This window comes from Schistocerca piceifrons, chromosome 3, assembly GCF_021461385.2.
Source record: "Schistocerca piceifrons isolate TAMUIC-IGC-003096 chromosome 3, iqSchPice1.1, whole genome shotgun sequence".
NCBI classification, from domain to species: Eukaryota; Metazoa; Arthropoda; class Insecta; order Orthoptera; family Acrididae; genus Schistocerca; species Schistocerca piceifrons.
The window spans coordinates 957,620,387-957,764,565 of record NC_060140.1 but is presented as its reverse complement, the minus strand read 5'-3'; the positions used below and the strand labels follow the sequence as shown (position 1 = coordinate 957,764,565).

Sequence of the window (144,179 nt, the reverse complement as noted above, 5' to 3'; positions counted from 1 at the left end):
ACAGTACTTGGTACATTGTGAGCAATTATGTGGACATCAAACTGTTACATCCACTCAAGCCACTCCTCGTCTTTGTCATGAAACTTGCGAATAGGTGGCATGGCACTCAGGGCTACAGTTGTTGTATTTTGCGCTGCGGTGGCTGCTTGAGTGGTGGTGAGCTCTGCTGTACCATGTTTAGCAGTGTAGATATTTGCTACGTCTGAAACTAAAACATCTGAGTTAGCTGCGTTGCATCTGTCGCTTGCAGCTGAGGCGACTGAGTGGGGGGGGGGGGGGGGGGGGTTGCTCATAGTGGGAGAGACAAATACAATAAACAAGCAAGAAAAATAAGGAAGCAAGCAAAGAGAATTTCTGCGACGTCTACCTGAAAACACTGATTAGCAAAAACACTGTAAGAGATACTGTAAAAGCAAGTAAAGACAATATAGAATCAAGGCGCCAACAAAACACAAAAGAAAATCCATAACCACCTGGCACTGGGTTCTCCATAATACTCGTCGCCAATGTTGAATTCTACCTGGTCATCGAATATGAGGTGTCTAGGAAACTTGCTTTCTCGGATCACTAGACAACAATTCAAGCAAATTGTATTACTGAGTTTTATTATGAAAGGAAAAAATACAATACTTAACTTTGTGTCAGACACATGTATCGCAAGCAAAGGGCGACAGACAAAATAATCAATGTTCTTCAGTATAACAAGTCCAAGATTGAACTGCACAGAGTGTACGAGCTTCGATGCTTCTATCTAGCTGCTAGTCTTCAAGCTGCTCTAGAACTGGGCCATGACCAGCCAGCACGGCGCTTATGTCCTCCTCGCATAGGGGCTGCTGCTGTCACATTTCCATCCTGGGGAGGGGTCAGTCAGCATGCAATTGGCTAACATCTTCTTCACGTCCTATCTGCGCTCTTGTTCCCAAATGGCCTGCTGGTGCTTGACATTACACCATAACAGAGTTCCCGCAAAAAAAAAAAAAAAAAAAAAAAAAAAAAAAAAAAAAACAGTACCATACCTAATAATGGATTCAAAGTAGCTTGTATGTGCTACTTTTCATGTGTCCATGTCTGTTGCAGTTGATAATATTTGCATTGCAAATGCAAAGCTGCTCACTTTGCTAGGTATTCAATGTGTGTACCTGCAGGCTCCATTCTTATCTACATTTAGCCCTAATAATTTGAGTGAGTCAACTTATTCTATATCTTGCTTGTTGTGAACAATCTTAATCTGCTCACATTTTGACTGTTTGCTTTTGAATTGCATTATGTGAGTCTTAGATATGTTTAGATTCAACCCATTTAGCTGAAACCAAGTTTCTAAGGTACTGAGGATACTGATCACAGATTTGGAAATTTTTTCTCAATCCTGATTTTCAGCTAAGACAGAAGTATTATCTGCAAATAGAACTGATGGGGAGCTGATATTTAATGGTAAGTCATTAACATAGAAGAGAAATAGGACTGGGCCCAATATGGAGCCTTGTGAAAAATACAAGGTGTTTCAAAAATAATATATGTATATCAGATGCATCTATTTATTAAACTTTAAGACATATGAATATGAAACTTTACACACATAGCATAGCATCAAAAATCTGACAGATAGTCATATAGCATTTAAAAGGAAATTAAAAGCATTTAACCTGACACATTCCACATCATTACGAAGTGTCATATTCATGATTTATGGAACAAGTACTAATCTAATCTATTTACGAACTTCACCAAGTTCAGATTACATATGTTCAATATGTCCTCCATCAGAGACATGAACAATATCACATCAATACTTAAATTCCTCCTATACTCAGGCAAGCATGTCCTTTGTCACTGGTGTTATGGCGGTACGAATCCAGTTCTTCAACTTTTCCAGGTTCTGTCAGAGTGGTGGTGCATAAACATTGTATTTAATGAAAACCCACAGGAAGAAGTCAGAGGGTGTCAAATCCAGTGACCATGGAGCCCAGCTGAGACACGCTAAGTCACCAGCTCCTTGACGACCAATCCAACAGTTTGGTAGAGTTTCATCCAGATATTCATGCACTTGGTGACTGTAGTGAGGGGGTGGCCCGTCTTGTTAAAAATGAAGTTGCCTTCATGCAGCCTCGGATACAACCAGTTTTGTAACATAGCGAGATACTGCTGACCGTTAACTGTGTTTCCATCAAAGAAGAATAGGCCATAAATAGATGATCAGGATATCACACAAAACGCATTGACTTTGGGCGAATCTCGTACATGTTCAATGGCTGCATGTATGTTATGTAGGCCCCAAATTCGAACATTGTGTTTGTTTACCTGACCACTAGCATGGAAAGTCGTTTCATCACTGAACATGATGCACTGTGCGAAAGTGTTATCATTGTCAATAGCATCAAGAATCTCCTTACAAAATGCCACGTTTGTGTTTGTCATCAGGACACACAGCTTGTAATAGCCGTAATTTGTACAGCTTCATAACCAACCCATGTCTCAAAACATGTCATATCGTTGTTTTAGGCAGTTGTAGCTCCTGACTGGCATGACGAGTTGACTTTGAAGGATTACACTGGTAAGAAGTTTGAATTCATGCAACATCTTCTTCAAGAACATGAGGGTGGCCAGGGCTCTTTCCGTTACATACACATCCTATTTCTAGATACTGCCGCTACCATCTGTGGATGTTCCACCCATTCAGAAGATCAGTTTAGTACCTCAACGTGAAACATCTTTGCACTGTAATCACGGAATTGCACTTCACAAACTCGACAACACAAAATTATTTCTGCTGCAGAGTAGCCATTTTAAACAGCTGACAGTTACCAAGCAAAACAGAAGACAATTGACATCTAGCAGCTATTAATGTAAACTAGGCTATGTATTCGTTTCTCCAATAGCCGAGCAGAAGCGCATCAATCGATATCTTGGACAAAATAATGCTTTGTAATACGTATTTTCTTTTTGAAACACCCTGTATTTTTTCCAATCAGAAAAATAATAGGTGCCATTTACAGAGATGCTAACTCTTTGCTTTCTGTTTGATAAGCAGGATTCAAGCCACTGTGGGGCAGTGCCACTAATGCCAAACTTTTCAAGGTTTTAAATAAGTGTTGCATGGTTTACAGAATCAAACGCCTTTGTGAGGTCGCAGAAAATCCCTGCCACCTTATTTCTCTTGTCTAATGGAGTACTTATTTTCTCATAGAAACTGTTCACTGCGTCTGTGGGGTTTTTCCCTGCTGAAAACCAAATTGATTGTTTAAAATAACAGAATATTTTGCAATGAAATTTGGATTTGGTAAACAGCAAGTTTTAAGATATTTTAGAGATGACTGGAACAATTGATATGGGATGATAATTTCCCATGACCTCTCTTGATTCCTTCTTGAAGAATGGTTTGACTTCATATATTTCAGTTCCTGTTGGAAACAGCCCTCTTGAAAACATTGATTTATTATTTGAGCTAGTGGATTTGCAATTTTATTGTGCACTGCTTTAATGACTTTGTTGTGTATTCCATCCCAACCTGCAGATTTTTTGTTTCTTAATGTTAGAATAGCATTTTCTACATCCTCCACAGAAAGTTTTAAAAATTTTGTAAGTTTTCAGAGTTTTCACTTAGGCAAACTTTGTTGCGATAATCTGTTACATTTACATCCGACTTTGCTACAATTATAAAGAACCCATGTAAGTATTCTGGTATTTGAATTGGACTTACAATAGTGTTTCATTCAATGTCAATTTTTGAAATTTTTTGGTTACAGGCTTTCACACCCATAACTGCGAACTTTCAAAAACGGAAATCCAGAAGACCCAAATCGCAAAAATTTAATGCCTGCATGCATCGCAAATTTTTGGTCACTTTACACTGGGAACAGTTTACACATTACACAAAAATGAGCTTTTCTGTTCTTGATCCTGCAAGCCACAATATGAACGACACTGTCAAAACTACTAAACTGAACATTTATTTACACCTATTTACCAAATTTTCTCAAGTTCATAGAACACTAGCTATATTCCATCACAGGTTGCAGAGGACAGATGAAGATGAGTAGCTTTCTTTGCTTTCTTCAGAAGTTCTGAAGTAAAACTATTCATGTAACATGGAGCGCTGATTCTTGTTTTCAAAACAGAAATGAATCCCAGAGTTTCATTCAACACAGACGACCTAAACTGATTGCGATTTTTCTTCACCAAGCTGAGCGTATGCTCACACTCAGCATTGCTCTGTGGTAGAGTCAAAACAGAAAGCATTAGCCTGGATGACCTATCGTACTTAGGAACACCATCAGCTCCACGAATTCTCATCAAGCGAGCCCATTTGGTATCATCTGTTAAGTTCTCACTCCCAACAGTAGTAGAGTCATCTACCTGTAAAGTGAATAAATTTTCCTACTACTGTCTTCCATTTTCGAATTGGAGACGTTTTTAACGGATTTGATATGATTTATTAATTCAGTTCTTCCTCCGTAAGAAATGTTTATATCACACGAACATATGGAACAGAACGCGAATGTTTCATCTTTCCATGATCGCATAATACACGGAAATTCAGCAGAATATGCATCCCTGAAAGACTGATGATATCTTTTCTTAGTTGAGCTATCACGAGAACACTAAATCGCACAAAAATTCGTCACACAGTTGCACGAATACCAGACAACACAGCAAACACCCCACAAAAGCAAGCATAAACAAAGCTTTCCCGCTAACGAGCAGTCAAAGCACAAAGAGAACGCAGCAATAACCTGTGAGATATGATTATCTATAGAACGTTCGATCGACTTTCGCCAGCAGTGTTTCAAACACAAAGAGTTAATGACAAAAGCGCAGCGATATTCTGGGAGAAGGCATCATCAATAATATTATCGGTCGACTTCCGTCGAATTTCAAACACTCGCATCTCAGAATAACAGCTATTATCGAAAGTCAGAACGGAAGTGCAATATGAATTCAATGGGCGGGGAATGGCCCGGGATTTGCAAATCTGAAAAAAAGCGACGTTCATTCGGAATACCGGAAGACTACCCCAAAATCTGGGAATCTTCCGGGAAAACCGGAAAAATTGGCAGGTATGAACACCTAACTCAGATCTACTGACTGACCACACAGCCTATGTCTTACTTTTATGACTTAAAATTACGCTGTTACTTGCCAGTTGTTTTGCTGCCTTGAAAACTCTTTTAAATATGGTTTCACAGAGTCCAACATATTCAATGAAGTCAATATCTTTATTATATTTTAATTCTCTGTGCATTTGCCTTTTCCTTACACTGGAAATTTTTATGCCCTGGGTAATCTAATTTAATTTATTTGACATTTTATTGCCACAGGGTCTAGGTGGAAATGTTTAATTAAATACACCATTTACGATTTTTTCAAAGTTTTCATCACTTGAGTTGTGATAATCAAAAGCCCATTTTATCCTCTTTTAGCGTCTTACTAAATATTAACAAGTTTTCTTTGCTAAAGTTCCTGGTTATGTGGGTTCTCATACGTGAAATGTTCCTGTCTGTCTGCGGCAGCTGAATGTACAATGCACAATGATCTGAAATACCTATTTCTAGACAAAATTTATACCCATCTTCATATAGAAAATTAGCTAGACCATTGTCAAATACAGGTTGCTGATTGGTCATTGTCTCTGATAGATTCAAAGAAATTCAATTTGAAACCATATTTCTTTACTGTCAGTGAATCTTGAAGTGTAGCTATTATCACATACGACATCAGCATTCAAATGAGCAGCTATTACCATTTTTCTTCTTCTTTTCTCTGCAAAGGTCTTCTAGCATAATTTGAAGCTTGGATAATAATAGATCTGTTGTTGACGTAGGCGTACCTGGAATTCTGTATATTGAATTTATTATAACGTTTGATAGTGAGTCCACTATTTCTACACAACAGCTCTCAAACACACATTCATCGTTTAAATAATTAAAACAGTTTCTAGTCTCATAATTTATATCACTATGTAAGAGGTACACATGAGCCTCCATATGAGGCTTCTGCAATAGGTACTTGCTAATCTTAAGTTCTGAAGAAACTGCAAAAAGGTGGGAATTTAAGGAGATGGGACCTGGATAAACTGACTAAACCAGAGGTTGTACAGAGTTTGAGGCAGAGCATAAGGCAACAACTGACAAGAACGGGGGAAATAAATACAGTAGAAGAAGAATGGGTAGCTCTGAGGGAGGAAGTAGTGAAGGCAGCAGAGGATCAAGAAGGTAAAAAGACTAGGGCTAGTAGAAATCCTTGAGTGACAGAAGAAATATTGAATTTAATTGACGAAAGGAGGAAATATAAAAATGCAGTAAATTAAGCAGGCAAAAAGGAATACAAACGTCTCAAAAATGAGATCGACAGGAAGTGCAAAATGGCTAAGCAGGCATGGCTAGAGGACAAATGTAAGGATGTAGAGGCTTATCTCACTAGGGGTAAGATAGATACTGCCTGCAGGAAAATTAAAGAGACCTTTGGAGAAAAGAGAATGACTTGTATGAATATCAAGAGTTCAGATGGGAACCCAGTTCTAAGCAAAGAAGGGAAAGCAGAAAGGCGGAAGGACTATATAGAGGGTCTATACAAGGGCGATGTACTTGAGGGCAATTTTATAGAAATGGAAGAGGATGTAGATGAAGATAAAATGGGAGATATGGTACTATGTGAAGAGTTTGATAGAGCACTGAAAGACCTGAGTCGAAACAAGGCCCCGGGAGTAGACAACATTCCATTATAACTACTGACAGCCTCGGGAGAGCCAGTCCTGACAAAACTCTACCATCTGGTGAGCAAAATGTATCAGACAGGCGAAATACCCTCAGACTTCAAGAAGAATATAATAATTCCAATCCCAAAGAAAGCAGGTGTTATGTGAAAATTACCGAACTATCAGTTTAATAAGTCACGGCTGCAAAATACTAACGCGAATTCTTTACAGACGAATGGAAAAATTGGTAGAAGCTGACCTCGGGGAAGATCAGTTTGGATTCCGTAGAAATATGGGAACACATGAGGCAATACTGCCACTAGTACTTATTTTAGAAGCTAGATTTGGGAAAGGCAAACCTACGTTTCTAGCATTTGTAGACTTAGAGAAAGCTTTTGACAATGTTGACTGGAATACTCTCTTTCAAATTCTGAAGGTGGCAGGGGTAAAATACAGGGAGCAAAAGGTTATTTACAATTTGTACAGAAACCAAATGACAGTTATAAGAGTCGAGGGGCATGAAAGGGAAGCAGTGGTTGGGAAGGGAGTGAGACAGGGTTGTAGCCTCTCCCCGATGTTGTTCAATCTGTATATTGAGGAAGCAGTAAAGGAAACAAAAGAAAAATTCGGAGTAGGTATTAAAATCCATGGAGAAGAAATAAAAACTTTGAGGTTCGCTGATGACATTGTAATTCTGTCAGAGACAGCAAAGGACTTGGAAGAGCAGTTGAACGGAATGGACAGTGTCTTGAAAGGAGGATATAAGATGAACATCAACAAAAGCAAAACGAGGATAATGGAATGTAGTCAAATTAAGTCGGGTGATGCTGAGGGAATTAGATTGGGAAATGAGACACTTAAAGTAGTAAAGGAGTTTTGCTATTTGGGGAGCAAAATAACTGATGATGTCGAAGTAGAGAGGATATAAAATGTAGACTGGCAATGGCAAGGAAAGCGTTTCTGAAGAAGAGGAATTTGTTAACATCGAGTATAGATTTAAGTGTCTGAAAGTATGTGTATGGAGTGTAGCCATGTATGGAAGTGAAACATGGACGATAACTAGTTTGGACAAGAAGAGAATTGAAGCTTTCGAAATGTGGTGCTACAGAAGAATGCTGAAGATTAGATGGGCAGATCACGCAACTAATGAGAAGGTACTGAATGGAATTGGGGAGAAGAGGAATTTGTGGTACAACTTGACTAGAAGAAGGGATCGGTTGGTAGGACATGCTCTGAGGCATCAAGGGATCAGCAATTTAGTATTGGAGGGCAGCGTGGAGGGTAAAAATCGTAGAGGGAAACCAAGAGATGAATACACTAAGCAGATTTAGAGGGATGTAGGCTGCAGTATGTACTGAGAGATGAAGAATCTTGCACAGGATAGAGTAGCGTGGAGAGCTGCATCAAACCAGTCTCAGGACTGAAGACGACAACAACAACAGTCTTAAGTTCCCTATTTTGGTTAAAATTTTATTTGCACCCTCAGTAAACCAGTGCTCATTTAAGTAAACAGCTCTAATATTTGCTCATTCTGACAGAATGATTTCCAGTTCGTCTATTTTGGAGCTTTTACTGTTTTAAGTAGGGCCTATCAGTGTTTAAACCGTTTATATTCTAGTGGATAACATATCTACTTTGACTATTACTTATAGGCTTTAGCACATTTCTTCCAGATAATGGTCTGGTTTCGTCTTTCTTAATGTAACGCAAGTTTTTCACTCCATCACTACCTATCAGTTTCCCTTATTTTTGAGCCCAACCTATTTACACCATTTAAGCCATCTTTGGCAAGACACTTTGCACTTCGACATTTGTGGGGATCAATGGCAACGGCTCCTAGTTTATTGCACTGTTCTTTAATATTGCCGTTTATTCTCTGCACATAGCTGCCACTCATCGATCTCCTGTAGACAATGCCACTGATTATTATTCTGGAATTTGTGTAGAGGCGTCTGGCCTTTCGCATAATGCTCCTTGTGTGGTTTACAATTTCTTCTTTGCTGTTGTTTAGAAACGAATTTGATCCCACGTGAATAAAAGCACCGATTGGATTCCTGTTACGCTTATCTGCTGTGCTCTCACTTGAGTTTAAGACGTTGTTTAGATGTGTATGCAATTGATGCTTCCTGATTCCCGGTCGAACGTCGATTTCGCAATGCGCTACCAGTAATAAGGAGTTCACTTTCTGTCTTACTATAAGGCTTCTTGTTGTCTTTTTTGTACGTTACGCTGATCCACTTAAATTTGTTTAGTTTTTCCGTATCCTTACTTACTTTTCTTTCGTAATGGCAGCTAAATTTTTTAGTGGTCAGTCAGTTGTGTCACTTCGCGTATTTGCCGATGTATCCATCCAATATTGGCGTTTTTTCACATACACAACGCTTTTTGTGTTTTAAGGCAATATTTTACTGCTTTAGCAACGTCAGTCCTATTTCAGATCATCAGTGCAACTTTGAAGAATATGAATAATTTCGTCTTTAGAACTTAATGTGGATGTTAATCGTGCATTTTCGTCACTTATGTAGTCGAGGCATGTCCATTGAACATCGTCATTTATAAATTTCTGACACACGTTTGCGCACTTTTCGTGTAACCAAAAGTTGCACGTAATGCACTGAATTCCTTTGACTTATGGGAGCCTTTATATTTTATGAAGTAACAGCTTTTTCAAGAGATGAGAAAACATTTTATTTTCCAAGCACAGATAAAAAACTAACAAGAATAAACAACTCGTAACCAAGCCGACTACGGCAAAGGTAAATAACTATCAGCTGCAGCTTTCACCCCCTGTTTTTGGCGCAGTGGATAAATGACGTCGCCACATCAGCCCCCCTCATTTTGAAACCGGGTGCACCAGGTATGTGGGGAAACTTGCACTTGATTTTTCTACCAGCTCTCGTGCAAACACCTGGTGCAGGCACTGGCTGCTCCTGTTCTGCACTTGCTGCCTCGTTGTCCTCTTCTGAAACCGAGGGCTCGGCGAGACTATCTGCTGTTTCTTTGGCCTCCACGTTTGAGGGTGATTTTGCAGACCGAGGAAGGAGTGTAAGCAGGTTTAAGCCGCTCAATTGAGACTGTCTCTTCTTTACATCCTTATCGATTTTGAAGCTGTGGCTTCCTCTTGTGATTACCCTGTATGGTCCAGATAAGGCGAAACAAGCGGCGGGCGCACCGCATCATCCCTAAGCCACACGTGGGACGTTGCTTGCAGGTCTTTACGTACAAACACTCTCCGGTCTCCATGTCTGACAGGGTTAGTGGGTTTGATGTTTCTCATTCTAACGCTGAGTTGTCTCGCGAATTGCGTGCATAGCTCAGGGGCGAACGGCTGTGTAGATGCCGGAACGATAAATTCTCCAGGAACCCTCAATTGCTCGCCATAAACCGCTGCTGCGTAAGAGCATTGTAAGTCCTCCTTCACGGCCGTTCTCAATCCGAGTAGGACCAGCGGTAGCGCTTCAGGCCATGAAGTGGAACTACACATTAATGCAGCTTTTAGCGTGCGGTGTAGTCGTTCCACCATTCCATTACTAGATGGATGATAGCTTGTGGTGCGTAGGTGGTTGCATCCGCACAGTAGTAAAAGTTCATTGAAAAGTTGGCTTTCAAACTGCCTTCCGCGACCTGTTATGTTTTGCGGAACGCCAAACCTGGAGAACCATGAATGCAACAGTGCTTTTGCAACCGACTCCGCAGAAATGCCTTGTATTACAACTACTTCTGGCCACCTGGTAAAACGATCAATGATTGTGAGCAAATAGCGTTGTTCTGAAGAACATGATAGCGGGCCCACAATGTCCACATGTATATGTGAAAATCTTGCAGATGGCGTCGGGAAGTCAGCAATAGGTGCAAAGACATGTCTGCTGATTTTATTACGCTGGCATGTTAGGCATGCACGCGCCCATGCACGACAATCTTTTTGTATTCCAGGCCACACTATTTTGGAGGAAACTAACTTGGCTGTTGCTCGTACTCCTGGATGTTATAGGTTATGTAGTGCACTATAAATCTCGCGGCGATATTCTTCTGGTACGTAAGGTCGCTCCTTTCCTTTTGCTACATCACACCAAATTCCGTCTGGAACATTTGGGACAGACACACGTCTGAGCTGCAGCGCAGTTCTCTGTTCCTCTATTAGACGGCGCAAGAAAGGATCTTCTCGTTGTTTGGACGCTAACTCGGTCCAACGAATTGAATTTAAACTGGCACAATTCCTAGACGGGCATTCTGCGACCAGGTTGTCTTTTCCTGAAATGTGACGCACGTCAGCTGTGAACTGTGCAATGTACTCGACTTGCCTGCACTGACGTGGTGAATTGAGCTCTGTGTCTTGTTGAAAATATAACTACTAACAGCTTCTGATCGGTAAAAATTGCAAAGTGCCTTCCTTCGACAGACGTGCGAAAATGCTTTATGGCTAAGTAAATAGCAAGCAACTCACGGTCAATAGCACTCCATTTTTGCTGCTGTCGAGTCAGGTTTTTAGAGAAAAATGCGAGCGGCTGCCATCTGCCATCTACTTCTTGCTGTAGCGCTGCACCCACTGCTGTTTGGCTCGCATCAACCATGACCGCTAAAGGAGCGGTCAATCTTGGATGTCCCAGTAGTGTTGCCCGAGAAAGACATTTCTTTAAGTCATGGAAAGCTGCTTCAGCATCTGGACTCCATGGAATTTTACGATTTCCTGTTGTATTTTTACCTGCAAGTAACGTTGTGAGTGGCTCTTGGGCGGCAGCTAATTTAGGTAAGTGACGTCTGTAATAGTTGAGCATGCCTAAAAATCTGCGAAGTCCTTTGTAAGTTGTGGGAAGGGGCATCTGTTGTACTGCTTCAACCCGCTCAGGAAAAGGTGACAGGCCTGCTGCTGAAACCAAATATCCCAGGAACTTAACCTCGCGTTTTCCAAACGTGCACTTTGTTTCGTTAATAATTATGCCATACTCTGTCAGACGGCGGAAAAGCTGCCGCAGATGTTCGACATGCTGATATACAGAACCAGAGAATACTAAAATGTCGTCCATATAACAAAATACGAATGGTAATTCTCGAAGCACCTCATGCATGAATCTTTGCCATGTTTGGGCAGCGTTTCTGAGGCCAAATGGCATAAAATTGTACTCAAACAAACCGAATGGTGTGATAACTGCTGTTTTTTTAATGTCAGATGGAGCCATGGGAATCTGGGAAAATGCTTCGGCGCAATCAATCACACTAAATATTTTGGCATTGCTAATCGCACTGTTAAAATCAGTCACATTGGGTACTGGGTAGCGGTCGGGAATTGTGCGGGCATTGAGCGCCCTGTAGTCTCCACATACTCTGCATGAATTGTCTTTTTTACGGACCATGCGAATTGGAGATGCCCACGAACTATCAGACCTACTTAGAATACCTGTTTTTAGAAGTCAGTCGAACTCAGCTCGCGCCGCGAGCAGCTTCTCTGGAGGCAGGCGCCGCGGGCGGAAGGCAACGGGTTGACCTCGTGTCGTGCTGATGTGGTGTTGAGTGTTGTGTCTGCATTTCCTGGTTGCGTTGAGGGGTTCGGTAAGTGCTGGAAAGTCTTAAGCAGTTTACGAAAAAGTGATTCCTCCGACAGTGCTCTGATATTGCCTGCAGTATACGAATCGTTACGACTGTCGGGTGTCTTCTTGCGTGACGCACACGTGTGCGCCCCGCTTAATTGCGGGTACGAACTCGTATCACAATATCCCGACGCGGATGACGCGGTAGAGGAGCCGGAAATCTTCGTGCGGAAAGACACGGGCACATCGCACTGCACTTGAACCGACGCGGAAGACGCAGTAGGCAATATCCCTTCTGTGGGAACTGTCACCGAACGACGGTTAACCAGGTCGGGCATAAGTCGGTAGTTCCGTAAAAAGTCCGCTCCAATTATAGGACTCGGCACATCAGCAACCACAAAAGTCCATTTTGGATGGAAGTTGGAATTCAGATGTAATGCCAACTGTTTCTCACCATAGGAAGATATTCTGGAATTGTTTGCCGCAGTCAGCACATGTTGCGTTGTTGTCGTGAGTAAATCACCTCTCTTTCTTGGATAAACACTGACTTCTGAACCTGTGTCAATCAGAAACTTCTCACCTGAAGAGAGGTCCAACACGAACAATCGGTGTGATTGGTTGACTGCAGATACCGTGGCGTTTCCACCTCTTTGAATCACGCTATGACTCGGGCGCGTATGTTGTTGTTGACGAACGTTAGCGCCCTTTAACGCCCGCCTTTTAAGTTTGGGTAGCTGCAGGGTTGAATACATTGACGGGCAGTGTTACTGAAGCGTCTGTGGTACCAGCACCATTGATCTGTCAAATCCTGTTGGATAGCATTTCTTCGTCTTTTCCAACTACGACTTCGTAGCTGCTGGTGGTGTGAAGTTACTTGCACGTTGAGTTTTGCCACTTGTGCTGCCAGTTGGTGTATGGTGGGTTCGGTCGATGAGCACTACTGTTGGGGAGTATTATTGCATGTTCCTGGCTCACTGACGTTAGATTCCGTCACACTACACGTTCTTGGGCCTCTATCCTGGCTGTAGTTGAATTCGGAACGCGCAGAAACTTCGGTTAAGACGTTTGCGATGGTGTCTGCCTTTTTTGCTAAGACTTGCAATGGTAAGTCTGTTTCTGCTGCAATGACGTCACGGATGTTGGCAGGAAGTTTACGAAGCCATATTAGACGTAAAGACTCTTCAGGTAGGAGTTCCGGGCCGGCTAATGTACGTAAGGCTTTGAGTACTTGTGACGGAGTCTTGTCGCCCAAATCTTCGTATGCGAAAATTTTTTGTAGTCGCAAATCTGGTGACAACGTATAATGCTGTATGAGAGCTTCCTTTAGCACAAAGTAATTTTGTTGCGACAAGGTTTCTTCTACTTGCTCTATCACTTCTAAATTTAGATGTGAAACCACTATATTAAATTTGTCAATGTTGTTAGACACCCCACGCTGCCGAAATATGCACTCAGCCTGCGTAAACCAAGGCTGGGGGCGCGTCGGCCAGAACGCGGAAAGCTTAACATTTCCGTGTCGCGCGTAGGTACTCCCATCTTTTGCGTTATCATCTGTCGTTCCGTTTTGTGGCGAATCAAAGGGCGTGGACCGCGATCCTTGGTCGAACAGACTGTAGTCTTCAATCTTGATTCCACTGCCCCATGCTTTTGTCTCTGAATTCATTATTCTCGTCGGTATATACGAGGGCGGTTCAGAAAGTAACCTCTGATTGGTCACAGTGCGGGTTGTGGGGGGAATTTTTAGATATAAATTAAGAAAAAAAAGAAAAAAAAACAAAAAAAAATAAAATAAAAAATAAAGAAAAACAAAAAACACAAAAAATTTGTTTTATTAACTTAAGTATGTTGTTAAATTAACCTAATTATGTCATGTATTGGAAAATTCGACTCGTTCCACATCATTACGAAATATCGTATTCATGATCCATGGAACTAGTATTAATCTAATCTAATCTAATCTAGTAGCGACGCCATCTGTGCGTTCACGCACTCAACAGGTCAGTCGGCATCAAGCCGTGGTCGAGTGAACGTTGTACCTGCGCTAGTTTAGTTTTTGTGGCAGTTTGAAATGTGTGCTGCAATAGAAAACCCCGCCAAATGTGAAGTGCGTGCTGTCATAAGGTTTTTTACAGCCAAAGGATATTCTGCAGCAGCTATTCATCGTGAGCTTTGTGCCGTGTACGGACCAAGAGTTATGAGTGAAGGAGTTGTCCGTGAATGGGTACGTTTATTTAAAAGTGGACGAGAAAACGTTCATGATGAAGAGAGGAGTGGTAGACCATCATTGGTGACTGACGAACTCGTTCAGACAGTTGATGCAAAAGTTCGTGAAAATCGACGTTTCTCAATGTCGGAGTTGTCTACTGGTTTTCCACAGATTTCTAAGACTCTCTTGTACGAGATAGTGACAGCAAGATTGGGTTACCGTAAGTTCTGTGCACGATGGGTGCCCAAAATTCTTACCGACCACCACAAAACTCAAAGAATGGCCTCTGCATTAGACTTTCTGTCACGTTATGAGGACGAAGGAGAACCATTGTTAAACAGAATCGTGACCGGTGACGAAACCTGGATTAAGTACGTGAACCCTGAGACAAAAGAACAATCAAAGATGTGGGCACATTCAAATTCGCCTACTAAACCAAGAAAAGCCTCGCAAGATTTTTCTGCCAGAAAACTGATGGCAACGGTGTTTTGGGATGCCAAAGGGGTTTTGTTGGTTGATTTCATGGAACGTGGTACGACCATTAATCAAGACGTGTACTGTGAAACAATAAAAAAGTTACGATGGGCTATACAGAACAAACGCCGTGGTATGCTGACTTCCAGTATCATTTTTTTGCACGATAACGCCCGTCCTCACTCTGCTCGCAGAACAACGGCCCTTCTTGAGTCCTTCAAGTGGGACGTTATCAACCATCCACCTTACAGCCCAGACCTGGTGCCAAGTGATTATCACCTCTTCATGCATTTGAAGAAATGGCTCGGGTCACAGCGGTTTGATGACGACGAAGAGCTCAAAGATGCGGTCACAGGCTGGCTCCAGGCACAAGCGGGTGATTTTTATGCAGAAGGAATTTCAAAGCTTGTGAAGAGATACGATAAGTGCCTCAATCGCTATGGAGACTATGTAGAAAAATAGTGCAAAGATGTAGTTGTAAGATGTATGTATTAAAATATTTTTATTTAACTTGGTGTAATTTTTTAAATCAACCGGAGGTTACTTTCTGAACGGCCCTCGTATATTTTCTTTATGCTTCTGCTACGATTTTTCGGGGTCACCACTATGGGAGCCTTTATATTTTATGAAGTAACAGCTTTTTCGTGAGATGAGAAAATATTTTATTTTCCAAGCACAGATAAAAAACTAACAAGAATAAACAACTCGTAACCAAGCCGACTACGGCAAAGGTAAATAACTATCAGCTGCAGCTTTCACCCGCTGTTTTTGGCGCAGTGGATAAATGACGTTGCCACAGACTACATGTTTTTTACATTTTCTGCACGAAGAACCATTTAATTTCAACTGATTTTGGAGCATCCAATCACCACACAATCCTACTGGCGCCATGTTGAGTTGTACTTTGGCTTGAAGTGATGCTATTTTTTTTAGTATTAACATTTCTTTAAGTACCTCCAGTGTCCCAATGACTGTAGAACAAAAGTAATGAGACTGTGAAATAGCATATAACACATTATTAGCAGCAAACGACCAGTTACTACAGCCTTTAGTCGTAGCAGAAGATATACCACCCGGGAGAGCATTGCACACACATTCATGGAATGCATATCCATTGATAGTTTGCTATCAGTCATGAAGGCCAGTGGATTGACAGCCTCCATATTATCATAGCATCCAATGTTGCTGAGGCTGTATATCAGTGATGTGTTTCTTCTTCCTTCATTTTATTTTATTTCTGGTGAATAACGCTTTCAAAAAGCAAGTCTGTTGCTGTTAGTGTTTATGCAGTGTTTTCTTTTGCATAAAGGGTGGTGTCATCAGCAACCTAATACGTGGTTGTTACGACCTATATTCACTGACATGAAACAGGATCAGGAAAAATCCAATGATGGATACCTGGTGTATGTCATGCTCCAATTTTTGTTCTTGGGAGATTTCTCCATGGATTGACACCACCCGCCTTGGTTTTCAAGGTCAGATTGAAGAGTTGCCGTAACACCTCCAGTACTGTAACACTTAAGCTTACTAATTGTAAGCAGTACCGGTATCTCGTGAGAGATGCAATTGGAGGCTCTGCTGACATCGCAGTATGTCAGTGCCACTCTCTCTCTGTCTTCAGTTTCCTCACTCATCTTTGTGTGTCAGTGCTGCTGTAACCATAAACTTTCCTTTGCAAAAACCATACTGTGTGACCTAGAATTCTTTATTGTCTCCAGAGTAACTTAATATCTGGAATTTCATTACAGAGTCCATATTTTCAACTAAAAGTGGTATTACTGAAATTGGTCTGAACTGGACAGTTCACATTGGTCACGTTTTTGCAGACTGTCTGCGCATGCCAGTTTCAGAAATTCTGGGAAGACACTAAACGATAAATACCTATTGGTTACTGTGGCTAGAGGCTGAGCAAGCTGCAGAATGATTTTCTTTACGCCTGTGCAGGACATGTCACAGATATCTGCCTACTCTGAATGTTTATAAGAATTTATTATTTTGACAGTATACTTAGGGCATACTTACTTCCAGTTTTTAATAGTGCAACATCTTATATCTTTTCATATGGGCTGAAGGATCTGACCTGAGTCTGGAATTTCACTCACAATGTTTTTCACTACCATAAAATAGTAGTGATTGAAGAAATCACCGAGGACAGTAGTTTTATGGATACTGCCAGCAAAGTGTCATGAGCAGCCAAAGTGAGACGCACTGTGTGTCCTGTTCCTATCCCTGCTCTAAATGGACACTGTACTCAGTGGCACATACAGACATGCTGCATGAGGCAGCACTGTATTTGTAAGAGTACCTGGAATAGATGCTGTTAGTTACTGGTAGTCGATGTTGGAGTACTATGTGCTATCCTCATTCACAAGGACCACAGAAGAGCACTAAGGAATCTCTGAAGGTTCAACTATATATGAGCATCCACTAACTGCTGTACGATTCCCAGTGCTGATACAGTGTTCTGTCAGGGGCTGCTTTGGCTCTCTCTTCCTCAGTCATGCCAGAACCAATTGGCAGTTCAGTAGCATTTTCTGGGTGAATTAATTCCTCACTGATGACACTAAGCTGCCCTTCCTAGACTGGTTTCAGCTCTCTCTACACACCTGCAGGGATGAGTTGTGGCTGCTCATGACAGTTAGTGATCCGAAGTTCTTCTTGACCATCTACAATTTTTATGATCATTGCTGGCGTGCGAGTGAGTAGGTTTTTCCAGTTGACAACAGCTTAACATCGCAACTGATGACTGGAACTCTTCTCGCTGATGGTGGCAGGATAACAATGTCTTCAACAGTAAACAAGAGCATTGTTTGTTATGAATTCATTGGAATAGCCTCATTAGTCTGGAGCTCTGATCTTCCACAGTCTATGGCTGCTTGTGATGCCTGCAAGATGTTCCATTAAAAATCACTTTGGGTATATTCTGTTAAAATGACAAATTTTAAGAACTGTGTTTGGTCACTGATCATTATTCTTGCAATACATGTTTCTTTCATTGGAAGTATTTCCCATTTGCAACTTTCAACACAATCGTTTTCATATCATGGAACATAGTCTTCTTCAGCTAAAGACTACAAGCATCCTACTCTACAGAAATGAAAGCCCAAGATGACTAGCACCTGGACAAGTTGGCCACTTGTAACGCCGGAAATGCATATCTTCCTATTTTCATCTATTGTACTATTATTTTTTTTCCTTGTTTTGTTACCTCAAGATATGACATTTGTCTCTTTATATATTGTAATTGTTTTACTGTTTGTATATATATATATTTATGCACTTATGTCGATGTATAATTGGTTTGTTTCGTAAATATTATTTGTATTTTACGCTGGGTCTTGCCTAGGGAAAACTGCTATCGAACGATTACATCGATAGGTCGTGTGCAGAATCAAAGTGTGTAGGATCTTTAGTAGTGTTAACTCTGCCGCGTGGAGCGCGGGCAGAGCAGAGAGAGTCTGGCGGGAGTAGCGAGTGGAGCAGGTGTTGTGTGACGCTCCCGCGAGTTGCCGCGCTTTCGGGGTTTGGCAGCATGTAATTGCGCTCGACTCGCGATGATAGTTTCTGACATGGTGTCGCGGACGGGAAGCATTAGCTGGCGCACATCAAGAGCCCGTTTCGCCTGGTGACCGTGTCGAGAAGAAGGCGCGCCAACATCCAGCTTCTGCAACAGCGACGGCCGACAATGAGTGACTGTCGCCACCTCCTCGATCGACGGCTTCAAACCTTCAATCAACCAACAAGGAAGACTAAAAGCACGTAAAGTTTCAGAACTGTATGGCAGACCTCAGCTTTTCAAATTGTTCCATTTGCCTCGCAAAATTACATCAACTTAGCATGAACCTTTGTTGCTCATTGTCCCAATTGCATTGCCAAGCAGGGTCCCTTCCTTTTCCGAAATGAACCTGAGTGTCGTTGAAATTCAAACGCCAGCATTAAAATAATATAATTAGATTTCACTGCTTTAATTTCAAGCATTAGCTGGCTACAATAGTTAGATTACACAAGCACAAATTAGGAGTGCGAGTTTTGTTACCGTATTTTAGCTACCTGTGACTGCAGCTCAGCTTGGTACGTACTAAATTTTACTATTGTTAATTGTTCAGAATCATTTAATTCAAGTTCAAAGTTAATTCTCTTATTTCTAAATTGCGTAGATTCAAGTAGCTTTTGAAATGATTGTTGAGGTAGTCCAAGACTAACTGTATGCTACTGAATGTCGGTGTGCTTCAGAAAGAAAGCTCACTATTAACTTCAGTCACTAAATTAACTTTCGATTTTCCAGTTTTATTAATCCTTTTGCTAAATTAAGTCAGAGTGTAGCGAAATTTATTACTTCTGACAAACTTTCAGTTTTCACACTACACGTGTCAACCTTCAGTTGCCACGCTTCTAGTGCTAATTATATGTGTAATTACCTTTCTTTTTCAGTTACTATAGTAATTGCCCTTAGGACTGGCGACCGTGATTTCCCCCAAATCTCAAATATCTAATTACCGCTAGTTAATTGTTAACGTAACGGCCGCACATTTACTTTCTTTATTAACTTTACCCCTTTTCAAAATTAATTTCCACCAGTTTCATTTGCATTTTTCCTTTCATTTAGATGTAACCCTTTCCTCCCTCTTTACCGATAGATTAACTTCGGTGACGATTGCTTTTCCCAAATTTCCATTAGGTACACGCGGTTTAATTTTTCACTGTCATTAAGGTCGATAAGTGAGGGGGGAGGTTACACGTGGCGACCTGGTGACAGGACAATCTTCGGATTTGAGGTTGTTCTGGACACGAATTTTGTATGTTGCAAATCTCGTAACAAAGTACTGGTTACGTACAGGCCGTTACGTCAGCGAGAATATTCGTGTGAGGAATCCTAATTAGAGTTGAGATTTTGCATTTATATTGAAAATTATTAAAATGAGTGAAGGCAACAATTACCAAAATTTGGTAGACTTGGATACGGAACAATCGGTCGAACAGTGGGAAACGCGCGCCGCGGTACCCATTGTTCAGGGGCAGGCGGCTAGCATGAAAGACGCGACCGCCGAAACGCAACAAAGAGCAGAAATGGAATTCCAAAGTTTAGAAAATGTTTCGGAATCAGAAGTGAAAATCAAATCTGAATCCCTTGATGACGAATACGGGGGGACAATTAAAGAGGAAGCCGCTACGGAAGTAAAACCGGTAGTTTCCGGGAATTTAACTGATTTATTGAATGTTTTGATTAACGAAATCAAGAGTCAATCGGCCAAGCAAGAAGATCAGGCTGCCAAACAAGAAGCTCAGGCTGCCAAGCAAGAAGCGCAGTCTGAAAAATTTGAACGGATGCTAGACAATCAGAACAAAGCTATTAACGTTGTTATCAACAATGTTGGAGTTGTTAACACAAAAGTTGATAAAATCAAAGAAGATATTGTTGTAATTAATACCGAAATCGGTAATCTTAAACAGGAAATGATAGGCGTTCAGGCGGAAATTGCGAGCTTAAATACTCGTTTTGATTCCGAAATTAGCAGAATCGAGAAAAGTGTAGGAGACGCAGTTGCTCCGATCATCGAGAATAAGGTGACGGAACAAATTCAATTAGTGAGAAAAGAGGATCATCAGAAGGTGGAAACTTTAAAGGCTTTAGTATCCGAAGTAGATACCAAAGTGACGAAGCAGGCTAATACCTGCGAAGAGAAAAAGAGGGAAGTGGAAACGCTTGCGACAACCACTTGCCAAGTGATTACGAGGGTGTCGGAATTAGAAAGGAAACTTGACGAAAAACAGAGCTATGTGCCAATCTGTGCACATAGTTCGGAGTTGTTGACGAAAGAGGAGCGGTTCGACCCCTTGAAAACAGGCGGTATACACCCGACGGATTTCATTAAAAATTGTGAAAGAGTTTTACCCAGATCATGGACTAATGAGAGAAAAATTAATGCGGTTATTGATGTGTTGGCTGGTGATGCCAAGCGTTGGGGCCTAAACCTCAACATTACGAACCTGACTTTTGACGAGTTTAAAAATTTGTTTCTGGCTGAATACTGGTCAGAGCAGAAACAGCAAGGTGTCTGGCGCGAATTTGTCGTATCGAGGCCTTTCGATGCGAATTCGCGCGTTTCGATGAAGGAGTTTTGTGAGGGCTGGATCCGCAAGTTGGAATATTTGCGTGATCGCCGCTCGGAATCCGAAATAGTCTGGGAACTCTACAAGAAGCTTCCAGATGATACAAAACGATACGTAGGAAGCAATCACAGGACAATCAATGATTTCCTGGGAAGAGTTGAGGACGAGGACTATTGGCGCAATAATCGCGACAGTGGTAGAGGCCGTGGTAACAACAACGGGTACCACAGCAACCACACCAACGATAACCATGGGAATAATGCATACCGCAACCATGGCAGCAATAACAATAATGGTTCGGACCGTAATAACAATCGGTACAATGCAAACAATAACAGGAATGACGGAAACCAGTATCACACTAACGTGATACGGGCTTCACAGAATAGTAATAACGCCAGAGGGTGTGACCAGCCGCCTCAGCGGTATCCGGGGAGCGTATCTGCTGGGACGAGACAGGGAAACCATTAGCCGCGCCGGTGAGGGGCCGACCGGGCGTGGAGAAATTTTGGCGGCCCAATAACAGGAGAAAACCCAGGTGTCGTCGTTATGAAAATTCCGTATGGAATAATCAACGGCGGGAGAGTGTGCCAGTATTAGGAGAAAGGAGTGCGCTCACAAGTAGTAGATCAGCTGTAGACACGGCAGTAGAAAATACATTCACTGTCAGTGAGAACAATTTAAGTAGTGTTCCGGAAATCGATTATAAAGTGGCAGCTGTAATACCCACAGCGGAACTGGAGATTGAGTTTAAGAATGATTCGCAAGTGTTGAAAGAAGATCAGATGTCGGATAAAACGTCCGTCATCGAGCGAGGAGATGCAGAGAGGGATGAGGTCTGGTTAAGGCAGTTCGGTCGCTTATACGACGAACTAAGAGATTATAGGGGCCTGTACGGGAGAAGTGTTTATGGGGAGCGCGGGCAGGATTTGCCGCGTCTCGTCCCACAGGAAGATAGTAGTTGTGAAGTGATAGAAAGTTCTGGCCCTAACCGGCAGACTTTACTAGAAATAGTTGATGTTAAGGGGGAGCACGAGCAAGATGCATCGTGTTTCGTCCCGCAGGAGTTGAATGTTGAAGTAGTAACGGAAAGTTCTGGCCCTAACCGGCAGACTTTACCGAAAGTTGTAGTGGTAGAAGTAGCCGACCCATCCGACGCGAACATCCAGTTTAAACATTGCGAGAGTATTAAGGGGAAAGATTACGAAAATTTTAGTGATAGCCGGACACAATTGGTAGAAAAGCACATAGATTTCAGCGTGTATGAGGTTAGAGCTGACGTTATGCGGTCAGACGGTAGCAGTGTGGGTTGCGCAGATCCAGAGGAAGTAATTTCAGATGCGACTGGGCACATTCCTCCAGGTAGATTGGCGGATGAGGTTAATCTGACCAAAGTGGAATCAACGAAGGTGACGATTAATGAATTGATAGCAAAGCAACACTCACTAGTTGACGAGTTAGAGGAAAAGGTTTCGGTATTGGAGGCGAAGCTACAGACTAAGCCTCAGGACAGACGTGTTGAAATTAAAACTGTATGTGAACAGAGGCTGAAAAAGCCGCCAGATAAACCGGATTTGGGATCAAAGCCGGATGGTTTTTTCTGGAATGACCTGGATATAGACGAGGATTTACTGTGGGAAAATAAAGAAACAGTCGAGGACAAGTGTAGACAGATAGTAGTGTCTGTTAATATGCACGACCTACAACTAAACGTGTTGATTGACACCGGTGCAGAATTGAGTGCTGTATCTGGGAAAATATTTGAGTTACTGAAAGACAGACCTGGCATCGTAGTGATGCCAGTAACAGGAGTGAAAATTATCGGTGCTACTGGGAAGGCCAGTAAACCGGTCACAAAACAGATTTTTGTCAACTTCGAGATATGTGGGGCACGATTTGAACATGAGTTTGTCGTCGTGCCAGACTTAACTACGGAAGTAATTATCGGGTTAGATTGGCTATTAAAGTACCGTGCAGTGATTAACTGCGAAAGCAAAACTTTGACATGTATGTCACTAGATAAAACAATGATAGTTAGTTTTGACGAGGCAGGAGACGGTGTGCATAGGCAATACCAGCCTATACACATTGTTAACTGGCCGGATGACATTGACGTAGGAATGAGTTTGAACTGCCGTAATGTGAGGAAGTTCGGCATTGACAAAAGTGTAGAAAGTGAATTGGAAGAGATAATCAAATTCCCTCCACGGATTGACATTAGTATTGGTGTGAAAAGCGATCGTTTGCGAGAAGTAATGAAGCTAAAAGCCGATGCTCGCATACGTCGTAATGACGCTAAAGTGCGTTTTGCTAAGTTTGCAATCGGAGACTTAGTACTTGTAAAAGCTCATGAGAAATCGAGCGAGATAGACCATGAAATCTCTAAATTTAAGTTTGTTTATAATGGACCATATAAAGTCATTGGTATACCTCACACAAATGCTTACGGAATATTGTAGACTTGAAATTGTACCAACCTAGGATCGATTAATACCACACAATGGGTAATTTATACAGTATGTAAAATAGAGTGTAAGATTTAACGATTTGCTAGATTGCCATGCTTTTGACTGACCAAGGTCATTAAAGAAGTTGTAATTAATAAGTAATTAATTTTGACTAAATGATTTAAGAGAGAGTGATTATTTATCAATTGAAAAATCCAAGCTGCTAATTTAAGTTTTCAGCTGAGTCACAGTAGATTAAGGAATGTAAATATGATTTTGTAAATAGCTGTAAGATTTCATAAATATGTGATTTACTAGTCATTGCCGATGTACTTAGACGCTGTTTTAAGTTTCAGGCTAGTACATGCGTGTGATGATGGACAGTGTTGAGTTATCCACTGTGATAGTATTAAGGGACTCCTTGAGATTACTCGGGAGTGAGTTTTTCCCAAAGAATTCAGTGAAACGGACGTTCTGGAAACGCCGTCACAAGGGCGAGTGAGATCAAGCGTGCCGCACAGGCGGGCGCAACAATACTGACGAGGCGAGCCGCTGTCGGCTCTTGTGCCGCTGTCGGCTCTTGTGCCGCTGTCGGCATTCTTTGTACTTGCGAGTACGGAAGGCGGAATTGTTTTTCTTCCTGGACAGCTGAAAGAATTCTACTGTCAATATTTATGTTTTTTTCGATCTGATGTGTGTTATTTTCTTGTTTAGCGTTTAATGGACTCCCATGACGAGAATATTAATTATGAAAGGGTTATGTAAAAATGTGTATTCTATGAAATTAATTATTAATTTGCGTATTTTGATCTACCTGTTTTTATGACCATGTACTCTGATTAATTTTGTAAATAGTATTCCATTTCTTGATACTGTTGGGAATTTTGACAGTTTTAGAATAGCTAAACCATTTTCTATGTTTTCTATGAATTTTAATATGTTGTCAACCTGTTTTATTTTGTGCAAGATGACAGAGTGGAATAAGATTAGGAGTGTCTCCACTCAATTATTGTGGTCTAAAAATTGATTTATGGTTAATTAGACGAATGCTAAATTTTGTTGATGTTTTGAGCATATGCATTTCCGCTGTTTCTTTTTTGGGACATTTTCTGAGTCTGTTTACGTTACACGAACATCCTCAGACAATGTGGGGCACGTGTAACGCCGGAAATGCATATCTTCCTATTTTCATCTATTGTACTATTATTTTTTTTCCTTGTTTTGTTACCTCAAGATATGACATTTGTCTCTTTATATATTGTAATTGTTTTACTGTTTGTATATATATATATATATTTATGCACTTATGTCGATGTATAATTGGTTTGTTTCGTAAATATTATTTGTATTTTACGCTGGGTCTTGCCTAGGGAAAACTGCTATCGAACGATTACATCGATAGGTCGTGTGCAGAATCAAAGTGTGTAGGATCTTTAGTAGTGTTAACTCTGCCGCGTGGAGCGCGGGCAGAGCAGAGAGAGTCTGGCGGGAGTAGCGAGTGGAGCAGGTGTTGTGTGACGCTCCCGCGAGTTGCCGCGCTTTCGGGGTTTGGCAGCATGTAATTGCGCTCGACTCGCGATGATAGTTTCTGACATGGTGTCGCGGACGGGAAGCATTAGCTGGCGCACATCAAGAGCCCGTTTCGCCTGGTGACCGTGTCGAGAAGAAGGCGCGCCAACATCCAGCTTCTGCAACAGCGACGGCCGACAATGAGTGACTGTCGCCACCTCCTCGATCGACGGCTTCAAACCTTCAATCAACCAACAAGGAAGACTAAAAGCACGTAAAGTTTCAGAACTGTATGGCAGACCTCAGCTTTTCAAATTGTTCCATTTGCCTCGCAAAATTACATCAACTTAGCATGAACCTTTGTTGCTCATTGTCCCAATTGCATTGCCAAGCAGGGTCCCTTCCTTTTCCGAAATGAACCTGAGTGTCGTTGAAATTCAAACGCCAGCATTAAAATAATATAATTAGATTTCACTGCTTTAATTTCAAGCATTAGCTGGCTACAATAGTTAGATTACACAAGCACAAATTAGGAGTGCGAGTTTTGTTACCGTATTTTAGCTACCTGTGACTGCAGCTCAGCTTGGTACGTACTAAATTTTACTATTGTTAATTGTTCAGAATCATTTAATTCAAGTTCAAAGTTAATTCTCTTATTTCTAAATTGCGTAGATTCAAGTAGCTTTTGAAATGATTGTTGAGGTAGTCCAAGACTAACTGTATGTTACTGAATGTCGGTGTGCTTCAGAAAGAAAGCTCACTATTAACTTCAGTCACTAAATTAACTTTCGATTTTCCAGTTTTATTAATCCTTTTGCTAAATTAAGTCAGAGTGTAGCGAAATTTATTACTTCTGACAAACTTTCAGTTTTCACACTACACGTGTCAACCTTCAGTTGCCACGCTTCTAGTGCTAATTATATGTGTAATTACCTTTCTTTTTCAGTTACTATAGTAATTGCCCTTAGGACTGGCGACCGTGATTTCCCCCAAATCTCAAATATCTAATTACCGCTAGTTAATTGTTAACGTAACGGCCGCACATTTACTTTCTTTATTAACTTTACCCCTTTTCAAAATTAATTTCCACCAGTTTCATTTGCATTTTTCCTTTCATTTAGATGTAACCCTTTCCTCCCTCTTTACCGATAGATTAACTTCGGTGACGATTGCTTCTCCCAAATTTCCATTAGGTACACGCGGTTTAATTTTTCACTGTCATTAAGGTCGATAAGTGAGGGGGGAGGTTACACACTGACTGTATGACGTCAATGAGATTTCGTGACATCTCATCTCAGAGATTGTTGTCCATGCAGGATTTGCATCTGTGGTCACCTCACTTCCATAAATGGTCACTTTGCTTAGTTTTCCTGAAGTCAGTGGCTAGACGAGCGCTGGTACCTCTGTATGACAATGAGGAATGGCTACTGAATTGACTTCATCCAAGATATAGTGATGGGCTTCATCCTACACATTGACTGCAGTCGTATTTAGTTGACTGGCGTAAATAGAACAGCTGTAACGAGTGACATCTGATGGGATAGGAATTATCAAAAACTCTCCTTCTTTTCTGCAGTAGCATACAATGTGTGCTGGTCATCCACAGTGGAGAATCACTGTTGTGTTGCCTGCTGTCCTATAAATGTCCATTCCCCTGTGTGGTGGTGGAGATAGCTGCTAAAGACCAATACACCTATTCTTCAATATTCTCCATTACCTCCTAATGCATTAAGTTGACATTCATCTCTGGCCTGCTCCGTCTGACAGTCCTGGAAGCTATGAAACACTACACCTGTTCTCTCACTACATGAGAGACAGAGGCAAGGTCATGATGATCTTCCACAACTGCCATAGGGATTGCATTCAGCAGGTGGTTATGTGTTTTTCACCTGACACTCAGCAGTTGCTTTTCCTCAATGCATTGATACCATCTGACGAGTTCCTCAGTAGTCACGGCATCCTTTACCAGAAGAGCTTGGTATATCTCTTCTGCAGCTTCTTTCATCAAGTGTGACATTTTGTTGGCATTTCATGAAGATTCACAATGCGACATATACCACAGAATTCTGTATGTACAACTGTTGTTCCCCCACGACAATGGGCCCTGTTCTTCAGTAGATGTTCTGCTAAGCAGACTTGTTGCCAGTTGTCACCAAACATTTTGTTATGTTCGGCTGGAATTCATCCCATCTTTGACATTGCTTTTGTTATTTTTGAACAACCTGTTGTACCGGGCAACTTGATCAAATCCTTTCAGCCATTTTGTTGGGTCCTGACTGACAACTCTGAAGTACACTGACAGATCACTAATGTGCAGATTGACTTACTGCTGGCTTGGAATCCATAGATCCCCTGAATATATAGACCTTTGGAACAATTGTATTGCTTGTATTCGGGTTCCTATCACTGTAGATGACACTTTTTATGTTGCCCAATTGAAATCACAGTAATGTGGATATTTTCAAGTAACCTGTGTATCCATCAAACAATGTAACATTGTAAATCCACTAGTCCAAATCTGAAAAAAGGGTAATCAATGAAATACAACACTTAGAATTGTAACTGTGTATGTTAAAAACACCAATGTACAGCCAGAACAGAAGTGACCACCTGGTCGGAAATTGGGGTCATTTATACAAATATCCTAATTCCAGAATGTGGTGTTTATGTAAAAATCAAATATTCCAACAAACATACTTCAAGTACATTCCAGAAAGAATAAATACTAAGTAACAAATAATTATTTGTGTTCAGGTTTGAACTTATGACCCACAATACGCCAGTCACTAACCACTACACCACACTGCATGCACAACAGCTCGTGGCAGTATATTTAAGTTGTTCAGCCAGGTCCGAAGATAGAATGAGAATTGTGGTTACTTTATATAAAGGAAAACTTAGCTGGAGAGCAATAACAACTCTGCATTCAACAGGATTGTGCCAGTGTTCACCAGTTCAGCCAGTGACTCAAAACTTCCATAAAAGGATAACCTATGAATAAATAGAAGGCACCTTGTGTAGAGAAGCATCTTGTCTATTAGCATTCACTTGTATGTACAAGTCCAGGAGTTGATGTTCAGGAATGGTTTTAAGGAGAAACAAAAGTTCAATTGATTCCACGAGAATGATGTGTAGCACATTAATTCAAACATTGTGGGTTATGTGAGGAATGAAAGGCAAGACCTATAATTTTCATGATGAAAGTTACCGTTTTCATGTGTAAATATGAGCCCAAGATGATCGGAAACCTCTGGGTGACACCACTGAATGATGATGGTGAAATATGGCTTGTGGGGCACTCAACTGCACGGTTATCAGCGCCCATACAAATGCCCAACCTTTGCTCAGTCCAATCTCACCAATTTCATGAATGATGATGAAATGATGAGGACAACACAAACACCCAGTCATCTAGAGGCATTACTGAAGGAGAAAGGCATTCATGAGACAAATAGTTTGTAAGGAAATATAGTGTTTTATTATTGATTTTATAATGCTAGCAACAAGACGTAGTGAAAATTAACCCTGGAGCCTGTGAGAGGTCTGCTCAGGGCTGAGCCTCCGGCAGCTGGGCCCCAGGAGAATCAGTAGACTGTCCACCAAGACACAAGTGACTGTGGCAGCAAACTGTGCTGTAGACACTGTGCTGTAGACACTACTTTGTGGACAACGGCATCCACCAGTTGGCCACCTGGACTAATTACCGGCTCTATTCACAGAGGTTTGTGCTATCAGCTGAGAGCAGATGCTAACAGTAGAGCACTGCTTAACTGAACTAGTCTCTCCGAATGGCTTAAGTCCACTCCTGTCAGTAATGGAACTGTTTGCCTTCTATTCCATCCTTCCACAGTCTGGTCTGTGTATGTAGAAAATGGTAGTTGGTATGCAGAGTTGGAAAGTGAGTTTAGTCTCTAACCACTTTGCCCTAGCATCATTAATCCACTAACTTTGACTACACATGTCAACTGTGATAAATTAAGTAGTTGAACCACAAAGAGCAAGAAAAGTCTCAGAGTTACATTAAATTTCTTTGATTTTCAATTAATTGTGCTCAGTTCATAGTTTTATTTGTAAAGGTCCCTCAAAGTTACACTGGGCTTGCCAAATAATGTTTACTGAAGAGTAATAAGCATTAATACGTTCGATTAAAATGTTTATTTTGCATGTTAATATCAAACTGTAAAGATAATCACAATGCTGTGAACTTAATCTATTTCAAATTGTGGAACTATATTCTGTTATGGGGATTATGTTTCTAAAAATTGTATTGGATAATTTTGCAGGGAACTATATTTTAATTCTTTCTTGTAAATATGATTATTTTTTTTGCGTACACTGTGTGTTTTTCAATATTAGTTGTTGACATATATCTGACAAGCAGCAGATAATTTTGTTTCCCACAAAGATGGCATTTACCTCATGGAATTCTTAATGGGGGCAGTTGTAAACAAACTTTTCTGCAATGTATAGCATACCGTGTAAAAACAATATATATAGTTAAATGAAAGATTATACATATTTTAAATGGGAAATGGTGGTGTAAATCACCTTTGGACTAATATCTGAAATGTTAAATCAATTAATTATCTAAGCTCAAATACTAATACTTCAATTTCTGATCCATGTAGAGGATTTTGAGTAAAAAATTACTGCCGATCCTCTAGGACAATATCTAAATGACAGTACCTTTGCTGAGAAGTGTTCTCTCTTAACAGATGTCATATTCTGCCTCCATAGGAATATATGGTGCTACGTAACTTACTTTAAAGAGCATTACACAAGAACGAAACTAGAGTGAGGGCTTAAATAATGACTAGGCTTAGGATGACTAAGAAATTAGTATGCTGAAACAGTGAATAATTTCTTTATCTTAGCAGTATTATTATTATTTCTTTCCAAACTAACAAGTTGCGTCAGCCTGTGCCACCTGTCCTGATACAGGCACAGGGTGTTTCAAAATGACTATCAGGGTTTTATTAAGGCTTTGTAGCATTTACGTTCAACTTAAAATTATACATAATACATCAAATGAAAGAGGAACTAAAAACAGTTTTGTTTCCTTTGCACAAAGGAAGAGCATGGAATAACCAAGAGTGACTGAAGAACCTGCCGAACGAGTGAGATTCTTTCATGTGTAGCCCCAAGAACTCTATTCAGAAGGCTGGTTGTGAAGTAGCAATTCCAGTAATTCATATGTGGAGATTTAAGATTGCTGTTACAAGTTATAAAGCCTATAGACTTCTGTGAACATACAAACTTTTGCAAATGAAATGTTGCTACCTGACTAAGATTTTTTGGATCATGTCGTCTTCAATGATCAATTCACATTTCATCTAAGTGGAAACATGGACAAACACAATGTGTGGATCTGGGGTCAGCAAATTGCAACAAGATGGTACAGTTGCAATGGCAATCCCCTAAACTGAATGTTTCTTATGCCATATTCTGACAAAGTTTATGGGCCTTTCCTTTTTGGTGAAGCAACTGTGACTGGTGTTTCTTACATCGATGTGCTAGAACTATGGTTCCCTCCTCCATTGGAAGAAGTTGAACCACAGAACTTTATTTTCCAGCAAGATTGTGCACCACCTCATTAGCATAACTCAGTACACGCTTAGTCAAATGAAAACTTACCCAACTGCTATATTGGCTGCAAGGACTTGGATGATAATGATAATAGTACATGAGTTAGTCGAGCAACGGTGTCTAATTGCATCCAGTTTGCTCAGTGGCTCACAAGGGAAGTAGTGCAGAAGGACAAGAAAAAGAATGAAAACTTTGAGGAGCCTCAGCATCCGTGAAAGTCCAGTTCTATACAGAGAAAGTGTGTGTAATTACATAGTAATCATGTTTCCAACCACAGATTAATATGGTAAGCTGAATTATGAAGCCAGTGATGGTATTCACAGACCTATTGCATAGTTAACTGAAAGTTTGGTAATCTTATTTGGCGCATTCATATATTAATGTGGATATTCCTCAGCTATCTGGATCTGCCAATGCGTAGCATAGGTAAAGGACCATTGGATGGTGGGGCAGATTATTTTTAATGTTCATCAATCAGTTAAATTATTAAAGCCACAAGATGGCATAAATTGGTAAAGTTTAGAACCATTGTGTTCAAATTTGAGCTGCAGACATGCTGCCATGGGCGTAAATGCTTTTCTGGCACTGTCATCCTTCTGGCGACAATAGATTATCGAACCTAAATGCCTCCAACCACCATGGTATTGAGCTCAATGGACGGACTACATTCTCTGAGTTGGCACACTGCTGTCTACGAGTATCTAAAACCACAGTCTAAGCCCAACTCTGCAGTGGACTCCGAGATGGTATCACTTTGTTACAGATCTTACGACAACAGTGTGAAAGCTACCACCATATTTGACAAACTTGCTTCCATCTCCCTGGGAACCAGTCTTGGGTAAACTCAAATTAGTAGCAGCTAGGTCGCAACATAGTACGCTTCTGCCTCATTATTATGTGAGCCCACAGTTTGATCAGTGAGCTGATGGTATCACAGATTCACCAACACTTATGTAAGAACTGTTGCACTTGCATCCTCCCCAAACCCTCCCTTGTGTGTGCATGACCAACAATGATTCTTTCACTCTCACTCCTCACAATAATTCTTCTCATTTCTGTGGTAACACATGTCAATACCACCCCACAGAATGTCAACAGGTAGGTAAGTTTCCATCTCATACCTATAGGGGGAGGGGGATGGGGAGGGGAAGTGCCGGAGTTTGAAAGAGAATCAGTTCTGTATTGGCTTTTGTGGAAAGTGTCAATTTCGTGCTTTGAGTGTGCAACTGATAATTGCAGTTGTAGCAATGATACACTCACAACCATGCTAAACTATTTCAGTTGGTGCCAGAAGAACAATGAAATGTTTAAAGAATTCATAAGCTTAATTTGCAACCATTTCAATTATTTAAAAAAAATAAACTGTAATATGTATTACCTGTAGAACATAGCCATTGAGACTGTTCACTTATGGAAATAAGATAGCTACATTTAAAAGAACGAATTTTTTTTATACAATTATAATTTAATTTATCTTTACTATAAACAGTTACATAATAAAATTGTACAATATCCTCAGGATATATGTGAACAAGCAACACATCACCACAAATCATAGGTGTAAAATACACATTTTCACTATCCACTGTCAAAATAGAAATAGTTCACGTTCTACTGGAAAGCCAATTTACAAATCTCCATATTGCAGACTTTTAAGAATTTATTTCCATTTCCATTTGCGGAGTACACAGTACTCATAACATCTGATAATGTCTGGTTGAATATTTAAATAACCATCAAACGTGGAGCAATATTCATAGCCATAAGTTCCTGGAACAACAGTTTCGCTGCATATGGTAGCCTCACCTGTGATATCTGTAAAATAAAAATAATAATAATAATAATAATAATAATAATAATAATAACAGTAGTAGCATGTTGAAAATGAAGGTCATTAGTTAGAGACAGAGCACACTATTAAATTATACTAACAGTCTTTGTAACATGTGGGAAACATACCTGAGTCTTATTCTTGCAGCCTTTGCATTCAAATGTGTTATTTCTTAAGTTGGCAATTGCTATAAGCCCACAGAAGTTGCACACATGTATCCGGTAAGGATCGGAAACTTCAAATAACCTCTCCCTCAAAAATTGTGCTGCTCCGTGAGCAATTTGACAATCTCGCTCCATCTCTCCAAATCGCAAGCCTCCATCCCTGAAGAAGGAAATAGTAATAACTTAGTGCCGTGGTGTGTGTGTGTGTGTGTGTGTGTGTGTGTGGATATTATCCATTAACTTGGAAAGACAGAGTGGACAGGACAATCATAATTTTAAATGGAGAAACACAAATGCCCGAATACGGAATGAATAAATTCAGAATGAACGAAGCCAATGAAAAATGGGAGTGGGGGGCAAGAATGATTGAGAAAGCTTTGACTACTTTAGCTATGCTGTAATAGTCTGACATACAACACAGTCTAAAGTGAGTAGGAGGGGGAAAGGAAGAGTTAACGAAAAAGATACTTAGGGAAGTTTTAGCATGGAGTTACACACCAGCAACTTTTACACTCACAAGGAACCATCATTTTGAGTGTTCTGAGATGTGTTTGTTAAGCAAAGTAAATTATTACGTTGTGTATGTGTCCAGACTACTCTCGAAAAAAGTGATAGTCGATTAGCCGAATATGTGTAGTTCATTCAGAAATCAAACAAGTAGTAAACCATTTGAATTGGAAAACCTGTGTGGACCACATTATTCACATAGTGTGTTGTCTCCATCACCAGCTTTCAGCCAGATTGGATAATGCACTGCTACCAAGGGCATATTTGCACAGGTAAATATGGCTATATTACAACACAATAACAGAAGAGAGACTTCAAAAGGTTGTTTAATCTCTCCTGGAAGAAGAAAGGTATGGGGTTTAGGGGAGAAAAAACGGGGTTCAACTGATATGACCTTTGCAACAGGAACACCACTCTAAAAATATCTGGAAAAGGATAAAAGCATCACAATAGTTTTTCTAGAGATGGAGAAAGTCTAAAAGATTGTGTACCATGATCAAAAATCAAGGAATTCCTAGAGAGAAGAAATGTATGCAAGGCACTGATTGAGAAAATGAACATATGCTGCAGGAGATGTGTCAGCTGCATTCAATGGACAGGAAATGATAAGAGCGAACAATGAGAGACCAACACAGAGTCCAGCAGATGAGTGCCTCGCCTCCAATCCTCATCACTGTGATGGGCGATATAAAAAAGACAAAGGAACAATGTGGGCCTAAACTGAAAGCAATGGTGTTCGCTGTTATAATCTGGGGAGATACAAATGATATCCAAGAAAAACTGTATATCTGGAACAATCATCTTGAGTAGTTCAGTCTGAAAGTCAGTGAATCAAGACTATAGCCATGACAGTAATCAGACAAGGAGAGCATCCGAGTTCCAGCCAAACTGAAGACATGTGGAGAATGTGTGACATTTCTCATATTTGGGCAGTGTGACAGTGCTGAGGTGAATAAAAAAGGGTAACATAAGAAATTAAAGACACAGAATGGATGCAGGAGTAAAACCCTGATTAGAAAAATTCTGTCAATTCAAGGTGATGCGAAATGGATCACAGAAACCAAGATAGACTAATTCCTTGAAATAATGATAAACGGAAAATAACTTGCTGGAGACCATCAACCAAGGAGAAGATGCATCAACAAAGTTGAGGGTATCACCAAAAGACACCATGCCGTCCATACAATGGAAGAAATCAATGGAGCTTTATAACGTATAGTAAACCACAACAATCTGTGGAACTAAGTGAAAGACTGTCATACAGTGGAAATTCAGTGTAAAGTGGAAAATAAACTATTTCAGGGCGCAAATTCATTTTACACAGACATTCTTGTATCAGGCGTAGAGCCTAAAACAGATTCTAAAAAATCAACCTGAAATGAAATGCTTATCATTTATGTGTAAGAATGTAGTGTATATGACATTTTGTAAGAGAAAAGGAAAAGTGACATTCTAAATAAAGACTGTTTACAACCTGTCTGCTCTTCAATTTTTTTTTTTTTTTTACCAGAACTAGGACCACATCCACCTCTATCTCAATGACCTATGGCTGGCATTCTTTGTATTAAATAATCAAGATTGAACAACCTAGTCTTAATGTTTTATGGAAACAAAATAAATCTGACAGCAGCAGTATTTGTGTTGAAAGAATAGTGGTATTATAAATGAGACTGTGATGTACTAATAAGACAATTTTTGGAGTATTACAGAAATTGTGCAGTTGGATCCATGAGGAAAAGCATAGAAAAAAGTTTGAAGAGGCTCTTCACCAGCATCTGCGAAATTGGAGTAGCAACCTGACAAATGATTTGTAATGTGACAAAATGTCCAGTCGATCTGTGGTTCAAAGCCATCATTATTTGTATGGTTAAACTGGATGGACAAGTCAGTAAAAAGATTAAGAGAATGCAAGGGCATAGTATGTTCAACAGCACCATGCCAAATGAAGCACCACAGTGCTCAAATTCTAAGGGAGGGGGATAGAGAGAGGGGGGAAAGGAGGGAGATAGAGAGAGGGGGGGGGAGGGAGGGAGGGAGGGAGAGTACCATAAGTAAAGATTTAAAGGAGATGAAAATTGAATTATAATTTACTTTCAGACAAGGTGTCACTATTACTGAAACAACTTTACAATGCTTTGTGTAAGTACGGTATGCGAGAAAATTTATTAACAGTACTTTTGAGAATAACTAGTGTAGAAACATTTCTGTTATTCTGTACAACTAATACACAAAGTTAATTATTGTGAATTGTAAGAAAAACAATGCTGACGCACCCAAAATTCTGAAAAAATATATGCCCAAATCTATACTATAGAGAACTTTACCTGGCTCTGCCCTCCATAGGTTGACGCACCAATATCTGAACTGGACCACGTGCTCTGCTGTGAATTTTGTCGTCCACCATATGCTTTAAGCGCTGATAGTATGTGGGCCCTAAGAAAACCTGGGCATTAATTTTACGCCCCGTGTGACCATTGTACATAACCTCATTTCCACGTAACTGATATCCGTACTCTTGTAGAAGTGAGGAAATTTTCTGCACATTTACAGCATCATTGAAAGGGGTTGCATCACCAATTTCACCCTTGTTCGAAGAGACCTGGAAGGAGAAAAGTGTGTATACATGAACTGTCCATAATGCTATTACACTTGCACAACGCAGTGTTCGGTGTTATACAAACCTTCCCTTGCAAGCACTCAATCAAGTGACCAATCGTCATTCGAGATGGAATGGCGTGTGGGTTAATGATGATGTCTGGTGTGATACCTTCGCAAGTGAATGGCATGTCCTAAACAGAGATTATATTTTAAGGGCAGAAAGATAACACTTCACTACACAAAATCAATAATTTCTGAAACTATGCTGCTGCTTCTCATAATACTTTTTACTGAAGCAAGTATAATAATTTTTAATAACATGTTAATATTCTAAATAATTACCTCTTGCCGATATTGTATACCACAGGTTCCCTTCTGGCCATGACGAGAGGCAAATTTGTCACCAATCTGAGGTATGCGTACTGATCGGACACGTATTTTGCAGAACTTGTAACCCTCAGAATTTAGAGTCAACATCACTTGATCCACAATACCTGTCTCACTGTTTCGAAGGAATGTGCTTGCATCTCTTTTTGTGTATCTTTTCGTTGTTCCCTCCAACTGCAGGCAAAACATTCATATTCAGTTCTCCTCCTAGCTGTGGTACACTTAAAGGACTTTTACTGACTGTACTCCTCTTTACATCCTGATGGGTTTAAATTAGTTAATAATTCTTGTACTTCTATACACAGGGATACCAAAGCACTTAAATTGGTATTATTGTTAAAATTCAACATACACAATTAAAAAGTTCAGTGATGTGCTTCAATGTATTGATTCTAATTTAATTCAAGCTTTTTTTCAAGTTATTTTAGTATCAATGTTCTGCTTCACAAAGATTTTCTTCACTATGTATTATATGCAGAGGAAGCCAAAGAATATAAAGTTAACTGTGCAAAGTAGGAGCTTTTACGGCAGATAATCAAGGTCTATAGAAATACTTACCTCGTCTTCATTGTCTGGTAGTGTAATTGTCTTTCCAATCACAACATCATCCCCAGATACACGAATACCAGGTGATATAATCCCATCGTCATCAAGTTTGTCATATAAGGCATTACGCATACCCTGTTTCAAGAAAAGTGAAATTCAGTCCTCTGTAAGCAAGGCAGTAACAGAGACAACTTCGAAATTTGCACACTATTAACACTGACACTCATACTGTGGTTTAGTTACTGGTTTGACGTGGTATTATACACTGATGGGAAAAAAAAATCTCAATATCAAGGAGGAGTTGTACGAGAAACTGAAATTGGTAGTCATGTTTCTACATCTGAAAGATGATGTCTCTTCAAATTTCACTCTAGTTGCCCATGACTGGCACTCGTAGTGCCACTAAAAGGATACAAATCAGGTTTGCTTTAAATACATGTGGAATGGTTGTGAGCATAATTTGCCTTTGAGACTGGACGTGGTGAGTTGATGTTACTCAATAATGTCTTTCAGGTGACACAGATGCCATTATCAACACCTCACAGAGTTTGAATGAGTTCGTGTAACACAGCTACAAGAAGCTGGGTGTTCCTTCTACGACACTACAGAGAGACTTGGCAGGAATATAGACACTGCACATAACTGCTGGCAGCTGTGGTCACGAGAATGTAATTAACTGTGGGGAGACCAGGCTCTGCCGAGAGGGAAGACCACTGTGTTTGGCATAGGGCTCTGGTGCATCATACTGCATCCCAACAGTAATTTAAACAACAGTTGGCACTACAGTGACACAATCAATTGTTGCACATCAGTTACCGCACCGAGCGAGGTGGCGTAGTGGTTAGCACACTGGACTCTGAATTTGGGAGGACAGCGGTTCAATCCCCTGTCCGGCCAACCTGATTTAGGTTTTCCGTGATTTCCCTAAATCGTTTCAGGCAAAGACCAGGATGGTTCCTTTGATTGGGCATGGCCGACTTCCTTCCCCACCCTACCCTAACCTGATGAGACCGATGACCTCACTGTTTGGTCTCTTCCCCCAAATAAACCCAACCTCCCCACCAGTTACTGCAAGAACAGCTCCTAGTCAGACGCCCTGTAGTGTGTATCCCATTGACCCCAAATCACTGTCATTTGTGACTTCTTTGTTGATCCATTATGGATCGTGGGACGACGGCTGTCACGAACTTCTTGATGCAATAATTTACCAAGAGCCGTATGTATTGTAGAAATTTGTTTTATTTTATGAACTTCTATGAGCGACCAGTTTCGGCATTATATTGATGCCATCTTCAGGCCCCACTCGCCATAGTCGTAAAATCACTATACACGGAAGGAGCCATATAACTGGATCCGTGAATCAATTTGTCCTCCAACAGGTCTTGGTGGCCAGGCGACACAGACTCAGAACATAGAAGTTCATAAAATAAAATAAATTTCTACGATACATACGGCTGTTGGTAAATTATTGCATCAAGAAATCTCGACTTCAGTGGTGCCAAGTGGGAGCTCATTCGATGGCAAGATGAGGCCTGTTGTGTTTTCTGGTGAAATATGGTTCTGCCTCGGTGCCAGTGATGGCCTAGTGTTTGTGAAGAGAGGGCCTGCAATCAACCTGTCTGCATACTTGACGCACTGGACTTAAACCTGGAGCTACTATCTGGATGGTGCAATTTTTATATGATAGCAGGACCACTCTCTTAGTTATCCCATACACCCTGACTGCAAATTTGTATGTCAAACTAGTGATTCCACCTGTTAAGCTGCCAATCATGAGCAGAATTCCAGAGGGTGTTTTACAGCTGGATAACGCTCACCCACATACCGCTGTTGTCACTCAACATTCTCTGCGGAATGTTGGCATGTTGCTTTGGCCTGCTCAATCACCAGATTTGTCTCTAATCAAGCACATACGGGACGGCATTGGACAACTACTCAGTGTCACACACAAGCAGTATTAACCATCCCTGTATCGACCAACAAGTGCAACAGACATGCTTGCATTCAACAGTCTGGTAATTATATCTGTTAATGAGGTACCAGCATTTCACATTTGCTATGGTTTATCTTGCATTTACGTTAACCTTAATTTTGCAAAGTTAATCACTAAAATATGTTACCTAGACAATTGTATTCCCAAAATTTCATTACTCTACATTAATTATTTTTTGGTTTTGCAATTTTTTCCCATCAGTGTACGTATTAAAATGAACATTTACATAGGTAATATAAAAATATAAGGTGTTAATCTACAAAGCAATAAAAAATCCACCACTAACTTACATTAAACCTCTCAAAAATTCTATTTGTTCCCAGACAAGGTTCATCTATTCAGAATATATACGACAGTTAACTTCAATTATCCATAATTTATCATGTACATTAACGATCATACAACTCGTTCGTAAACTTTGAGAATTATGCTCTGACAATTACTTTTGCTTTGCAGGTCAAATGGAGAGGTAAATTCATGACCCCAATTGGCACTAATAACTGCAAATTTTGTTACTGGATAACAAAGCAATCATCATCTACCCTAATCACTTAACTGCTCATTTGGTCCTGCACCATTGCTAAAATTACTATCTGGACACATGGCAACATATTTTCTTTACATATTCTACAATACCCATTTTACTTGCCCCTTCTCTGCAATAAACCACCATTTGGTCTATTCCACTGGCCCACCAGAAACAACATACTGATTCAAGGTTTAATGAAGCTGCATAACTGCCCGATCAGTTTGCAAGCCTAACACCCATCTTCTGCAGGACAGAACATATTAACCCTCTCGTAACACATAAAGTGTATTATGAAGATACAGATCTGCGGGATCAGTCTTATGTGCACATGAAGTCACAACTTGACACTTATTTTGTCAGGTTTTTTGGTACCGCTGCACATATGCAAAACATTATTTTTCTTTCTACTACAGTCAACCATTATCTTGTGACTAGTGGTGTACATACTAAAGTTTGATTGAACAATTATTTTAACTCCTACATGTTGTGACAGAATACTGAAGTGTGTTTATACCAATGTTGGTCAAAAAATTCATTTTTGCTACCACAGATATGATCACATCATACACATATCTACACACACACATCCGTTACCAGCAAGCAACCACAAGGTGCATGGTGAGGGTACCTTGTACAACTCTTAATCACCACCTTTCTTGTTCAACTCTCACATAGGAATTCCCCATTTGAGTTCACAGAGCATTTTCACACACTATTGATGAAACCTTCTGATAACAAATCTAGCAGCACAATGATTCGGTGAGGATCCCAAGACTTTGGCAGTATTCAAGAACGTGTACCACAAGTGTTCTGTATTCTAAGAATTTTTAGCATATTGCAGCCCCATCAGCAACCGTGATAGACTAATATATTGAAAAATTTGCCTCAGTTATGAAAACTGGCAGATTTTTCACTATATTAATGTTCTCTATTCAGTCTTCTTTTACATATGAGCTACATTTTCCTAGAATTCTCCAATAAACTGACAATCACCACCACCTCTCCAAGTGACCTTACATGATCTTTCCATTTCATATCACTTTGCAACAATACAGCTACATACTGAACTGACATAACTATGTCAAGCAGTAAACCACTAATACAGTATTCCAATTTTACAGGATTCTTCTCCCGACTCATTATCCTACTTTTTCCAAACACAGAGGAAGCCAAAAGTCATCACACCAAATAGAAATCCTGTCTACATCATAGAGTATCCTCCTTCAGTCACCCAATGACAACACTTTCCAATACACTACAGGGTTTCCAGCTGTCGCAGATTGCTGCTCACCCAATCTGTCAGATTATGCTTTCTTAGCACACTCCTGACAATACCCTTGATTCTGATGAAAACTTACTGACAAAAATAACATACTGGGTTCTACTAGTCAGAAGTCTTTTGAGCCACTCTCGTATCTGGGAACCTGCTCCAGATTTTCGTACCTTCGTTAACAGTCTGCAGTGGGTCACTGTATCAAACACTTTCCATAAATCGAGAAATGTGAAATCTGCTTCTTGTCCTTTATCCACAGTTTGCAGGCTATCATCCAAGTAAAGTGCAAGCTGAACTTCCCTTGAGTGATTGTAAACCTGTGCAGATTTGTGGACGGAAACTTTTCTGTCTCAAATAAATGTATTACATTCTAACCTAGAATGTGCTTAAGGATTCTGCAGCAAACCAATATTAATGATGTTGGCCTGTAATTTTGCTGGTCCATATTCTTTACCCTTCTCCTATACAGGAGTCGCATTCACTTTTTCCATTTGCTTGGGACTTGGTGCTAGGCAAGAGATTAGTGACAAATACAAGCTAAATAAAGGGCCAATGCCAAAGTGTACTCACTGTAAAACTGAGCTGAGGCTCCGTCTGGCCCTGGTAACTTATTTGTTTACAACTCTTTCAGTTGCTTCTCATTACCAGGATGACTATTTCCATATCCTCCATAAAGGAGTCCATCAAATGATGGTATGTCTCTTGATCCTCCTGCATGAAAGATTTTTTTTTAATGTGAAATTTAAAACTTCAGATTTCCTTTACTGTCTTCTGGTGCCTCCTAGACTGGTTGACAAAGGACTGGATAGAAGCCTTTGACCCATTTACTGATCACAAGTATTATAGGGTACAGCAATCAGTTGCAAATGTTTGCTGTAAGCTTTACTACTTGAAACGAATACCGTTACTGGGCACAACTGTTTCCCTATGGAATCAAACCACTTATGTTGCATAGGACCTAAACTATCTCTGGTTCTCGGTATCTTCTGCTACAGTATTATAGTCTAACTAGTTTACACTTTGTGCATCGCTCTTTTTATAGAAGTAAGAATTTTTATTAATTTTCATATCTGTCAACATTTACACATTCTTCTCCACACTGTGAGTGCAACTATTTTTGCTTTCTCAACATTTTCTGAATTTTATTATTAAATCTCGGTAGATCTTTTCCATCCTTAATCCACGTTCTCAGCACATTACATGACTTTTTCAGTTTGAACTTTGTCCACAGTTCCTCTTTGTTCATCATACTGGAACCAAATGGTTTCCGATCTCTAAGCAGAAAGCTAATGACTTATTAAAAACTCTTTCCAGGGGGAAAAAAATAAAATAAAAAAAACACGGGCCTCCACAGTTCTTGATGGATTTATTAATTTCAGAATTTCAGTAACCATCATCACTATGGTGACATGATCACAAATATCTGTGTATATACTGACAATGTAATAAGGTCTTGCCTGTCTGTAACAACACACATAAAAAAATGTTTTGCATCAACCTGGTTCCCAGAACTCGGGAAGATAGACGTTGACTGCGGATATCTTATCACAGACACAGTCCCTCTGACTATTCAGAGATGTCACTAAACCCGCCCAAAGATGTAAACAACCACACATGAGAAGTGTCTATTAGAGGGAGGGCGCCCGACAGCTGATCATTTCCTGTCATTTCACGAGGAAGGAGGTATACGGCTCATTGTTGTCTGTAGTTCAACCATGCCTAAACAGTCAATACTACAGTTCGATCAAGTCCGCATTGTTACTTTGTACTAGGAAGGGCCCCCAACAAGGGAAGTATGCAGACATCTCAGAGTGAACCAAAGCAATGTAATGTATTGCGAATACATAGAAAGAAGGATCCTTTATTGTATGATTATATGATAGCGGAACAAACACTGATAGCAGTTACTTCTGTAAAATATCTGGGAGTATGCGTACGGAACGATTTTAAGTGGAGTGATCATATAAAATTAATTGTTGGTAAGGCGGGTTGATATTCATTGGGAGAGTCCTTAGAAAATGTAGTCCATCAACAAAGGAGGTGGCTTACAAAACACTCGTTCGACCTATATTTCAGTATTGCTCATCAGTGTGGGATCTGTACCAGGTCGGGTTGACAGAGGAGATAGAGAAGATCCAAAGAAGAGCGGCGTGTTTCGTCGCAGGGTTATTTGGTAAGCGGGATAGCATTACGGAGATGTTTAGCAAACTCAAGTGGCAGACTCTACAAGAGAGGCGCTCTGCACCGCGGTGTAGCTTGCTGACCAGGTTTCGAGCGGGTGCATTTCTGGATGAGGTATCTAACATATTGCTTCCCACTACTTATACCTCCCAAGGAGAACACGAATGTAAAATCAGAGAGATTTGAGCGCGCATGGAGGCTTTCCGGCAGTCTTTCTTCCCACAAACCTTATGCGACTGGAATAGGAAAGGGAGGTAATGACAGTGGCACATAAAGTGCCCTCCACCACACACCGTTGGGTGGCTTGCGGAGTATAAATGTAGATGTGAATGATGTTCAGACATGGAGGAGACACACGAACTGTCGATGACACGCCTCGCTCAGGCCACCCAAGGGCTCCTACTGCAGGGGACCTACCTACGGTTTATGGCTTGGAGAAACCCTGACAGCAATGCCACCATGTTGAATAATGCTTTTCGTTCAGCCTCAGGATGTCACATTACGACTAACTGTGCGCAATAGGCTGCATGATGCGGCAACTTCATTCTCGATGTCCATGGTGAGGTCCATCTTTGCAATCACAACACCATATACCATGCTACAGATGGGCCCAACAACAGGCCAAATGGACCGCTCAGGATTGGCATCACGTTCTCTTCACCAATGAGTGTCCCATATGCCTTCAACCAGACAATTGTCAGAGATGTGTGTAGAGGCAACCTGGTCAGGCTGAACGCCTTATACACACTGTCCAGCGAGGTCCAGCAAGGTGAAGGTTCCCTGCTGTTTTGGGGTGGCATTATGTGGGGCCGACATAAGCCACTGGTGGTCATGGAAGGTGCCGCAACGGCTGAACGATACGTGAATGCCATCCTCCAACCGATAGTGCAACTGTATCAGCAGCATATTGGGGAAGGCATCCATCTTTAAGCATGACAATTTGCACCCCCCCATCGTGCACATCTTGTGAATGACTTCGTTCAGGATAACAACATGGCTCGACTAGAATGGCCAGCATGTTCTCCAGACATGAACGCTATCAAACATGCCTGGGATAGACTGAAAAGGGCTGTTTATGAACGACGTGACCCACCAACCACTCTGAAGGACCTATGCTGAATCACTGTTGAAGAGTGGTAGAATCTGGACCAACAGTGCCTTGCTGAACTTACGGACAGTATGCCACGACAAATACAGGCATGCATCAATGCAAGAGGACGTGGTACTGGGTACTAGAGGTACCGGTGTGTACAGCAATCTGGACCATCGCCTCTGAAGGTCTCGCTGTATGGTGGTACAACATGCAATGTGTGGTTTTCATGAGCAATAAAAAGGGCGGAAAAGATGTTTATGTTGATCTCTATTCCAATTTTCTGTGCAGGTTCTGGAAATCTCAGAACCAAGGTGATGCAAAACTTTCTTTGATGTGTGACATTGTTTCAAATATTTCCAGTGTGTGCAGGCTGCCTCACTAGCTGCTGAAGACAGTTTTTGAAAAACTGTGTTCAGAACTATTTCACAAGACACTGTTGGTGCCACCAGCAATTAATCCATAGTTATAGAAGTTTATGCTTTGTACGATGAAGTTGCCTTCAGCTAATACAGCATGATGATGGTACTTCCACGTTTCTGTCTAGACAGTCTTTGAATGTTACTACAACTGTTACAGCAGAATCGTGTAGCAGGAAAAAACATCAAATGATTAAATTCCATTCACCTAGGCCGGTTACTAATTCAATGCCTCGCTGAAATATTTCAGAGTTTTATACTTTAGGTTTCATCCAACCCCCTGTTCACAGTATAATTTGAACACAACTGCTTTCCTGGAGGGTGATAAACTCTGAAACTTTGTTAAGAATGCTCTGACAATTTACTGTTAAAATTTTTACATTGGAAGTGTGTGTACTTTGCACACAAATCTGATTTGCTCTACCTGTACTGACTGGTAGGTGTTCATGAAAGAAGCTCAAACTACAGCCAAGCCTATAAAGTCCCCATGCACTCTCCACAAGTACACTGCCACATTAATAGCCATTTCCTCTGTGTGTTGCATCCCTTATCTGTCAAAGGGAGTTCTGCAACTCTCCATCCCACAATGTATGTTCAGAAATCTGCAGCCAAGACTGTCAAAACACTCATGGAGAGATGAGACCCTCTTGCCTGCTCCAAACCAAAGGTCTCCCATCAATTCTAGATATGATACTGCAAATTGTAAGCTCTGTTTGTACCCACAAGTGAAGCCAGCATTCTTCACAACTTCCACCAGCCAGCCACAAGAACTGAGGATGGCCTCAGAACCCAAGTGACGTGTCGCTTTTGCTGACATCAGCCAATACTTGAAGACAACTGCAATCTGCACCTTTGACAGTTGTAGGCAGAGCATCCTCCTCATCTCTGATTAAGCCACACCCAGCAGACATACCAATCACATAGTGGACTTCTTTCCAGCCCTGGACACTATAAGGCACTCCATACTGCACCTAACATTGAGGCTCCTCGTAACTAGCCAACCTTTCCCCATTTGCTGCTCAGTCCCTGCTGAAGGATTGGCCACGTGTCCACTTCCTGAATGAATAGATGAGGCCTGACGGCCAGTCCCCTCATTGACTCTCCACTTTAAGCGACTCAAATGAGTTATTACCTGTCACTCACTAGTTGACAAGGGCAGTTCCCTGCATCAGGTACACTTTAAGGTGTAGCGACAGCAGAGCCCGTAGGCAAAACAAATGGCACCTGAAGTATCCCAAGCAACATGAGAGTTCCTCCACTGCCACTACACCACATGGCAGCAGCCTGCAGACAGCTGACCGCTGCCAACAATGTCTTCAGCTGTTTTCAAACTGTGGCCAACTCCTCCTGCATCTGCACACTGTGTGCACACTCCCCATCTGTCCTAATACTAAAATTTGAACGAAAACAACATAATAAAAATGATGAAAACAACATAATAAAAATGATGAAAACAAACCTTTTTGTCTTTTAGACAAGGATTTGTGACTCCACGATGGCAAACAACCTACTCTCCCAGTTGTTAAGGAATGGAGGATGGTGCCTGACTGAGCTCTTTACGATAGTCGTCGGCTGTTCAGACCAAAACAAATGACAGCGGCAATACAGGCAGCCTAAATCTACAGCACACAAAACTATAATGCAAGACTATGCCTCTTAAATGCACAAACACCTAAAGAATTTAAGAAATTAACTACAAAATTTTGTACACACAAACTTCTACTATGAAGCAAGTAATATAATGCACAAACAAACTGTTCTCCTGTTGATTCCCTGAAAAACTGGCACATGACAGCCAAAAATTCCTGTTCGTTTCACAAGCTTGTGTCTCATGCATCTCACAGATGTGAACAGGCCACTGTAAACCATTATAAGCACTGTTCAGTATGTTATGTAGGCATTATGACAACCAATCAACTAGCTGAGCAATCAGACGGATGGCAACTGACAAACTACAGTTAAGTTACTGTTTATATGCTGCTTAGTCCACAAACAGCTTTGTTTTGTAACTTTTGGGATTGGATCTTCACCTGTCAACCAAAGCTGTCTGAACTGCGTAGGATGGAACAGTACCTCAGTGCTGAACAGTCATTTTCCTATTTTTATCGTGTTCAACTATGCTACCCCAGACCCTCCTTTTTATGTTTGGCATCTGTTCCTATTTTGTATCATCGTCATAACCAATTGTTTTTAGTCTATTTGGACAGTTCTGTCTTTTCTACCTGTTTCACAGCAGTCCCAGTAATTACAGGCTCTGCAGCAATTATATTTTAGGCAACGTATGGTATACCCTCATTTTTCTCACTGCTAAAATAAACAACCACCCTCTTCTGTACATTGTTACCTCTTCGGACAATAGTATGTAAAACATACCCACATACAGGGTGTTTCAATAAGAATGACCTGATTTCCGAACTCCATATTTACTGATAAAAGCATACTACAAACTCACAAAATCTTAAAAGTTTTAGTTATGTTATTACAAATGCTCTGTGTGTCCACCACCAGCAGCACAAATAATATAGCTAAATTTATCAAACTTTACACAATGTATCTGCTTTTACAGACGCCACGATGCCTGCTGTTCTGTTCTTCACTTCTTCTCAACACAAGGTAAAGGGGAGATGAACACAATTTCCTTCACACATTCCCACAAGGGGGGGGGGGGGGGGGGGGGGGGGGGGGGGAATCACAAGGGGTCATGTCTGACAATCTTGGAGACCAAGAATGCAAGACAGAGCATCATCCAGCATTGGGTAAGAGTGTCATTGAGAAATTCACATGCCGGTGCAGTAGTGTTCCACCCTTTTGGAACATGAAGTCATCAGAGTCCTGCTGAAGCCAATTCTGCAGCACTTGAAGGTAGCATATTCCAGCCACTGTGTTTTCCTCAAAAAAGAATGGAGCATTCATTTTTTCACGAGAAATGACACAAAAATGTTCATTTTGGGTTAATCTCTATCGTGCTCAATAATGTCATGAGGGTTCTGGAAGCCGATATGCGTACGTTATTTCGGTTTACTTTACTGCTAACATTAAATGTTGCCTCATCACTGAAAAGCAATCAGAGTGCAAATATATCTTCTTCCATGTCCTTTAGCAGAGTATTGCTGAAGTCAACTTGTTTCCTTTTATCACCAACCTAAAGAGCTTGCACTAATTTTAGTCTGTATGGTTTATACACCAAACGACACCTTAACACTTGCCGGACAGTCTTACCAGTTCTCTGCTTGTGTGGCAAGTAGACTTCCATGGGCTCTGTTCAAACATTTGTCAAATTCTTTCCACAATGTCATCAGTATGGCAAGATTGATCTGCACTCTTATATTTGCATAAGCATCCTGTCTCAAACTGGCGATACCAATGATGAATTTTTTCGGTGCTGACAGATCAATGCCAAAATGCCGACAAAGAATTCTGGACTGAAATCACTGACTGACTCGATCTTTGTAAACTGCAGCACACAAAACACCTTCTGTTGAGCAGACACCATCTTACTCTGACTGACTACAAAGTGAGAAGACGCAATGACTGACATCTCACTGTGTTTTTTTAACTTTAGGCCACTCCAACCCAAACATCACATATTTAAATGGGAACACCTATGTTATTCTATTATCTTTGTTGGAAGTTTGAAGTGGAAATAGTGCATTAAAATGAATTTTATGCTGCAGATGCCAGGCATACTTTATGGCAAATTAATATGTAGACTGGAGAGTCAAGCAAATTGTTTGAGAAAGTTGATGATCTAATTATCCTCCGCAACCAACATGTGGCTGGGGGGAAAAAAGTGGCAAGTGGAACACTGCAAATATGAGCTAAAAATTGCTCTTACCTGACAGGTCTGCCTTGTTGGTTTTTCAAATTGTTCCTCTTGATCACCAATCCGCTTGGATTCAGCATCCTTGTAAGATCGGAAGAAAACTGACCTGAAAGATTTTGATATATCAATTATATCAATTGACTTTAAATTCTTGTTTCTATAATTATGCACTGTTAGATACCAGCCAACCCTCTCCTCAAGAATGAGTAGTCAATGTCAAGAGAGTGAGAAGTGCATGCCTACACCCTCAAATGAAGATCAATGTAGATTGTAACCATACTAACACCACAAAGGAAACAACATGCAAAGCAGAATATTTGTGTTTCAATTATATTTTTCATTTTAGAGGTAGCCTGTATATGAATAAAACAAAAGTTGAACAAGACAATTTCTTACTATAATTAATGAAGCCAAATTAGGCTTTTGCTGAGCAGTAAATATGCACAAGCTTGAAACAACTTTACTTGATGTTGGGCATCACAAATAAGCATTAAATGTGTTTGTGACAATTTCTGGCTTATGCTAAACTTTCAAGGGCCAAAAAACAATGAAATTTTTGGACTCTGTTTTCTGCTTTTAACTCTGAAACGATACATCCTACAGAAAATTTCCAAAACACCAGAATGAAGGAGCATAAAATTTTGTGTAAAATGACTTACTGAAGAATTACAATTGACAGCCATTTCACCACTATCAGCAATTTATACCAAATTAGCAGAAAGGTGAATTACGCTCACATGTCAACACCTGTAACTCGAATACAGCTACTCCACAAGGGAAATGTCAGGCATGAAAGTTATAGAGCATCAATTTCTACTTAAAAAGAGTTCAAATATTACAATCCACTCTCTTCTTCGGAAAGATAAAAATAAAAATGTGAATAATTCATAGTGCTAAAGAAGAAACGTGGACGAAATTGTGGACATGTCGAGTTCTGTGAACATTTGTAATTTCTATCTTTTCTCCCCCCATTAAATGATGTTAATGGGGAATTTCAATTACATATTATTCATATGAAAGTAATTCTGACATAGGTAATACTAGTCACAAAGGAGATAAGCAGAACAAGCACTAGCTTTCACAAATTAGTTTTCATCCTATGAATTAGATAGATAGCGTATTTTAATGATATCAGCAGCACACCTACAGCTAAACCAAGATGCCACAGCTGTACAATAAACTGACTAATATTAAGGTAAGTTCAAAAGTGTATACTTAAAGAAACAAATAATTAAAAATGAAAAAGATTACTTTCATTTGCACCACGGACGTGGGAGATAAGGAAGGCTCTCACTGGCTTGCTGGTGGACTTTTATTTCATTAAAGCGCTCTCTCGTGACGCCCCCCCCCCCCCCCCCTCCACACACACACCACAAATTCTTTAATCACCAAGCCATAAAGCACTTATCACCTTAATCCATACTTCACTAATCATGCAGACCAAATATGGACTTATAAATCCTGGTCTCAGTCAGAAACATTCTGATTGCAAGATCAGACAATCAACCAAACATGATAAGTCTTCTAATGAATAGAGATTAAAAAATACCTGGCACATGAAGTAATGCAACAAAACTTTTAATTTACATAAAATGTTAGTTTCTTATGGTACCTTTTTTCAGTTGTTATGAGACACTTTCCTTATTGCTTCACTTACACTCACTCTTAGCTCTTCTAAACAGCTGGTTCAAGTTAAAATCACTAACTTTGAATGAAATAATCTCAGTTTTCATTCTACTCAGAAAATAATGAGAAAATCTGCATGTGACAGCAATGTTTTTACATTGTGTAATGTATTAATATTGTAGTTTTCTTATTTTTACGGATGCAACTTTGGCAATTTAGGTTATGTGCAGATTTTTTTGAAGAATTCGGTAGGTAGGGTTTGAGGGGGAACAGTGACACCAACTTGGCCGAGAACTAGGAAAAATGTGGGGTGGGGAGTGGTAAGCACGCAGAAAATTTCGTATCATACTGCCACCCATGGGAGCATATACTACACACCTCGGCTTCTTATTAACATCCACAATGTTCAACCCTCGAGTGGGCGGGCTGTTTTTCATAACACGAGCAGGTGCGTGGTGCACTTTGTACACATGAAAAGAATAGGTTTCCTTATGTCACCAAGGTAAGTCACATATGATCAAAATCACAGTTTAATCTTAGTTCATGTAAACAAGGAGAAAATAAACTTACATAATATGAACTAAACTACTGTTTTATTAAACAATAATGAAATAAATTCTCACTATAACTCTCTGTTCCCAAGGACAGGTGTTAAAGAGACAGTAATACGCATTTGAAGCATTAAGCAATGCAGCTGCATCAGATCTCGGTCAGCTGCTTATTTGATCACTAATTATCTTGTAGACAACTGCCCTAATGTGGGATTATGTTGCTAGTTCGTAACTGGGGTAATTTTTTTGAATTTATTGTATATTTTTTCTCGCCTAGCTCACTTTGTATTTTATATTACTGCTGCTCACTTGGGCATACGACAACACAATTTATCGCTGTGTTACCTGAAGCAATACTGAAGGAATAGGTATAGGTTTACAATTGTGAAGCAAAAATGGGACTGCACAAAATCTTTTTACTTTTGGTTGGTGTACTTTATACACAGGCGTGCCCACTCGAGGCTAAAAAATGCAGTTTGCCTGACTAAATTCATAGTCAGAAATTGAATCGATTAAAACTAGACAAATATTCAGCAATAGTACACATTTCCGCAGGGACTGGTTAAAGTAGTCAGGAATCAGCAAACACAAGGGGTTATGTTAGCTGCTGATTCAACACAGCCAATGAGCGAGCAGCAGGTAGACAACATGTCTGAAACCAACAAATGAAGGCATACAGTCACATTTTCAGATCAATACAGATGAGGAATCCACTATGAAAAACCAGCTTGTTCTCATGTCTCACTGAAATTAAAACCCCTGAAGTTGCGCATCTTTTTTTGACCCTCATTGATTAGGTGAAAATAATTTCAAATAATGATACTGATGATAATGGTAAAGGAAGTGATGTAAAAAATTAATGTAAATCAATTCTTTTTGTTTACTCAAACAACGGAAAATCCAGGATGGAATGTAACAATATTCCGAGAAGGACAGTTGCCACCCACCATACAGTCGAGATACTGAGTCACAGACAGGCAAAACAAAAAGCTTTAAAGTGTGAAAATCTGTTTGTTGTGCCTATGTGCGACTCAGCATCTCCGCTATAAGGTGAGTGGCAAGCTTCCTTCCAGAATTCTTTTTGTTCATTTTATTTCTCTTTGTACGAGGGCAGTTCAATAAGTAATGCAACACATTTTTTTTCTCTGCCAATTTTGGTTGAAAAAACCGGAAATTTCTTGTGGAATATTTTCAAACATTCTCGCTTCGTCTCGTATAGTTTCATTGACTTCCGACAGGTGGCAGCGCTGTACGGAGCTGTTAAAATGGCGTCTGTAACGGATGTGCGTTGCAAACAACGGGCAGTGATCGAGTTTCTTTTGGCGGATAACCAGGGCATCTCAGATATTCATAGGCGCTTGCAGAATGTCTACGGTGATCTGGCAGTGGACGAAAGCACGGCGAGTCGTTGGGCAAAGCGCGTGTCATTATCGCCGCAAGGTCAAGCAAGACTGTCTGATCTCCCGCGTGCGGGCCGGCCGTGCACAGCTGTGACTCCTGCAATGGCGGAGCGTGCGAACACACTCGTTCGAGATGATCGACGGATCACCATCAAACAACTCAGTGCTCAACTTGACATCTCTGTTGGTAGTGCTGTCACAATTGCTCACCAGTTGGGATATTCAAAGGTTTGTTCCCGCTGGGTCCCTCGTTGTCTAACCGAACACCATAAAGAGCAAAGGAGAACCATCTGTGCGGAATTGCTTGCTCGTTATGTGGCTGAGGGTGACAATTTCTTGTCAAAGATTGTTACAGGCGATGAAACATGGGTTCATCACTTCGAACCTGAAACAAAACGGCTATCAATGGAGTGGCGCCACACCCACTCCCCTACCAAGAAAAAGTTTAAAGCCATACCCTCAGCCGGTAAAGTCATGGTTACAGTCTTCTGGGACGCTGAAGGGGTTATTCTGTTCGATGTCCTTCCCCATGGTCAAACGATCAACTCTGAAGTGTATTGTGCTACTCTTCAGAAACTGAAGAAACGACTTCAGCGTGTTCGTAGGCACAAAAATCTGAACGAACTTCTCCTTCTTCACGACAACGCAAGACCTCACACAAGTCTTCGCACCAGAGAGGAGCTCACAAAACTTCAGTGGACTGTTCTTCCTCATGCACCCTACAGCCCCGATCTCGCACTGTCGGATTTCCATATGTTTAGCCCAGTGAAGGACGCAATCCGTGGGAGGCACTACGCGGATGATGAAGAAGTTATTGATGCAGTACGACGTTGGCTCTGACATCGACCAGTGGAATGGTACCGTGCAGGCATACAGGCCCTCATTTCAAGGTGGCATAAGGCCGTAGCATTGAATGGAGATTATGTTGAAAAGTAGTGTTGTGTAGCTAAAAGATTGGGGAATAACCTGGTGTATTTCAATGCTGAATAAAACAACCCCTGTTTCAGAAAAAAAATGTGTTGCATTACTTATTGAACTGCCCTCGTATTATCAAAAATTAGATATTCGATACAAAGCATAAGTTTAAAATAGGAATAAAGATAACTTTTTTTGGGCAGATACTTTATATCAAGGAAATGTTTTTAATTGTGATTCAAAAGAGGGGTGTCCATAGTCTGGGTTTTTTAAACTCAGGTAAATACGGTAAATTTTAAGCCGATGGAGGTTTATAGAAGTCTGTTCCCTCAATTCCAGCAGGTAAGAGTAGGCAGCTGAATTCATGAAAAGGATGAAGATTTAAAGTTAAATGTCTCATCAATGAGTCTCTGGAGAATGAGCACAGGTTTAGTTAGGGAACGATCTATGCCCTTCTCGAAGGTCCAGGAGACATCTTGATTAGTTTAGAAAAACCACAGGAAGCATGAAGCACAATGACTGGACAGAATTTTGATATTCACTTCTCTCAATTTCTAGTCCTGCGTGCTAACCTGTGTCCCACCTTGCTCTGTCAGGTGAACTAAACATGACTTCCTAGCACAAAACTGAATCACTGGCAATAAAACTGGTCCCATATGCATACAAGAAGGAAAATTACAGTCAATTTCATATGAGGAATTACCCACGAGTGTCATTTATTGGATACTTACAGAGTATATGTAGAAATGAATGTTTAAATCACATTTAAAAAACTGATTTTTTGTCACTTTGTTACTTTAGATGAGTCACGGGTCAAACCCTTCACACCATAAATAAAACAGCCATCAAATGATTAGGTGAAACCTGGTGAGACTTTACAAAAAAAGGCAGAGTTAATCTCATCTGGCAGAAAGGATGGACAGTATACACGGAGGTGATAAAAGTCATGGGATACCTAATAATATCATGTCAGGCCACCTTTTTTCCTAGCGTAGTGCACCGACTTGACATGGCGTGGACTCAACAAGTCTTTGCAAGTCTCCTGCAGAAATATTGAGCCATGCTGCCTCTATAGCCCTCCATAATTGTTGCCGGTGCAGGATTTTATACACAAACTGACCTCTCAATTCTGTCTCACAAATGTTCAATTGGATACATGATGGGTGATCTTGATGGACAAACCATTTGCTTGAAAATGCCTGAATGTTCTTCAAACCAGTCACGAGCAACTGTGGTCCACTGAGACACACACATTGTTTGGAAACGTAAAGTCCATGAATGGCTCCAAATGGTCTCCAAGCAGCCAAACATAACCACTTCCAATCAATGATCAGTTCAGTTGGACCAGAGGACCAAGTCCATTCCATGTAAAAACAGCGCACACCATTAATGGAGCCACGATCAGCTTGCACAGTGCCTTGTTGACAACTAGGGTCCATGGCTTCGCGGGGTCTGCACAATACTCTAACCCTACCATCAGTTTTCACCAACTGAAAGTCTGACTCATCTGACCAAGCCACAGTTTTCCAGTCATCTAGGGTCCAACCGATACGGTCACGAGCCCAGGAGTTGTGCTGCAGTTAATGTTGTGCTGTTAGCAAAGGCACTCACATTAGCTGTCCAATGCTATAGCTCATTTATGACAAATTTCGCTGCACTATTCTGATGGACACATTTGCCGTATGTCGCACACCGATTACTGTGGTTAGTTCATGCAGCGTTACTTGTCTGTTAGTGCTGATAACTATGCACAAACGCCACTGTTCTCTACCATTATTGAAGACAATCGGCCATTGCATTATCTGTGGTGAATGGTAGTGCCTGAAATTTTGTATTAACACTATCGATCTCTGAATACTCAATTCCCTAACAATGGCTGAAACGGAATGTCCCGTGCATCTAGCTCGAGCTACCATTCTGTGTTCAAAGTCTGTTAATTCCTGTTGTGTGGCCATAATCACATCGGAAATCTTTTCACATGAATTACCCGAGTAGAAACGACAGCTCTGCCAATGCACTGCCTTGTGTATGCGATACTACTGCAATCCGCATGTGCATATTGCTATCCCACGACTTGTCACCTCAGTGTATTCTGGGGTGCAAAATTCGTTATTCTTATTGGTTACTTTACAAATTGCAAAACAGTAGAGAGTAAATACTGTGGAGTACTTCAGGACCAAATGGATTAAAAAATATGACAACAGGCCTGGATTCCCACAAGGGGGGAAGTGGGGGGGGGGGATCTAGTTTTTTCATGACAGTGCCTGTTTCTAGAAACACACTGACGTTTGGAAAACTCCACCTTCACCAGATCTGGCACCCTCTGGCTCTGGTTTCCAAAAACTTCCACATCTGAGGAAATATGCAGCTAGCACACACTGAGTAAAATGAAAAGTTTAGTGTGAATGGCACCATGTCAACTACAGGGCAGAATAACAGATGTCCCACGGAAATGACTGTGCCAAATATAAACTAAGCTAGATATTTCCTTATTGATAATGAGTAATCAGGTCTACATAGAAGTAAATTCATACTGCTGACCTAATGGTTTTATTTTCTAATGAAATGTTTTGACAGAGCACTTTTCTACAATCATGGCATTCAAGTATGAAGAAACAAACTGACATCTGCTATTAGGCATGATTTTATTACCACTGAACTGTGCATTTTGAGAGTAAAGCCCCATATCTTCAGGCAGTACTTCGTTTTACATATTATTTACAGAAACTGTGTTAATATATATCTGAATATTCCCCCCCCCCCCCCCCCCCCCCCCTACACTGCCACTCTTATGTCAGAAGGTAAGTCTCGTTTCCAATACTCTAACAAATTAAATTTTCCTTTAAAGTTCTAATTATTTCAGCTGCTAAGTTTTAAAACACACTTTGCAAAAATTTTAACTTGTAAACTTCTGTGTTTTATTTGCTTTTTAGTTTAATCCACATTTATAAATGAAGAGCATCATTTCAAATCATACTAAGTTCAAAAAACAAATTTTACAGGAAGAGCAAAAAAACTGATTACTCCTGAGCTGGAAAATTTTTCACAAATTGTAAAATTTGAAGTTGCTGTGTTAGAGGGTTACTTCCAAAAACAGGAAAAAGTGAGAGCAATTTGCATTTGTGTTCTTCACATTTAGGGAAAATGTGTTTACTTAATATGCTTTGAGCCAATGATTTATAAAATATACAAATAAAAATGCTCACTGAAGTAAATACATAAGTAACAAATTATTTTTGATATTATAGAACTTTGTCTTTTAATAAGGAATTGAATTTTCCACAATACACATTCTAATGTACAGAGTGTTCATAACATCCTCCTTGCTGTCAAGTGACTAATAGGATTTATATCAAACTAACATTATATTTATATAATAGAGGGAAACATTCCACGCAGGAAAAATATATCTATAAACAAAGATGATGTGACTTACCATACGAAAGTGCTGGCAGGTCGATAGATACACAAACAAACACAATCATACACACAAAATTCTAGCTTTCGCAACCAACGGTTGCTTCGTCAGGAAAGAGGGAAGGAGAGGGAAAGACGAAAGGATGTGGGTTTTAAGGGAGAGGGTAAGGAGTCATTCCAACCCCGGGAGCGGAAAGACTTACCTTAGGGGGGGAAAAAAGGACGGGTATACACTCGCGCGCGCGCACACACACACACACACACACACACACACACACACACACACACACAGAGACACAAGCAGACATTATATTTAAAATCATGTTAATACACAAAAAATATCCCATTAACCATTTTTATGTACAATTCACATTATCTTTCTGCTATAATTCTGTAATGATATACTCTATTGGTTAAATGCTTGGTTGTGTTCAACTGTTAATTCAAACTCTAAATCGTGTCCCCCCCCCCCCCCCAAGGAACCCCAAGTTGACACACCAACTTCTTCCTCATTGGCACCCACTGGCAGTTACAAACCATGTTTGCATAGAAACGTATATCTTCTATAGCTCTCCAATCATCCACAACACTTTTATGCAGCAAATTATTCACATTAGTCTTCTATACTTCAATCACTTTACTGTATGGCAATGTAAGTTGATGAGCATGTTTGGTTTTCTTTTCCCTCTTTCGGCTTCCTCTTTAATCACCACCTACAGCAAGTTCTTCCCCCATAAATGAAAAAGTGGTTCCCTTACACACAATTCCCAAGGAAAAGATAACTCATTATTGGACATTTAGCACTGTTGAGAAAAGTGGCCTATTTTCAGTACAACAATTGGAGCAAAGTAATTAATGAGCTTCATATAGTGTTAACATTGCACACAACACAATTTGAAACAGCTGGTTTTCAGTTGCTACTTACACTGTTAGAGAATATGGATTGTGACAATCGGATTTCACATTATGAAAGATTCCTTCAGTAACTATATGAAAATATATCATGGCAGACACAACACGATTTGAAATGATGCTCCTCATTTGGCCATTTTAAGTCGGTATTTGTACTTTAAAAATTATGTAGATAAATTAAGCAGATTCTACCTGAAGAAGCCACGCTCCACAGCTGAAGCATTCATGATGACACTGTCTTCTTGGTTGTAACCTGTGTAGCACAAGATGGCTACAACTGAATTAATACCAGCTGGAAGTTCTCTGAATCTTAGATATTCCATAGAACGTGTTGTAACCAGTGGCTTATGAGGATAATACAGCACATGAGCCAGGGTGTCCATTCTTACGTGGAAATTTGTAATGTAAACACCCATAGCTTGTTTACCCATAGCACTCTGCAACAAAACATCCCAAGATAATACAGTAAACATAAAACTTAGAAAAAATCAGGGATAACATATGCAGCATTTTACTTATCAAATAAGCAAGATCAAAGATTTTTTTATATACTGAAGACAACACTGAAGAGACTACTGAAAAATAATATCTAAAAATAAAATTTCAGAAATATTCTCCATACACATTGTCAATGTCAGTAAAACTTTCCTGCATATCCATTTCAGTTGCAATCTAACAAAGATGGATGGGAATGGCATTTGTGAACATTAGATCAGAGCAACAAACTTCTCCACATTCCACCAGCTTGCATGAAAGGCTGCACAGAAGTTCAAGATATGAATTGTATTTAGTGAAAAATTTATGCTACTACCTTTTCTTTAATTGCTTCTTAAATTCTGGTGCTGAAAGCTTCTTCCACAGACAGGTTTCAGTTCAGATCCCTATAGGTCAAGCACAAATGCACCAGCGAGCTAGTGGCATCTGCTACTGAGTGAGTTTCATACACAATAACAGTTATACAAAGTTACAGATAGATATTTTCTAAAAACACAATATGTGCACATATGGCTGCACCAGTACTTCTGACACATACTGCTTTACAATTCTCTCCGACCTATATTTAAACACTGTATTAGCTAATGCAAACACTGCCTCCAATAAAAAGCACACGATCCCAAACTGGTAATGCAAGTAAAAAGTTAATTTTTGCAGTAATTCGGTGCACTCCATGTTACAGGTTCAAAAATATGCAACAAATTTGGTTTTAATGCTAGAGGGATTTCCTTTTAATTTAACAGATTCTCATTTCAGGTACTATCAGAACGTACACTAATATAAATATGTGATTTTCTGACTTCCATTGACTCCTCTGAAAAAGTTGTACTGAATGTGCTTTTGTTACTTGTTATCTTCACTGTGTAGAGATACTGAGCCCTGGACATAAATAACTTTTTCACACAGCTATGGATTATGCACGAGAGGCTTTAACTGTCTTGAAAGAAAGTTACCCCCACTGAAGAGAGGGGATATATGTAGCTCTCTTAAGAGAGAGAGAGAGAGAGAGAGAGAGAGAGAGAGAGAGAGAGAGAGAGAGAGAGAGTTTAAGAAATATGTTGCTCAGCCCAAAGTGGTTAATAGTTACCAGGTGCAATCTGCTGCATTATCAGACCAATTCACCACCACCACCACCACCACCACCACCACCACCACCACCACCACACCACACCACCACCAGAGTTTTGTCAGGCCGTGACTAACAGCAAACTTTGTATATAAGAAACTACGAGGGTAATCCCAAAAGTAAGGCCTCCTGTTTTTTTATAAGTACATAGACCTGTTTATTTCTACAATGGTTTACATCAGTTTAAAGCTTGAACATTTAGCTATTTTTTGGCAATCACCATTTCTGCCAATGCATTTTTGTAAATGCTGTGGCAGTTTTCATATGCCCATGTCATACCAGCTCGCCACCATGCTGTTTAGAAAGTTGTGAACCTCTTCTTTCACCTCGTCGTCTGAGCTGAATCGCTTTCTGGCCAAATGTTCTTTTAACCTAGGGAACAGGTGATAGTCACTGGGCACCAAGACAGGGCTATAGGGTGGGTGGGTGATTATGTTCCACTGAAACTGTTGCAGGAGAGCAACGGTTTGCCGAGTGATGTGTGGGCAAGTGTTGTCATGGAGAATGTGTACGCCCTTGCTCAACATTTCTCTTCTCCGGTTCTGAATTGCCTGTTTGAGTTTTCTCAGAGTATCACAGTACCTGTCAGCGTTAATTGTGGTCCCAGCGATTCAGTTAACTTTCTAAACAGCATGGCGGCGAGTTGGTATGACATGGGCGTACAAAAACTGCCACAGCGTCTACAAAAATGCATCGACAGAAATGGTGATTATGTCGAAAAATAGCTAAATGTTCAAGCTGTAAACTGATGTAAACCATTGTAAAAAGAAACAGGTCTATGTACTTATAAAAAAATAGGAGGCCTTACTTTTGGGATTACCCTCATGCAAGACTTATCTAGAATCTAAAACGTGAGCAAAAAGTAATGGGAATTTGTTTTTTGCAAAGTGTCTTTTTGCCAACATGAATTCTCGCTTGCTTTGAAAGTTATCACACTCTGCCAGCACTTTTTCGAATCTTGGAAGGACTTCTGGAACTCACTTTTCATTATGGTATTCAGCTCCTTCGGCGATTCTGTTTTATCTCATCTATAGTGGCAAAACAACAACCTTCTTGATGGTTCTTTTCAGAAAGAAGTCCCAGAGGGCCATGTAAGGCAAATACAGTGGCTGAGTCAACATAACTGGTTTGTTTTTTTTGCCAAAAAATTACAAACAACCATTGAGGTGTGAGCAAGAGCATTATCATGATGCAGTTTCCAAGAGTAGTTCTGCCAAAATTCTCTTCAGATTTCTTCATGCAAATGGCACATAACTTCCAGGCAGTATTCCTTAGTGATTGTATGACCACAATGTAACAACCTCAATATGCACTATCCCATTGTAATCTAAGAAAACAGCAAGAACAACTTTTAAATGATCAAATTTGTCAATTTTTTTGGGTCCTAGCTCTTCAGGCAGTTTCCAATGGGACAATTGGGTCTTCATTCCAACCTCATACCCATATACACATGTATGAGGGCTATTCAGAAAGTAAGGAACATTTTGGCATTTAAACTAAGTACAAGAAATACATATTATTATATACATCTGAAAGAGCGACCGACTTAGTACTTTTCCACATAGTCACCAAACACACTGAGGCACTTATCACAGCGGTGGACAAGCTTCGAAAGACCTTCATCGTAAAATTCTGCTGCCTGACACTTCTGAGACATCAGCCAATGACTCACACTTGCCTGGAGTTCCGCGTTGTCATCAAAGCCTAGCTTTTGAGTGACAATTTCAAACAACAAAGTCTGTGAAACAATGTTCAGGCGTCCACTCTTCTCTTCATCATGAACACTGGTTCGGCCATTTTTAAACCGAATGCACCATTTCAGGATAGAACGTTCACTCATTACGTTGTTTCCGTACACTTTGTAAAGTTCACAATGAATTTCTATAGGTTTTAGGATTTTTACCAACAAAAACCTTATCACAGACCGCACCTCACAACTGGCAGGATTTTCGATTGCAGCGCACATTTCAAATTCGAATATTGGAGGGGGAAAAAAAAAAAAACAGGCGCACAGAGGCATTCCTGCTATCATGGATGGATGCCGACTGAGCTGCCAAGCACGCACATACCAAAATATACACGATTGGCGCGCGTTTATCGGCGTCAGACGGAAACCTTCCCTACTCTCTGAATAGTCCTCATATCACCACCTGTTATCAGCTTCTTTAGAAGTTCTGGGTCATTCTATACTTCACGGAGCAATTCCTGAGCGATCTCTCTGACATTGTTTTCAGTAGAAATTCAACAATTCTGGAACGAACTTTATTGCTACTTGTTTCATGCCCAAAATGTTCGAAAAAATTGCTTGGCATAAGCCAAAGAATATGCCAACATCATCAGCAACCTCTCCGATGGTGATTTCGCAACTTTCCAGAACCATTTTCTTCACTTTTTCCACATTATCGTTGCTTAATTGATGCGCCAGGGCACCCAGGGTGGTTGTCATCTTCAACACTACCTCTTTGAAACACTGGTATTAGTCAAACTCTTGTCTTACTCATATCTCTTCACCAAAAGCCACAGTCAACATTTAAAACACAGTGCTGTACTTTATTACATGTTTCAAGTAAAATTTAACACAAATTCTTTGATCCCTCTTTTTCCAACATAAAAATTCGCTGAGCACTCAAAAACACACGTAACCTTTTCGACTGTCAACAATACAATAAATATTCAAAACAGCTGATAATGCAAACATATGTGAGGAATACATGTACCAACACCACAAAAAATTTTGAAACTCTGATGTATAAAGCCCGCAAAATTAAAACATTCCTGTAACTTTTTTATCAAATCTCTTAAGTTCTGCTAGCCAATCAACAGACGACAAAAACATAAAAACCATTAAAATTAAGTGCGGGCCTTGGGCTGTTTCAACATAATCCAACAGCTGTAACACACTTGTACATGCTTCATATCCTCCTACGCGGAAACATGCAGCCTTCTGTGACAAGACAAACAACCAGTAACAGACTGACAGTGGCACTACGCTGATCACCACATAATCTTCTGATACAAAAGAAGCATTCCGATTAAAAATCATGTGCGAAAATGTGATATAGAGGTGATGTGGAAAATTTTACCGGCAAAAATCTATTCCAGAGACATGTTAGCACTGTGACCCAAAGTAGTTGATGGAACATTAGAAAATCATGGCAGAGTTGTGTATTGTGTTCTTTATACAGTTCATTGTATTGCAGTTTCCAAACTGGGATAAAAATTCTGTGGATGAAACAATCACAATGCTAAACATACCAGGTAGCCAACCTTAATTTTGTTTGTGCAATACAATATGCATAGTGTGTGCAGACAGTAATGTTATCTAGGGGTAGCATCTGATTAGTTATCAAAACATCCTCAGTCCCAGTTGGAACCACGCCACCACTTAAATTTTTTATTCAAAACTTTTAGCAATGGAGGCCAAGGGATTCCAGAATATGTCGCCCTCATTCTGCCAACGCCCTTGTCAAAGGGAACGAAGGAGCAGACAGAGCTTCAGGGCAATCTCTTGCTCTTGGGGCAGGAAACTGTCCCAAAAAGGCAGAAGAATCAGCAATTGTCAACAGCATGAGGCTGCAGAATGCAGAGGAAACCACTGCATTAAAGACACACTGTGTATCCACAGGACATATGGCCTGTAATGGAAAGAGTACCATGATGATCTCTCCACTGGCAAAAGTTTTGCAATAAATTTCAGCTAGTAGTTGTGAATACTCTGTTCAAGAATCACAAGAGGAAGAGGTATATTTGGAAAAGGCCAGGAGATATGGGAAGATTTCAGTTAGATTACATCATGGTCAGGCAGAGATTGCAAATCAGATACTGGATTGTAAGGCGCAGCCAGGAGCGGATATAGACTCAGATCACAATGTAGTAGTGATGAAGAGTAGGCTGATGTTTAAGAGAGAACTCACGAAAAATCAGTACACAATGAAGTACCCAGGAATGAAGAGAGACGCTTGAATTTCTGACGCTATGGATACTCTGATAAGGAACAGCTCCATAGGCAGTTCAACTGAAGAGGAATGGACATCTCTAAAATGGGCAATTACAGAAGTTGGAAAAGAAGACAGGTACAAAGAAGTTAACTGCGAAGAAACCATGGGTAACAGAAGATGAAAAAAGGAAGTACAAAAATGTTCAGGGGGAGTACAAATCACTTAGGAATGAGATAAATAGAAAGTGTAGGGAAGCTAAGTTGAAATGGTTGCATGAAAAAAAAAAAAAAAAAAAAAAAAAAAAAAAAAAACCATTGTCAGAAGGACTGACTCGGCATATAGGAAAGTCAAAACAACCTTCAATGAAATTAAAACCAAAGGTAGTAACATTAAGGGTGCAATGGCAACTCCACTGTTAAAAGCAGAAGAGAAAGTAGATAGGTGGAAAGAGTTCACTGAATGCCTTTATGAAGGAGAAGACTTGTTTGATGTGAAAAAAGGAAAAACAGGAGTCGATATAGAAGAAATGGGATCCAGTATCAGAATCAGAAATTAAAAGTTCTTTGGATGACTTAAGATCAAATAAGGTAGTAGGGATTGATAACATTTCAGCAGGATTTCTAAAATCATTGGGGAAATTGGCAACAAAATGACTTAGGAAAATATCATCCGCACAATTCCGAAGACTGCAAGAGCTGTTAACTGCAAAAATTATCACACAATCAGCTTAACAGCTCACACATACAAGTTGCTGACAAAAATAATACAGACACGATGGAAAAGAAAATTGAACATATGTTAGATGATGATCAGTTTGGCTTTAGGAAAGGTAAAGGCACCAGAGTGTCAGTTCTGACATTGCAGTTGATAATGGAAGCAAGACAAAAGACAAGTTGAGACACATTCATAGGATTTGTCAACCTGGAGAAATCATTTGCTAATGTCAAATGGGGCAACATGTTCAAAATTCTGAGAAACATAGAGGTAAGGTATAGGGAGATATGGGTAATATACAACATGTACAAGAATCAACATTAAGAGTGGAACATCAAGAACGAAGTGTTCAGATTAAAAAGTGTGCAAGACAGGGATGTGGTCTTTCACCCCTACTGTTCAGTCTATACATCAAAGAAGCAATGATTGAAACAAAAAATGTTCAAGAGTGAAATTAAAATTCAAGGTGAAAGAATATCAATGATAAGATTTTCTGATGACATTTTTGTCCTATGTGAAAGTGAAGCAGAATTACAGGATCTGCTGAATGGAATGAACAGTGAGTACAGAATAGGGATTGAGAGTAAATCAAAGAAAAACGAAAGTAACAAAAAGTAGCAGGATTGATGGTCATGAATCCGATGAAGTTAAGTAATTCTGTTGCTACCTAAGCAGCAAAATAATGTGTAATGGACAGAGCACGGATGCCATAAAAAGCAGACTAACACTGGCAAAAAGGGCATTCCTGGCCAAGAGAAGTCTATTGATATCAAACATAGGCCTTAATTTCAGGAAGAAACTTCTGAGAATTTATGTTTGGAGCACAGTATTGTATGGCAGTGAAGCATGGACTTGGGGAAAACCGCAGAAGAGAATCAAAGGACTTGAGATTTGCCACAGACAAATGCTGAAAATTTGGTGGGTTGAAAATATAAGGAATGAGGTGGTTCTCCACATAATCAGAGAGGAAAGGAATATATGGGAAACACCGCAAGAAGAAGGGACAGGCTAACAAGACTTCTGTTGCAGCATCGGGGAATAACTTCCATGGTACTACACAGAGAGCTGTAGAGAGTAAAAACTGTAGAGGAAGACAGAGATTGGAATACATTCAGCAAATAATAGAAGTGCTACTTCGAGAGGATGCAGTTAGCACAGGAAAGGAATTCGCGGTCGGCCACATCAAACCAGTCAGAATACCGATGACTAAAAAGAAAAATCACAGTAAGAGTTGGCACTGAGGGTTACAGCGCACTCTGTAGAGGCTACCAGCTATCATCTTATCTGTCCCCAAACACAATACACAGCAGATTTCAAATGGTAACACTAGTCTGTTTTGTTTTGGGTTCGAAACAACAAGTTCCACTTTCTGAGGAGTTTTTCTGCTTTTGGCTTCTTATGTAACACTTGCATCTCACCCCAAATCATTTGAGTACCTTTTTACAACACTGCACCAAAAGCAGGAACACACTTCCGTTTCATATCTTTGTATGGTCTTCTATTTACAAATGCAGGGTCCCACAGGCACACAACTTACACAACTTAAAGAAGTTCATTCTGTAGAACAATATCACAGAAATTTTTATTCATATTTAAGTGAGTTTCATCCTTTAAGATCATATTACACATAGAGATATTAACAGTGGTATTCATTCCTCATTGTGTGGTTCTCTTCTTGCCCATCCATGTCATTACATCATATATAATTATGACTTTAAACATGCAAGTGGCCGATAAAAGTGTTTGTGGAGGACAATATCATGCTGGTTCTCAAGAACAAATTAATAAACCGCTCAAAAAAGTTTTGTAATGCCTTCATAAGTATCCTAGTTTGTAGAGCATTGCATCAGCATGGCAACCCGTGTGACCAACACTTATTCTCCATCATTCACTTTGTACTAATCATGGAAGTGCGTGGCTGACAGTTTCCGCAAAGGAACAATATGGCCTACTATATATACTAAAATAAGTGATACTAAATATAATACAAAGTCTTGCACAGTAATATTTTAAGTGTTAACATTAATTTGTATGCTTTACTGATATTTCGCATCTCAGCACATATTTTGCAAATTTATAACAACCTGTAAATTAAATTTATTCCTTTTACTAACCTGGTAAGTGTTCCTAGGGCTCTGGTTGTGGTCAGGGAATGGGATGATGGAAGCACATACACCAAGAATCATTGCCGGATGGATTTCACAATGCGTGTGTGTTGAACAATAGGCATACGATTTGTCATGACGCAAGTCATCTAGTGACATTGCAATCATAACAGTTTCTTCTTCAAGTGTATCAATGTATTCAACCACACCCTCAGCAACAAGCATCTGCCACCTAATTACAGTAAAAACAGCATTTAAAACAATCTTTCACATATAATATCTAATACTTTTAATAAACTTTCATACCAAGCAATTACAAACAGTAAAAAATATATTTGCAAAGGGGTAAAATAGTGTAAGTATTGAAAATATATATTGTGTGTGTGTGTGTGTGTGTGAGTGGTGAGTGAGTGGTGAGAGAGAGAGAGAGAGAGAGAGAGAGAGAGAGAGAGAACCTTGCCCTATTCCACTAATACATGGAGTGGGGGGAACACTGTCTGCCTGCCTGCCTCCACATATGTCTTAACAACTTAAATGATGGGAAATCAATGTGGACTCTAAACGCTTAATGCCATCCAGGCTGTGCGAGTACATATCTTTAGCTCTAATCTTGCACAGCTTTTAGAATAAAACAAAGGAGCATCTGTGCAAAATTTCGTTCAGATTGGAGATTATCAGGTTGGAGACGATCAGGTTGGAACCACTGAGGAACCTGAAGAGGAATGGCCTCGTACACAGGAGAGGGACATAAATGGTCACAGGTCTGTTTGAAACACACTATACAAATGCTGAAAAATCTGAACTAGCATATGCTTTTAGACAGATGTCAACTGTCCTGGGTAGCTTAGTTACAATGTCACAAGAAATGTTTAACCCTTCACGCCTCAGCTGTAGTGTCGCAGAATGTTACTATCTTTGTTGCTAATGTAAAGTGATGGGATAGGAGATAATAATGTTGCCTAGTTGTTCTTCCATGAAACTTGTCACAGTTTCCTTTGTCAGTGGCCACTTGAACGTGACATGGATCTATACTATTACCATTTCGTTCGTGCTAGTGGTCTCAGAAACTGCAGCTGGGACTTTGCATTATGGATTCCGTAGCCAGGTCTTCATCTACTGTTTGTGTTACAGACCATGACTTTCAGGATACTGTTTTAAAATGGTCTGAAGATGGTTTAGTACATAATGTTGAATCAGATGGTGACAACAAAAGTAAATGTGAACAAAATTCAGAATAGAAACTGTGTGAAAGTGAAGACAAACTTGTTCTGTCACTGTGAATTTCTTGAATGAAACATGTGAGCAAAGTGATGAAGATGGAAGTGTAGAAACTTAATCTTTAGCTGAAGGTTCTGCAAGAAATATATTTGGTCAAAACAAATATTGCAGGTCGTCAAAGCTCCATCAAACGATGGTCAATGTCATTATTTTTCTGCATGTTGTACATAAGTTGGGTGAATGGGTTTGTCCTTCATAATTCCCACGAACAGAATACTTAGGTGAGCTGCTTTAATTTTCTGAAGAAGCTTGCAAACTCATTGGCGACACCACAGATAAAAAGTGAGTGAACAACTAACTATCATATCCCCCTAAACTTCACGCATCCAGTAACTGTGTTTTGAATGTAGCAGAACGAAGTGCAGGAGTTGTTGCAGCATGATTGGAAAAATGCAAAACATGCTCCATCTGTGACTTAAAAATAAGAGAAAGGTGCATTATATTTGCCATTGTTGCAAGAACCAAACCCAACTAAACCTCTACAAAAATTTCCAGCGAATGCAAAGAAAACCTGAGAACATAATTAAAAGCCTATAAAGTACTACAGCAATTTTAATTTTTTAAAAATGTTTTATGGGAGTTTATATTTTTATTGTTACATATATAACAAAAAAATATAAACTCGCACGGGGTCCCGGGTTAGATTTCCGGCAGTGTCAGGGTTTTTCCTGCCTCGATATGACTGGGTGGTGGTGTGTCGTCATCATCATCATCATCATCATCATCATATAACAAACAATAAAAAAGTAAAATTTAGAGTGCAAGGTATTTGAGTTTTCACAGCATCACCATTGTCATGTTCATTTTGTGCAATTTTCTGTTTGAATGTTTTTTATGTAAAAATAAACTTTAAAATTTATTTGAATATATTTTTGTTTGGTATTAATGTAAACTTTTACACAAACAACTGAACTGTTTCACTGAAATTGGTGACTGCAATTTTTATTGTTATTTAACAACAGTGGTCTGACCTGGGATATACCGACAAAAAAATTACCTGTGAAGCTAAAGGATAAATGAGGAATCTATAATACACAGAACCCACATTTTGCTCCCGAAAGATTCACAAAGATGAGATCAGACTAATTACTACATGCACATAAGCATTTAATGTCATTTTACTGTTGTTCAATGCTAATGGAATAAGAAGAGATCCTAATACATGGTACAGCGAGAAATACCCTCTGCCATCCACTTTATAGTGGTTTGCTGAGTGGTGGGCGTGTGTGCGAGTGTATACCTGTCCTTTTTTCCCCCTAAGGTAAGTCTTTCCGCTCCCGGGATTGGAATGACTCCTTACCCTCTCCCTTAAAACCGACATCCTTTCGTCTTTCCCTCTCCTTCCCTCTTTCCAGATGAAGTAACCGTTGGTTGCGAAAGCTTGAATTTTGTGTGTATGTTTGTGTTTGTTTGTGTGTCTATCGACCTGCCAGCGCTTTCGTTTGGTAAGTCACATCACCTTCGTTTTTAGAAATATTTTTCCCACGTGGAATGTTTCCCTCTACTATATCTAATGAATGTTTTCCTAGACAACCAATGCACCTACATCAATCACTCTCCAACAGCCAATGAGCATCCAGTAGTGTTCAGAGTGCTCTGCTTGGAATGTCATACCCAATAGGAGCATTCAACATTATTGTAGCAGATTGTTTAGTGAAATTTTATTCCACTTGTGAGTTGCCTTGGCTGATGGTTGTGACAAGCAACAAATTCTACACAAGGAACAGGACAGTTTTCAGTATACACCCTTACACAAAGTGCAAAGCACTTGTATGGGCGAACTGCAACTGCCACTTGGAACAGGCAACAATGCAATCCCCATCCATTTCCTAAACTGTGGAACTGTCCATGTTCACGGATATTGCTACAGTAGAACAGTAGTACACAGGAACAGTGTATAGGGATCCCAAGTGAACAATAAAAAAGAAATGACTCATCATTACTGATTTAATTGAGGAATGTTACTACTTACCCATAGTTGTCATAGTCCCGCTCTTTTAATCTATCAATGTGTCTCTTCTTTAGGAGTAAACTACCATTTTCGACAATGAGCAGAGGTCTACAGATTCGCCCTGCATCAGTGTAAATTCGTATTTCTCTGTCACGAATATCACGGATCATAGACACTTCACTCACAATGATATCCATCTGCCGTCGTAGTTTCCTCAGTGTTGCCATTAATTGTTCAGGGTCACGATGAATGCCAACCTATACATATAATTTAGCAGCATTAAGTACTGTCAACATGATACTATTCACAATATTAATGACAAAATTCGAAAACTCAATGCTATATCAAATTTAATTCTCTTTAGAAGATTCGACATACTTTCCAATGGAAGCAACTACTTTGCTGAATACCCAAAAGCACACCATACATGTATTATTCCTACAAAATCAGGGATCACTCTGAAGATAATTACAGCCCTCACAACACATCTTTGAAGTTTCATTATTTTCAAAAATGGTTCAAATGGCTCTGAGCACTATGGGACTCAACTTCTGAGGTCATTAGTCCCCTAGAACTTAGAACTATTTAAACCTAACTAACCTAAGGACATCACACACATCCCTGCCCGAGGCAGGATTCGAACCTGCGACAGTAGCGGTCTCGCGGTTCCAGACTGCAGCGCCTAGAACCGCACAGCCATTTCGGCCGGCCATTATTTTCCCTGCAGATAAAGAGTGCTATGTAGCTCATGACCATCTAAAACAAATTTCTAGTACATACCCAACAGCCATTGACAAAAATCTTTGTGGCATCAGCAATTGCAGATGGGGCAATCTCTTCTAAATTTTCCATGCTCCATTCTTCCAAGAACTCCAATATTGGAGATGGCTGAGATCCTACAGATATGTAGGCCATCAGCGCCAGATTTTTTACCAGACCTGGAAGTTTTAAGGAAATAATTAGGAAAATAAAATACCATTTTTACAAAGAGGGACTCTGATGACTAGGGGTCTAACAGCACTTAATACAGGAATACGCAATATACCTTTGTAAGCAAATCACAGTTGTGAATATCAGAAATAGAGCTCCACTTGGCAGATATTTCACGCCAAAAATAACACAAACCTATTCTTCCTGACTGAAGAACTATATCAGATACAAAGGAAAATATAATGTGTGTACAGTGCCATTAATCTGTATCCATTTCAGCAGAGCATTATGAAAGGTGGCTCAAATGTAATATCCCATTCACTAAGGTCACTGATGACTGATCACTGACATACATTTGGCAAGGAAAACACTGCTGTATCCATACATCAATGGAATTCTAATCAATACTTCAGCTGTGATGCCACAGTTTCTTTACTGTGTGGACTTAGTAAACAATTTAAAACTACTGTGTTGTCCATACAAAAGGTACTTTAACCACAGTAATGAGACTGAATAAAATCTGTATTTGATAAATAAAAGACACATCCAGAAGATTTCATAATGGTGCATAATTAATCAATGGTTAAAGCAAAGACAGTATACACTGCATTAATATTTGTAACTGAATTGTTTTTCTTTTACTGCTGTGACTAATTCAAAATTTTTCACTCTTCTGTCTACAACCTGAAAAACTCTGTATATTAGTTAATAGGCACACAGGCACGCAAATCCATACACTATGGATTGGTGCCAGTAATATGGTTCTTAATTTATAACAACCTACTGTTAGTAAGGCAATTTAGCTGATAATTTTTTTCCATCTCAGTGTTGGGTCCCACTGACTGCAGAAGTGCTAATAAACACAATGATGATCAGATTAATGGAAAACCTTTTGTCATTAGAAGTAGCTATAAACAGTAAATAATTCCTGCAGTTTATGGGAGAGTATATGTAAACTTTGTAATTACAACTCTCTTCCCTGGACTTGGCAAGCCTGGCTAACAGCAAAAATGCTGAAGGTTTCTGGACACTGCTGCTTCCTGATGAAATGATTCCATGAACTACCCTAATTTATAAACTGGTGTTTTTACTAAATGGTAACCTTGTGTAAATAACTAGAGATTTAAGGCTTCTTGAAAACAAAATGAACTATATCATTTCCGTGAGAACTGATGTGTTTGATTTTTGTGACTCTTGGATTTTCTCGTTTTGACCATTGGTCTACAGAATTTTCTTCACTAATATTTCTGATGATGTTAGATTGCTCTGTTTGGGAGTTAAGTAGATCATGGCAATGATATATGACACATGTTTGTTGTTCAGTGATACAAATTTCGAACCTAATGGAATGGAATCAGTTTGTTTCAGAGCTAATAGTAGTATACAGGTGGTTACATTTCTTTAACTGTCTCGCACGTCAAGGCAGGGCTAGTAATATTTGAACTACTTTGTTCATACCCCTGGTTTTGGGAATTAATCCAGGTCTGCCAATAAATTTTTCCTACAATGGCATAATTTCCTTGTGAAGTGCACACCTAACTACACTAGGACTGCTTTGACGCTCACCACTGCGACTACGAGTTGCAAAAGTAAAAATATGTCTATTATATGTATCAGAGGACTGATCGTTATTTAGAAACAAACATAGAAAAACAAACTTATACAATGAACTTGCTTTGGTGCCTACATACTGTTTCATGGTCATAATCTCTAAAACTGTTCCTTTACCATTTCAGATTTATTATTGACTTCCATACCCAGATTCGCTAGTTTCAATACTTTTTATCATTCCCTTATGTTATATTTATGTGACCCTCAATCTTTTGCTAAGCACAAGCTGCTAAGCTATCAGGAGAAAGGCTGCTGTTCCTAAAACCTGTCTTTATGGGATTATTCTGCCCTTACTATAACCTCCAAGAATTTTTTTACTTGGTTTGGACATTTCTAACTGTGTTGAAATAAAAAATTTCATTTATATAGTGATAAGCATTTCAGCTACATCTCTACATCAGAGGATTTAACTGAAACGGAATACAATATATATGTAACATGTTTAATTTCATTCAGGAACATAATTTACATTTCAGTACACTGGAGGGTTCAAGGTGTGTGATCATATTAAATTACTGTTTATCACCTCCATGAAAAGGTCTTGGTGCACTACAGAAAAAATTAAGTTGTCTATTTAAAAATTATTCAATACCACTCGGTAATCACAAAGTGTATTCACAAAATAATTAAATTTTGCTGTCTGAAGCAGAAATATGCTGTTATTAACAAGTGTGTAATTTGTGAATTTAACATGTTTTCACTTGCAGATCTCCATGGTACTGAATCAAGGTTATGGCCAGCCAGGAGTGGGCGGAAGGAGACAAAAATTTTCCTGCTGCTTTGACTACAGAGGCTGTCTAGTCTACATGACCCTTCACACACTACTGTAAGCTGCTCCAGAATGAAGTGGCATTCCTCATGCCCAATGAAGAGCAGAAAATTTTAACAGCTGTGTGTTAGCTATGCAAAAATTATACGTACAAAGTCTTTCAGTGACCCAAATTATGAGTTTGAAGAATCCTAAGTACAATCTTTGAAGTGTTGCAGTTCTATAAAACTTGTGTTTTCTGAAATAATAGCGTTTGGCAGTAATTTACTAATAGAACAATCAAAACATAATTCATTGTTAATAATATATCTGAATACTTATCCTTATTTGACTATTCACTTGGGTTAAATTTTTAAGTATGAGCCAAGGCATTACAACCACTGCCCACAACAAGAATGAAATCACTTGGTTGTGTTGTGGGAAACGAAACATATAAGAGGGCCAGAGGAATGAAGAATCATTTGACCAATTAAATGGACTGAAAAATAAGAAAGCCACTGATGTGACTGACTGCTACAGGGCAGATTATTACGGCAAAACACAAGGAAATGAAATCTCCAAGCATGCACTGCACCACAGACTTGAGGCAATGGGAGCAGTTTTATACAATAAAGGACATTCACCTGAGCTTGCATAGGATTTGGGATAATAATCTACAGCACCTTAACAGCAACAGACTACAGGAATATTGTCGCAGGCATCTTCCAGCAGGATAATTGTGTGTCATACGGCAAGAAACATGCTACAGTGGTTTGAGGGGCATCACAGTTAACTTAAGCTGATATCATGGCCACAAAACTCGCTTGATATGAACTCTAGGGAACAAATCTCTGATGATACACTGATGATACAGGGTGCCAGCTCCGCACTCACAAATCACAAGTTTACAATTTGCAGGAACTACAGACCTGTGTGTAAAAATCTAGCACCAGGTACCCACAGATTCGTACTAAGGATTTATTTATCAATGCATTCTATCATGCAGAACTACTGCTGTATTGCATTCCAAAGGCAGACCAAGAAGCTGTGAAGCAGGTGATCACAATGTTTTGACTCATCAATGTACAGCATATGAATCATAATTGTTTAAAATGACAAAACTATCAAATAGCACCATTGTCAGCTGTGAGGATATACGTACCTACAGCAGCACCTTCTGGTGTCTCTGCTGGACAAATCATCCCCCATAAAGTATTGTGTAGCTGACGGGGTTTTGCCAGTTTGCCATCTCGTCCTATAGGTGAGTTCACTCGACGAAGATGGGACAGCGTTGACGCAAATGTAAGCCTATTCAGCACCTTGTCATGAAAGAGAATCTTATATAGGATTTTTTAATATTTTCAGTAGACAAATAATAATTGACACTGATAAACATATAAAATTTATAGGATAACAAAAAACCATCACTATGTCATTATGTTTTATAACCCTTTCTCATCTATTACACATGCCAAAGCCTGATACTTCCTCTTCCTCCTCCACTTCTTTAGTCCAAAGACAGGTTTGATACAGTTCTCCAAGCTAGTGTATCCTGTGCAAGCCTCTTTGTCTTTGTACAACTTCAACTGACATTCACCTGAACCTGCTTACTATATTTATATCTTGGTCTCCCTCTACAATTTTTACCCTCTGCCCCCCCCCCCCTCCCCTCCACTTCCCTCCAATACTAAACTGATGATTCCTTGATATCTCAGAATGCGGCCTTTCAACTGATCCCTTATTTTAATCAAATGACAGTGTAAGTTCCTTTCATTTCATCCATGTTTGACTACCATACAAAGCTACTTTCCACAACAAATACATCCAGAAAAGACTTCCTAGCACTTAATTTTATATTAGATAGTAACAAATTCGTCTTTTTGAAATTCTTTCATCACTACTGGCAGTCTTCCTTTCATGTTATATCTAAGGCAACTATAGTTCTTTTTCTGCACCAATAGCAAAACTCATCTATTATACTGTCTCATTTTCAAATCTATTTCCCTCAGCATCAACTAATTCAATTTGAGTATATTACGCTGCCTTTTTATGCTTTTGTCAATTTTCATCTTATATCTTTCACTGTCATTCTTTTCAACTACTTTTTCAAGTACTTTGCTGTTTGACAGAATTACAAAATCATCAACAAACCTTGTTGTTGTTGTCATCGTCTTCAGTCCAGAGAGTGGTTTGATGCAGCTCTCCATGCTACTTTATCCTGTGCAAGCCTCACCATCTCCAAATAACTACTGCAACCTACATCCTTCTGAATCTGCTTAATGTATTCATCTCTTGGTCCCCGTCTACAATTTTTATTCCCCAGACTTCCCTCCAATACCAAACTGGTGATCCCTTGCTGCCTCAGAATGTCTCCCACCAACCAGTCCCTTCTAGCCAAGTTGTGCCACAAATTGCTAGTTATGTGATCTATCCTCTATTCTACAGTGGTCTTCTGTAGCACCACATTTCAAAAGCTTCTATTCTCTTCTTGTCTAAACTATTTATTGTCCATGTTTCACTTCCATGCATGGCTACATCCCATACAAATGCTTTCAGAAACGACTTCCTGACACTTAAATCTATACTCGATGTTAACAAATTTCTCTTCTTCAGAAACGCTTTCCTTGCCATTGCCAGTCTACATTTTATATCCTCTCTAGTTTGACCATCATCAGTTATTTTGCTCCCCAAATAGCAAAACTCCTTTACTACTTTAAGTGCCTCATTTCCTAATCTAATTTCTTCAGCATCACCCGACTTAATTTGACTACACTCCATTATCCTCGTTTTGCTTTTGTTGATGTTCATATTATATCCTCCTTTCAAGACACTGTCCATTCCGTTCAACTGCTCTTCCAAGTCCTTTGCTGTCTCCGACAGAATTACAATGTCATCGGCGAAGCTCAAAGTTTTTACTTCTTCTCCATGAATTTTAATACCTACTCTGAATTTTTCTTTTGTTTCCTTTACTGCTTGCTCAATATACAGATTGAATAACATCGGGGAGAGCCTACAGCCCTGTCTCACTCCTTTCCCAACCACTGCTTCCCTTTCATGCCCCTCGACTCTTATAACTGCCATCTGATTTCTGTACAAATTGTAAATAGCCTTTCCTTCCCTGTATTTTGCCCCTGCCACCTTCAGAATTTGAAAGAGTATTCCAGTCAACATTATCAAAAGCTTTCTCAAAGTCTACAAATGTTAGAGATGTAGGTTTGCCTTTCCTTAACCTATCTTGTAAGACAAGTCATAGGGTCAGTATTGCCTCGCATGTTCCTACATTTCTACAGAATCCAAACTGATCATCCCCAACCATGACTCATTAAACTGATAGTTCAGTAAGTTTCATGTCTGTTACCACCTGCTTTCTTTGCAAATGGAATTATTACATTCTTCTTGAAATCTGAATGTATTTCGTCTGTCTCATACATCTTGCTCACCAGATGGAAGATGTTTTGTCATGGCTCTCTCTCCCAATGCCATCAGTAGTTCTACAGGAATGTTGTCTCCTCCCGCGGCCCGGTTTCGACTTAGGTCTTTTAGTGCTCTGTCAAACTCTTCACGCAGTATCTTATCTCCCATTTCATCTTCATCTACATCCTCTTCCATTTCCATAATATTGTCCTCAAGTACATCGCCCTTGTATAAACCCTCTATATACTCCTTCCACCTTTCTGCCTTCCCTTCTTTGCTTAGAACTGGTTTTCCATCTGAGCTCTTGATATTCCTGTATGCAGTACCTATCTTGCCCTTAGTGGTATATGCTTCTATATACTTACATTTGTCCTCTAGCCTCCCTGCTTAGCCATTTTGTACTTCCTGTCGATCTCACTTGTGAAATGTTTGTATTCCTTTTTGCCTGCTTCATTTGCTGCATTTTTATGTTTTCTTTTTTCATCAATTAAATTCAATATCTCTTCTGTTACCCAAATATTTCTACGAGCCCACATCTTTTTACCTACTTGATCCTCTGTTGCCTTTGCTATTTCATCTCTTAAAGCAACCCATTTTTCTTCTACTGTATTTCTTTCCCCTGTTCTTGTCCAATCGTTCCCTAGTGCTCTCTTTGGAACTCTCTACAGCCTCTGGTTCTTTCAGTATATTCAGATTCCATCATCTTAAATTTCTACCTCTTAGTAGTTTCTTCAGTTTTAATCTACAGTTCATAAACAATAAATTGTGGTCAGAGTCCACATCTGCCCCTGGAAATGTCTTACAATTTAAAACCTGGGTCCTAAATCTCTGTTTACCATCATATAATCTATCTGAAAGCTTCCAGTGTCATCAGGCCTCTTCCACGTACAAAACCAGTCTCTGGACTGAAGACCACAACAACAAGGTTTGCCAATGAACTCTTAATTCTGTCAAACAGCAAAGGACTTTGAAGAGCAGTTGAACAGAATGGCTATGAAAGATACAAGATTAAAATTAAAATAAAGGCAGAGGAACGTTCTCAAATTAAATCAGGTGAGGCCGAGGGAAATATATTTGGAAATGAGACAGTATAATAGATGAGTTTTGCTATTGGTGCAGCAAAATAACTAGAGTTGGCATAGGGATGACATAAAATGGAGACTGTTATAAAGATTTTATTCCTTTTCCAATTTTTTTCTTTGGTTTTCCATACTGCTTGCTCAAAGTAGATATTGAATAACATCGGACATAGGCTACAACCCTGTCACACTCATTTCTCAACCACTGCCTCCCTTTCATGACTTTCAACTGAAGTGCCAACTAGTTTCTGTGTAGGTTGTGAATAGCCTTTTGCTTGCTGTATTTACCCCTGGTACATTCATGATTTTAAAGAGTGTATTCCAGTCAACATTGTCAAAAGCTTTCTCTGATGACCTAAAATAAGAGTTGTAGGGCCAGTATTGTCTAGCTTCTTCCTACATTCCTCTCGAACCCAAACTGATCTCCTCAAGGGCAACTTTTCCCAGTTTTATCATTCTTCTATAAATAATTCGTGCAAGCATTTTACAACCATGACTTCTTGAACTGATAGTTCACTAATAGCCCCCACCTTAGCCTTCCTTCTTTGGTGCTGGAATTACTACATTCTTATTTAAGCCAAAAGGTATTTTGATAGTGTCTGTCTCTTACATCTTGCACACCACGTGGAATAGTTTTGTACTGGCCAGCTTTTCTAGGTATATAAGTAGTTCTGAGGAAATGCCGCCTACTCCACGTTCCTTGTCTTGATTTAGGTCTTCCAGTCCTTGTTAAAATCCTCTCACAGTTTCATCATCATCATCATCATCATCTCCTTCCTCTTCCCTTTCTACAATATTGCCTTCAAGTTAATTTCCCTTGTACAGTCCCTCTATATAGTCCCTCCACTTTTTAACTTTCCCTTCTTTGCTTAATACTGTTTTCCATCAGAGCGCTTGATATTCACATGCTGCTTCTATTTTCTCCAAAGGTCTCTAATTTTCCTATAGGCAGAGTCTATCTTTCCAGTAGTTATAAAGGGCAAAGCAAATAGAAGTGGCGTAAAGAATGGATATGACTGGACACGAATGTCTGCATATAACCACACTCTTGTCATGTATTCCACACCAGTTCTGAGCATAGTGCAGACTGTGACAGTGCAAGTGGAGCAGTGCAAAGGGGACAACAGTATTTACAACGGTGCAGCCTGTGTTTGTTGTGAAAAGTTACGTGACAACAAACTCATGGAAATGGTGTGGCCAGTTGTTTACTGAGAAATTTAATTTTGCCAACGTGCCAGAAAAGTGAGCCACACAATGCTTAGTCTAAAAATGGCGTCAGCAGGATCTGTTTTGAACAAGTCAAAAAGTTCTAAAACGTCTTCTCGCACCAGAAAATATGGCTGCAGTTCATCAGAAAATCTTTCAGAGTCCTACCAAATCAAACCAATGCCTGCTGCAAGAGACCAGCATATCACATCAATAATGCAAGCGAATACTCCACCTGGACCTGCACGTCCATCCCTTCCGAGCGTCTGTTGTTCATGCATTAAAACCAGCAGATGCTCCTCAGCAGCTCCAGTTTTGCGAATGACTGTTCACTAAGATAGAATGAATGGCTTTGACATGGATCTGTTCTTTATATCTGATGAAGCCCTGTTTTCACCTGAGTGGTTATGTCAACTCTCAGAATCACAGGTTTGGGGCAGCAGATAATCCACATAACTTCCACAAAATGCCACTACACAATCAGAAGGTTGGGGGTTTGATGTGCGGTGTCTGCACACTGCATTATTGGTCCCATCATTTTTTATCAGATGCTGTCTTTAGTGCGTTACATTGCCAACATTTTGAAACCATTTGTGCAGCATTAACAGAGAAGGAAAAGACCTACAGTTACTTCCAGCAGGATGGAATAACTGTACATACGGCCTGCTCAACCTTCGGGCACTTTTATACTCACTTCATGCCTGACACAGTTGTTAGCAGAGGTCAGTCTGGCTGCAGACCTACCTCGCCACCCAAGTCACCTGTGCTTTCAATGTGCCATTACTTTGTGTGGGGGAGCCCCCAAGCCTGAGGTGTATCACAACAGCCCTCACAGTCTTCAAGAACTGTGGCAGAACATTTTGAATGAGATTGTAGCAATTCCAGCAGTCCAGCTTTGATCTGCCTTAAACAACTTGCTGACCAGGGCCCAAAAGTGCCAAGAGATGAGTGGTGGTCATTTTCAACACCTGCTATAGTCAGGTTATTACCGTATTTCCTTCCCTCTGCTGTGTTTGTTTCTATCATGGAACTCTGTTCTCCAAGCTACTTATTTGCCCCACACTGCACATGGTTCTAAAGGTTTGAATTTGTCCTCCAGTTCCTGGTTAGCCATTTTGCATTTTCTGCCAGCCTCATTTTTGAGATGCCTGGATTCCCTTTTGCCTGTTTCACTGACTGAATTTTTATATTTTTTTCTTTTCATCAATTACAATCAGTACCTCCAGTGATATCCCACTACTTCTACTAGCCTTGGCTTAACTTATTGATCCTCTTTTGCCTTGACTGTTTCAGTTCTCAAAGTTATCCATTTGTCCTGTATCATTTCCCCTTACTGGTCAACTGTTATCTAACATCCATTGGAAACTCGACAATCTCTGGTTGTTTCAAATTATTTACGTCCCACCTTCTTAGTATCCTAACTTTTTGCAATCTCTTCAGTTTTAATCTACAGTTCATAACTAATAAATTTTGGTCAGAGTCAACATATGTCTCCGGGAATGTCTTCCAATTTACAATCTGGTTCTGAAATCTGTCTTATCATTATATAATCAACCTGCAACCTTCTGATGTCTCCAGGTCTCTTCCATATATATAGTACCTTCTTTCACGATTCTTAAATTAAGTGCTAGCGATGATTAACTTAAGTTCTGTGAAAAATTCTACAAGGCAGGACCTTCTTCATTGTTTGCCCCACCTGTACCCTATTTCTCCTTCCTTTCCTTTTTCCACTATACAATTCCTGTCTTCCATCAGATTTTGCTCTCCCTTAACAACCTGAGTAATTTCTTCCGACTCGCCACACATTCTTTCAATCTCTTCATCTGCAGAGCTAGTAGGCATAAAAATTTGTATTACTGTGCTGAACATTGGCACAATGTTTGACCTTGGCTATGATAGAAACACCCACTACACTGTTCACAGAAGCGTACTCTCATTTCTATTTTCTTATTATTGAAGCTATTCCTGCATTACCACTAAGCTACTTACCTGATTAAGGGCTCTAACACCTAGAATACCAGTTTTGTTTCTTCTGATAACATCCTCCCGAGTAGTCCTTGCTCAGTGACTTAAGTGGAAGACTATTTTACTTCCTGAATATTTTACCTTAAAGAATGGCATCATTTAACCACACAGTAAAGTTGCATGCCCTTGGGTAAAGTAACAGCTATAGTTTTTCGCTTGCTTTCAGCCTATAATTATGTAGGAGATTGAATTTAATTCTACAATTATCCATAGGAAAAAATTAACATGGGTTCCAGTTCACCAAAATTTTTCTCCAGAGCTCTGCAAGAAGCCTCTGTATCCTTAACCAGGCAAAAGAAAAATGTGAGACAACTGAATTATCAAGAAGAGTAGGAATGACCTACAGTCCTTTCTGTAATCTACATATAGTTTTTCAAACAATGTTTTCTACATATTTGAAAATGAAAGATCAACCAGTTTTGATTTGTGGCAGAGGCAAATGGAATTTTGCCATGAAAACCATTCCAAAAGTGAAGTTTGCTCAGCAAGCAATGGATACATACCTGTTTAGAATCACAATGGAGAGTCAAGAAAAAAGAAATGGGCAAACAAATGGAACACTGGAGTAGAACGTGTAATTACAATTGCAACAAAATTAAATGGAAGTGAACTGGACATGTAAGCAGGAGAATGGCAGGTACATGAAGCAAGGAAATACTACGCAGATTCAAAGAGAGAAGCACAGACTGAGGTGGCAATATAACTGTAGATAGTGGAAGACATTAGGAAATGTGTAAGTGCAATATGGATGCATACAGCTAAAGACCACGAGACATGGAGAAGTATAGAGAAACTCTTGATCCAGCAGTGACGTCAAATGACTGACAAACATTTAAGTATTCATCAAAGGGGAAGAGTAAAAATGAAATGTCAGATTTAGTAAATAGGAGCCATAAAAAAGAAAAAGCCTGGTGACTGCATAAATATCTCAAATACATTTTACACCCATTAATTGAGTTATGTAGAAAATTACGCATCACTTTACATGCCACCAAATGTTAAAACTGCATGGCATCACATGGTTAAATGTATGAATAATCAACAACAGTGTTTCGACAGGTTTAATGGTGAATGACAGAGGCTACAAATTTTACAGACAAAGTTTCACGGGTTGAAGACATCCGCTAAAATATGTTTGTAATATCCCAAGGTTTTTAGCACAAATAACTTGACATTGATGTGTTGAATATTCAGGGCGTATATGCAGACAAGGAAAAAAAATTCCCGGATTTCCCAGTTAAAAGTACACTTTCTCCCGGGTGAAAACAGTTTTTCCCTGCTAACTGACAGTATATTTTCTCTCTGAACTGTATAACTTACCAATCCTTTGAATAGTTCTGGTTTTATACATGGGCGTAAAATTTCCCAGTGATTTAGAAAACGAAACTCAGGGAAAACAACACGTTTTGGAAAGATCTTTGATGTGCAGCAACATGTACGCTGCATATTTTCGTATTACAAAAGTATAAATTCGAATTCCACCAAACAGGGCATGTTACTTTCCAAAGCACTGAAATCGAGATTGAGATGCGCCTTTGTAAGCTAGTCATAGGTCATGTCATATGATCTCGCCAGCCGATGACAGCGGATATTCAGAGCTTAGGACACGTGATGTCAACCATTAGCAACATCACTGTTAAGGAACGAGAACACAAAAACAGGAAAAGTTAATGGTTTAAATTAATATACATAATTTTGCTGCAAGAGAAGCAAAGCTTTCACATACAATATGGTCTCTAAGGTTAATACGCTGCAAGAGAAGTTAAGCTTTCACATATAATGTTGGTCTTTTATGCGAGTATTACACTATCTTAATCACACAAATGAGCCAGTAAAATTTTTAATAGCGACATATTCTTCTAAATGGCTCACCATCAAAAGGTTGATTTTTAAATGAGAGTAAAACGCTCTGTGTTGCCATAGAGCGCCATATAACAGGCGCCAGCGCACTTGGGCAGCTACGATGACGTAGGAGGCCCGTATGTTCGTACGCGTAAAACATTGAAAGATCTTACATTATGTCATAAAAGAAACAAGACATCAGAGGATACTCCAAGAACATTGGAATTTCATGACTCATACTAAAATGTGCACATTCATATGTCCAGATTCCCAATGAAGTAGGCCTCAACCTGATATTAAGTTATTCATTGTGATTTTCGGGAACACCAGTACTATGTTATCTCATGTTTGGTTATTTATGATACATGCTAGAAAATGAAAACATGCACTTGAAATGCAGCGAACAGTTGAAACTAGCCAATAGTGTGGAATTATAAACTTAGTTTCAAATATATTAACTGCCTCAGCAGAAAGGATTAATAAAAGATAATTTCTTTAGCAAATCGACAAAATAACTTCATTGTTCTGCAAGGCGATTAATGCTTGACCGTCAGAAAAATGGAAATAAAATAAAATCTGAAACTAATAACATATTTTTGCCTTCTGTAACTATGTGAATATATTTCAATTCACTTGATAGCACCCGGCCACAGAAATCCGTTTTGTTTTCATTTGACATGAGAGTAGTGAACGAAGAGGAAACAGCAAAATCACTAAATGTAAACACAGGTCACATGGAGTCTACCCACTTCACCACTATAACTCAGACTGCTCTTGCACATCAGTCCCGGATCTATGATGTTTCCGAACTGGAGTAATACTAGAAATACTAGATAGTGGTGCCCCCACCCCCCCTTCCTCCCACTCGAGCGTTGGAGATAAAGAGTAAAAAATTTTAAAAAATCAAATTTTCAAAAATATTTTCATTTTGTAGCACACATCTTTCTGAAGATGTCTGATGCATAAAACATATATGTTCGAGGAAATGTATGACACGTTATTTGGTCTTAAGTGTGCCAAAGTGCAGTGCTGTGCCTCTTCACACAGCATTCTTCTATTGCAAGTCATTGTATTTCGCTCTGTGGAATTGAGACATGTACATTTTGTAATGGATGCCATCAAGCTATATTCAGGACAGTGGAAATTAAAATGTCCTGTAGTGCCTCTCCTACATCCTGCCCCTCTTTTTCTCACAGTTAATACTGGATGGGATTATTTGTAAACTAGAACTCTTTAGAAAATTTGTACTCTTTATTCCCTATTAGCTAACAACTTGCTGCTTTGTGTGACATAAAATTAGATGTGGGATACGTAACACCAGTAAAGACAAGGGACAAGCAAGACAGTACCCGTTTCTTCAATCCTTAGCACCTAGAGTTTTTTTTCTCTCTAATCTTGCTACAGCTTTCCTTTCTGTGAAAGAATCTATTACCTTACCAAAGCTCGTCAAACGTTTTGCTACATGAAAAATTGAAATGTCGTTGCCTAATACTGAAAAACTTGTTAATACAAATGGGACCCAAGACTGGTGTGATTTCTGGATCTGATTACGTCTATTTTGTCCCTGTCTCCTAGATAAAACAAAATAGGCTTTTTAATATTGCAGCAATTGTAACACACACCAAATAAACGAGGCTGTTGTGGCACAAATGGTCATTTTTATAACACGACAGAATAAAATTCACAAAGTACCAATATCAAATGCCTATTAGGCCTAGTACAAGCAAAAAGATTTATGTTAGAAAATAGTTTCACACTTCATTCACACGCTCCACTTTCTCAAGTAATAGATCGAAAAGTAGTAGTACGAAATTTTTATACATATACGGAATCGTCATATTCTTCCATAATTTGTGTGATGTCCTTGTTTTTCTCCTTCCTCATTCTAATAGTTTTGTCATCACTAATTTTGTAACGACTACTGCCAATGTCAAAGCTTATTCGCTGGTTAACTTCACTAACTCTGCCAGGAGCGCTGGTTTAATTATCCTGCCATTATTCTCCGGTTAGGCGTTGTTACATGTTCGTACAACACGTTTTCTGCGCTACTTCCAGAATAGAACTTAAAGCGGCTGCTAGCCAGAGACTACACAACTGGTCATTACTATTATAGCGATCTGGCCAAAACTTTTCTACCAAAATTTCATTTTCTTGGATACACCGTGAAGATCATACATAATATTTCTTACCTGTTAGTCGTTTATTTCCACTCTGGTAGTCTGAATTTATGGATTTCACTGGTTATTATAACAACGCTCATCATTCGCAAACCCAGTCAACCACATAATCAGACAGTGGTTGGTATTCATCTCTTCGGCTTCACTGCGCTCAGCTCTTATAGTTGCTTTTGTCTGCAGTAAAGTTTATTTTTAGTTGCGACGAGGATTCCCCCGACAGACACATCACGTACACTATGCACGCATTCACAAATCATTCATTCAGAAACCAATTTAGAATGTGTTTGAAAGTCATATGAATCCAATGTGCGCTGGATGCTTGGCGCTTTGTGTAACACGGTTTTTTTCCCCCCTCAAGAATATGAATTTGCCCCCCTCTTACCCCCTTCCCCCCCACCTCCTAGATCCAGGCCTGCTATGCATGCATGAATCTGGCAGTTTTGGTGTGTCAGTAAAATTTTTTCCCAGTAGCATCTAGCTGCTGGCTGTGACTGGTTACACAGCCAATAGCCACATTTCTGAAGCCAGAAGCGGGAGAAGGCATTACTCAACTGCACATGTGCATTATCTCACTAGTAACTGCTAAAATGAATCTAATGCAAACAGTTGTGACACCATGCTCATCAGAGGCAATTTGTTGTTACGAAGCATTGCATAGTCTTCCTAAAGTCTGACACATTTTTCTGTTGGCAAACGTTTGTATGAGCACTGTGTTTTATTGTTTTATATGGCAAATTTCCTTTGCAATTTAAGTTTTATTTTCGTTTGTCCTCTCATTCATGTTTTATTGCTGCAGTATTATTCCTCAATAGTGGGATACAGTAATATCCTTTGTTAGAGTATCGGTTCTTACCAGTAAAAATTAAAAAAAATTTAACTGAAAATGAAAACAATGAAAAATTCCGGGGTTTTTCCCAACCCGGATCCCCCTGTTGTCCTGGGTCGTATACACCCTGATATTGCATAGTGTCTCTCACTGGCACCTGTTGTTACTAAGCATCGCTCAAACAGCTACTGTAATTGTAGTAATGACATATTTTTCAGCATATTATTACTGGTTGAATCAATTCTTTGCTTTGCTCTCAAGGACTGACACCAACTTTTTTTCCGCTTTCCCATTGCGTGTGCGTGCATGTGTGTGATACTGTCCTACAAATGAAGGTATCACAAGAGCTTTCAAAAATTTTGAACTGAATTTCAATAAACTGCAAAGCCAGTTGGAGGTAGGATCCGCTAGAAAATTTTGTGTACTACTTGTGGAAATTATGATTCATTAACATAAGTACAGAGATCATGTTATTGTCATACAAAATGTGATGCTATACAGTATTTGTCAGAAATGAAACAGCTGGTTTATTAATAGTATAGCTGCAAGGAGAAGTACAGCATCAAGATTCGGGTAGGTTGGTTGTCTCTAATAAATTACTTAAATGCCATCCCTCTGTTCTCTTTAATGGACTGTACCAGGAAACACACCAATTAGTAGCCACGTATGTAGAAAATTTTATTACAGTCAATGATTGCTGCTTTTGCAAGTGGCATTACGAAGAAACTCTGTGTTACATCTGTTATAACAACCAAACACCAGCTGAGACTTCAAAAGAAGTAAGTGCTTTATGCACACAGCAGCTCCCATGAAACATGTCTGCCAGAGTAACAGGAAACGTGTTGTGACTGATTGTTTGTCACCTTAGGAGACATCAGATGGATGAGAAATGTCAAAGGCTGTACTATTATGAAAATCTGATGGCTAATCCCATGTGTAATTGAAATTCAAACAACAGAACTTACCTGAGAGACTCCAGCCCTAGCCTGATGAGCCTTTTTCTGATCACCCCAATTGCCAGTAGCCAAAGAGTACCGCAGCCCATCTGTGATTATTTTTGTCTTGATAGCCAGTTCCAAGTTGAAGTCTTTTCCACGATCTATAAACTTTTGGGCATACATGCGCACCTCTTTCATCAGATTTTTGAAAAGCCTGTAAAAGAAAATACATCCCTTTTTCTATTCAGTAACACAGACCTACCACCAACAACTTTATTGCAATATTGGACAATATTCTAAAGAAGTCACAGTAGCAGTCAGTGGTACACAAATATAGTGAAGCTGCCAACAGTCTGCAGCTTGATTTGAACAGTACAGTGTTTTACCACACATCATCCTATTAGAGGTCTCACATCCTTGCCTTCCTCTTCACCTATGGACTGACTTAAGTTTCAGTTTGAAATTGACTTCAAACCACAGCTCTTCTTTCTTCATATTAGCAAACACCGCCAGCGATAACTGGCCAAAATTCTGGGACCGACTGGGGATTATGATCTTAGACATTGGGTTTAATCTAACACTTTAGCTTCTGAGCCTCCAATATACAGTGAAAATAGAAAACAAATATTATGACATAAAGAAAATGAAGCCAGACAGACTTAGCTAAATAACCAAATTTTATGATAACATGGGTACAATACAGAAACTTAAAGAGTACAGTACACACGGAGGAAATGCGATATAATTAAAATTTGACAGGGATCATATATGAAAATACCAAGTAAAAGGAAATTATTTGATCTACAAGGGTTGACTGAAAAGTAATTCCTTCACCTTTGTAACTCTTCAACAGTTGGCAGCATTGGTATACGGCACATACTGGCTTGTTCCTTAGCCTATTCTCTACATCTCCAGTTGGCGGGAAGCCATAGCATTGAACGGTTGTGTTGTTGCAGTGTTAAGTATGGAACCCTGTGCAGACAGTTGGTCAATGCGATTTAAGCAACGTGCATTCATTCAATTCTTGATAGCAGAAGGTGTCACCCCAAAAGAGATTCATCAGAGAATGAAAGCAGTTTGTGGTGATTGTGTTGATGTGAGTACTGTGCATCGTTGGGCAAGTAAGTTTAAAGATGCTTAGGCGGGAACATCTGACATTCAGGACAAACAAAGAGTTGGACGTCCTGCGACAGCAACCAACGAGTTTCACAAGCAAAATGTTGACATTGATTCCGGACGATTGTCGTATCACTCAGAGAGAAACTGCAAGCACAATCAGCATTTCACAAGAACGTATGGGTCACATTATTGCTCTACTTGGCTATCGAAAGATCTGTGCACGATGGGTACCCAGGATGCTGACTCCTGAAATGAAAGAGCACAGACTTTAAATTTGCCAGTAACTCCTCTCACGTTATGAGAACGAAGGTGACGCCTTTCTCCATTCTACTGCGACAGGAGATGAAATGTGAGTACACCATTACGATCCGGAGATGAAATGACAGTCTTTGGAATATCGACACAAAGACTCACCCCAGAAAAAGAAATTCAAGGCGCAGCCCTCAGCTGGAAAAATCATGGCTACAGTGTTCTGGGATGCAGATGGTGTTATCCGTGCTGATTTCCTTGATCATGGAACAATAATAAACTCAAGAATGTTACGTCAATACACTGCGAACTCTGAAACGATGGCTAACAAGGGTCCAAAAGGAAAAGGGAAATGTTTTCCTGGAGCATGACAATGCCAAAGCACACACTTTACGTGCCACCATAGCAGAACTTCAGAGACTGAATCTCACCACAGTACGGCATCCTCCATACAGTCCAGATTTAGCACCGTCTGACTTCCATCTGTTCCCAATAATGAAAGACAATCTGCAGGGACATCATTATGCCTCTGATGAAGACATTGAGAGAACTGTGAGACTGTGGTTGCTGAAACAGAGCGTCGACTTCTTCAGTGACTGCTTCAGAAAACTTTTTCATTGCAGGCAGAAATGTATCCAACTGGCTGGTGATTATGTGGAAAAGTGAACATTAGCAATTAAAGATCACATTGTAAGGAAGATTTCTGTGTGATTTATTAAAATATTCCCATCCAAACCCAATTAATGAAGGTGAAGGCATTACTTTTCATTCAACCCTTGTATAATTCATCAAGGTAGAAAAATCGAACAGCACAGTGGAACTAAGGCTACAAGTAGAAGCACTTAACAAGGTAGTGAAAGTAATGTGAGCACTAAGACAAACTGATGTTTGTCTCATCTGGAACACAATAGTGCTAATACTAATAACAACGTACTACACGTTCATAACTGGGTGAAGTACATCCTAGTTGGTGGGCAGAGGGAGGATGGAGCTATTAGACCATTTCAGAGAATATTAAGAATGATTTAGAAAAGGCTGGTCCTGCACGGATCAGATGATGAATACGAAACTGATCATATAGACCAGGGCTCCCTCATACACAGAAAATCACGTGCATTCAAAGCAAAGGGCTGAGAATGTGTGCACAGTGCATCAGTCTAACTAGGCTTAATTCGCCTCAGTTCATCTTGCATGGTGAAGCCGTCTGTGAGCTGTTGAGTGTGTTGAAAGGTGGCTTATTCAACATTGAAACAGAAGTGCTGGACAGTTACTAGAAGAATGGAAAAATCAGCTCCAAAAAATGCAAGATTTCTGAAACCATCTTCAAACCAAAGTGGGAACTTTTTCATTTTTTTGTTAGTTTTAACAATACATGTGTAGTACAGTAATTACTTGTGTAAGAAAGTTGTCTACTGAAAGACACAACAAAAAATTGCATTCAGAAATGTATAGTGAAATCATAGAGGATGCCAGAGAGGAAGAATTAAGGAAGCTGCGAATACTTGCAGACGAAAATTCTGCATACTCAAATGAAGTTTTTACTAGTTTTTTAGCATATTTATTTTGGTTAAAGCTCCACAAAAATGAACTGAAGTCTGTTTCCATTTCTTTCAAATGTGTCTTCATTTTTTGTTTTCGCTTGTATTATTTGACTCCACTTTAGAGCAAAAAAGTGGAAGGGTGCTGTGAAAGGACTCTTCGAGGTAGTTATAAATTTGTTCTACATTTAGCAAGAGTTGGCAAGCTGTTTAATGGAAGGGCTGTTAATAAAGAATATTCTATTGGACGTAGCAGAGACAACGGATCCAACATCATCACCCACATTCAGCAAAATACCACTTTCCATTATGGCTATATCTCGGCGAATCAGCAACATTACTGGGAATGAACACTTGGCAGCCAAAACTGAAAATGACTCCATCACATCAACAAGGCCACGTTTTCCCGGTTTTCTCCCAGATGAAAAAATTCCCACAGTTTTCCCGGGGCGTATACACAGTTTCATAATTTTCTCAATAAACCAGAATATTGAGACTATGAGGAAACTCCAGTCAAAGAAAAAAAAAAAAAAACAAGATCAATCTTGCCAGTAAAAAAAGCATTTCTCACCCTCTAAATAGGAAGGCCAGCAAAGGTCCTGCGAGGTCTAACCTCTTGTTACCGTAGTGATCACGATCATCCAACTCACGTCTACCGAGAGCCGCTAGAAGCAGCCTATGCACCATGTAGCTGTAAATAATCAGATGTCACACATAGTTAAGACAGCTCTGGAAGTAAAGTAAAATTAATTTCAATTAAAATGGGTTATCAAGGATGAAATTTTTGTTTTTGCAAAATGATCAATTAACAAGCCTGCCCAAATTTCAATAACAATTTCACATGTGGAACCTGTAAGCTTCCATTTAAATATAAATGTGAATGTGTTGTAGAAGACTCCAGTAATTAGAACGTCAATTTTACAGTGCATGCAAGTTAACAGTTTCTGACTTGATACCTGAGCTTTAAAGGATTCTATTTTCTACAATGTGAATAATTTTCTTTAAGGAAACTTTTTTTAAATGGAGTAAATAGTTAAAATAAATGCTTCTGATAACCGGAGTGTTAAAGCAGTAATAAAGTCAATGTAGAATTCAAAAACACTAAAATTTGATTCTAATACTTACCCCAAGAAATATGCTTTCTTTGTTTCACAAAAATCTGACACACCTACATGTGGCAACATTTCTTTCTGCAAAATTTCTCGTGCGTATTTTATACGCCTCTCTTTAGTGACACCAGGTCGCGCTCCTCTTGTACCAATGAAATTCAAGGCAACATTTTGTTCCTGAACCACAAATGCCTCATCCAGAGATGGCTTTACCTGTATACACAGACAAAGCAATTAAATGACATTTCTCACACGGAAAATTTCATCCCTCTATAACTTACAAAATTCATCACAGCATGAGCATTATTACCGAAGCAATAGCATTTTGAAAAAGTACACATAATATGATGATTGGCTCATGGATATTTGCCTGGCCAACAATACAAACTGTAAACTTCATTACTTCTTCTGGTCACTGGCAGTGAAATATCCTTATAAATACAATAAAAAAGAAGAAAGCATGGTTGACTCAGGGTTAATCGACTAACCCACGAAGTCATCTGTCCCTCAATCAAGAGAGTTCATCTGGAATTAGTACCATCAGCTAAAAATTTACCTGAATTATGAAAGTATGGAGGAGAGGTAAAAACAGAACACTGAAATCAATATTGATGCCAGAGAAGAGAGAGAATTTAAAGAGCCACCCACATCTGACCCCTGACAGTCCGATCAAGGACTGTGTCAAGGGTGGCACCATTTTTCCGTTTGATACTGAGGTTGGCACTGCTCTGGTTCAATAAGTCGCTGGGCAGCAATGGTATCCCTCTCTGATGGAAGGACTGGTATCTGCCAACAATGGGTCGGGAAAGAGAGAGTGCACACTGAGCAGAGTTGCCAATTGCGCGACTGTACAGAACAGCTGACTATAGTGAAGCTGATATTGAACTGAGTACTGGCTTGTTGACGGTAGAGGAACACATCTTCCTCTCCCCCCCCCCCCCTCCCTCCCCCCCCCCATCTGTCCACACCCTCCCCCCCTTTCCACCAAAAACCATATCCCCACTCTCCTTTTTGCACATTCGCAAGAACCTCCATCCTAAAAAAACTACAAAGTCCACCCCACAGAGTGCCCAATATCCATACAACCACCTCGTGTGTGTAATGGACCTCCGCCTATTAAGTGTATTAAGTGGAATCCAAAACCCCACCATCCTACAGCTCAAGTCAAGGAATCTGCAGCCTACATGGTTGTAGAATTGTCGGTGCCTCAGATTCAGGACCTACACTTGCCTCTGAACAAGTAGTCCGCAACTGGTACTGTCAATGATGCTATCTTAGAGAAATGAAATTCTTTCCTCAGCACTTAGCACAGTTCTGATTCAAAATTCTACCAAAGTTCCATTATTAGCAGGCCCTGTTTATATCAAACACCGGTGAGTCTAGTCGAAAATACTTTTGCTCATCTAAAAAGTGAGGCAGTCTAATGGTCCAGTCAACATGTGAATTTGGAATACAGGTGGCAACAAAACCTTGCAAAACTGAAATGGATAAGGCAATATATCATTTATCCTGCTAGATTTTCCTTATATCCACACTAAAGTTCAAATTTATTAAATGAAAATCAAATATAACCATAATCTCCCTCGCGAATACTTAAAAGATTTTCCTGCAAACAGCCATTCGAGGCTTGTGCTCAAGACTATCACTCAAAGCTTCTGCCACACAGTGAACACACAAAGCGGCTCTTATAGGCTGATCCAGATTGATCTGACAGTGCTGCTTTTAGTCTCTCAGTGCCGATGGCAAATGGAACACTCAATATGTGAACTAGCGCATACAATTCTGTGCCCAAAAGGCACCTCCTCTCTACTTAGAAATATTCCTGTCAATTTGGATTCTGTTTGCATCTTGATTTTTCCATAATGTGTTAATCTAAACAAATATGGCTTTTACAATATTCCACGTGGAACTGAGTCATCCTCACCCTCTGAACTGGACACTCATCTCTGTACTGTTTAATTTCACACTGATTTCCCCAAAAACTGGTACATCTTTATTAATTTACAACAAGAATAAGATGCTCAAATTAGTACATGCAAACTTAATTTGAGGGGGGAAGATAACATGATTTTTTTAAAATTTTATGCCAAAATTCACATTTACCAGAAACATTCTAAAAACAATAAATGTTGGCAACACACTGCAATAGTACATTTACCATTAAAAGTCCAATCCAACACTCTTAAAAATCAGCACTTCAAAATTTTCAAAAAACTGACTTACGAAAACTATTATTCTAACTATGGAGAACCTTAGGATTAGGAACCTTTACGTATCTCTCCACAATTTTAGTTACAATTTGCATAATTTTAATTACAATTACTTTTAATATGCTGTTGCACAATCTTATGTTCCATAATCAAAAGTTAACAATCTGTCATGCACTCTTCACTTATTCAGTTAATTATTAGAATAAAACATTTTTGTCTGTTTCTGCCTTTCATTTATGGTAATACTTTATACTGAAAGCACTTCATTGAATTTTTACATAACTATTTCGACTGCAAATAACAACCTTTCAGAGCGCACAACTCCTTGAAATAGGACAGAATCAAGGGAAATGGAGGTACTTTTCTTTGTTGAAAATGACAAGTTTGACTGTGAAGAACATTTAATATAATGTAGATGCTTCAGATGAAGAAATGTGGTAACATCAGTGTGTGGCTTACAGAAAACAGACTGTTATATTATTAAGTTTTTGACACACACAGAAAGACCGGAATTATATTAACACATGAGGATTGTTTGGTCAGCGAAAGCTAACATTTTTAATTCTTAAGAGTAAAGAGGGATGCACTCCTGTAAACTATCACTTCCATAGACATTAGATATTAGCTGTATGAATGCATGGTGTCTGTTCTTTCAGACATGTCTGAACGAACGGACACCACACATACTACTGATTTTATTACAATAATAACAAGTACTGACAATGAATTGAGTAAGTTAATTTATTTACTTTACAAATACGATGTCCTTTGGCATTTTATTTTGAAGTAACTCTGCACACAACATCCTGCTGCAGAGAATGCTCTGCAACATGACAGTCTTGACCTTGGTATCTGTTTCACCACACATACCATCTGGATTCTTCCCCTGGACACAAGTTCCTAAGAACTCCACAGGTGAGAACTGGCGTTAACATGTCCTTGGTCCTCACCTCCTACGTGGTCTTAATTTACATTAATTTCTTCAGTCTCAGCATTTCTTCACAGCATCTACTGCTTTCTTAAATCACTTTTAGTTTTCTAAACCCTATTTTCTGACCTGTCTATTTTTCCTTGCCCTTCACAACTACCACACACAATGCACTTCGTTTGAAAGCTCTTATTAACACTTGCACAATGTTTTGTCAGTAAACTCTGTCTTGCTTATTACCCTATCTTCCACCTTTAAGCTCTCAGTTCTTCAAATCTCATCTGGTGTAGTCTCCAACAACCAGTCTTTCCTTCTCATCCAGTCCAGTAAGTCAGCCCTGACCCACAGTTCTGGGCAACTTTTAGAAACTCTCCCCATTTCCTAAACCTTGCCAGTCCTGTCCCTTCACCCTCTTCCTTCCCCTTCTGCCAGAAGAAGGAACCACTGGCTCCAAAACCTTGCAAATTTCCTTAACCTTTGTACCTGGGCTTTCCTGCTGCCACTTGTCGAGTAGATTTTTTTTTATCTTATCTTCTAGTCATATTATATTCCTGTATTAAAAAAGGTATTTTCAGCCCAGTAACGGTTAATTGGAAACAAGTTGTGTCATTTCACCAATTTCATGCAGGTTTTGATCAAATTTGTATGAATTGTAACACTGCCGTCCTTTTAACACATACTTTATTGGGATTTGTAGTGAATAACTAACAGTAGCATCCTGCATGCTTCATTTTCAATAGGCTTCCAGCTGAAACAAAAAATATTGATGCTACGCCAAGATTTTTAGAGTTGCATTTAAACGTTTCCTTGTGGTACAATTCTTTTATTCGTACAGGAGTTCTTCACAATAACTTCCAGTCTCTCAGTAAAATGTGAATAATTTCAGGTTTCTGGAAGTAACTTTTCCTACTGTTTTAAATTTTAATTTCTTCATGTTTACAATGTTAATTAGCATCCATTATGCAGTATCATTTTTTAAGTTTCCCTCCACTTACATTTAAGGAAACAATGTTCATGTGTGCAAAAAGATGTAACTGACATAAAATGATATTGGCATTGTGTTTGCTTTCACATGGAGCTTACAAACATTGTGCAGTTAACTTCCTTGAGCTCTGGTCTCCCTATTCTCAGAAGTGATTAAAAATAGGAACAAAAAATACCATCAGTACTTCGTTTTCTAACATGGTTAATCAGCAAATAACTATAATCTGTGCACTGTTTTTTTGTCGTTACGTTATGGTATACAAAGTTGTGTATTAAGGACAGTTGCCACCAATAAAGGAATTATGAGTGTGTGTCTTCCAGATACAATAGTACTTGGCAAAGTGAACTGGTTACCTGGGCAGGATGGCAGTCCTGTCATGTTAATGTCTGAGAATAAGGGGAGGAAGCATTAGAATACACTGCAGTACTGTTACATGAGGAGCACTATCACACACTACATGTCTTTACGTATCACAGACTGAAGAGATCATTTAGAACAAGGACAGAAATAGAATTTCTCACCTTGGTTCCCCATGAAGCTTCAGTGATAGTACCTATAAAAGTACCTTCCCTGGTGATGTCACTAATGTCCACAGCAGTGTCTTGAATTGTCTTGAATCATCCGTCTTCTGTTTCAGACATACAGGATTATGCTGACTCTTTATTCAATTCTATGCTGACCAATTTTAATATCTTTCCTATCTCCTTGTCCATCAGAGCCTCTCTCATCCAGTAGCCATTCACTTACGGTATATCTTCTAATGTCACAAAGGTAAAAGCTAATACCACAGGAGCAAAAGCAAACTGTCTGCACATCTAGTGGTTAGTGTTTTTGGCTAGTAATGCCGATGTCCAGGTTTTGTTTCCTGGCAGCCACTGAGACGCTAATGCAGTAACATTTCTGCCACTAGTTATTTTGGCCATCTTTACTTTTACACCACAACCTCAACAATCTTGTAAACAATATTATCACAGGTAATACAATAAAAGAATAAGTACAGTATGTTCAGATATGTCATATGGCCTTTGCATATCAAGGATCTAATTCTGAAGTTTTACTCACCATTTCCATCATTTCAGGATCATCAAAATCGTATATTATGTGTTCAAGGATATCTCTGTCAGCAACAAACCCCAGTGCACGAAATGCAATAATGATGGGAATTTCTTGTTTGATATATGGCAATATAGCAACAATGCGCTGTCCAATTGCTGACTTCTTAATGCTCTGTAACACAAAGGCAGTCACTATAGCACTCAGAATAGGAATCATCAATACAAAATTTGATGTAATGGTACTTGTTAATAATGTTCAAGGTTACAAGTTTCTGTCAGAATTACAAAATATTTAGTCACTTGGTGTCTCCAGACCTGTTACACTATGTGAAGCAGCAGCAATGGAAAACCAGCCCCCCCCCTCCACTTTTTTTAAGAACAGAATCTTTTTTTAGCCTGAAGACTGCAGACCACACTTCAAACTACTGGAACTCAACTCATCATAGAGGGTAAGGAAATTAGAATTTATGTTGACAAGATATAGGGGCAATGCACTCGGCAAAGAGTGGAAGTAGAAACTTACTATCTAGGGACTGCGTGGGAGTATGTCCTATATTACACATTGCGATAAAAACAAAGACACAAAAGATGAAGTTTCACCATTAGTGCCAATGTAATATCTGGTTGCAGTGGGTACTGCATCACACCTGTGTGATTCCATTACTTCTTTGACAGTAAGTTTCATTCCTGTCCAAGACAATGGTGAATTCTGTCAAAAGCTTCAATCTTTATGGAGAATGTGTGTGACAAGTGCACCAAGAATGTTTCGTACAGTAAATTCACTACAAAAAGTTTTATGTTTAGAATTAAATTTAGTTCCAATGCTAACATTCCTGAAATCCAGTGAGGTAGTCTCATTTAGTAGTTCTAGGCAATTTTCTTACTAAAGTTCTTGCTAGTATTGTATCAGTAAATTATCTTGGTGATCTGAAGGGAATTGTGATACTAAAAGTATTTATGCAGCTTTTCTTGATGAGCAAAAATAAATTTTTTTATTGGCATATCAATACTTCACCTTACTTTATAATAGAAGGAAACATTCCACGTGGGAAAAATTATATATAAAAAAAATTACTTTATTAGATATAAAATTGTAATTTACTGGTTACAGGTATTTTCTGTGTGAACTAGATTTAAGTTTAGTTCAACAACCTTTTTTTTTTCCTTTTTAAGCAGAAGACATTACCTGCAAGTACTTTCTTGCTTACTGCATTTCTTCGACTATTGAAAATTACTTCAGAACTGACACTTCAGCAGGAGCATGTAGATACGTGGAGCAGAGCTGCCACGTTCCACACGGAACACACACGCAATTTTACATTTCATTCAATATCCTCAAACTCGCAAACTATTAAATGTACCAAAATACAACTAGCATCAGTATGTTCTGGAAGAGCTACACTGTTTTCATTTTAGTTTTATTTACAATGGCAAATTATTGAGACAATATAGAGACTATTTATTAAATTGCATTTCCTTGTGACATTGTCGAATTTGAGTTGTTGGAAAATTTTTTGTTATTGAATTTAGGACGACACATTATGCGAACAACGCTTTAGGAATACACATTTTCATCTGCTCCCAACAAGAAGTATGTCAGATTACCGTAATTTGAGTTAAACGTGACACATAATGCTTTGCTAAAGGGGCCCTCACATGCTCAATATTTATTGCGCTGTGAGGACGAGAATGGCACAACAAAGTTGTGCAATATTTATGCCTGGGATGTGTCAGTTAAAATTCTGCCTTCATCAGCGAACATGTCAGTGCCTGATGATGTGGAACTCCTCTGTACTGCAACTTGCAAACCAGAAGTAGAATTTAAGAAGGATTGATGAATTAAGTCTGAAAAACTTCCAGTAAACATTTCAACGGACCAGGGCCTCTTTCACTGCAGCATAGATTCATAAACCACAACTACCAATTACAAATTAAACAAGTGACCACTCTAATTTACCACGAACTTTCACTGTTTTCTATGTACGTCTCTACTGTTAGCAACTATTGGAAACAAATTCCACTCCAAGAACAAGTGCTGCTCATCATTGCAAATTTAGTTTACCACTCCGATATCAAGCCTCATTCGATATGATTTTTCATAGCTTTTGCATGTTCCATTCTTGAATCTGACAGTACTAAGCATCAACTTGGGATACCCGAGTTAACTCTGTAACTGTAGCAGCTGTGTTGGGATAAAAGGTCGTAATAATTATGTTCACGTCAGTAGGCATAAAACGGCTTTTCCTCCATGTACAGTTGCTTCTTATGGAGAGACTGTAGAACTTTAAGAAGAATTTTTATGTGAAAATAAGAATGACAATGATTTTGATTGTGACTGATTCATTTGTGAACAATTTGAGTGAAATAACTATGGAAACAGTCCACCCTGAAAACTGTTTCAAAAATATCACAGTTTGAAAAGTTTTGTATTGTAATGCTTATGTAAATATATTGACTACAGCAGCACTTTTTGTTTTAATGTGCACTCTAACTGTTTGTCAATGGCCTCACTGTTTCCAGAAGAAGTTTGTGCAAGTCTTTGTGGCATGCTTGGATTGATTTAAATAAGAGTGCACAGAGATAGTCTGTGTCTGCATTACAGAGTGCAAAGCAACAGCACACTCCATCTTTCGTCATTCACTTTCAGTTATTTTCAGGAATTTATTTGGAGTGTATTTAATTTCTCTCTGTCTTAGCAGGAACAGCCTTTTATTGCACAATACTACCCTTACATGGTTCAATATATTCCACAATATATCAAGTACATGTCAATATTTTAAAACACTGTAATGTCATGTGACTAGGGCCTCCCGTCGGGTAGACCATTCGCCAGGTGCAAGTCTAATTTGACGCCACTTCGGCAACTTGCGTGTTGATGGGGATGAAATTATGATGATTATGATAACACAAAACCTGGGTCCCTGAGCGGAGAAAATCGTTGACCCAGCTAGGAATCGAACCCGGGCCCTGAGGATTACTTTGTCGCGCTGACCACTCAGCTACCAGCGGCAGACTAAAACTCTGTAGATTCCAGTATGTTGTGCAAACTGTCAATACATGGTCAGTACCATTGTGCAATGAATATTACGCATGTAAGGGCCCCTTAATGCATATTGCATTTTCTCATCAAACTTTACTTTTTCTAATGTAATGGGATAAAAAAACAACAAACATTGTGTGTTTGCAAGAAAGAAGAATACTGGTACAAAATACACTATCTTCATATTGCAGCAATTTTATTACACACAAAGGGATTTACAATCTGTGATGAAGCCTGGAACCTGAAATGAACTTCATTTGGGCTCAGCATCCTCGTTAATATCCAAAACTTGTGAAATACCAGGTGGTTATAATTAAAGTGCAGCTCCTCACAGAGGTGCAGTGTGGGCTGTAATTATTCTATGGCAGTGAAACTTAGTAAATATTCTAATGCATTAACAGAGAACCAATTTACGTGGGAAAAAACTTAGTTCCAATTTTGGCCACCATGTGCAAATCTGGCACTGTGAATGCATGAAAGACATACAGAAATGTTTCCGTATGTGATGGATTAGAAACCGGACATGGAATGAAGAGGTCAAACTGTTTAACAAGGCATATTGTTTATTTTATTACTGACCACCGCTTGCACAATTTGTCAATGTAAGCACAAAAGACATCAACAAGATGCTGTACAATGATACATTTGCACATGGTGGTGAAAACTGGAACTAACCTTTTGCCATTGTAAATTAGTTCTGCATTAACGCATTAGCATATCTACTAAGTTTTATTGCCATACGATAATTCCATCCCACACACTACTTCCATGAGTAGCTGCACTTCAATTACAGCCACCTCATATGATTTCACTATGCCGGTCATTAAACCCCACACACGGAACAGTCAGCTGAATCCCACACTCACATCTTTTTCTGTGGTAACAGAAAAATTACTGACATTACTCTGCTGTGACAGACGCTTGAAGAGAGACTGTCACTGTCATTATTTAATGAAATGAATACTTTACATAGTATCTAAGACAGCTTCATTTCACCATGCATTTAGTATTATGCACTGGTAACATTAGCGGCTTTCTTCCAATTTTCAGACCCGACTTTCCCAACAGCTTTATTGGCGACAGCTTCAACTTCAGATAGTAATTCGTTCTTGTATTTGCTGGTAAAAAATGTTTACTTTAGGTCTGCATCAATTTTAATGGATTTAAATGACAGTAATATTATGTCAGCCTAATGAGTGTATGCTCTTGTTTTTGCCAGGTCATTGGTTTCTTACCTGGGAGAAGATTATTTGTACATGAATTAGTTTCGTAGGCTCCAAATTTTTATGACTATCACTTACTTCGACACTTTCCTGGTGAAGCCAACCAATCAAACTCTCGCTCTGCTATGGTAGGAATCTTGTCAATAATAACAGAATGGTTGGGATCATTATCAAGAACTGGTGACAGTGCAGGCATGTAAAGCATAAACCACTTCCATCGACTGACCTCTTACAGGAATCCATTGGCCAACAATTCTATGTTGATCTTTTCAACAAAGAAACATTGACAAACCCGCTTCTGGTATTGTTTGGTATCATACAACACAGAATAGTAGTAACATAAAATATTAACCCCACAAGTGTGAAAAATGAAAAATCTCAGTACACAATGAACAACACCACAGAGCAACTTACTATCTAAGGTATATTGCAAGTGCGGAGTATTGTGGCGAGGGTGAAGGTTTGGCAAACAGGTGGTTGCTGCAGTTACACGTCTCACTATAGTGAGCCAAAATATTCGCTTAAGTGTGCCATGCCTCCCACATGGAGCCTCACCCAACTACTACTGTTGCAACTATCATTCCTAAAGCAATTGATATTTGGATGTCCTGGAGCAGTTTTATAGGGAACTATGGATATCTGACCAGAACTGTCAGATATTCATAATTTCTTTCTCTTGTATGACATTAGGATCAATCATACTGCTACAGCTGACATGCAGTTTTGCTGAAAAATAAAATGCCTGTTCTTTAGCATCCTCCACTTTAACCCAGCTTCATGGAATGTGCCTATTTCCAGACCTAATGCGTATGAAAGGTGGATGATGTCACTGTGTTTATGTTTATGAAGCAATGTGCACATTGAATGATTCCATCAATGACTAGCATTAATTCATTAATTAATTAATTAAACCTAAATTAACATTAATGAAATTAATGTTAGATTAATTTACATTAATATTTATTCCTCTCCACAATACTGGGATTTCCTGGATGGAATCAACAAACAAAAAAGTCAACAATGATGGGCAATCACTGACCACCACACAATAGCCTGCACATGTGCACTATCTGATCATAAGTATCCAGAAATATCTTCATCTACATCTACATTTATTCTCCGCAAGCCACCCAACGGCGTGTGACGGAGGGCACTTTACGTGTCACAGTCATTACCTCCCTTCCCAGTTCCAGTCGCGTATGGTTCGTGGGAAGAACGACTGCCGGAAAGCCTCCGCGCACGCTCGAATCTCTCTAATTTTACATTCGTGATCTCCTCGGGAGGTATAAGTAGGGGGAAGCAATATATTCGATACCTCATCTAGAAACGCACCCTCTCGAAACCTGGACAGCAAGCTACACCACGATGCAGAGCGCCTCTCTTGCAGAGTCTGCCACTTGAGTTTGCTAAACATCTCCGTAACGCTATCACGCTTACCAAATAACCCTGTGACGAAACACGCCGCTCTTCTTTAGATCTTCTCTACCTCCTCCGTCAACCCGACGGAGTGGACTTTAATATGGGGTGCATCCAACCCTCACCTTTATGATGAGAACTCTGCTGCGGACTCATTCAACACGGTTTCTGAATTTCTGTGGAGGAATGGCAGCTGATTCTTCATCAAGAGCTGAAACCAGAGAAGGTAGTGATGTTGGACGCTGGGGGTTTAGAGTGTAGTTGACATTCTAACTCATCCCGAAGGTGTTCCACAGGGAATCTGGGATGGCCAGTCCAGTTCAGGAATGTTTTTGTCCACATACCAATACTTCGCAGATATTGCTTTGTGACAGGGTGCATTGCCATGCTGAAACAGTCATTGCCTCCAAACTGTTCCTCTGCTGTAAGCAGCACACTATGCTGTGAAATGTGTTCATGTCGTTCCATACTTAGCATTTTCTTTAGCACAATAACAGGACTACACAACCTAACCGAGGAGAGAAAAAATAAATAAATAAATAAAAAAAATCACCACACCGTAACACCACCAGCTCTGCACTTCACTGCTGTCACTACAGACAATGACGGGTAATGTTCTCCAGGCACTCACCAAACTCATACCGTCTCATTGCCACAGGTTGTTACACAATTCATGACTCCAAATCACTTGTTTACAGTCATCCACCATTCCATGGGGACACCCTTTACACCACCACAAGTGTCATTTAGTGTTGACTTCAGGAGTATGTGGTTTGTGAAGAGCTGTTCAGTCCTTGTGTATCTCATCTTTTTAAGTCCCTACCCACAGTCCTTTTACTATCTGGACTGCTAGTAGTACTTTCAGAATTCACGAGTGATTCCTTCCACTGATTTCATGTGATTTTGTACAACTATCTTTTGGAAAGCTTGATAGTACCTGTCTGTCATTACAGGAGGTCTGCCAGGTCTTGTTTTAGCTGTGATTGTTTCTTCACATTCCCACTTCATAATTGCATCAACAGTCAACTTGGCCAACTTTAGAAGGCTTTAAAGGCCCCTGATGGATTTGTTGCTCAGGGAAAATCCAATGACTAGTCCACATTCGATGTCACCGAGCTTCCCTAACCAACTCACTCTGCTATTACTGCTTCTCTAGTTAAAACAAAATACTCCCTGCCTCCTTTCATACTGGCAGGTCTGCCTCTAGTGGCATCTAGTGATTAATTCCACAAAACGTAGGGAGGTACAGATACTTTTGTTCAGATAGTGTACACACCTGTACACCATTCAGCTCCAGGTGAGTGAGTGCCTATTTATAGCCTTCATTGTTTATACGAGCACAGTAATCATTGACAGTGTACCATTATAAGCAATGTGAAATTAGTTTTTCAATAATTTGTATTTTAAAGATGCTGATTCCATGAATTTCTGAATGCAGGATGCATATTTTACTACAATACAGAGCTTTAAAACATCTAGTGAGTGAAGAAAAACACAGCACGCAATAATTACTTTGAATTTATAATGACGACATACTCCAAATGAAATTAAAATCATATCATTGTCACTTTCTTCCTTGAACTGCAATGTAAATGTTAAATCTGATGTACTGACACTGTTTAGAACATGATAATTGGTAGTTACTTAGTACCAAAACAACCAATCTTATCACTCATTTCTTGATTACTTTAAGAAAAACATGTAACACTGGTGGTTATATGTGAATGGGAAGGGGAACAAAAATTCACAGAAATCACAATATAGACAAAAAATCTAATTACCTGTCCACCCCGAGCCATCATGTTGACCCAGAGGGTTGAAGTAGGACGCGATGAATGTTCTAGGCAGGAACGAATTTCTGCTTTGTATGCATATTTTCCATCTTTCATGCTGAACACATACACCGTATTTGTTGCCATTTTCTCCTGAGCTATCAGAACCTACAAAAACACAAAAATTAAAACATCTCTTATGCATGTAAGCCCAAAAAATAAATCTTGTCAAACAGAAATATCACAATTTCTACCAATTTACCATAGAAAGATCCTTGAATCAAGCAAATTTTGACTTGGAAATAAAGACAATTCAAAGCAAATTAGCCTTATGAATCTAATATCTAATGAATTACTGTTTTTGTCATACTTCAATACAGAAAGACTTACATTTAAGTATTATGGAAGCTGAAGTTTGTTTATTGTATCAACACATTTCAACTAATAATTACAGTTAAAGTATATTCACTACAGAATATAAACTTGTGAAAAAACTTGACTTGTTCAATGTTTACAGCACTGTCTGAAACAGTAAGAGTAAGCACCGTTTTGGCCAGTCAGGGAAGGAGGGGGTGGGGGTAACAAGGTGATAAATTGTGTGTAGTGTCTACAGATGGGCGAGACAAGATCCAAGGTGCGGACCCACAGCAAGAGGTTCTGTGGTGCCTATATGCTCCTATTTTGGTATCCCTGTGTAACAAATTTTGCATTTAACAATGGTGCAAGCTTGGAGTTACTGCTTGTATTTTTAATAGTTATAGTATACCTCTCTCCTTAGCAGCATACAATAAAAAAGATGAAAATGCAGTCATCACTAATCTTACTAGAAAAGAAATGGTGGGACCACTGAATTTTACACACTCCAGCTGTAAAGCCAGGAACTTTATAAGGAAACTTGGTATAGATCCACTTATACAAAGAAGAAAAAAAAACACACACACACACACACACACACACACACACACACACACACACGTTATTGCAGTTGCTGCCAGGTTAATAAAAATTTCAAAAGCTAAGTTGGGATATGGTGTATAAATAACCTAAAGAAAATACTATAAGAAAAGATCTTGTTTGAAATCTCAGTATGCATGTGGCTGGTGTCTATGAACTCGGGGCTCTTGCTGAATTTGATCGCATGTATTCAGAGTACGATGCCGGATGAAAACAACGGCTTCCCGAATTCGTCAACAAAATATTTTGATTGGCAAACTACTAGTGATGCTTATGAAATATAAAATAATGGCAGTTTTGAAACCAGGCAAAGACGAACTCTATGTGGCTAGCTGTAGACCCATCTCCCTTCTTGGTACAATTGGAGATGCTAATTCTCAACTGCATCCAAGAGAACATAAAATAATTCCAGTGGAACAGAGTGGCTTTATAAAAACAGAGTAGCTGAAATCAAGTGCTAATGATCTGAAAAAGGGTTGACTATTTCAAAGATCTCACATGAGCTACATCTTTCGTCAACCTGACTGCAGTTTACAATATAGTATGGAGAGGAGGATTGGCTCCGATGTAATTGCACATTAGATACAAGCAAGTTTACTTAACATGCTTCCTGATCAAACGCTTTCAATTTTACTGAATAGAAAAGCTAGTAGACAGAGAACCCTGAATAATAGACTGCTCAATGATTAACGCTGGCTCCCATGCTGATTGGTTTGTACATCCACAACATTCCAGCAACTAGCTCCATGAAAATCCAGTACCTAGATGAGTTGGTATAATGGGTGTCCAAAAAGTTTCCATTTGAGGTTGTTGCTATAGTGTACATGCAATGTAGTGCGACTTCAATGCTGGTATGTAAGAAAGAGATTAGTGTGGCATTCATGTCTTGATGATGTGTGTGTTCAATACATGCAATAACATGAACTATGGCAACATCATTACTAAATACGTTCAAACAGGGCCAACAAGCTGTTATTCTTTTCCTGGCTACCAAAGACCAAATACCAGCAGACGTTTTTCGGAGAATGAGGAACGTGTGCGAAGGCAGCACGTTTGTCGAAAACCACCATTGTGAAATGACGTGCCAAGTTCCAAACTGGTCTATCAGAGAGCAGGAGATTAGTGTTTAATATCACGTCAACAATGAGGTCATTAGAGATGGAGCAACTGTCCCAGCATTTGACTGGAGCGATTTTGGGAAATCACGGAAAACCTAAATTACGATGGCCAGATGAGAGTTTGAACCTTGTCCTCTTGGTCTATCTGAGACCAGCCTCATCCATTATGATGTCTCCATCAGAAGAATGGTACTGTGCAACACTGAAGAAATTATGGTGTGCAATTAAGGCCAAACGTTCAGGAAAACTAGGACAAGGGGGTGCTGCTGCTTCATGATAATGTACGTTCCCACGTTGCAAATGTCACAATAGAGAAGTGGCGCCAGCAGTCCTGATCTCTCCTCATGTCACTATGCAGCTTTCGTCCCTGAAAAACAAAGGCTTTGATGGGTCGACAATTCCTGTCAAATGAGGACATGCAGCAGGAATTTACAAACTACTTCAAACAGCAAGCAGGACGCGGCGTTTTACCATACAGGTATCTTGTGCGTTGGTAAGCTAATTGTCTCAATGCTCATGGCGATTTTGCCTCATTAGCATACCAATTCTGGCCTTTATGGCCTTCGAACAAACTTTTTGATTGGCCCTTATATGTCTGAATAAAGGTATCAAGTATTGTTACAATAACTAAACAAGTACTTTACAAATGGAGATGTCAACCAAACCCAAGCAAACAGAGGCAACAGCGTTCCATCTCAATAATGAAGAGGAAAACGCAGGAAGTTGCACAACATTTCATGCAGTATAAGTTTCCGATAACTATGTCCCCACATTTCAATGTATCAAATGGACACACTCATTTAAGCAACACTGCACACACCTATCAAAGAAGCTTGGCTCAACAGCAAATCTATTCCACAACATAGCCGGCAACAGATGGGAAGCAAATGCAAGTATGCTATGCAATGATGCACTTTCACTTGTGTACTCAGCTGCTAATTATTGTGGGTCTGGATGGGAAAATCACAAATGTACAACTCAGATAGATGTATGTCTTAATGAGATCATTACTGGCATTGTCAGATCTACCTGCAGTCGGTGGCTGCCTGTTTAATCCAATACTGTTCTTTCAGATATCAAAAGAAAAGCTGGCAAGGTGAAAATGCTCAGATTCTCAATAAGATAGAGCCATATAAGAATGCATTTCTTAGGAGTACTTTCCAGAATTTGCCAGCTTTACACCCAAAGTTATGCAAGCCACCTTGGGTCAATCTTCAAGTTACAGAATTCACCAAGATATGAAAACATGCTGGAATGAACATTCACCTGATGCAAAACTAACAATAAAAGTTGCAGAGTTTTTATCTTCCCTTTCACAAATGGCTGACAAATGCATCCCATATCAAACAAGGGAGATATGGCTTATATCAAAGTGGTGTTATAGTGAAAGTGAAGTGTGTGACAGACGGAGGAAAACAGACAATGGGACATCTTTTAGAGAACTTCCCACTCCACACTTCTAAGTTGACTGCAAGACTTGCAAGAGGTGACACTGCAGTCTGGTTGCCAAAATTAAACATTAAAATATAAATTCTTTACAAATTTATGTTCTGTTACATCGTACATAACAGCAACAACACAAACTGAAATTTCTTGTTATAGATAGGGGTAGTGTAATTACAGCAATTTAGTGATGCCTCATCTTTCTACAATAGATCCACCACCTAACACCAACTGCCATCTTACAGGCTCCTGCAAGTACACTTTGGGCAAATCTGTTTAAGTTACTGATGTCCAAGTTCTCTTTCCACACTGATGTCCAAGCTCTCTTTCCACACTGATGTCCAAGTCCTCTTTCCACACTCACTAGGGGACTGACAGCATGGCTTACTTTTTTACTGGAAAATATTTGCAACCAACAGCAAACTAAATTATTTCATCAAGTATAAAACAAATTTTACCTTCTCTGATCCGTTTATAATGAAGTATCCGCCAGGATCAAGAGGACATTCATTCAACTCAGTCAAGTCACGATCTGTGAGAGTGCTCAGCAAACAATAAGTTGAACGAAGCATTATAGGAATTTTTCCTGTAAACAATTGGCTCATTGTAATAAAAATCAACAGAAGAAAGCTTTCATCAGATAAGGAAATCACAGCAGTTATCAAACATTAGAAACTTAGCAACTATAAACAACATAAGGTTTATAGGTATTGAAAGTAATTACATGGCAAACCCTCACAATAAATAAAAATAAAATGGACCCCAAATATGTATCACATTCAACCAGCTATATGGGTACATATTTAACCAGAGATTCAGTTTCACAACTGAAATATTGAAGTTTTCAGAACTTACTTTCCTAGTTTTAAATTTTGCATACATTAAACCAAAGTTGCCAATTCTGCAGTAACAATCTTACTATCAGAAATCTCCATACTAACCAATGAATGTTTTCTGATGCAGTGTCTCAACAGGTTCTTCTTTATGTTTTTCAACCCTCTTCAATATATCAACATAAAGTGGAGCAGAATATGTCAAGTTACGTAGCCTTGCTTCATTGGGCATCATTGGTGAAGGGGCACCATCTTTCTCCCAGTGAGTTGGTTTTGACAAATATATTTGCTCAAATTTCAGCAAATACCTTGGCTGTTAAAAAAATGACACATTGTTGACATGAAAATCTATAAACAAAAGTTGAATTACAGTATATATTGCAATGGCAATAATACAGACTACATTACCAGTCAAGAACGACTCCATCTTTATTTATGACCTATGGATATTCTTCAAATACAAAGTGCAAATAATCTGAATATGCGGATGTCAGAGACATGCAGCATAAGCTAGAAAACAAGACAAACATAAAAAGCACAATTTATCTGCAACTGCAAAATATGACTTGGCCTGATTCAGAAAGAGGTGGAGGGGAAAGGTTAGTGTAAACTTACATCTTAAAGAGGTTTAAGACAAACCAAGTTAAGTACCAATGTCTAACTTAAAAGTTCATACCTTGCATATGCTAGTACAAATAAAATAACAAAGATTACTTTTAGACAGAGAGAGACAGTAGTGGTATGAAGTCAACTTTGGAATGTGAAGGGCATGCAAAAAGACCGCTTTTATTCCAATTTCAGATTTTGGAGCATTTAAGACCTGGACTGAGATTACAATGAGTGTAATTCAGCAGTGTTTAGCACTATAACATGAGTGAGTGTGACGAAAATAGCTTAACATCCGATGTTAGCAGACAATGTCACTGTTGCCTCCTATCAAAGTCACAGTCAAGACTTTCTTACTGAGAAACCTTGATAGTGGCGTGACTAAACGTTTCGTGTCGTTTACCGGCTATGTGAAGGTCGCCATTTGACATGCAATGCGGAATGTTTTAAAGTGATGTGACATGACATGATGGCAAGTCTGAATAGGCTTCAAGGATTTTAGGAAAGGAAGTTTTCATGTTGACAATCTTCGGACTAAGTTGATGCTGATGAAGTAGTAAGTGGCACTGACATCGTCTGCTACAAGTAAGTTGTAACCTTATTCTCAGCTAACACAGATAGTTGGCCTGGTCTTGCCACACTAGCATATCCTAGTAACGGATTTTGTGTTAGCATGGCATTTTAGTCTTAATTTTACTGATTATTTTGGTTTTATGAAACTCTGTGTAGATCCCGTGAGGATTAGGATACTTTTCTGAGGCCAGATATAAGTATAGAGACCAAATAAATGAAAGCAACAGCTTATTTAGGTTTTATAATACACAGACAACTTTCTGCATAGCTAAGAACATCAATAGATTAAATAATGTTCATTAAAATATTGTTTTCGTTGGAATTGTGTGAACAATACATTTCATGTGAAACGGCGGCAAAGTGCATCATGTGGAATATAATAGACCTCTCTCTGAGTTTTACGTATGTAATTAAATGTTCCTTGGTTGTTGTGTTCACCGTATTTTACCTGGAAGTGCAAATATAGTTACTGGCACAAAGTGTATTTTACTCGTTATTACTTATTCAATTGTGTCGACTCTAACAGTTTTTAATAGTGTAGAACCAGCTCTGTTGAAGGTAAAATTGTAGAGACACTTTTGACAAAACGGATCAGAACATTAAAGCATTTCACATGGCAGCATTCACAGAGGTCATCGAGAGAATGGAACAAGGACGTCACGTCAAGGTTTCTGAAACACCTTTGGGAACTCACCACACATGTATTTATCGCGAAAGAATACGAAAGGTTGCTTCAAATAATTATTTTATTTCTATCTCGCGAAACACTTCAAACAATAACTATATGAGAATCTTACTATGCCGAGAGCGGCAAAGATAATCCTTTTTAACTTCACAGAGAATATTGTTCACTTGTGGTGCCTTGTGTGCTTGATGCTGTCACATAAGCCACCCCCCTTTTTTTTCTTTTTTTAAAGCCATCATGTAACAGATTGCAATGAAAGATTGTAATTATGACTGCAATGAAAACAGAACTGAATTAAGCCAGCCACTTTACCATTACAATGGCTGGAAGGTCAACAGGGGGTTCTTTGCTGGTTTCCTAGAGGGGACATCACTTATTACACATGCAAACAGAAAAATAATACAGAAATAAACTAATGGGACAACTATGGAAATGAGAGGTTTTCAGCAAGCTCAAACCAAATATGTGACACTTTCCAAACAAATTCAGCCAACAAATCTAGCAATGGCAAAAATTATATCAACACAATGTCTTTCATGCTCAGCTTATACTTGGTATCCATTTTTGTTAGTTATTGATATGACAATGAAGCTGACAAGTATGTCCCTGCATGCCGTTATGGAGGATGACGTGTTGGCCATGATTAAATCCCTACAATTCTTCAGTTTAATTGCTGACTGTATGAAGTGTTATGTTTGCAGAGAAGCTTCGAACAAAGTTGCCGCAACTCTGGTCAGGGAGCAGTACATGTGGCATTGTCTGCAGGCAACATGTAGCGTTCTATCTGGAGGGATGCTTGGATTGAGAATTCTAGGCCAGCCATTTGAGAGACTGTGTTGATGACGCTTTTGTAATTGCTAGATTTGTGTGTCAGCTGACTTTCGTTGTTAACTGTGTTTTTTATGGTTTCACTGATTTTAATAATAGTGTGTGTTTGTGCATAAGTGTGTGTTTTTTGAGTATTGAAATCTGTGTGAATGCAATTTTGTGAATTTCTAGGCTGTGCTGTTAGTTGCTGCTGATTCCATTGGACTGTAATGCATATACTGTGGAATTTATTTTACCTACATTGGTGAGGTTACATTTACAATATCAGCTATATGAGAGAGTTTTTGTTTCATGGTACCATGAACTTAGTTTTAGCTATATAGATCAAGTGAAGTGTTATACAGTGCATTCGTCAAGTTGTGCGTGGTTTTTTGTATCATGGAATTCATTTGAACTATGTAGGTCAATGGAAGTTTCAGATAACATTTTTTTCTGTTTTCCGATTCTTTTTGTGGTTTTGTTAGTTGCTGAGAATCTTGCTTGAGTTTTGCATTAGTATTTGTTTTAGTACACCTTCCGTATTAGAATCATTGTACTTATTTTGCCACACCCAAAATACTAATTCCCGTGGTTGTCCCACTAGTTTCATTGAATTTCTGCAAATGTATCCATCATCTTGACATTATAGATCAAACTTGACAGGTGGAAACGCACTCTTCACTTTCACCAAAAATCTGAATAAATCCTCACCATGTGATAAACGAAAGTATTTCATTAAATTCAACTCGTTTGGAAGGTGAATGAAACTTGAGAACATTTACAATTTGGCAACATGTAACAAATTTTCACTGAACATACAAGAACAAGGAACAGAAGGGCTATTACTAAATGTACACAATAGGTCTGTAGCAACCACAAAGTTTTTACTGGTTAATACCAATTGTCAACAAACATTGAATCAACCCAAACTGATACTGGCAAGAGACTAGTGGAGTTTTCATTCTTTTTTGTGTTCCTGTAGACAACTCAACACTTGTATTTGGTGTGTTGTTTCTTTTACTCTCTTTTACTCTTAAATTGACATTCTGACAGAGCTTTCCATACCACATTTGGATATCTATGTACAGGATTGTTCTTTTTCCCTTATGAAGCTGACAGATTAATATTTTTGTAATGCACATGAGACAAAAGCATTACTATTCTAGTAATAAGTGCTCACAAATTATTTGTCCAATACATTAATTTTCACTTCACCAAACCACTTCCTGATCCAATTACGTCATGTGGTGTAATTTTGAAGTCCGGTATTGTCGCAGAGTCCATAATAATACACAGTCAAAATTTTTACAAGAAAATGAAACTGACAATGAGATTGAACATCTCAAAACTTTTAAACTGTGTCACTAAAAGCTCAGAAATCACTATTTATGCTACATTACTGTGTGCAGTATTCCACATGTCTGCTACTCATACTGCAAAGCTCTTCCTTTAACACTATCCCTCTGACTGAAAGCCAACGATATTTACTTATCACTTTCCAACGTCTTTTCTAATATTCACAGCACACCTTCTCATTAGAGTCCAAACTAGCATAACTGTGAGAACCAGAACAGCTAAAACATAAAAATTATTTTATGTGTAATCTGGATGAAATGTGACTTTCTTGCAATCCTTGGAGCAGAAACCCGCATTTAGTACATATATATATCTTCATCAATGTTTGGACTGATGGCAATTTTGAAACAACTAAATTTCTTCCTTGTAATAAAATTTAAATTGTCACCCATGTATTATCTATGCCTCACAATATCAATTTTCACCCTTCATAAAAGTCACTAGAATGAGCAAGACCAAACTGAACCCATTACACCACACAACACGAAATCCCTAAACGCACCACCAGAGGGTACAACAAACTGCAACATAATGACACCAACAACCACGCCACACTCACAAACCAAACTACGCGCCGTCATGATGTCACACACAACAGCCTTACGTCATGAGTCAAAGACGACAGGTGGGATCGGACGCCTCGGTCTACCAGAAAAGACTCCTGGCACTTAAATCTATACTCGATGTTAACAAATTTATCTCCTTCAGAAACGCTTTCCTTGCTATTGACAGTCTACATTTTATATCCTCTGTTTCGACCATCAGTTATTTTGCTCCACAAACATCAAAATTTATTTACCACTTTAAGTGTCTCATTTCCTAATCTAATTCCTCAGCATCGCCTGATTTAATTCGACTACATTCCATTATCCTCAATTTGCTTTTGTTGATGTTCGTCTTATATCCTCCTTTCAAGACACTGTCCATTCCATTCAACTGCTCTTCCAAGGCCGTTGCTGTCTGACAGAATTACAATGTCATCAGCAAACCTCAAAGTTTTTATTTCTCTTCCATGGATTTTAGTTCCTACTCCAAATTTTTCTTTTGTTTCCTTTACTGCTTAATCAATATATAGATTGAATAATGTCGGGGATAGGCTACAGACCCATCTCACTCCCTGTTCAACCACTGCTTCACTTTCATGTCCCTCGACTCTTATAACTGCCATCTGGTTTCTGTACAAATTGTAAATAGCCTTTCATTCCCTGTAATTTATATCTGCCACCTTCAGAATTTTAAAGAGTAGTCCGGTCAACATTGTCAAGCGCATTCTCTAAGTCTACAAATGCCAGAAATGTATGTTTGCTTTCCTTACTATATCTTCTAGGGTAGGGTCGGTATTGCCTCACATGTTCCAACATTTCTACAGAATCCAAACGGATCTTCCCCGAGGTCAGCTTCTATCAGTTTTTCCATTTGTCTGTAAAGAATTCGTGTTACTATTTTGCAGTCATGACTTATTAAACTTGTAGCTCGGTAACTTGCAAACCTGTCAACACCTGGCTTCTTTGAGATTGGAATTACTATATTCTCCTTGAAGTCTGGAGGTATTTCACCTGTCTCATACATCTTGCTCATCAGATAGTAGAGTTTTATTATGGCTGGCTCTCTCAAGGCTATCAGTAGTTCTAATGGAATGTCTACTCCCCGGGGCCTTGTTTCGACTTAGGTCTTTCAGTGCTCTGTCGAACTCTTCATGCAGTATCATATCTCCCATTTGATCTTCATCTACGTCCTCTTCCATCTCCATAATATTGCCCTCAAGTACATCGCCCTAGTATAGACCCTCAGTATACTCCTCCCACCTTTCTGCTTTCCCTTTTTTGCTTAGTACTGGTTTTCCATCTGAGTGACACAAAGTCTCAGCAACGCGAACAGTTAAAATATCACCCTTTTCCTTTTATTACAAACTGGTGGAATTGTTTGTTCGCGACACAAATTACTACAAATTTGTGTAAGACTATTTGAAGTAAAGTAAAAACATACAACTTCCATTCGAGTTTCAATCTTGGCAAACTTAAGAATTATACTATGACTTCGTATGAATGTATCTTAGAAAAATGATGGGAGTAAAACCAATGATTATTAAACTAGGCTGATGCTTACTCTTCTGTCTGCGCGGATGTATCTAAATAAAAACAAAAGCTGCCTATATCCAAAATTTTAACGGAACACACACACACACACACACACGTTGGTTTACATCAACTGCAAAGGGAATTTTACAAGTGAAACACAGTCAACGTCGGTTAGTACCGTGTTCCAAATATATTGAAGACTGGTAATCTGTTCGTAATCAGCTCAGAGGCACTATTCAGTACGACAATACTGCAAGCTACAGCACTAAATGGCAAAGTGAAACTAAAAAACATACAGGATTCTCAATTTCTCCTGATGTATGCTGAGCTTCTGCCTGCAACTCGATTTGTGGTGAATCCTCTACGATACGTTGAACCGACATCTGGATAAATTCATCGAATGAGTCCAACTGCTGTCGTACAAGACCCTTTTCATCAAAATACGCGTTGATAACAATCCAGCAGGCCTCCTGCCACAGTTCTGAGGAGATTTCCTCGCCATCGTCTTCATACTGATCTGTCATAACAATTGAATAAATATTAAACATGCTTGTTTGCAATAATAGTGACAACTAATAGAATAATCGGAACACTCATATAAAACATAACTACTTACCTTCGTCATCATACATCCTGTGTTGTTAATAAAACTAAATCACTTCAAATTACCAAGCACCTTCCACCAACAACTCCACCAAAAACAGTACGAAGTACCACTGTCAGTCAAAGATAATGTTGAGTTCGCTTATACTAGTGATCTCGGTACAGGACTCACTGGTCTATACAGGATACTGTGAAAGATGTCGCCAGAGACAGGCTGTGTGTGATTTGGCTAGGCCGAGTCATACTAGATATCAACGGACAGTCACATCACGACACCGTAGCGTTCTAGGGTGTATCCACACTGGACGTTACGTCAATTCGCCCAGCACCGATCGTTGAAAGTGAGGTTATGAATTACCACTGCGGTAAAAAAAGTCGGAGTATTGTATCGGTATTGAGGAACTAACAACGATAAAGTTTATTAATGAACAAAGCAAAACTCATCACAGATTTCCTTGATCAACTTTGTGTGGTAAATTACTGAGGAGTGAAACAAGATTCCAAAACATCGACACTAATTTGCTAACGAAAATACGTACGCACAAACCCTGAAACAATATTTATATCGAAATAAATAGAACCTATTCATCCGATCCATTTTTGTTCATTTTATGTAACAAATCACGTCATAAACAATAGTATTTTCTCCTTAAATAGAGCTGACTTTTGTACATAGAAATTTATTTAATGAACATCGCTCCATCACCTTATTTATAAGTGAAGCCAGATATCTGAAAACTAAAATTTATTTAGGTTTTACAATAACAGAACAGAGATGACACACACACTGTTAGTCAGATAGTTTTGTAGTGACCTATTTCTGACAATCGATCCCTACAAGTGTACAGTGCTTCATAAACATTCCGTGAAGTGTTAATTTGCGTGCAGTGATATAGTTATTCTTTGACTTAGCTTTAGTTAGTTATTCCATGCTGTTCATGTCTACACTATTCATTCATGTGTGTAGTGTTCAGTTATTGCTAAATGTATGTGGGAATAAAGGAATTGTTTTCTCCAACACCCACATTTGGTGACACCCGACGAACTACGTAACATCCGCGTCGGCTTCAGCGTTTAAGGAAGTTCCGCAACGTTCACGCTTGTAACTGTCCGCGCCAGCCGCGTCGCGCTCGTTTCAGCACGATAATGATCGATTCGCCAGTCTCAATTCAACCTGAAGCCAGCAGTGCAATTAACAGGGTGACAATAAAACCTCCACCATTCTGGTTACATAATCCTCTGTTGTGGTTTGCCCAGTTAGAAAGCCAGTTCGTCCTCGCACAAATATCTGCGACCGAAACTACTTACAGCTATGTGGTTGCAGCACTTACAGAAGGTCTAGCAGCAGAAGTACAAGATATCCTATCCGCACCACCGGATACCGATCGTTATGCATCCATTAAAAACGCATTAATAACGCGTTTGTCACAATCAGAGGCAAAACGACTAGAGAAGCTACTGCGCACTGAAGAACTCGAAGATCGCACTCCATCACTCTTACGACGTTTGCGCACACTGGCAAGTAACACTGTAACTGATGATGTGCTACGAAATATATGGTTGTCTCGGTTGCCGTCAGACACTCAAAAAATTCTCACGGTATGTGCAGGAGATTTAAACGCACTGGCACAAACGGCCGACACGTTAACTGAAATGTATCCCACATCAAGTGTCTCAACATTAACGCCACAGCAAGAAAATTCGCCCACAGTGACGCTAGTCTCCCTACAATCACAACTGGCAGAGCTGACCACACAGGTAGCTGCATTACAAACAACGCACAACCGCCAACGGCCACGCCGCCGACGGTCACGAAGCCGCAGTCGATCACGATCACTACAGAACTTATGCTGGTACCACAAGACATTTGGTAATGATGCACGAAAGTGTACGCCACCTTGCAAGTGGAAACACGAGGCAGACACCGTAGCAGCGAGAACTTACAGTACAAACACTCGCCGACTTTTTGTGACAGGCCGCGAAACAAAACTACAGTTTCTCGTCGATACAGGCGCAGAAGTGTCCGTATATCCAGCAAACCGCCTATCACGCCGGAGCTGCGACGACTGTTATCTATACGCCGCCAATGACTCCAAAGTTAGAACATACGGTCGAGTAACATTATTCCTTAACTTGGGGCTACGCCGTGTGTTTGAATGGCAATTTACAGTGGCAGATATATCACAGCCTCTTATCGGAGCAGATTTTTTGTCCTTCTACGACTTACTGTCAGATCTGCGACGTCAGCGACTAATAGATTTGACTACTAGTCTGCATACAACAGGAAAAGTCCGTTGTATCACACCACTAGAGGTACGCACAGTCACAGGCGACACACCATATATACGATTACTGAAAGGATACCCGGAGATCACACAGCAATCGCCTACTCTCCCACCAGTCAAGCATATAACCGTCCACCACATTTTGACCACGCCAGGGCCACCAACTCACGCTTGGCCTAGACGTTTAACGGCCGAAAAGTTAAAAGTGGTAAAGCAGGAATTTCGCAGCATGCTGTCACAAGGTATCTGCAGAGTTTCTAGTAGCAGTTGGGCATCCCCAATTCACATCGTGCCTAAAAAGAAGAATGGATGGCGCTCCTGCGGTGACTCGCCAACTCAATGCAAGGACCATTCCAGACCGGTACCCAGTTCCACATATAGAAGACTTTTCTGCAAATGTTCACGGTAAGACTATATTTTCTACCATTGATCTAGTTCGAGCTTACTATCAGATCCCTATAGCTGCAGAAAACATTCCTAAAACAGCGGTGACAACACCATTCGGTCTATTTGAATTCACCCGAATGCCATTCGGACTATGTAATGCCGCCCAGACCTTCCAACGTTTTATGGATGAGGTTACAAGAGATTTAGATTTTTGCTATGTGTATGTAGATGATTTATTGGTGATGTCTGCATCGGAAGAGGAGCACTTACAGCATTTCGCACAAGTGTTTGACTGCCTACGCACACATGGACTAGTAATTAATCCTTCCAAGTGTGTTTTTGGTGAGAAAGAGGTCCACTTTGTAGGATATTTGGTGAATGCACAGGGTATTCGACCGCCACACAGTAAAGTAGAGGCCATAAACAAATACCCCCGCCCTTTCACAGTCAGAGAATTACGACGATTCATTGGAGTAGTGAATTTCTACCAACGCTTCATTCGCAATCATGCACTGATAACTGCACCATTGAATGAACTACTTAAAGGCGCGTCTAAACCTAACCACTGTGTGCACTGGACTATCGAGGCGGACACCGCGTTTCACGCTATAAAAAAAGCTGTAGCAGAGGCCGCGCAATTAGCACACCCGGTCGCGCATGCTCCACTCGCTCTCATGGTTGATGCTTCGTCCACTGCCATTGGTGCCGTACTTCAGCAACAAATTGATCAGTTATGGCAGCCCATTGCATTTTATAGTCATTAGTTGTCACCATCTCAGCAACGTTGGGCAACTTATGACCGTAAGCTATACGCAGCTTATGCGGCAGTAAAAAAATTCAGACACGCATTAGAAGGGCGACCGTCCACGATTTACACAGATCATAAACCGCTTACCTATGCCTTTAAGGTAAAGCCAGGGAAAGCATCGCCCAGGCAGCTGCGACACTTAGATTATATCAGCCAGTTCACGACCAGCATTGTGTATGTGGAAGGGAAGCTAAATGTTCCAGCTGATGCACTTTCTCGCATAGAAGCAGTGTCCACAGTACCAGATGACATCGCACAGGTGGAAGCAGTGACAAAGGCCATTGATTACGACGCCCTCGCGCATGTGCAACAATGTGATAGTGAGTTGCGTGATCTATTGCAACAAGAGAAAGGATTGAAGCTACAGCTCGTGACATTTCCTGAAGCAAGCATTGAGTTGTACTGTGACGTAGCAAGAGGAAAGATACGTCCATTTGTGCCACAGCAATTCAGAACACAGGCAATTGCATCAATGCACAATCTGTCACATCCAGGAGTAAGAGCCACACTCAGATTGGTCAAACAAAAATTTTTATGGCCATGTATGCTCACAGACTGTAAAACATTTGTGAAGCAATGCTTGGCGTGCTAGAGGAATAAAATCACACAGCATGTCAGGGCACCATTAGACACATTTCTTCCACCAAATCAGCGTTTTGACCATGTGCATGTTGACATCATCGGCCCACTCTCGACATCGGAAGGCTACAGTTATTGCCTCATGGTGATTGACAGATTTACTAGGTGGCCTGAGGCATTTCCAATGAAGGATATCACTGCAGAAACTATAGCTCAAACATTTTTTCGTGGTTGTATTGCCCGGTTTGGAGTTTCACTGAGAATTACAACTGATCAAGGACGACAATTTGAAGCCTACGTTTTCAAAGCATTGGCTACGTTATTAGGTACGAAACGCATACGCCCCACGGCATACCACCCCGCATCAAATGGCTTGGTTGAGCGTCTTCATCGACAGTTAAAGGCAGCACTGAGATGTCACGCAACACCGAATTGGACAGAGACATTACCTATAGTAATTTTGGGTCTACGAACGTCATTCAAAAGTGATGTGAAAGCAACAGTAGCAGAACTGCTGTATGGACAAACGTTACGCCTACCTGGAGAATTTCTGCATAGCATGGCAGATGATACAATCACAGCCTCAGAATTCGCCACAAGATTAAGAGAGCATATACGCCAATTGAGACCAACAATGCCCAGAAACCAGCTTGGAAGACACTCGTTCGTTTTTGCGGAGCTAGACAAGTGCACGCTTGTATTCTTATGCAATGATACTGTGCGTAAACCACTGCAGCCTCCATATGACGGACCATATCCGGTAGTCAGTATGGATACCAATACTTTCCGCATAATGATTAACGGTACACCCACCATAGTTGCAGTGGACCGTATCAAGCCTGCATTTCTGGACGCAACAGACACCACAGCTACTACTGAACACAAACCAGAGAAGACAGGAGAAGCTACAAGATGTGTTGCTGTACCCCATGAACACCACAACGCTCAGCGAACACGTCACTGCAACACCAAGACCGACGTCGAGGACTACTACACCACTCTCTGATAAAACCACTGACACACGTGATGCACCGCCCGGTTTCAAGAAAGAAGTAGTTACAAGAGCTGGATGGCGTGTGAAATTTAATCTGCAGTATCATTAGCATTAAAGGGGGGAGTCATGTAGTGACCTATTTCTGACAATCGATCCCTACAAGTGTACAGTGCTTCATATACATTCCGTGAAGTGTTAATTTGCGTGCAGTGATATAGTTATTCTTTGACTTAGCTTTAGTTAGTTATTCCGTGCTGTTCATGTCTACAGAATTCATTCATGTGTGTAGTGTTCAGTTATTGCTAAATGTATGTTGGAATAAAGGAATTGTTTTCTCCAACACCCACAGTTTCATCTTTCGAGAAAAATAATCCATGGGACATGAAACTAACTAAAGCCATTTTCACACACATAACTAATATTACGTTAAAGGTTATGGCTTCCTATAGTGAAATCCGTGAGCAACCGTTCACACAATGCCACAAATTCAACGTAGTTGCACAGCTTTCAATATGGTATCAACTGAAAACATAAAAGGGGCGGAGAGGGGGGGGGGAGAAATCAATGTTATAGTGCCTTTAGAGCTGTGACCAGAGTGAAATACAAGGAAGACGAAACACAAATGTTGGACCTTAAAACAGATTTCGCGCAGGGATAAATCAGGAGCCATAAACACATTTATAAAAGAACTAACACTCAAAGACAGTACTGCTGTCTGCTATGACAAACTGAAATAAATGATCGTATGGTACTGAAATCAGGGTAACCTCACCTGGAGAACTTCGGCTGCTGAGTTGCAAGTTTTTTCAGCTGATGCCACATTGGGCGACGTGCGTGCCGATGACGATTAAATGATGAAGAGGGCAACACAACACCCAGCCACGAGCGGAGGAAATCACCAACCTGGCCGGGAATCGAACCTGGACTCGCTGCGCCCCAGTGAGATGCACTGCCACTCAGTTAAGGAGGCGGACTATTGCAAACTAACCAACAGCTGGCGTGTGATTATTATCTGCAGACACCCACTCTTCCAAGATTTTAGAATGTTATTGTATTCATTGATGTAGCAATTCGAATAATTAATTTTTAGTTTAATATCTGTCACATCACACTCACGGACTATTCTCGCACATGATCCGCAATTTATACAGCGCCTGGTCTCACAAACATGAAGTCTATATGAATCGCTTTTTTGTTTACATATTATTTCTTTATTCATCCAAAAATCTTCCAAGATTGTCAGATACATCACTGGTTTGCAAGATTGTCAGATACATCACTGGTTTGCAAATATGACACACACACACACACACACACACACACACACACGCACGCACACACACACAGCTACAGAAGGTGACAAAGTGTACCTGTCGATCTCTGTTTTAACACACACTGAAATCGACAGAAGTACAGCAGCAGTTACTCCATAGTAACTGCGCCAGAATGCTTGTGTATCGAAATACAGCCACCAGGAAGCAGTGGTGGAAAGGAAGTGGCACGACAAAGTACAACTAGGAGAACTTCTTGTGGCGCAATAAAAAGTTACGTCTCTTACGTTGTGCATGCAACTGCAGTATGCCAATAGCTGTGGCACAACTTTTGTTGCGTGTTTGAACGTGGCTTAACTAAGTGTAAATTCCAACTCTGTTTTGTCATTGTAAAGCTTAAATCATTTTTCATTGTCACATATCTGGCCTCATTTAGGGAAGAACACTCAATGGAAAGAATATCCAAGTCGTCAAGGAACTTTTGGCATTTGCCTTGAAAATAAAGCAAAATAACAAAAAAAAGATTTAAAGATAAAAAAATACGAAATCCAGTACTATAACATGAGTGAGTGTGACGAAAATAGCTTAACATCCAATGTTAGCAGACAATTTCACTGTTGCCTCCTATCAAAGTCACAGTCAAGACTTTCTTACTGAGAAACCTTGATAGTGGCGTGACTAAACGTTTCGTGTCGTTTACCAGCTATGTGAAGGTCGCCATTTGACATGCAATGCGGAATGTTTTAAAGTGATGTGACATGACATGATGGCAAGTCTGAATAGGCTTCAAGGATTTTAGGAAAGGAAGTTTTCATGTTGACAATCTTCGGACTAAGTTGATGCTGATGAAGTAGTAAGTGGCACTGACATCGTCTGCTACAAGTAAGTTGTAACCTTATTCTCAGCTAACACAGATAGTTGGCCTGGTCTTGCCACACTAGCATATCCTAGTAACGGATTTTGTGTTAGCATGGCATTTTAGTCTTAATTTTACTGATTATTTTGGTTTTATGAAACTCTGTGTAGATCCCGTGAGGATTAGGATACTTTTCTGAGGCCAGATATAAGTATAGAGACCAAATAAATGAAAGCAACAGCTTATTTAGGTTTTATAATACACAGACAACTTTCTGCATAGCTAAGAACATCAATAGATTAAATAATGTTCATTAAAATATTGTTTTCGTTGGAATTGTGTGAACAATACATTTCATGTGAAACGGCGGCAAAGTGCATCATGTGGAATATAATAGACCTCTCTCTGAGTTTTACGTATGTAATTAAATGTTCCTTGGTTGTTGTGTTCAACGTATTTTACCTGGAAGTGCAAATATAGTTACTGGCACAAAGTGTATTTTACTCGTTATTACTTATTCAATTGTGTCGACTCTAACAGTTTTTAATAGTGTAGAACCAGCTCTGTTGAAGGTAAAATTGTAGAGACATTTTTGACAAAACGGATCAGAACATTAAAGCATTTCACATGGCAGCATTCACAGAGGTCATCGAGAGAATGGAACAAGGACGTCACGTCAAGGTTTCTGAAACACCTTTGGGAACTCACCATATACGTATTTATTGCGAAAGAATAGGAAAGGTTGCTTCAAATAATTATTTTATTTCTATCTCGCGAAACACTTCAAACAATAACTATATGAGAATCTTACTATGCCGAGAGCGGCAAAGATAATCCTTTTTAACTTCACAGAGAATATTGTTCACTTGTGGTGCCTTGTGTGCTTGATGCTGTCACATGAGCCCCCCCCCCTCTCTCTCTCTCTCTCTCTCTCTCTCTCTCTCTTTTTTTTTTTTTTTTTTTTTTTTTTAAGCCAGGCGCTCCTGCAGTATGAGGTAACTTGCACTTTACTTGCCAAACAACCTCATGTAAAAAGTGACTGCAGGTGCAGGTTGCTCCCGTCTGGTGTCAGGTTTGACATTTGTTGTCACCTATTCCATGGAACTGTCCATCAGCTTGTCTATTTTCTGTTGAGGAAGCGAAATGTCGGGATAAGTAAGTAGAGTATCCTCTTCCATGCATGCTGGTTTGATCCTCTCGATGGAAACTGTTTCTTGTTTTCCATCTTTGTGCGTTTTTGAATATGTGGCTTCCCTTTTCTATCACATTGTAAGGACGAACATAGTGCGAGATAAATATGTGACATACTTCATTGTCCTGAGGCCACAAATGATACATTGTTTCCAAGTCCTTGTGCATGTATAATGATAGTTATCATGTAGAGCTCTACAAGAGTCCTACGATGTCCACATGGAGATGTGAAAATTTGCTTGTGCGCTTTGGGAACTCAGCAATTGGTGCAAACACATACCTTCCATTCTTGTTTCACTGATATGTTGAACACATACATGCCCACACCCTACAATCTCTTTGCACCCTGGGCCGCATCACTTTGGCAGTGACCATCTTAACTGCACCTCGCACATCTGGGTGTATCAGATTGTGCAGCATTTCGAAAACTTGCTGGCAGTATGGTTCTGGAATATAGGTCCACTGTTGACCTCTTGCCACGTCACATCAGATTCCTTCTGAGACATCTGGAAATGGTACTCGTTTGAGTCATAATCCAGTGCATGGTTCCTGGAGAAGACTATGTAAAAAAGATCGACGTGCTGCTCTGATGCTAACTTATCCCCATGAACAGATCATAGATTGACACAGTTCTTTGATTGATAGTCTGCGACCACATTCTATTTTCCTCTTATGTGCTGCACGTGTGTTGCGAACTGAGTTATATATTCGATGTGCCTGTGCTGACATGGCGAATTAATCTCTGTGCTTCATTCGAAAGTGGAAACCAGGGGCTTGTGGTCGGTGAAGATCGTAAAACGTCCCTGTCTATAGCTGTGTGAAAATGTTGGACTGCCAGGTACACTGCAAGCAATTCATGGTCAGTGGCGCTCCATTTTTGTTGTTGTGCATCAAATTCTTAGAGAAGGATGCAAGTAGCTGTAACTTCTGGTCGGACTTTTGTGGCAAGGCTGCACCTACTGCTGTCTGCCTTGTATCTACCATAACAGCTACAAGACTGCCCAGTTTTGGATGCCCTAGTAGCTCTGCACAGGAAAGATATTCCTCATCTTTCCTGTGAGCAACGCTGTGAGTGGCTCCTGGGATACCGCGAGTTCAGGAACATGGCGTCTAAAATAATTTAGCATTCTCAAAAATGTGTGAAGGCTTCGACCCATTCACGTAATGGTGCCAACCCAGCCGCTAACAGTAAGTGTTCCAGGAAATAAACTCCAGTCTTTCCTATGACAAACTTCACTTCATTAATAATGATGCCATAATCTTGCAGCAGGCGGAAAAGCTGTCGTGGGTGCTCTGCGTATTGATCTACCGAAGCAGAGAATACTAAAACGTCATCCATGTAACAAAATACAAATGGCAAATAGCATTACTTCAGGCATGAACCTCTGTCACATCTGCACGGCATTACTGAGACCGGATGCCATTAAATTATGTTCCGAAAGTCAGAAACGCGTGGTCATTGCAGCTTTTTTAATATCCGCCAGAGCTATGGGAATCTATCATACTAAATACTGTTGCGCCACCAATGGTATTGCTGAAGTCCATCACGTTAGCAATGGGGCACTGGTCAGGAATTGTCCGTGCATTGAGTGCTCTGTAATCGCCACGTATCCTCCAGGATTTTTCTTTTGTTTGGAACCATGTGAATTGGCGATGACCAGTCGCTATCAGAACTAGTTACAATACCTGTTTTTAGCACTTTGTCTAACTCGAGCAGTTTCTCTGGAGCCAGGCCCCACAGCGAAAAGTATAGAAACAAAAAAGTTTTGTGTAGAGAAACATATAGAAGCATGTGCCTGTGAGCTTAAATTAAATAAAGGCACATTTATAATTGTAACTGTATATAGGTCCCCATTGGGAAATTTTCATCTGTTTCTGAAAAATTTGGACTCCTTGTTGTGCTATCTGTCAGACAGGGGGAAGCAAATTATTATTTGTGAGGACTTCAATGTAGATTCTCTGAAAGAGGGTAATAGGAAAAATGACCTTGAAGTATTACTCGGTTCTTTCAATTTGACACCTGTTATTGATTTTCCTACTTGGGTGGTAAAGGATAGCAGTTCACTGATAGATAACTTCTTTATAGACCAAGATAAGTTTAACCAGATAAATGCTCAGCCTGCTGAGAATGGTCTTTCTGATCATGGTGCACAGCTAGTTACAATATATGACATAGCTCCATTCAGCAGTACTAAACAGTCCTCCAAAGTAGTATGTTCAGTAAACGATTTAACAATTGCAATTTTCAGGGAAAGCCTACAGCAGTTAGACTGGGATGAGGTGTACTGTGAACCTGATGCCAATTTAAAATATAATTTATTTCATGACACTTTTGTAAATGCATTTGAAAACTGCTTCCCCAAGAAAATAGTTAAATATACTTGTAAGAAACCATTTAACAAACCATGGCTTACTAAGGGCATAAAAATATCTTGTAACCGGAAAATGGAAATGTATCTGACAGCAAGAAAGAGTAGTGACCCAGAAACTATCAAACATTATAAAAACTACTGTGCTATATTAAGAAAAGTTATTAAAAAATCCAGAAGTATGTGTATCATGTCTGAAATCAGCAACTCTGATAATAAAATTAAAACAATTTGGAATATTATTAGAAGAGAAACAGGTCAACCAAGAGCACAGGAAGACAGTATTACCATCAAATTGAATGAAAACTTTACGAACAAAAAGTCAGAAGTTGAAAATATTTTTAATAATCATTTTCTAAATGTTGTGGATATAGTAGGATCCAGGTGTTCATTAGAAGATGCTAGGCAGTTAATGGAAGAGGCCATACCTATGCAATTTGATACAATTGAAATCTCACCCACTTCTCCCTCTGAAATTAGGAGAATAATAAACTTGCTTAAAAGCAAAAACTCACATGGAGTTGATGGCATTTCCAGCAAAATACTAAAAGCTTGTTCTCAACAGATAAGTAAGATTCTCAGCCACCCGTGTAACAGCTCTCTGGAACAGGGCATTTTCCCTGATAGACTGAAATATGCTATTGTTATACCCTTGCATAAAAAAGGGGATGATCTGATGTCAAAAATTACCATCCAATCTCCCTTCTAACAGCTTTATCCAAAATTTTTGAGGAAGTAATGTATTCAAGAGTAACTTCACATAGCTGTAAAAATGAAGTACTAATAAAATGTCAGTTTGGATTCCAGAAAGGTTTTTCAACAGAAAATGCCATATATGCTTTCACCAATCAAATGTTGAATGATCTGAATGGCCGAACACCACCCATTGGGATTTTTTGTGATCTCTCAAAGGCTTTTGACTGTGTAAATCATGAAATTCTGCTAGACAAGCTCAAGTATTGTGGCATGAGTGGGACAGTGCACAAATGGTTTAATTCGTACCTAACTGGAAGAGTGCAGAAAGTTGAAATAAGCAGTTCTCATAATATGCAAAGATCAGCACATTCCTCAAACTGGGGAACAATCAAGAATGGGGTTCCACAAGGGACGGTCTTGGGTCCTTTGTTGTTCTTATTATATATTAATGACTTGCCATTCTACATTCATGAAGAGTTCTCTTTGCTGATGATACAAGTATAGTAATCACACCTGACAAACAAAAATTAACTGATGAAATTGTCAATAATGTCTTTCAGAAAATTACTAAGTGGTTCCTTGTAAACAGACTCTCACTGAATTTTGATAAGACACAGTACATACAGTTCTGTACAGTAAATGGTATGACGCCATTAATAAATATAGACCTTAATCAGAAGCATATAGCTAAGGTAGAATATTCAAAATTTTTAGGTGTGTACATTGATGAGAGATTAAATTGGAAGAAACACATTGATGATCTGCTGAAACGTTTGAGTTCAGCTACTTATGCAGTAAGGGTCATTGCAAATTTTGGTGATAAACATCTTAGTAAATTAGCTTACTACGCCTATTTTCACTCGTTGCTTGCATATGGCATCATATTTTGGGGTAATTCATCACTGAGGAATAAAGTATTTATTGCACAAAAGCGTGTAATCAGAATAATAGCTGGAGTCCACCCAAGACCATCCTGCAGAAATTTATTTAAGGAACTAGGGATATTCACAGTAACTTCTCAGTATATATACTCTCTTATGAAATGTGTTATTAACAACCAAACCCAATTCAAAAGTAATAGCAGTGTGTATAACTACAATACTAAGAGAAAGGATGATCTTCACTATCCAAGATTAAATCTAACTTTGGCACAGAAAGGGGTGAGCTATACTGCCACTAAAGTCTTTGGTCACTTACCAAATAGTATGAAAAGTCTGACAGATAACCAACAAGTATTTAAGAAGAAATTAAAAGAATTTCTGAATGACAACTCCTTCAACTCCATAGAGGAATTTTTAGATATAAACCAAGAAAAAAAAATTATAAAAAAATTAAAAACCAAAAAATAAAAAAGTTGTTATATTGACTTAATTATGTTGTTAAATTAACTTAATTATGTCACGTATTGGAAAATTTGACTCGTTCCACATCATTACGAAATATCGTATTCATGATCCATGGAACTAGTACTAATCTAATCTAATCTAGCAGACAGGCAACAGGTTCTCTTTGAGTCGTACAGATTCGACGTTGTATTCAATGTTTAGCCATTCCTCCAGGCACTTGCAGGTTCTGTAACTGCTAGGAAGTCAAGTAGTCATTTGTGAAATGGGCAGCTGACAGGTGTTGCTGTAAAGCTGATTACCACAACCGAATTTGCAATGCCTTCCAGAGTTCTTCCTGCATGGCACATCCATGTGTGTCCTGCGTCATTGCTGAAATGGAACTGCAATGTTGAAACCTTGATGCAGTTGTCGTGGAAGAGGTATGAGATGTCTTCACGAGGTAAGTCACTGGCACCTCATATTGTATGAAACCTGAATTGGAAGGCATTGTGGACAGTGCTTCGCTTGCATGCACTGGCACCAAGTAACAGTTGACTAAATCTGGCATGAGGCGACGATTTTACAGAAAATCTGAAATCTGCACATATGATAGGACCAGACACATCTGCAATTATGAAAGCCCACGAGGTGTGAAAATTTCGGTTCAGTTGGATTTCTGGTCGTCTCTCTCCATATGTCAGAATTTTCGAATTGTTAGTTGCCATTACTTCCAGATGGTCATTGGAGATTTCAATGCAAAAGTTGGCACCAAGAAACAAGGCGACGCAGTGGTGGGCAACTATGGGATTGACGACCGAAACGATAGAGGTGAGAGATTAGTCCAGTTCGCTGAGTACACCAGTATGTCCATCATGAATAAGTTCTTTAAGAAGCACCCTGACCGAAAATGGACTTGGAGAAGCCCAAATTTCAGTGTCAAAAATGAGACAGACTTTATTCTGTCAAATATTCCGCAGATTGTAAAAGATGTATCAGTGCTAAATCAGTTCAACACTGGCAGTGATCACCGTCTTGTGAGAGCAAGGGTCGAACTCAATGTAATAAATGAAAGGAGTAAACTTATGAAAGGGAAGAGAAGGGTAATCAACCTCAAAAACCTGGAAGAACATTCCTCGAAATTCCAAGAAGTCCTCCAAAGCAAGTTCCACATAACTAAAGATTGTGATTTGGCGGAAATGATTGTTTCAAGTGCACAAGAAGTCGGTGGCCTATGCCAAAAAAATAAACAACCAAAGAAATTCAGTGCCAAAACTGAAACCCTTTTACAACAGAGGAGAGAAATGAAAATCCAAACCGATCGTGACATGGTGGCGTATTCCGAACTGTGTAAGGCAGTGCGAAGAGAAATGAAAACTGACATACAGAAATTCACTGAAGACACCTTACGAGCAAGCTTGGAGAACAAGACAAGTTTAAAGTCAGCCAAACGCAAACTCACAATAAGTAAAAAGCAGATTATCGCACTCGATGGAAATGACAGTCGAATCACTGAAAAGGAGGCGGTTTTGAAGTTCATCAGAGACTTTTATAGCAATTTGTATAGCAATCCAGGGGAAAATTTGAGTGTATCTAATTTAAATGATATATCTAGTGTTCCAGATATACTCCCATCGGAAGTCAAGTGTGCTCTAGATAGCATGAAGAAGGGAACAGTGCCAGGTGATGATGAGCTCAGCGTTGACATCCTCAAAGGAGAGGTAACAATAAATCACTTGGCAAAAGTATTTACTTCCTGCCTGCACTATGCTTCAATCCCACTATCGTGGAACAAGGCTAAGATTATTTTGATACACAAGAAAGGAAGTATACACAATATTAAAAACTACCGTCCTATCAGCTTGCTCTCAATTTTGTACAAAATTTTTACAAAGATCTTGTTAAACCGAATTAGTTCCACCTTAGACTCAGCCCAACCTATAGAACAAGCTGGATTCCAAAGCAATTTTAGCACTATTGACCACATTCTGACCGTTAGTGAAGTGATAAGCAGAGCGAATGAATACCAACTGCCTCTCTGCATTGCCTTTGTTGACTTTGAAAAGGCATTTGACTCCGTTAGCCATGTAGCTGTCCTCCAAGCTTTGAGTGAGCAAGGAGTGGGAGCAGCATACATTGAAGTGCTCAGGAAAATCTACGAGAATTCTTCAGCTTATGTTAACATCGGCGAATCAACTCAAGAATTCCGCATCATGAGGAGTGTCAAGCAAGGCGATCCCATCTCCCCAAAACTGTTCTCTGCTGTATTGGAAATGGCTATGTCAAAGCTGAGCTGGGAAGGTAAGGGAATTAGAATTAATGGAAGAAGGCTTACCAACTTGAGATTTGCTGATGATATTGCCTTACTGGCCAAAGACTTCGCAGAGCTCAAAAACTTAGTTACAGATCTTGCATGGGAATGTCAGCTGGTTGGCTTGAACATGAACCTTTCCAAAACAAAAGTAATATCCAACAAATGGGTCCCAGCTGGAGATGTGAAAGTCAAGGACAGTCTACTAGAAGAGGTCAGTGAATATGTCTACCTTGGCCAGATTATAAATATGAAGGGAGACATAAGACCAGAAATCTATCGGCGCATCAAGCTTGGCTGGCAAGCATTTGGGAAGAATTCAAAAGTATTCAGATCAAAAATGCCAGTAAATCTGAAGAAAGCAGTATTTGATCAATGCATTCTTCCTGTGATGACGTACGGATGCGAGACATGGACACTGAACTCATTCACAAAAGGGAAACTTAGGACAGCACAGAGAGCCATGGAGAGATCAATGCTGGGCTATACAAGAAAGGACAGGAAAAGGGCAGATGACATCCGGTCTGTGACGAAGGTTAATGACATCTTAGAGAGAGTAGGTTCCTTGAAATGGCAGTGGGCTGGCCACGTCGTAAGAAGAAACGACAACAGATGGACGAAGTTAGTACTAGAGTGGAGTCCGAGAGAGCACCAGAGGCCTAGAGGAAGACCACCAGACAGATGGGACAAAGACATCAAGAAGATCGCTGGTAACACCTGGCAGAGAACTGCCCAAGACCGTCCCACTTGGAGAAGACTTCTGAAAGCCTACCTGAATCCACGACTCGAAGAGGCCACATCATCTAATGATTGAATTGGCTGATGATGATGATGATGAGTTGCCATCAATACAAGTTCTGTTGTTGCTCTCCTTGTGTCTGTAGCCTTTCTCGGACAGCCACTGATGTCTGGCCCCACGTTCACCAGAACTTTTTCACCCAAAGCATAGTTGTACACAAACAGATCATTGGAAACTACTGCTTGAGGTCAAAATTGCGTTTGTACTTTCGTGTATTTTATACTGTTTTAAGCATCTTTGCAGCATGGACAACTGCAGGACTGAGTGCATTGGCTAGCAAGTTTCTCAAAACGTTTTTGATACCAGCATTATTGTCCCACCAATGCCTGGGTTCAGTATTCTTGCGCTTCTTCCAGCTGTACCTATGTATCTGTTGCTGATGGGAAACTACATGCATATTGAGCTTGGCCACTTGTGCTGCCAATTGTTCCACACTGTATCCTGTTGGCGTACATTGTAAGTGTGAATCCTTCGTGTTTGTTACAGGAGTTCACACTATTCTCATCGGTTTCCACCTGTGCCTCAGGGCCGTCGCCTCACCTAGTGTTGATTGTTTCCCATGTAGTAGGCTACCCTAATGTGTTTGCAACAATTTCTCCCGTCTTGACTAAGTCCTGTAATGGCGCATTTTTCTATGCTGCTACAACACGGCAAATATTGGCCGGAAGTTTTCGTAACCAAAGCATCTATAAGGACTGTTCAGTTAGAATATCTGGCCCCATCAAAGTGCGGAGGTTTCTGAGTACCTGTGATGGGCCCTTATGCCCTGTACAATCTTCTACAAAAAGAATTCTTTTAAATAGCTCTGGAGATAATATGTGCTGTTGTATGAATCCCTCCTTGAGCGTAACGTAGTCCTTTTGTCCCAAGGCATTCTCAAGTGTGCAATCACTGTATTGAATTTATCACTGCTTACTAACAATTGGATCTGCTAAAAAATACATTCAGCCTGTGGAAACCAAAGTTGTGGTCTCATGATCCATAACAACATTCCCATTTCAGACATCTGCTAACTTCTCTTGAACATTATTCTCTATAGCTTCTGTTGGTGGCAAATTAACTGTCGAGAATCCTAGCTCTGGTGAAATACCGTGTTCCGTCTTAAGTCTCGCCGCCAATATTTCAGTCAGCAAATCCATTTCTTTCAAGAATGTATGTTTCCCCATTTCTTTATTTTCAGGGTCACCACTTGGGAAATCACCATATATGTATTTATTATGGAAGAATACGAAGGGTTGCTTCAAATAACTATTTCATTTCAATCTAGCAAAAGGCACACTTCAAAGAACAACTATATGAGAATCAACATGAGTTACTATGCGGACAGCAGGAAATATAATCCTTTTAAACTTCACAAAAAAAACTATTCACATGTGTAGCATCGTCTTCCTGATACCGCCACACCCTCTTTACACAGAATTATACACATGCAAATGTACAGATGTGCAAGAGCTTGGCGCACTTGCTCATAAGGCATTCAGTCATGTGCAGTTTGGATTTGAAGTTGTTTGTTCGTGTTCCACTGATTATCAGTTTTTCAGTGAGCCATTAAAGGAATTTGGCATGCTCTCCACTTAGGTGTTAGCAGCACAGAAAGATTTCTTCTGCTTTCTGATCTACTTTTTTTGTTGTTGACATGATTTGTGTCAGCTGACAAAATAGTACAAAGAGCTTGTAATGCTGATAGGTGAATATAGACATACATTCTTCTGGGATCAAAGAGATTGACAGCATAAATGTTCAAGGTGACGAAATATGCTTGGTAGAAAATTGCTGAAGCAATCAAATGTCCCACTGTGAACATGAGAAAGCCTGTAAATGCAGTAGATGGTTGCGCCAGGCAGGAACACAGTGAGTAAGCACAAGCTTCATAACTGTTTATATTAAAAAGGAAAAGCACTATAAATATCATTGGAAGGAAATGGGTGTGAATATGTATCTATTATGCTCATTCAAACTAACAATTTACAAAAGACCTGATCATTCTCATTGCTTATATTCATGCTAGCTGTAATTACATGCTTGATAAATCATTGCTAAGTCAGAGATATTTTTGTAGTAAATAAAAATTATTTTCTCAGGATCACATATTCTGCCGAGTAACAAACTAGGTAGCAGAATTTATCAAGTATCCTATTTGCCAGATTGTATATACTTTTATATTTCGTTAATTATATTTTATTGGAATTTTCTTTCGTATATGTACTTCCATAATATTCCTGAATTGCTTTACACATGTCATTGCAGATATCAGAAACTAAATGATTTAAAACAGCTATTGAAATGCAAAACAATCGCCAACAAAAATGGTCCTGGTTGATAATAAACAGTGTCTAAATACTTGCCTCCCTTGGAGTTATGTTGACCGACAGTAATTTTAAATTTCCTGCTAAATTGTGATGAGAAATCCCAAAAAGTATCAACTGACATACGTGCATAGTTTTGGACTGATGCTGAGGAATGCTGGAGCTGAAATGCAGTGTTAGTGCACTAAATCCATTCACATTTACGTTAAAATTGAGACACTAAGTTGTATATTTCATACGCCAAGTTGTATATTTCTGTTCTCCATTGTGACTATAATGTACGTATGGCTGTAAACATTTATTTGTAAGTACTGTACATGTCACTGGTGATGCACAAAAGTGAATCCACTGCACATTGTTTTCAAATGTGTATTCACTTGTTTTCGATTCACTCTAAAAAGGGGGCTAAGGAAGAATGTTCAACAACAACAATGGTGGGAGGTAAGGGGAAGGTGACTCTGACGTCATCTGCCAACACAGGAAATTGACCTTGTCTGGCCTTGCTCATTCATTCCATGATAGTCGGTCACATGATTTTGTGACTGCTTGTAATGTATTCTATTAATTTTTTCGATTTTGTAATACATTGTAAAAGTTCCAAAAGCTCTTTTTCTTATGAACGTTACTCCACAAAAGAGACTAGTTACATGTAGATTCACATTCGACAGAATGAAAAGCAACCTCAAAACAGTCCACAATTATTAATGATCTGGCACAAGAGATTTGGACACATCCATTTCAGAGGTCTGAAGAATATGACTGACATCAACTTACGTCCTGGTTTGAAAATATGTTAACATGAAGACCTTCAGTGTCAGTCACATGAGTATGACAAGATGAAGAGAAAACCTGTTGATTCAAATTTGGAACCAAAATCAAAAGTTCCCGGCGAATTTATCTGTGCAGATTTGAGTGGATAGATCAGAAAACCATCTCTTGATGGTGTCATTTCGTACAAGGTTTTCAAGGATGCTAGCACTTCATACAGAATTATGCATTCTCTTATAAGTAAACATTTTTGGAATTCCAGAGACTGATTGAAAGACAAAATGGAAATAAAATCAGAGATTTGAGAGGTTACTTTGGAACTGAATTCATAAATAAGCAATTAGACGATAATTACAAGAAAAATGGAATAATACACGAGAAAAAAATTTCTATGCACAACAGTAGAGTGGCCACACTGAGCAAGAAAACTGGTCTGTTATTGAGTGTGCACGTACTGTGTTATTTGGTGCAGACTTATGGGCAGAGGCAGTAAATTGTGCTGTATATATTTTAGATCGACGACCATGAAAAGAAAACAATAAAGTTACACCATATGGGAAATGGTGTGGAAAAGCTCCATCTTTAAAATACATAATGAAGTTTCGATCAGCAGCATATGTAGACATTCCTGATCAGTTTAGATCAGTATATGATAGTAAATCGAAGAAATTGATCATGGTTGGCTATGAAGGATATAGTACCAATTACTGCCTGTACAATCTTGAATCGAGGAAGAAGAAACCTGTGTCTTAAGCTTGGAACAGAGATATGCTGAATTTTACCTAGGAGACCATCCGGTAGAAGATGTTTAAGATGAATCTGAAGAAGATGATACTAATGAACCAGTCAAAGAAAATGAAGATGAATCTAAGAGGTCATTCAAATCTGAGAACACCTTCTCGTTCTCAGGATCAAGATTTAACATGTACTGTCATTATCTCTGAACCTCAAACATTTAAATAAGTAATGATATCACAAGAGTCATCAAAGCAATGGAAGACGAAATTTCAGTTTGAAGAAGAACAAAACTTGGAATTCTACACCTACACCTATGTCCATACATTGCAAACACTGTGGCATTCATGACAGAGTGCAAGTTCAGTTGTACCTCTTATTAAAGTTTCTTCCTGTTCAATTCACTTATGGAGTGCTGGAACAATCATTGTCTAAATGCCTCTGCGTGTGCAGTAATTATTATAATTTTTCATCATGATCCTTATGTGAGCAATAAATAAGGGGTTATAGTGTATTAATAGAATTATCATTAAATGTCGGTTCTTGAAACTTTTTAATAGGCTTTCTCAGGATATTTTATGTCTATCTCCAAAAGATTGCCAGGTCAGTTTCTTCAGCATCTCTGTAACACTTTCCCACAGGTCAGACAAACCTATAACCAGTCCTGATGTGTATGTTCAATATCCTGTGTTGGAGCAATTCCCACACACTTGAGTAATAATCTCGAATGGATCACACAAGTGGTTTATAAGCAATCTTCTTTGTAGACTGATCGTACTTCCCCATTATTGTACCAATAAACTGAAGTCTACCACCTACTTTACCCATGACTCGGCCTATGCGATCATTCCAGTTCATATCCCTATAAAGTGTCACAGACAGTTATTTGTATCAGTTGACCAATTCCAACTGTGAACCACTGACATTATAGTCATAGGATACAATGTCTTTTCCTTTTTGAACTGCACAATTTGGTACTATTACCAAATACTCGTAAAACAGTTGGATGTAGGTAGGTCTATCATGCGAAGCAGAATTATGCAGGAAAAAGTTGCTGTTGTGAAACTAGATTGTATGCAAAATGCTACTCGCTACGAAAGACATCGATTATGAAGAGACTTTCTCTCCTGTGGCATGATACGAGTCAATTAGAGTTTTATCAGCCATAGCAGCTTTACAAGAAATTGAAATCAGGCAGTTTGATGTCAAGACTGCATTCCTTAATGGGAATTTGAAGGAAGACGTTTACATGGAGAAACCAAAAAGGTTTGCAAACTGAATAAAAGTCTATATGGACTCAAACAGTCAACACTCTGTTGGAATCAAAAATTATTACAGTTTCACACAGTGTTTGGATTTGAGCAATTGAATGTAGACAAATGAGAGCTTGCTGGTCTGTAGGTTTCCAGAAATATTCGAAACATTTTTATAACAATGAGATCAATGTTTGTGTGGCAATGGAAAATACTTCTGTGGATTGGAAGCTGAGCACAACCAGCCTGCAAAAGAAGTCTACATCGGTCAGCAAGCATATAGCAATCACCTACTTGAGAAGTTGAGAATGGATGATTTGAAACCGAATTCAACTCCACTTGAAAATTGAACCATGTTGCACAGTAGACACTCTCCTGCAAACCAACAAGAGGTAAAACAGATGGACTGCAAGCCCTATCTACAGGCAGTTGGCAGATTAATGGTTGCAGGAACTGTCTCATGGCTGTACATGATCTTTGCTGTGAGCATGGTGAGTAGGTTTCTATATAATCCAGGTCTTGATCATTGGCATGCTGTTAAAAAGATTATTAAGTACCTGCAAGGGACCAAGGACCAAGCCATAAGGTACAAAGCTGACTCTACTCGACTGATGGTCTACTCCACTGCCAATTTTGCCAGTGACTATGACACTCGTTGATCAACAACACGTTATGTGAGCTTGTTAGCATCACTTACCAAATAGTATCAAAAGTCTGACAGATAACCAGTATTTAAGAAGAAATTAAAAGAATTTCTGAATGACAACTCCTTCTACTCCATAGAGGAATTTTTAGATATAAATTAAGGAAAAAAATTATAAAAAAATAAAAAAACACAAAAAAATAAAAAAGTTATTACATTAACTTAAGTATGTTGTTAAATTAACTTAATTATGTCATATATATGTTATTTCATGGCGGCTGCAGTGTAACACGTGTTAAGTTCGGCTCGCGAAATTTAGTTGAATTCGAAGGTGTTCTCGCAGGTGGTGTTGTCTAGTACAAGTGGAAATCGTGAAAACAACAGTGTTCTGTGCAGTAGTGCTATTTTTTTTTCTGTGCTCCGCCAATATCTTCGAGAAAATGGTAAACAGAAGAGTGAACAGCAGCGCGTCCAGCAGCGGGGAAGCAGCAGGTGCGGCGGGCCCGCTCTTGGCGGAAGGTGCGGCCGCGGCTCCCGGTATAGCGGAGCTGGTCCGCTCTGAGGTAAACGCTGCTGCGCTTCGCGATAAAAACAATCTCGATCTGATAGCAGGCACTATATCAGATACTGTAACGGCAGCAGTATTGGCCAAAATGCGTGAAACTGTTGAGGCCAATACTGCCGAAATTACAGCACTAAAAAAGTCTGTGTCTGAATACGAGAAAAAGGCACGAGAGTTGGAAGTCAAACTATCCGCCGCAACTGACGAACTAGAACAGTACCAAAGGCGAAATAGTCTACGACTGTTTGGAGTAGTAGAAAATAAGGAAGAAGACACGGACAACCTGCTTATACAGGTTGCGCGTGAAAAATTAGGCGTTGAAGTGACCAAGGCAGACATTGACAGGAGCCATCGGGTGGGACGAAAATTACCAGGTGCCACCAAACCTCGTCCAATAATAATTAAATTTGTCTTGTACCGAAAAAGGGCAGAGATCTTTACCCAGAAGAAGAAGTTAGCAAGGACAGGGCTTACAATAAGGGAAGATCTGACACACGAACGGCTAAAGATTTTAAACAGTGCCATATCCCATTCCGGTCTTCAGAATGTGTGGACTCAGGATGGCAGAGTAATCATTAAGACAGCAGCTGGAAAGAAGACAGTCACAAACATGACAGAACTGAATAGTATTAAGTGAAGCTACTCGAGCCAAAAGTGCAAACTTAACACCATTTGCAATTGTAACAGCCCCAATACTCAGATATAGTCTTGTAATTTTATTAATTTTTTAATTATACCCATATTTGTACCTTCAACTAATTGTTTTTGTAACTGTATTAACTTTTCACTACTTTTTTTTTGTCTCTGTAGCTCTAACCATTACTTAATTTTAGTTACTGCTAATTCTTTTTTTCATTTTCTCAGTTTATTTTCTTCCGTTCTGAAATAGTTCTATTGCAATTATTAGTCTCTCCTTTAGTTCATTAATCACCCATCTCTTCGGTTTAAATTGTTCATAACAAAAATCACTATCAGTATCACTTTAGCAAATTTCAATCTAATTGTAGCTTCCTACGATAATCACTAACAGTATCACTTTAGTAAATTTCAATTTAATTCTAGCTTCCTACGATAATCTATTAATTACTAAGCTTACTTCTCTCTGCTGGCAGCATCGGCCTCTTAAATCAATCCCCTCTCCCTTATTTCCACCCTAAGCTGTTTCAAATACGCTAATTACATTTCTCCTCGTACGACAGAGGATACACAGTGACAGACAGCCGTCACTATTTTGGTCATATTCTCCTTGCACAGAATACCCCTAATCCATTTTCTATACTCCCGCAACCTCAGGAAATCTTTAGCAGGCGCCTTTCTTTCGGCACTCGCGGTGTCACAAACAGGGCGTGCAAAATCTCGGACACCCCTGTGTTATGTCACTTGGCGGAAGCAGCGGCCAGTGCCCCTCGCGGCAGGTAGTGCCTAACAAAGGGACAAACCAGTCTGCCACCCTACTCCAGGCAGCTCGGCAGAACGCGTCAGAGCTTTTAGCAGCTCACTGCAACATCCAGTCTTTACCTGCGCATTACGAAGAACTTAGCCTCCTCTTCAACCAACTAAACTACCACGTAATCCTCTTATCCGAAACGTGGTTGAAACCACACATATCCTCTGCATCTTTTCATCTCCCAGGGTACACATTTCTTAGGGCAGACAGATCAAAAAAGCGAGGTGGCGGGGTCGGCGCGTATATACGAACAGATCTCAAAGCGAAAGTCTTATGTACGTCAAATCCTGCTGAAGAAAAAGAGGCTGAATTCATGTTCATTGAAATAAATATACAAAGTCGGAAATTCTTGACTGGCGTCGTGTACAAGCCGCCAAAAATAAGCTCAATGAGTTTCTTCCAGTCGGAATTACATTCACTTCAGTGCCAATACGAACATGTCATCGTAATGGGTGACTTGAACATAGACCTGCTAAGAGACACTCCCTCCGCAATAAACCTAAGAAGACTGTTTAGTTGCAATAGCATGAACATTCTTCCATTACAACCTACACACCATACGGCGCACAGTCATACTCTTATAGACGTAATCGCAACGAAACAGACTCACAAAGTAAGAGATGTTGGTCAAACATCGGCCCCTGGCCTCTCAGCACATGATGTAATATTCCTGGCCTACTCTGTGCAGCCCCCAAGGATCAAATCGCGTTACATAACTTGTAGGAACATGAAACGTATTGACCTTGACGCTCTAACAGCCGATTGCTCAGAAATCTCATGGCATCAAATAATCAGAAAACCCACAATCGACGGCAAAATTAATGAACTTGGTGATAAACTCACTGCCCTATATGACAAACATGCACCTGTGCGCACAATCCGTGTAAGAAAATCTCCTGCTCCATGGCTGACAGCTGAATTACGTCAAATGATGACTAATAGGGATGCTGCCCACAGGCGTTTCAAGGCAGATCCGAAACCCGAGCGTTTCGAAGAATATAGAAAGCTACGGAACAGAGTGAAACAATGCATTCGCAATGCTAAAATCAGGCACGCTCGCTCCCTTGTATGCAGCGATCTGACGCCCACGACTCTATGGAAGAATCTCCGTAGCTTGGGGGTCGGAAAGGCAAAATCGGAAACTACTTTTCATGTGTCAGCTAACGAATTAAATGAATTCTTCTCTGCACCTCTGAATACCAGCACAGCTGATAATTACCGTCCACAAGAATCCCCAAACAGGATAACTAACAACGATACCTTCCATCTAAAACATGTAACAACAAATACGGCAAGAAAAGCAATAATGAGAATCTCTTCTGATGCAATAGGCAACGACAGTATCGGTATAACCATGATTAAGAATGTTGCCGATATCTTAGTATCTGTCTTAACTGACATATTTAATTTTTCCCTCGTGAACGGAATATATCCTACTGCATGGAAAAGAAGCCTAATTCGACCCATCCCTAAGATCGAAAACCCGCAACTGCCTAGTGATTACCGACCAATTAGCATACTGCCTGCTGTTTCCAAAGCACTTGAATATATTGTTCATGACCAAATCACTGAACACTTGCATGAATTCAACCTATATGACAAATTTCAATCCGGTTTCCGTAAACATCACAGCACAAACACTGCTCTAATTAAAGTAACTGATGACCTGAAATATGCCATCGACAATCGAAAGGCAACAATATTGACGCTACTGGACTTCAGCAAAGCTTTTGACACTGTTAACTTTGACATATTGCTCAGAAAAATGCAACAGCTTAATTTCTCTGATAGTGCAATGAGATGGTTTGAAAGCTACTTAAAAGACAGACAGCAATGTGTTGTCTGCGTAAATGAAAAATCTTCCTGGAAACATGTTTCCTCGGGAGTGCCACAAGGATCAGTCTTAGGACCACTTTTGTTTTCTTTATATGTCAACGATATTTCATCGGTTCTGTCCTCCTGTAAATATCATTTCTATGCCGACGACCTCCAGCTCTACCTAAGCGTCAGACCTGAAGATGTAAACACTGCAATCGCTCAGATGAATGATGATCTGTCTTCAGTAGTGAGATGGGCGAAAAACCTGGGGCTTAAACTAAATGCAAAAAAGACGCAAGTAATCTTAATAGCCCATCAGAAATTAATAAGTTCAGATTTCCGCGAACGGCTACCTCCTATTCTGCTCGACGGTACTCCAATACCATATCAGAAAACAGTGAAGAACTTGGGTGTAACTTTGGATGAGCATCTCAACTGGGCGGAGAATACAGTCGCAGTGTGCCGAAAGACGTCTGCTTGTCTCTATGCTCTCAAAAAGTTTCGGAACATATTTCCACAGGACTTGAAACGCCAGCTCGTGCAAGCACTTGTTCTACCGAACCTCCACTATTGTGATGTGATTCAACAAGGCATGAGTAGTGAAAACAAAAGACGGCTAGAGCTAACCATGAATGCCTGTGTGCGTTACACTTGCAACATTCGCCGATATGATCATGTTAGTGCTTCATACTCCGAGCTAGGGTGGCTGCGGCCGGACAAATTGCGTGACTACCACACTCTATGTCTACTCCACCGACTCCTCATCGCGCAAGCACCCCAGTACCTTGCTTCAGAGATTAAAAACCTGTCATGTCATCATAATCGAAACACGAGGTCACTCTTATTTGGTATCCTAACTGTGCCCATTCACAAAACAAAAACTTTTGCAAACTCCTTCTCAGTTGCCGCTGTCCGCCTCTGGAACAAACTGCCCCTTACCTTGCGCAAAATTCGATCTCCTGCTGCTTTTAAGAAGAAGTTGAAGCATTTCCTACTATCATCCTCACAAAGTTCTCCACAAAATTAATGTACAAGGACAATCCCCTCATCAGTCAAATAGCAAAGCTAGCGTCTCCTATCTTGCTCCTGAGATGCCTTCCTCTTCATCTTTCTCTATTAGCCACGCAATCTTCTTTTCCTTTATATTTCCTTAATTATGTTTCATCATGTCTCTATTCTTCTCCTCCCTTCACCATGAGTCTCCCTCATACTCCCTGCTGCCGGCACTCCTATCTAAAATCTGTCTCTTCAATAATGTCTAATTATAACAGTACTTGTGACCTAAGAATATAAACTCTATATGTATGTATTTTTCCAGGTGTACCTTTCAAATTGTTTATTTCACTTTTTGTACTAGATGTAGTTTAACATGCCTACTAAAACATATGAATGTAAAATAAGTAGAATGCCTGGTTAGATGTAAGAGAGGGCCTGATGGCCCTAATCTTGCCAGGTTAAATAAATCAATAAATAAATAAATAAATAAATAAATATATTGGAAAATTTGACTCGTTCCACATCATTACAAAATATCGTGTTCATGATCCATGGAACTAGTATTAATCTAATCTAATCTGGGTCTGTGACATGGTATTCACGCCAGCAGAAATGTGTAACCATATCAAAAATTGAGGCTGAATACGTAGCAGTGTCGACTACTGCTACTGAAGTTGTTTGGTTTGCATGATTTACTCAGTGGACTCTGTTTTCAGTTATAAACGCCAAAAACACTCTACGTCGACAATGGAAGTGCTATTTGCTTGATTAAAAACGAAGCTCTGTCAGAAGTGTCAATATGGAGCTAGATCAGCTGTTTCGAGTGGTTTCTTTTTCAGGCATAGGTTTGGTTCCTGTTGATGGTATTGGGAAGTGGGACTTCACAAGACATGGCCTGCATCTCAGTAGGAAATGGGAGGGTAAATTGGCTGGGATCATAGCCAAATCTTCAAGGGAGGTAGAGGGGTGCACTGAAACTCATGGAGTACCTCTTTTTTACGCTAAGATCAGTGTCCAGTGATTCAACACTGAATGAAGTTAAGCTTAATGAGAATCTCGGACAGCTAGGTACTAGAGATGTTAAAATACCACAAGATTCTCATAAAAGCGCAGTAAAAAATATTGTTAGTATATCGCATCAGGATATCAGGGGATTATAAACATAGTAGATGGGCTTCTTGTTTGTTGAAAAGATTTAGACACTGAGAGTGGAATAGATGTACAATACCTGTCCAGACATCATATAGTAACAGATATAGAAAAGGTAAATGTAGTTGGATATAAGGTTTCAGCACATGTAAGTAGAGACACTATGGAGAAAGGAGGAATTGCCATAATTGTTAAAATTTATCATATTGTGAAAAATTTAGTGTAGAGCAATGTACGGGACCATGTGCATGTGAACTTAAACTAAATAATGGTACTCTTATAATTCTAGGTGTTTATAGGTCCCCACTGGGAAACTTTTAGCTATTTTTGAAAAACTTCGATTCTTTATTGTGCTATCTGTCAGTCAGAGGGAAGTAAATTATTGTTTGTGGGAATTTCAATATAGATATTCCAAAAGAGTCCGATAGAAAGCTTGACTTCAAAGTATCGTTTGGTTCTTTCAGTTTGGCATCAGTTACTGATTTTCTTACTCGGGTGGTATAGGAAAGCATCACACTGATAGATAGTGGTTTTATAAACTAAGATAAATTTAGTCAAAAAAAATCTTTTCCTGTTAAGAATGGTCTGTCTGTCTGAGTACAAAGCACAGGTAGTTACAATACATGACATAGCTCCATACAGTAATGCAAAACAGTCCTCTAAAATAGTGTGTTCAATTAACGATTTAACAATTGCAAATTTTAGGGAAAGCTTGCAACAGTTACACTGGGGTGAGGTGTACAGGGAACCTGATGCTAATTTAAAAGTTAACCTATTTCATGATACCTTTGTGAGTATATTTGAAAACAGTTTCCCTAAGAAAACAGTGAAATATAATTGTAAGAAGCCATCTAAAAAGCTATGGCTTATTAAAGGGATAAAAATAACTTGTGAATGGAAAAGGGACAGGCATCTTACAGCTACAAGGATTAATGATCCAAAAACTGTGAAACGGAAAAGCTACTGCCCTGTATTATGAAAAGTTATTAAAAAGTCCTAAAGTATGTGCATTATGACTGAGATTAGCACCTCGGATAAAAAAAATTAAAACAATTTTGAATACTGTTGAAAGGGAAATGGGGCAACCAAGAGCACAGGAAGACTGTTTTTCTATAAAAATTAATGAAAAGTTTGCTAACGAAAAGTCAGAAATAGAAAACATTTTCAATTATCATTTTTTAAATGTTGTAGAGAAAATACGGTCCAGCTATTCATTAGAAAATGCAAGGCAATATATGGAAGAGGCAACACCTATGCAATTCGGGAAATTCGACCCACAACTGCTACTGTGTGTAGTGTTCTTTTTATTATTTCGAGTAGCTTTAAACTGTGTGAAGAAATTTGTTTATACACCTATATTAACGATTTAATTAATATTTCCGTTGCACGTCTTCTGAAGCGACGTTTGTGACACCTTCAAGATGTGATTCTCCCCACCAGGTTTAACAACTCCTGAAGCAGTTCTTGGAAGTGCGCCAAGAAGACTGGGAGCAGCTTAGGGCCCATGGTAGAATGAAATATTACATGCTGGTTCCTATATCATCTGCAAAGCAAAATACAGCTCTTTTCTTCTTTGTATACAGCAATCTTTTTTTTTAAGAGTATTTCGAGCCTCCTGCTACTAGTTATCCGACACAATCAATTTTTGTGTGTGAAATAGCTATTGCACCCGCCTTATATCCCCTACATCACGAACACATAGCCAGAAATTAATTATTTATTGACTTCAGCAGTATTTCGGAATCGATTCTCAGTCAGACATTTGCCTTAGGAGTAGCTCTTGCGTGCGTCGGTATCCCGCAGGGGTTTATCAGGTAAAAACTGCTTTGTTTGCAGTTCGATTCGACCACAACCGACAGCGTGTGCAGGCCCAGCGGTGGTACACTACAGCACAAGAGATCGAGAGAGAGAGGGACACAGAGAGAGCACAAGTTTCGACAAGGGATTTCTCGTGTGTCAGATATCAAAGGGTTGCCACTACCCGATGCTTTTGTTCAGGGATTAGCGTGACATCCGGTCTGTCAGTTATGGGGCCCAAGTGGACCGTCTTGGAACCGGTGCATGGCGCGTCCGCTAACGTACAAGTCTCTTTGCGACACGCTGAGCGACCTGTGTGTGTAGTGGCGCAAGCCAGCAAAGGGTGCAGTGTGGCGGACGGTGCGTGCTTCGCGATCGAAAGATTTTTTAGTAGTGTAATTACTTGTGATGGGTGTTTCATTATAGTATTCCTTGCGCGATCTGAATGAAAAAGCGTCACAGTTGCTTAAATATTCCATATATCACCTCCTGTCTCATAAATTGTTTAAATGGACGATATTCCACACTTTGCCTAAATTGTTTAAATGGACGATATTCCACACTTTGCCTAAATTGTTTAAACAATATTCCATACACTGCAATCGATTTCCCGCCAAATTCTATACATAAATAAATAAACTATATTCTGTACATGGTCTTGTACCCCATAATCTGCCTAATAAACAATACTCCACACATTGTCTAAATTGTTAAAACAGCATTCCATACACTGCAATCGATTCCCCACAAAATTACTTAAATAAATAAATAAACTTTATTGTCTAAATTGTTTAAACAATATTCCATACACTGATATCGATTTCCCTCCAAAGGGCCAATCAAATGAGTCTTTTTCCCGCCTATTTTCTAGTGTGTGAGGGGAGTAGGAGGGAGGGGAGGGTTGGGTGATTTACTTGAGAGGAAGGATTTAATTAATTGATCGATTTAATTAGGTAGTCAATGAAATTGATATCAAAAGTGTGCTTGCATCGGCGAGGGGAGTTCCCAGAGTGATTGAGGAGGAGGAGGAGAGGGAGGTGGATGGGTGGGGGAACAATAGCTTAAGGACCTGTCAATCAAAAGAAAGGATTATCCTCAGGGGATCATAATCCTCTTAGCAGAACAATAGGTTAAGGACCTGTCAATCAAAAGAGAAGAATAGGTTTGCCCCTGAATTTGTACTTGCGCCTGAATGTATACTTACCTCTGAATGTAGGCATCCCACAATGTGCGCTGAAACGAAGTTTGTCCCCCTACTAGTGCTGTCGCTTCCCCAGACTTATCCTCCACATGTTCAACAAGAATAAGAGGCTTCGTGGCCAGAAAGCAGTACCCACAGGTTTTGCTGCACACTACATAACGAGGTGATTATTGCTCTCTTCGTTCTATAGCGCTATGTTCCACCCACGATGTAGCTATGGAGGGGATCGATTTGCAATCATATTTGTCTTCATCAAACTCAACTTTCCCTTACTTAGAGACTGCTGAGGCCATTCGGTCCCTACCAAAAGATGACTTAGTTCGCTTTAATGCGGATCTTCCGCCCCAATGCCACCCGCTCCAACCAGGGGCTCTTCCCACCAGCACCACCCAGCCACCTGGAGCGATGGCTGTTGCTGGGAGTCCTGATGCCCCAAGACGATGGACATCTACTCCTTGGCATATGTGGAGAAGTTGCAATTCAGGCATCATCAATGAGATCCCTGTGTAGTCAGGGGACTATGACCAAGAGAGTACATTATGACCCCTCAACAACAGACTGGCTACTGGTTGCTTTGAAATCTAGTATTGTCATGGGCACAAAAGAGGACAACAGTCAAACGATGGAGATTATGCACCCTGTAAGGTGCCCTCACCCAAATAGCTGCAATATGCGTGGTGTTGCAGTGCCATGACAATAACAGGTGCAGAAGATCATGATGCATGAGGGATATATGATGCACAATGAATGCATCTTTCTCCAAATGACCCACACTTTGGAAAAAATTGGACAGAGTGGAGGTCAAACACTAATACGGGATCC

At 39.6% G+C, this 144,179-nt stretch overlaps 2 protein-coding genes across 2 annotated transcripts; one reads left to right on the top strand and one right to left on the bottom strand.

Moving 5' to 3' along the window:
• Nucleotides 1-32,031: 32,031 nt before the first annotated feature.
• LOC124787721 (DNA-directed RNA polymerase II subunit RPB2) lies at nt 32,032-112,967 on the bottom strand. The gene is made up of 21 exons (XM_047254566.1): nt 112,828-112,967; nt 112,508-112,728; nt 106,215-106,419; nt 105,732-105,859; nt 101,768-101,926; nt 94,315-94,479; nt 89,146-89,342; nt 88,592-88,711; nt 85,142-85,328; nt 72,770-72,926; nt 69,099-69,256; nt 68,340-68,575; nt 65,099-65,321; nt 56,904-57,148; nt 47,903-47,996; nt 36,595-36,717; nt 35,992-36,210; nt 35,733-35,840; nt 35,376-35,650; nt 32,509-32,704; nt 32,032-32,364 (listed from the first exon to the last, which is right to left on the bottom strand). The coding sequence occupies exons 1-21, from the start codon at nt 112,841-112,843 to the stop codon at nt 32,275-32,277; spliced, it is 3,522 nt and encodes a 1,173-aa protein (XP_047110522.1). The 5' UTR covers nt 112,844-112,967; the 3' UTR covers nt 32,032-32,274.
• A 4,465-nt stretch (nt 112,968-117,432) lies between these two features.
• Nucleotides 117,433-117,879, top strand: LOC124789265. The gene has a single exon (XM_047256562.1). It carries the CDS (start codon nt 117,433-117,435, stop codon nt 117,877-117,879), a length of 447 nt encoding a protein of 148 aa, XP_047112518.1.
• The last annotated feature ends 26,300 nt before the right edge of the window (nt 117,880-144,179 follow it).

What these genes read in the sequence shown, in the direction of transcription:
- LOC124787721 (XM_047254566.1), bottom strand. An exon ending in TGATGGCTCGGGGTGGACAG is followed by an intron (nt 94,480 to 101,767) that starts GTAATTAGATTT and finishes TTTGTGTTACAG; the next exon opens with AGCATTAAGAAGTCAGCAAT. An exon ending in TTGAGTGCTTGCAAGGGAAG is followed by an intron (nt 35,651 to 35,732) that starts GTTTGTATAACA and finishes TTCTCCTTCCAG; the next exon opens with GTCTCTTCGAACAAGGGTGA.
- LOC124789265 (XM_047256562.1), top strand. Translation starts at nt 117,433, where the DNA reads ATGGCAGATGATACAATCACAGCCTCAGAATTCGCCACAAGATTAAGA.